The 144,179-nt window shown below is 40.6% G+C and overlaps 3 protein-coding genes and 1 long non-coding RNA gene across 9 annotated transcripts; 2 read left to right on the top strand and 2 right to left on the bottom strand.

Moving 5' to 3' along the window:
- Nucleotides 1-35,083: 35,083 nt before the first annotated feature.
- LOC131739988 (uncharacterized) lies at nt 35,084-38,026 on the bottom strand. Its single transcript, XR_009330619.1, has 3 exons — nt 37,943-38,026; nt 35,368-35,513; nt 35,084-35,155 (listed from the first exon to the last, which is right to left on the bottom strand). It is a non-coding gene; the product is annotated as an uncharacterized LOC131739988 (long non-coding RNA).
- Nucleotides 38,027-46,241: 8,215 nt separating this feature from the next.
- Nucleotides 46,242-49,672, bottom strand: LOC117417466 (mannose-binding protein A-like). The gene is made up of 5 exons (XM_034029632.3): nt 49,504-49,672; nt 48,598-48,808; nt 48,163-48,279; nt 47,858-47,941; nt 46,242-46,829 (listed from the first exon to the last, which is right to left on the bottom strand). Exons 2-5 carry the CDS (start codon nt 48,794-48,796, stop codon nt 46,447-46,449), a joined length of 783 nt encoding a protein of 260 aa, XP_033885523.3. The 5' UTR covers nt 48,797-48,808; nt 49,504-49,672; the 3' UTR covers nt 46,242-46,446.
- A 21,035-nt stretch (nt 49,673-70,707) lies between these two features.
- On the top strand, nt 70,708-84,079 carry LOC117416558 (C-type lectin domain family 4 member F-like). 2 transcript variants are annotated; one of them, XM_034027711.3, is made up of 7 exons: nt 70,708-70,875; nt 73,565-73,609; nt 74,460-74,570; nt 75,886-75,948; nt 81,140-81,282; nt 81,479-81,582; nt 83,446-84,079. In XM_034027711.3, the coding sequence occupies exons 1-7, from the start codon at nt 70,785-70,787 to the stop codon at nt 83,594-83,596; spliced, it is 708 nt and encodes a 235-aa protein (XP_033883602.1). In that variant the 5' UTR covers nt 70,708-70,784; the 3' UTR covers nt 83,597-84,079. The 2 variants fall into 2 exon arrangements, with proteins under 2 accessions (XP_033883602.1, XP_058890642.1); XM_059034659.1 differs by lacking the exon at nt 74,460-74,570.
- A 2,860-nt stretch (nt 84,080-86,939) lies between these two features.
- LOC117416570 (pre-mRNA 3' end processing protein WDR33-like) lies at nt 86,940-142,842 on the top strand. 5 transcript variants are annotated; one of them, XM_059034644.1, is made up of 23 exons: nt 86,940-87,197; nt 96,890-97,115; nt 97,309-97,377; nt 97,486-97,590; nt 98,067-98,162; nt 98,662-98,813; nt 106,398-106,495; nt 124,932-125,058; nt 125,582-125,736; nt 126,031-126,109; nt 126,991-127,101; nt 127,202-127,296; nt 128,580-128,666; nt 128,791-128,930; nt 129,664-129,816; nt 130,298-131,167; nt 131,425-131,497; nt 134,898-135,270; nt 136,778-136,900; nt 137,753-137,934; nt 139,163-139,258; nt 139,357-139,563; nt 140,509-142,842. In XM_059034644.1, the coding sequence occupies exons 2-23, from the start codon at nt 96,912-96,914 to the stop codon at nt 140,715-140,717; spliced, it is 3,804 nt and encodes a 1,267-aa protein (XP_058890627.1). In that variant the 5' UTR covers nt 86,940-87,197; nt 96,890-96,911; the 3' UTR covers nt 140,718-142,842. The 5 variants fall into 5 exon arrangements, with proteins under 5 accessions (XP_058890627.1, XP_058890626.1, XP_058890629.1 ...); XM_059034643.1 differs by having other exon boundaries at nt 128,580-128,675; XM_059034646.1 differs by having other exon boundaries at nt 86,941-87,197; nt 128,580-128,675; nt 129,664-129,735.
- Nucleotides 142,843-144,179: the final 1,337 nt, after the last annotated feature.

The raw sequence follows: 144,179 nt of genomic DNA, 5'->3' as shown, positions 1-144,179 counted from the left end.
CCCCTCAATAACAGATGCAGTACTAGGGATGCTGGGGCTTCTCCTTCTGGTGCTGGAGATAGCAGGGCTTCTCCCTCTGGTGTTGGAGACAGCAAGGCTTCTCCCTCTGGCTCTGGAGACGACAATAGCTCCTCCCCCTCAGGTTCTGGATATGGTAGTGCTGGCTCCACCCCCTCAGGCAACGGAGATAACAGTGGCTCCTCCCCTTTTTTCTCCTGGGTCGGCCGCTCATCCTTCTCGAACATGTGGGGTGACAGGGACTCCTTCTCGGGAACGTGGGGTGGCAATGACTCCATCTCGGGCACGTGGGGTGGCAACGACTCCATCTTGGGCATGTGAGGTGGCAACGCCTGATGCACAGACTCTTTGGGCGGCAGCTCCTTCCCCATCGTTCGTGCTCGGGAGCAGCGACTCATCCTGTTTCTCCTCCGCTATTGTGGTGCCTCACCCAGTCTTGTTTGGACAACACCTCTCCTCCTCACAACATGGGAGGGAGAAGTTAGGTGATACATGCCCAACCTCGCCACAGGCGAAGCACCACTCTTCCCCCTTTCAGGCACGTAAGGCAGCCTCTGGTTGCTGTTGTGCCCGGGGGTTAATCATCCTCTTTCTCTGGAAGCGGGCAGCTGGCAACACCATGCCCGTAGTCTTTACAAAGGAGGCACCATCTTCCTTGGTTCTCCCAGGCCTCGACAAAGGCGTCCAGATCCTGGTCCCACAAGGCTTGGGACGGAAACAGGATCCAGACAGACAACATGATTCTCCTTGGCTGGGGCTCTCTTCCTTTGCTGCTTTTGTTTTCCCATTTTTTTAATTCTGTAATTCTGCTCTGAATCTCCAGGGGGTGCTATCCCACTTGTCAGAAGCAGAGATGGCAGGTTTAAGTGTAATGCGCGTATTTATTATAATCAAAGAACACAAAATAAAACAAAACACAAAACAAAACCTAGCTATTTCATGAAGCTTCTTACTGGTACCACAAAACACAAATTTATATTATACACACATACAGGCCTTAGCCTGAGCACTGGGATTTAGTTTGCCTGATTAGCATCAGGTGAACTAAATCCCAGCTAATTGCTGGCCAGCCAGGCTGAGTGCAGCCCACTGGAAAATGTAGCTTTTGTCTTGGGCAGCAATCTTAGCTCCCAGGACTACACTTATTTAAAGGCAGAGCTCCTGCTCTGTCACAGCCATTCAAACACATTGTCAGCCTCGGTTCATTTCAGTGTTCGTATTCATTGAGTGTATCTGGAGTGGAAACAATGGTGGTTTGTGGAAACCTTAATAGTCATAATACAGTATGGGGAAGTAGTTTTACAGATGGTAACGGGAGTATGATAGAAGATGTAACTGAAGACAAGAACCTCAGTATTAAATAATAAAAAAGGGAGATGTATTAATGTAAGAACAGGAAATGAGTATGTTGGATTTAACTTCTGTATCGGCAGTGTTAACTTATAAATGTGAATGGAATATATTGGATGATAATGATATGGGTAGTGAAAGATTTCATTTTAGGAAAGCTAATTGGGTGAAATTTCAGGAAGTTTCTTTAAAAAAAGTATACATATTGAAATAATATCAGATGATATTGATGAATTTAATGAGAACATAATAAAGCGATTAAACATGACAGCCAAAGAATCTATTCCAATAAAGAAATATAATAAAATAGCAGTTCCATAGTGGAATAAGAAATGTGATCAAGCGATAAAATAAAGAAAAAAGCATTAAAGAAAGTAAAAAAAAAAGCAATGAATAAGGAAACACTGCTACAATATAAAAAACTAAAGCAATGGCACAAAGGGAAATAAGATGTAGAAAAAGGCAGTGCTGGCAAGAATATTGTTAAAAAATAACGGCAGATAAGAAAATATAGGAGATATAGGACCATGTGGCAAAGTGGTAAGTGGTATGTGCTGGTGCAGGGGTGATGCAGTGCAGTAATGAAACACAGAGAGTTATAATCCAGTTGGAAACAGTTTTTAATTGTATCCGGGTCTGGTGACCAAACAATAAACCTCCAGCAATACACACTGTAGTAGTTGTCAATCACAACTACTACAATCACAAAGGGTTAACTTGAGAGAGTGAGTTTCCGGGTTACAATATGGCGATCAACATGTAAGCAACACCGCATATATTTATAATAAAAAAGTTTCCTTTTGCACTTGAAAATAAGTCTGCTCCAAGTTATTACATTGGCGACGAGGATAAAGAAGATTCAAGTTTCTACATCGCTTTGGTTGCTGTGAGTAACAAAAAGTTAAAAAAAAAAAAAAAAAAAACTTACCGAACATGCTGCTGTTTGGAAGGATTGATCCATACGATGCAGACGCAGAGGATTGGGGTCAGTACATAGAGAGACTCGGGTTCTGTTTCATTGCAAATGAAATAACTGATGAAGATAAACGTAAAGCTATCCTGTTGAGTGTGTGTGGCTGTAAAACGTACAGTCTGTTCAGGAACCTGACCACCCCGAATCCACCTAGCAGTAAATCGTACGCAGAGTTAGTGGAGTTAGTGAAGACACATTTTCAGCCAAAGCCGAGTGTAATTATGCAGTGTTTCAAATTTAACACTAGAGTCCACGCACAAGGCAAATCTATTGCAACCTTTGTGACAAATTTAAAACAGATGACGGAATACTGTGAGTTTGGGGAAGCCCTGAATGATATGCTGCGGGACAGACTTGTATGTGGAGTTAATGACAACGCAATACAGCGCCGTTTGCTAGCAGAAAGCAATATGGATTTCAAACGCGCTTTGTAAATTTCTCTTGCAATGGAGAGTGCTGCAAAAGATTCTAAGGATTTGCAGAATGTGAACTGCGCTGTGCATCACGTTAGACAAAAGCCTGCAGTTGAACACGGAGCAAAAAGTAGCTCAGCTGATTTTCAACACGACTGTCACTCAGTATACTAAACGGCAAGTTAGGAAGCCTCAATACCAGGCGTCAGTTGACAAAGTGCGTGCTTGCTATAGATGTGGAGGAAACCACAGAGCAGACACATGTCGATTTAAAGAGTGTAATTACTGCCACAAGAAAGGGCACCTGGCTAGACAGTGTAAAACAAAAAATAGGCAAACAAGGAAGCACAGCCAGCAACAAACTAATCTAATTGAGTCCACTCAGCATACAGAAATGGATGCTGCAGATGCATATTCACTGTATCATGTGAGTGCTATTAAAGCTGATCCTATTGCAGTGAAACTGCAGGTGAATGGCAAGCAAATAAAGATGGAGGTGGACACAGGTGCTTGAGCCACAGTAGTTGGTGAGCAAACTTTCCAATACCTCAATGAAGGAAGTAGGCCAGTGAAGTTGGAGCGCACTGGCACGACATTGAGAACATATACTGGAGAGCCCATTCACGTGAAAGGTGTTGCTGCTGTTCCAGTATGCTACAAGAAACAGAGAGCCCAGCTTCCTGTGATGGTAGTAGAAGGGGAGGGGCCAAGTCTATTGGGAAGAGATTGGCTGCAAAAAATTAAATTGGATTGGTCAGCAATATTCCAGTTAAAGTCTGATGGAATTCAAGAGCTCTTAAAGAAATATGAAACTGAGGGGCATCCAAGCTAAAATTCACATAGATCCCCAGGCAATACTACAGTGCCTTACTCACTGAAAGAGAAAGTGGAAGCAGAATTATTATGTAGGCTAGAAAACCTGGGAATAATTCAGCCTGTCCAGTGTTCAGAATGGGCCGCACCCATCCTCCCAGTTGTCAAACAAGACCAAACCATACGACTGTGTGGTGATTACAAACTGACAGTTAACAGAGCAGCAAAATTACACACATACCCTATACCCAAGATCGACGACCTGTATGTGTAACCCCCCTTCCTTCGTACTCTGCGCTGAATCTTTTTTCCTCTCTTTTCGTGTGCGCTGATTTCCACTCAGTGTAGCCCCACGTAAAGCAGACAAGACGACATTTCATAAATCAACGGCTTTTATTGCTCTGCACATGCAGCGTCGGGTCTGTAAGAAGCAAGCCCGGAGTCACTTCAGATAAAATAAGAGTAATACCAAAAAAACAATCACATTTACATTGCTAGTGTACACAATATTAACACGTGCTAACCACGTTTCGCCGCACTCAGCATACAAAAATTATTTTAACATTTTTTTTCATAACACATAATGCTCTATATGTGTATCTTATAACATAAACATATATATATACCGATCAGATAGTTTAACAAAATACATGTAAAAATCAAAATGATAATATTATAAATCAGAGCACCTCAAACACGCAGCCTCACCTCTAAGAAGCAAGCCCGGAGTGACTTGCTCCTGAACAGATGGGCTCTTACCCTTGATCTCCAAACGAGGCACTATTGAACAAGCTATACAAATTTAAAGGAACAGTGCAAATTCAAATTGCACCTGTTACATATGCCACGTTGGCAGGAGGCAAGTCGTATACCAAGCTTGATATGTGTCATGCTTATCAGCAGCTTGAATTAGACGATACTTCGAGAGTTGATGACCATCAATACTCACAAAGGCCTTTACCAGTACACCCGGTTGCCTTTTGGCGTTTCATCAGCGTGTGCAATTTTCCAACGAACCATGGAGAGTCTGCTGCAGGGAATTCCACGTGTTGTCATGTACTTGGATGATGTACTCTTCACTGGACAGACAGAAGCTGACCACCAACCTGGAGGAAGTATTGAAAAGATTTGTGGAAGCTGGTGTGCGTCTGAAGCGAGACAAATGTATGTTCCAGGCACCTGAAGTCACATACCTGGGCCACAGAGTGGATGCTTTGGGGCTTCATCCAGTTGAAGACAAAGTCCAGGCTATTAAACAGGCAGCGTCACCCCGTAACGTGACTGAACTTTGGGTATGATCAATTATTACAGCCGTTTCTTATCAAATCTGTCTACTGTGCTGGCACCGCTACACCTGCTGCTGAGGAAGAATCATCACTGGTCCTGGGATTCAAAGCAAGAAGCAGTATTTGCTACAGCCAAGGAACTGCTCCATTCTTCATGCTTGGTTGTGCATCATGGCCCACAGAAGAAACTAATGTTGACGTGCGATACATCTCCCTATGGCATAGGAGCTGTACTTTCACACCAAATGGAAGATCGGTCAGACAGGCCAATTGGTTATGTGTCCAGAACACTCTCTGATGCTGAGAAGGGCTACTCTCAGTTGGAGAAAGAAGGTCTCGCAATCGTATTTGGTGTAAAAAAGTTCCACCAATACCTGCTCGAATGACATGTGAGACCATAAGCCGTTGACAGGTTTGTTCAGCGAAGACAAAGCTATTCCGCCTATAGCTTCAGCAAGAATCCAACGTTGGGCCTTGACATTATCAGCTTACGAATACACGTTCATGTACTGTCCTGGCTCAGATATAACAAATGAGGATGCACTCAACCATCTTCCACTGCCTGATTCTCCAACACACCGATTCCACAAGAGTTAGTGCTGTTATTGAATTTCTTGGATTCCTTGCCTGTATGTGCTGCACAAATCAAGAATTGGACAAACAGAGACCCACTCCTGTCTAAAGTCAAAAGCTACGTTTTGCAAGGCTGGCCTAAAATTCTTGTGTCTGACAAGCATTTTATTCCAGAAGCACAGAATTGAGCTGTCAAGACAGAATCTTATTGTGGGGTTCCAGAGTTGCGATTCCCCCACAGGGCAGACAGCCAATACTCGCCGAACTGCACAGTACGCACCCTGGAGTATCGAGAATGAAGGCATTGGCCCGCAGTTATGTCTGGTGGCCAGGTATAGACAGCGACATTGAGCATCGAGTTAAGCAATGTTCCCCATGCCAACAACTCCAAAAACAGCCTGCCACAGCTCATCTGCACCCATGGGAATGGCCAGGCCATGAATGGGTAAGACTGCATATTGATTATGTAGGTCCTTTCTTAGGCACAATGTTCCTGTTGCTCATTGACGCACATTCAAAGTGGATGGAAGTCTTTGAAGTAAAAACGCCAACTTCAGCTGCAACCATTAAAAAGTTACGTCATTCATTCAGTATCCATGGCCTGCCAGAGATTATTGTCTCAGACAATGGAACAGTGTTCACCAGTGTGGAGTTCCAGAGATTCATGACGTTGAACAGCATCCATCATATAAAGACAGCACCATATCATCCTTCTTCGAATGGTCTCGCTGAGAGAGCCGTCCAGACCTTTAAAGCAGGAATGAAGAAGTTGTCTGGTGGTACATTGGAGTCTCGCCTTTCAAGATTCCTTCTGAGTTACCGCACAGTACCTCAAACTACTACTGGCTCTACACCGTCGGAGCTGCTAATGAAGCGTCGCTTGAGAACCTGCTTGGACTTGGTGTTTCCCAATCTGGAGGGGAAGGTGAGACGCAAGCACAGTGCTCAGAAAGAGAACCACGACCAACACAGCAGTGCTCGCACATTTAGAACAGGGGACCCTGTGTATGTGCGTAACTTTGGAAGTGGACCGCGTTGGATACCAGGAACAGTCATCAGTGAAACAGGTCCATTGTCATTTCAAGTTCAGGTTGAGAACAGAGAAGTGCACAAGCATGTGGACCATGTTCAAGCAAGAGAAGCATCTCTGCAAACACAAGACCTACTTATGACCAACGCTTCGCTGTCAACCTCAGGGACAGATGATGACTCTGCAGCCACTGCTTCTGACATGTCCTGTGAACTGATGAACAACCCACCAGCCAATTCCAGTTCTGTTCCTGTCGAAGCAAGTCAAAGTCAAGTCACTCCTTTACCAGAACCACCTCTGGAACAACTCCGCCGCTCTGAACATTCCCACAGAGTGCCCCAGAGACTTGATTTATAGAGCCTTAGTTTAGAAGTGATTGCCACGGAGACATAAGGGGCAAAATAATCCCCTAGCGATCACTTGGAGTTTGGGCAGTCTACCCCAGATCTCCTAGGCGTTGGTTTGTTAAAAGAAATGTTATGTTGTTTTCAAGGAAGAAAAACAAAGAAGGACATTAGAAGCATCTTTTGATTGTTATAGTGCAAGTTATTTAAAAATAATATGTAAAGATTTAAAGGGGGAGGAAATGTAGTAGTTGAGATAATTGTCCCTCCCACCTGTCAATCACAAAGGGTTAACTTGAGAGAGTGAGTTTCCGGGTTACAATATGGCGATCAACATGTAAGCAACACCGCATATATTTACAATAAAAAGTTTCCTTTTGCACTCGAAAATAAGTCTGCTCCAAGTTATTACACACACCAATGTGTAAAGCACGGAAGAAACAATAATAAATGGATTACAGTCCAAATAATAAAGACACGTTATCCGCCCCACAATAATACAGTACACGGTCACCAATCCGGGTGCGTGCAGTAGTGCTCGTGGTGGGTGATAACAATTAAACAGTGACTGTGGTGTAGTGTTGTTCCGGGTCGTGCTGGCCCAAGGCGACAGCTCCGGAGACGTGTTAGCCGTCTAGTGATTTACAAAAACAAAAGACAATTACTAACAGCGACAAAACAAACAAAACACTCACAAACTCTTTTTTTTTAGTTTATAGGGGTTTTCTCCCAGTCCTTCCAGTTCCTTGTCTCTCGAACCAAGTAAAGAAAAATATTGCGATTCTCCGTCCCCTTTATGCTATCATGCATGAGCCCTTGGTAAACGAGTGCAGCTGTCTCTATTATCCTCAGCTGCTACATCGTTTCCCTTCTGGGTCAATACGTTGCTACAACAGAGTCTCGCCTTCTTCCAGACTGACCGACTTCCCGTCCCGGGGAAAGAACTGTCAGACCAGCCCATCCAAACACTTCTCCTTTCGCTGCTTTGCGCCCTCACAGGTCAGGAGGGAGATTTACAACTAAAACTCATTGTATTTCTGTCACAGACCAATTTAAGAATATTGCAGGTAAACGGAGGAAAGGGAGAGTCACATCATGTCTTAAAATGAAGAGGAACTATTATATGAAGATAAAGAAAAAGCTGATTTATTTGGAATCAAATTTGAAAAAAATGAATAGTAATGGAAATTATGATTTAGAATTGTTGGCACAAATAGAGGAGTTTTATAAAATACATTATAGAGAAATAGAAAATTAAGAAAAATAAAATGTTAACTATAAGACAATATTTTCATATAAAGAATTAACAGAGGCTATTAAACAAGGGGAAAAGCACAATATTTGGTATAAAGTATATGCCACAGGAATGTTTAGAGATTATGTTAAAATTGTATAATATAATATGGAAAAAAGGGTGTGTACCAAAAAAGTGGAAAGAAGCAGTATTAGTACCGGTGATAAAACAGGGAAAAGATCCTACAGATGTTGGAGCATATAGACCAATAGCATTAACATATACAATATGCAAAATAATGGAAAAAATTATTTGCACAAGATTAAAATTTTTCTTGGAAAATAATAAGTTATTTACAAAATATCAAAGTGGATTTAGAAGAAATAGGACCACAATAGATCATGTAATAGGACTGCTACAGATGCAGAGGGAGCATTAAGCAATAGAGAAATTGTAAGGGCAATATTTATAGACATTGAGAAAGTGTATGGTATGGAAAAATGGCTTATTGTATAAATTATATAAAATGGGATTGAAAGGGAACATGTTTTGGTGGATAAGAGATTTTCTAAATACAAAATGTACAAAATGCAACTTCTAGAACATTTCAGATTCACAATGGCGCACCACAAGGTAGTGTAATAAGCCCAATTTTATTTAATGTAATGATAAATGACATAGTAGAGGAAATAACTGGAAGTGAAAGTAAGATGGGTCTTTTTGCTGATGATGGGGTAATATGGGTGACAAGTGAAAAAAATGGAGGCCAGAGAAAACTGAAAGCATGCTTTTTTTCTAAACGATTGGGAGTTATGAGAATGGGTTATGTATCAGGCTGTAAAAAAATCACCGGCCGTGAATTTGTTGCGGAAACCGCAACTTTTAACACAAACCACAACTTTTTATAGTTGCCGCAACATTTAATGTGACTGCAATGTTTCTATTACTTATATGTAATTTCGTTGCAAAATAATGCTGAAAAATAAACTGAAACAGAAAAGGAAACGTCACTCTCACATTGTCTTTTACTAGTGGTGGATTGGTATGCCTTGTCATCCTCTCTAGCCAATCAGTGATCTTCTTTCCCATTGCTATGGTTAAGAAGGATGCAAACTCAATTTCATTACAGGTAAGTAGATACTGGTAGCTTGCACAGTTAACAACGTTTCCAACCACACAGGTGAGAATAAGAAAGTCAACACACTGTCTAATTCATGTATTTGCCCTGTTCACGTTCTGTCAGGGCAATGCCAGCTGGTACATTACGATATCAAATATTGTTTATGTTGATAAAAAAAGCAAGTGAAAGGGAAATCAAAACCATTTTGCATTGCATCCCTGGATTTTATAGTGATTGTAGCTAAGAAAAAAAATCTTATCTAATTCAAAACGTAACATCTGTTACATATTTAGGTAATTTCACCTCAGATGTGTCTCCTGGGTTAGAGCAAGTTACTGTCAGAAAGCATGCCAGTCAATTGAGCTGGTTAGTTAATGACAGTAAAGAAGCCATTGAAGGGGTGGGGACAGTGTCACCCTCCAGGTTAACTGACCAAGCAAGTGCAACACTAACTGAAAGCATGGCTTGCAACCAGATATTTCTTCAACCACCATATATCATTCCTTAAAAAAAAAGTTACCTGTAACATGTATTTCTTTCAAAACTGCACATTTGAGACCTTCATAATGAATGGAGTTGCAGTAGTCTAGGCAGGAGAGTACCAAGGCCTGGACCAGGAGCTGGGTGGCGTAGTTGGTGAGGAAGAGTCGGATTCTTCGTATGTTGCTCAGGAAGAATCGGCAAGTGCGTGCCATAGTGGAGATGTGCTGGGAATAAGAGAGGCAGGGATCCAGGGTGACTCTGAGGTTCTTAGCTGAGGAGGAGGGAGAGAGTGTGGTAGATTCCAGAGGAACAGAGATAGCAAGACCAGAGGAGGGGGAGGAGGAGGAGGGAAAGAAAAGGAGGTCAGATTTAGAGAGGTTGAGTTTGAGGTGATGCGAGTGCATCCTGGAGGAGATAGCAGACAGACAGGTAGAGATATGGGAGGGGATGGTGGAGTCAGAGGTGGGGAAGGAGTGGAAAATCTGGGCATCATCAGCATAGAAATGGTATGAGAAACCATAGGATGCGATGAGGGGGCCCAGGGAGCGGGTGTAGAGAGAGAACAGGAGAGGACCCAAGACTGACCCTTGGGGGACTCCTGTTGAGAGAGGGCGAGGTGTGGAGGTTGCTCCACGCCAGGTTACCTGGTAAGTGCGGTTGGAGAGGTAGGAGGAGAACCAGGCCAGAGCAGTGCCAGAGATTCCCAGGTCAGCAAGAGAGGATAGTAGAATGGAGTGATCGACAGTGTCAAAGGCAGCAGAGAGGCTGAGGAGAATTAGGACAGATTAGAGTGAGAATTTAGTGAGTTGGTGACAGACAGGAGGGCGGTTTCAGTGGAGTGTGCAGAGCGGAAGCCAGATTGGGGAGAGTCGAGCAGAGTGGTTGGACAGGAAAGCAGAGAGCTGGCGGTGTACACCCTTAATGCTCCCTCATTTTCATCTGTTAAAGATCTTTTTATTATTTGCTTGTATTTTAATTTCAATTTTTGCAGATTACTGAAAGACACCTCTGTAGATGAAAGGTTGCTGCTGCTGTTTCCTGGTACCTAATCACCTCACCTGTTGTAGTTCAAACTCACTCCAATGGTCTTACTGCAATCAGAATATGTGACCTACAACAAAGGTTCCAGTGCTCAGCCGTTTACCTGTGGTGTTGTAATTGCAATATTTGCACATCCTAGAAATACAAAGTGACGAATCAAGTTTCTCAGCACAATGAAAGAGGGACCAGTAATAATATGAATAATGCTAATAAGAAAAGGAAATTGATTTAATATTCCATTAACATCACATAGGCAGGGATGGAAATATGATTCACAATTCATTACAATTTGATCCATTCTGTGATTTTTTTCCTACAAGCTTAACTACCATGTTTGTGAAACAAGCTCAGGTGTTGAATTCAGCCCATAGTAAAACCAGGAATAGATCAAACTGCGTTGCAAAATAAGTCTTTTCTGCATCCTTGTATATGGGAGAGGGTCCAAGATGTAATGTTGCATCACACTCGCTCCATAAACTCAGCTGTTTGACAGTAGAATAATCATGTGTCAATTAGAATTTCCCTTTTAAAAGTTTGCTGCGTAAATTAGCGCAGTCATTTTGCAGTTTTCCCATGATGTTCCCATGGTTATACTGTCCATGTATCATAGGTTACCATGGTTTGCAATATGTTTTTAACATGCTTCATCATGCCTCTCTTGATTTTACAATGCTTACCTATGCTTTATGATGCTTTCACTATGCTTTATTACACCATGCTGTGCTTTTTCTATGGTACACTTTTATAAGATTATAACAAGGGGAACATAAGAACATAAGAACATAAGAAAGTTTACAAACGAGAGGAGGCCATTCAGCCCATCTTGCTCGTTTGGTTGTTAGTAGCTTATTGATCCCAGAATCTCATCAAGCAGCTTCTTGAAGGATCCCAGGGTGTCAGCTTCAACAACATTACTGGGGAGTTGGTTCCAGACCCTCACAATTCTCTGTGTGAAAAAGTGCCTCCTATTTTCTGTTCTGAATGCCCCTTTATCTAATCTCCATTTGTGATCCCTGGTCCTTGTTTCTTTTTTCAGGTCAAAAAAGTCCCCTGGGTCGACATTGTCTATACCTTTTAGGATTTTGAATGCTTGAATCAGATCGCCGCATTGCCTTCTTTGTTCAAGACTGAATAGATTCAATTCTTTTAGCCTGTCTGCATATGACATGCCTTTAAACCAGGAATAATTCTAGTCGCTCTTCTTTACACTCTTTCTAGAGCAGCAATATCCTTTTTGTAGCGAGGTGACCAGAATTGAACACAATATTCTAGATGAGGTCTTACTAATGCATTGTAAAGTTTTAGCATTACTAGCCTTGATTTAAATGCAACACCCCTCACAATATATCCGAGCATCTTGTTGGCCTTTTTTTATAGCTTCCCCACATTGTCTAGATGAAGAAATAAACTGAGTCAACATAAACTCCTAGGTCTTTTTCATAGTTCTTCAATTTCGGTATCTCCCATATGATATTTATAATGCACATTTTTATTGCCTGCATGCAATACTTTACACTTTTCTCTATTAAATGTCATTTGCCATGTGTCTGCCCAGTTCTGAATGCTGCCTAGTTTTTTTTTTTATCACCTTTGCTGCTGCAACAGTGTTTGCCACTCCTCCTATTTTTGTGTCGTCTGCACATTTAACAAGTTTGCTTACTATACCAGAATCTAAGTCATTAATGTAGATTAGGAAAAGCAGAGGACCTAATACTGATCCCTGTGGTACTCCACTGGTTACCTCGTTCCATTTTGAGGTTTCTCCTCTGATCATTACTTTCTGTTTTCTACATGTTAACCACTCCCTAATCAATGTGCATGCATTTCCTTGGATCCCATCTGCATTCAGTTTGAGAATTAATCTTTTATGCAGGACTTTGTCAAAAGCTTTCTGGAAATCTAAATAAACCATGTCATATGCTTTGCAATTATCCATTGTCGATGTTGCATCCTCAAAAAAATCAAGCAGGTTAGTGAAACACAATCTCCCTTTCCTAAAACCATGCTGACTGTCTCCCAGGATACTGTTACCATATACAGTAGGTAATTTTCCATGTTGGATTTTATTATAGTTTCCATAAGTTTACATATAATAGAAGTCAAGCTTATTGGTCTGTAGTTACCTGGTTCGGTTTTGTCTCCCTTTTTGTGGATCGGTATTACGTTTGCAATTCTCTAGTCCAGGGACACGCAACCTACGGCCCATTTATCGTCTGACTGCAGTCCAGTGTATTTATTCCATTTCACTTATGAATATATCGTAAATATTTTTTGTTGACTTGCTTGACTTGCTTTTTCTCATTTTTCACATAAAAAGCAGCACACCATTTTAATTTGTACAGTAATTACTTCTCATCAACTTAAGTCTAAAACTAATTTCATGAGTCTTACTCTCCTTTCTCAAATGCACAAATCCGTTGCATTGAAAGAACCCATTCCCAACATAGGAGCCAGGCTTGTTTCTAGGGAGGTGACATCACTGCCCTGTGGCTTTTGCAACATTGCTGCCTGGCTGCTACAACTGAACAACTCCGCTTCAGCAAGCAGATATTTAATTTGCTTTGTATTATTACACAATGTGTGTGTATATGGTACCGTAACAGTACGATATTGTTTTGTATATTTTTGTTTGTGGCGTTTTTGTTTGTAATTCTAAGGGAAATTGCATATATATATATATATATATATATATATATATTGTAAAATAGCGGGTTATGAGAAACAGCAGGGAGGGGGTTAAAACCTCCCTGCGAGAGAATGTACCTTTGTTTGGTTGTTTGCTTTATTGTTTCATTTAATTTGCTAATTGTGTTGTTGTTTAATTTAATTGTTTGTTTAATTGTTTTATTATTAATTATCATCCGCACCTGGGCGTTATTGGAAATTAGGCCCAGGTGCGGAGTTTAAAAGGAGAGCAAGCAGTCTGCTCGGGGCTGCTGAATGGAAGGAGGCAGAAAGGAGTGCTCTGCTTCCCGGCAGTCCCGAGAGAAAGGTACGGTGCAAACCTGTATGTTTAAGGTGTGGAACAGGGTAACGGTTTAGCCGTCCTGTGATAGTTAGGTTCCTGCGTGTGTAGTTAGTGCTCAGAAAGAGCTAGGTGTTTATTTTGTGTACTTTGTTTTATTTACTTTTGTGATTATTAAAAAAATAGCGCGTGAGCGCTGGAAAAAATCAATTTCTCGTGTCTGGGTCGCGTTCTTAAAGGGGCAACGAACCCGAGTGGGTCAATCGTTTTACATATGGTGGCAGAGAGTGTGGGCGCCCCTACGACCCAGAGAAATATGGATTTATGGGACCTGGTTGAGCAGATCAATAGAAATACCGCTGCTCAGAAGGAGCAGCTGGAGAGATGGAAGAGAGAGATGGGGTTGGCTCCAGTGAAAAGGAGGGAGCCAACAGAATTGGAGCGGTTACTCCTGGAATGGGAGCAGGCTAGCGGAGCTCCGCAGCCTCCCGAGCCAGAGGGGGAGGAGCCGCCGCTGCCAGAACCCAGAGAGGAGGAGCTGCCGCTGCCAGAGCCCAGAGGGGAGGAGCCGCCGCTTCCGGAGCCCAGAGGGGAGGAGCCGCCGCTTCCGGAACCCAGAGGGGAGGAGCCGCCGCTGCCAGAGCCCAGAGGGGAGGAGCCGCCGCTTCCGGAGCCCAGAGGGGAGGAGCCGCCACTTCCGGAGCCCAGAGGGGAGGAGCCGCCGCTTCCGGAGCCCAGAGGGGAGGAGCCGCCGCTTCCGGAGCCCAGAGGGGAGGAGCCGCCGCTGCCAGAGCCCAGAGGGGAGGAGCCGTCGCTTCCGGAGCCCAGAGGGGAGGAGCCGCCGCTTCCGGAGCCCAGAGGGGAGGAGCCGCCGCTTCCGGAGCCCAGGGGGGAGGTGAAAAGTATACCTCCACCACAGCCCCGACCACCGCCCCTACGGTCCAGTCCGGCACCGCTGCGTCCAGTCCCTCGCCCCTTGCTCCAGGACACCCGGCCAGTCTTACCGGACCTTCCTGCGCTGGACCTTGAGCCCAGGAGTCTGCAGCACTGGCCACAGCTTTTCCCCTGGGTCCCTGCTCCGCTCTTCCCGAGCACCCAGACGTCGCTGGGCTGCTGCCAGACGTCGCTGTCGCTCCCCCTGTTCGCTGCTTCGCTTCCCCTGGGTGATCGGACATCACTGCGCCGGTTCCCAGGGGAAGATCTCTGCCCACTGCTGCATCCTCCAGTGCCACGGTCTACGCTCCGGTCGCCCCTGTCGAACCGTTGGGTCCCCTTGTCGCCGGTGCGCGGTCCTTACCTGGCTGAGCCGGGACGTGGACCGATCCACCCTCAAGCCTGCCCGTGGAAGAGGGCAAGAAGGGACATTTATGGACTTGAGGGTGGGTGGTTATGTTTTAGGGGAGGAGGTGGCCGTCTCGTGGCCTGTGTCTTGTAAAGACAAGGGGGGGGATGTGTAAAATAGCGGGTTATGAGAAACAGCAGGGAGGGGGTTAAAACCTCCCTGCGAGAGAATGTACCTTTGTTTGGTTGTTTGCTTTATTGTTTCATTTAATTTGCTAATTGTGTTATTGTTTCATTTAATTGTTTGTTTAATTGTTTTATTATTAATTATCATCCGCACCTGGGCGTTATTGGAAATTAGGCCCAGGTGCGGAGTTTAAAAGGAGAGCAAGCAGTCTGCTCGGGGCTGCTGAATGGAAGGAGGCAGAAAGGAGTGCTCTGCTTCCCGGCAGTCCCGAGAGAAAGGTATGGTGCAAACCTGTATGTTTAAGGTGTGGAACAGGGAAACGGTTTAGCCGTCCTGTGATAGTTAGGTTCCTGCGTGTGTAGTTAGTGCTCAGAAAGAGCTAGGTGTTTATTTTGTGTACTTTGTTTTATTTACTTTTGTGATTATTAAAAAAATAGCGCGTGAGCGCTGGAAAAAATCCATTTCTCGTGTCTGGGTCGCGTTCTTAAAGGGGCAACGAACCCGAGTGGGTGAGTCTTTTACAATATATATATATATATATATATATATAAATGAAAGGCAGTTTCATCCCATCAGATTCGATAGTGAGGCTCCCACCTTCACCCCCAAAAAGCTTTTCATAATCATACAGTAGCCCCTCACTAAACCAGACATGTTTGTCTGACATAAGGAGGTGTCGGATTTAAAAATAAAAACAATAAAATCGAACACACATACATTTATAGTGCTCAATGTGTTTTAAAAGTAAGTAAATCATTGTGCTGAAATAACACTAATGTACTCTGGGTCGGCTACACATTACATTATGTAAAAATATAAATTTGTACAGTAAAACTATACAGTATACTGTACAGTAGTAAAATCAAATGAATACCTAGCACACTTTCTTTTTACTTTCACCTATCGGTAACACAAAATAAATCATGCTGCTGCATTGTACACATTGATTGTAGTGTTTTTATGTTATTTTATTTTTAACTTGCCCTACTTACAGCCTAGACAATTAACACAAAATAGATCATGGTCCTATAAAATGCTCCGAATGAGCTGGAGGGGTTAGTGGCACATGTGTTCCCAACATTTCAGGGAAACCAGAAAAGTCATAGAAATTTGTTTTCAAGGCTTGAAGGTACACCCTGACTTTACTGAAAATTAGGTACTTCGGTGTTCGCTTTAAAAATGCATTGAGCGCAATCTCTTTCCCCCTTTTTGTGAATTTATGCAGGAACGCCCATAATTACATATCCATCTAAGGTTAAACCACAAAGAAAAACTGTTGCCGCAAATATTTCTTAAAAAGTTGCTCACAGCTTTGCACGTGTTTAGTACATTTCACCCGAGACTTCTGACTTGTTTGCAACTGGTTTGCGACTTTTGCAACAGGCACAACTCTTTTGTAAATCTACCCCTGAGTATTATGTCTTAAACAGTTAGTTCTGGTTAATTACATTTTCTTATGAATATTTAAAGTTATATGTATGATTTTTATTTTATTTTTTCCCCAGGTATGAGGAGGACTGGAATTTTCCACACTGTCTGGGTGCATTAGATGGCAAGTATGTGGCCATTCAGACGCCTCCAAATTCTGGCTCACAGTATTTTAATTACAAAGGTATATTTTACTGTACAAAAAATAATAATATACAGTATTTGAATTTACATATTTCTTTAAAACGTAGACTATTTTTTTACATGACGTTGGAAAGATCTTTATAATAATGTTTGTCATATTTATTATGTTACTAATATGTTATATTATTTCTAATATTAATTTTCAGGTATTGACAGTTTTTTTGTATTATTTGCAGGGACATTTTCAATAGTCTTGATGGGGCTTGTGAGTACAGACTACTCTTTCATTGCCATTGATATTGTCAGTTATGGGTCTAATAGCGATGGGGGAATTTTCAACAATTCAGCAATGGGGAAGGCCCTAATTTCCAATACCCTCCATGTTCCCCCTGCCACAGAGCTGCCATCTGCACCCAGGTTAGGCCCGATGCCATATGTTGTGGTTAGAGACGAGGCCTTTCCAATAAAACCTTACGTTCTCCAACCATATCCTGGCAGAAGCCTACCAGAAGACAAATACAAATTTAATTACAGGCTGTCGCATGCCAGGTGCTGCTCAGAAAATGCATTTGGTATTGCTGGGCTTCTGATATGAGGAAGTGTGGTAAAGTGGTTGATTGTGAACAGGTGCAGAGGTGATGCAGTGCAGGAATAACACAGACAGAGACTGTAATCCAGTATGGAAAAGGGGTATTTAGTGACAGCTCCGGAACATGTTAGCCATCTATAAAACACAAGTAACAATTATAGACAAGACAAACAAACACTCACAATTTTTACAAATGCTGCACTGGTCCTTCCGAGTTATGTTTCATAACCAAAGCGAAGGAACCGATTACGATTCTCCGTCCCTCTTATATGCTGTCACGCATGACCCCTTGGTAAACGAATGCAGCTGCCTTTACAATCAGCGGCTGCTACATTGTTTACCTTCCGCGTCAATACGTTCTTGCAACAGAGTCTCGCCGCCTTCCAGACTGGCCAACTCCCTGACCCGTGGAAAGAACTGTCAAGCCAGCCTGTCCAAAGAACTCGGTCCTTGCTGCTTAGCGCCCTCACAGGTCGGGAGGGAGATTTACAACCAAGATTCATTATATTTCTGTCACAGGAAGGCTTTTTTTAATTCAGAAGAGGGGCAGGTACCCTGGCAAATGTCAATTGTTCGGAGGGGCACCCAAGATGCTTCAACCTGTTCATACATGTCAACCCCTAAGTGTTCATACCAGTGAGAACCCTGCTGAAAAACCTTGGGATTGATAAAAAAAACCTTAACCTAGACCAGTGGTTTTCAAACTGGGGTACACATACCCCTGGGGGTACGCGAGCTCTCGTCAAGGTGTATGCGAGAAAAATCCTGTAATGGCGGACAACGCATTTTTTATACCATGTTGTAGTACTTTATGACTTAGAAATTAAATCAACAATGTTTAATCTCCTTAAAAATAAAACCACAGCCATACTTTTGTACGTTTCCTTTCTGTTGGGCGAGGTTAACTATGAATACAGCTGGCTGCTAACAGTGAGTGAGCATTGAGGCACACATGGCTAACTTACATATTTAAATAGCAAGACTACTGCACTAAGCATTTTACTAAAAGTCACTTTTGACTGCCTGATACAAATATCCCCTTTCTACTTTCAACAGATTAGCTCTTGGAAATATTCACTTCAAAACAATGTGCTTATTCTGGCTGGATTCGATACCACACAAGACACACATGGCTTGCTCTTAATTGTATTATTACTTGTACTGTGATTCTTGAAATGTATTTGCTTACGATTGTAAGTCGCCCTGGATAAGGGCGTCTGCTAAAAAATAAATAATAATAATAATAATAATAATAATAATAATAGCATTTTACATTGTCCCTGCTCAAAATTCAATTTAAAAAAAACATAAAATCAGTTTTCTCTCTACACGTTTGCATTTGTTTGAAGAAATTTATGACTTTTGTTGACAATTGCTTTTTTTTTTTTTTGTTTGGAACCTTAGTTTTGTTTTTTAAAAGCATAACCTGTTTTTGGACATAACATTTTTAGTTGGTGCATTTGCACTGTTGTTAACTAATAACATTTTATTTCGTTTTTACCAGCAGTTTTCCATTTACAGTACTTAATCTAGAAATTAGAAAATACCATTATTTTTTTCCTGTGTTCATAGGTATATTATGACTACGGGTCTACTTAAATTGTTGATAATTTACATATTTTTCCCAGGTAGGTTATGGAATACAATTAGGATTTCGATGACCTGTTTAAACATTAAATAGACCTAAGTAGATAATATTTCAGAGCATATAAGAGGCTATGTGGTCCAGTGGTTAAAGGCAAGGACTTGTAACCAGGAGGTCCCCGGTTCAAATCCCACCTCAGCCACTGACTCATTGTGTGACCCTGAGCAAGTCACTTAACCTCCTTGTGCTCCGTCTTTCGGGTGAGACATAATTGTAAGTGACTCTGCAGCTGATGCATAGTTCACACACCCTAGTCTCTGTAAGTCGCCTTGGATAAAGGCGTCTGCTAAATAAACTAATAATAATATAAAAGCCTAAAAATAGTGATATTTGCTTCCTTACTAAAACAGAGTGCTGTCATTTGTTGAAGGCAAGCATGCTGTTGCTGCTGACATTCTGTCTGTGGTGTGAAGACTTGCCCATACATTGTACAGAGTCGAAAGAAAACGTGCCAAAAGTTCTAATTTTGTTAAAAAAGTAAGCAGCAGGCTGTTTGAAGCAAGGTGATTGTGCTCTCAGAGAGGTCCATGTGGGTACATGTGAAGCCATCTTGAGGCAGGGAATACAATTTAAAAGTTTAAATAAAAAAAAAATTAAAACAATACACACACCTTACGTGAACAGTTGTAGCAACACATGGGAGCACGTAACACAATAAAATAAAAAGGTCCTTAAATACCCTTCAACTCTCTCTCAGTTCTCCTGCCACCAGATCCCGCTTCTATCTTTCAAACTGTCATTTCCACACACACACCCAAGTCCCTCCTCCTTCTTCACTCATTGGTCCAACACTCCCTATCTCTGAGTGGTCGTGTCAGACCTGCTCCCACCCCCCTCAGTGACGCACTCACAAACAAGCACCAAAACACACAGAGAACGCTAACAGATCTTAACAAGAATAACACAGTTTACAAACACACATTATGTACATAAGTACTCCCATCCCCTTCCCCAGTCCATAATCAGGTCCATTCCCACATTGTCCCCAGTTTTTTGAAGCAACGCTGCATTGTTTGCTGACTGACAGAGTTCCAAGCATGCTTTAGCAAGTGCACAGCATCTTAGAAAAACATTTTATTTACACAGAATTTTTGTGCTGATGCATGCTTGCTTTTTTGTGCTGTTTTTTCAAACTGTAAATAAACCTGACACTGCGTACAGGGATTAAATAGCTAAGGTACAGTACAGGGGGAAATCTGTCAAACTTTTTGACTACAGTAAAGTGCTGCCTTTTTATTGAAATATATGTGAATGGCAAGGTAATGAGATGAAAACAGCTGAATTGTGGGTTAGTAAAATAGATTACTACAGTATAAGCGTTTGTTTTTGAAAACTATGTGAATGACAAGGTAAGAGGTGAAAAAGGTTATTTACCGTAACCCTGGTTCCCTGAAAGAGAAGACGACCACCAACATTACTTTTGGGATATGCTTACCACAGGTCAGGTACTCACTGAGCATTATATGTCAGAGCTGCCAATAGGCACCTCCATGGGGTGACATTCTCGGTCCCGCCTACCAAGGGATTAAACAGTCAACCCACGGAGACCATTTCCTTTTTTGCATCTAACCTGTGAGGGCGACTGTGGAAGGGTGGTGGGCAATTCATTGACACACACGAGAGACAGGTTTTATTTGAAACACCACTCAGGTGCCCAGTTTTATTTAGGTAATTTTCTTTTTATTATTTGTGCTGCTTGTGCTGCAACTCCCCCTATCCAACGATGGTAAACAAGGGTTGCACTTGTATCCGTCAGCACGCACAGGTGCTCTGGAATAGTATTGAAAACCAAAGGCGAAATAAAAAGAGAAAATAAAACACAGTAATACGCTTGGCTATTCTCTATACAATGGGGTGGCCAGAGTTCCCCGTATATCTACACATGTCCTGGTGGTTGACATACGCAACCACTGATGCGTTGTCCGTCTCGATCAACACATGTGCCCCTTGAAGCACTGGGAAAAAGTGCTGAAGGGCAAGGTAAACCGCCTGCAACTGCAGCATGTTTATGTGCAGGGATTTCCAACGACCAGGTGCCGCGGACTACTTTGCCTTCCCGGACTGCCCCCCAACCCAAGTTACAGGTGTCTGTCATCACTACCTGACGGCTCACCACTGCTCCCATCCACACGCCTTTGCGCAGGTGAGAGGCCCAACTACACCAGCACAGGGCTGTCGAACTGTCAGCCAACGGTGTCTGTCGTGCTTTGGATGCAAGTGGAATGCTTTGAGCAACGCTTGCAGCGGGCGCATGCAAAGTATGTCCAGCTCGATGGCTGATATGGCTGCGGCCATCAGACCCAACAATTTCTTGCGACTGGGAACAAATCAACCAGTCATCCCGGTTGTTCAATACTTTGATCCCCTGCAACCGCAAGGGGGCCAGGATAGCATCCACGCACTTTGAGAACGTAAGAGGAGCTAAGGAGAGGCTGAACAGCAGCACAGAAAACTTGTAATTGCTCCACTGAAAGGCGAAGCGGAGGTGGGAAAGGGAACGTGGAAGTATTGCTCACTCCACTGAAACCGCCCTCCTGTCTGTCACCAACTCACTTAAGTCTGCCCGAGCTGCCTCTCTCTCCTCTGTCCTAATTCTCCTCGACCTCTCTGCTGCCTTTGACACTGTTGTTCACTGTATTCTACTATCATCTCTCGCTGACCTGGGGAACTCTGGCACTGCTCTGGCCTGGTTCTCCTCCTACCACTCCAACTGCACTTACCAGGTAACCTGGCGTGGAGCAACCTCCACACTTCACCCTCTCTTAACAGGAGTCCCCAAGGGTCTTGGGTCATCTCCTGTTCTCTCTCTACACCCACTCCCTGGGCCCCCTCATCGCATCCTATGGTTTCTCATACCATTTCTATGCTGATGATGCTCACATTTTCCTCTCCTTCCCCACCTCTGACTCCACCATCTCCTCCTGTATCTCTACCTGTCTGTCTGCTATTTCCTCCTGGATGCACTTGCATCACCTCAAACTCAACCTCTCTAAATCTGACCTCCTTTTCTTTCCCTCCTCCTCCCCCTCCTCTGATCTCTCTATCTCTGTTCCTCTGGAATCTACCACACTCTCTCCCTCTTCCTCCGCTAAGAACCTTGGAGTCACCCTGGACCCCTGCCTCTCTTATTCCCAGCACATCTCCACTCTGGCACGCACTTGCCGATTCTTCCTGAGCAACATCCGAAGAATCCGACCCTTCCTCACCAATTACGCCACCCAGCTCCTGGTCCAGGCCTTGGTACTCTCCCGCCTAAACTAATGCAACTCCCTCCTGGCTGGCCTCCCTGCGTCCGCCACCCATCTGCTCCAGCTCATCCAGAACGCTGCCCGCCTGGTGATCTCTCTGCCTCGCTTCTCCCACGCAACTCCACTACTCCGCTCACTCCACTGGCTCCCGATCACCGCTCGCATCCAGTTCAAGACTCTTGTACTAGCCTACAGATGCCTTGACCAGACCAGAGCTACCTCCAGACCCTCATCTCTCCCTACACCCTCACTCGACCTCTCCGCTCCGCCTGCACTAGAAGACTGGCTCTACCTCCTTGTCACAAGGACGGCCGGAGTGGGTGGCGTCAGACCAGAAGCAGGAAATAAACAGACAGAGAGGTGTGGTTTGGTGAAGCTGAGCGAATGCTTTCGCTCAGCATTTAATAAACAAAACAGAAAATAAAAGGTTTGTAACAAAAACACAGGACACGGCGCTATACGCCAAAATAAAAAGACAAACAAAACGAACTAAACAGTGCACGGACAGACGAACAAAACACGGTGAGCAGATTTAACTATTATTACTTTCCACAAATACCTCCGTCTCCAATCCCGTTCTCCACTCACCGAACACCCAACCCCGACTCAAAGAAACGTGCATCTATATATACTGTTGTGCTGGGATTCAATTACTAATTAATTATTCACTTGAATCCAGCACGTGAATTAATTCTGTGCAACCCTGTGCTCACATATTACATTTAACCAGCACGTGAAGTGATTTGTGCCCTCCTCGTGCCTAAATACAAATCTACATTTTTAAATCACACGTGAAACACAGACCTGTTTATATCCTGTGTACCAATGACTATACACCAACATTAACACACGCACGCAACATACAACACATAATATGCACACAGGGGCGGGGCACATTGCCACACTCCTATACGTTCCCCTGCCTCTAGAGCCCGCTCCTTCTCCACCCTCGCTCCGCAGTGGTGGAATGGCCTTCCTACAGATGTCAGGACCGCCCAGTCCTTGACCACATTCCGGCACCTCCTTAAGACTCACCTCTTCAGACAGCACTTGTAGAACTCCTCTGTTTTTCCCCTGGGACATTATCACCCTTCCTTAACCCTTTGCGGTCCATTGTAGGACTAGGTCCGACATTGCAATTATTCCTCACAGGTCCTTTGTCGGACTGGGTCCGACATCATTATAGCAACGCAATAAACGGGTGTCTAGTCGTTTTTTCGCTGGAAAAAGCCAAGAAAACCATTCAATTGCCGAGTGGGAGCGACAGGAGCCGAGACAAGTCGAAAAAAAAAAAAAATTGCGTATCTCATGAATAGTCATACATGTTATCAGGTTTCAGATAACGGGGGCGGTCTGAAGTAAACAAGTTGGCTGACTGAATCAGCGCACAGAAAACACGGACATTTGCAGAGCTTTTTTGAGACTATTACGACTATTATTATTATTATTATTTATTTCTTACATAGGTGAACATTATAGCAAACGAAAGGGTGGGGCGGGGCTGGAGATGCCTAGTGAGTGCTTTGTTGATATGCAGGGCCATTTAAACCCATTTGACTGTGAAAAAAAATACTTTTAAACAGCGCATCTAAAATTAACTGCGCGTGTGAAAATTAATTAGACCTGGCGTGCCTGACGCGCAATTAATAAATGGACCGCAAAGGGTTAAATGCGCTTTATTTGCTCTTATCTGCCCCCTATTTTACTGCATTTAATCCTGTACTTCAGAGTACTGTAATCTGCCAAGTGTTTAATCTGTGGTATTTTGTAATTAATCATATCCTGATGTAACTATCACTGTCACTGTTATCTGCTGTATTATTGAATTGTATTTTGTCACACTTGTACTTGCTTGAACCAAAGTCATTGTATTTATCTTGCTCTTATTGTATTACTACTTGTACTGTGATACTTGAAATGTATTTGCTGGCCCAAAGGTATGCCCCGGGGATATCAGTGTGTCTAACATCGTGGACCCTCACCTGTGATAGCCATAGCTGTCTGCAAGCCACCACCAGGCTTGCCAGACTCGCCTAGGGCTTGCCCTTGAAGACCGGAGATCTGGAGCAGCATGCCAGAAAGGAGGAGTAACTCAGAAGCTACAGGTTCAGGGAGCAGAGCTTCCCGTAGTATGCCATCCATATAGGTGATCAGGATACCCGCCGTGTTTGCTAGGTGGTTCACCTGTGCCTCCGCTGCATACCCACTTCAGGTGCGTCTCTGTGACCCTGCACTGTGGGTTTGGGCACGCAGGGTCCTTGGGTAAGCCCCCCACCAGCGGAGCTTTCACCCAGGCTGCAATGGTGGAATCCACTGGGGGAAAACCTGCCAGGCCCAGCTTTTCCGCACTGAGGCCGGATGATCCCAGGAGGGATCGGGAACGCTGGGAAGGGCTAATGGCAGGGATCCACAGCCTGCATCTGGAATGCTGACTCTCGTGGCTCAGCCGCTGTTGTCCACGGGACCTGCAAAAAGATTGCAGCGGGTTCCATCAGTGCCGACATGGAGCTCGAAAGCAGGGGCACACTAGCCTCTGCGGCAACCTCTGAGCTAGGATCTGCCTCAACAGAGCTGCTCCCCATCTCGGTCAGAGCAGCAGGATCCTGCTGCCACGCCAATAACTCCAGGACGTGGGCTTAAGGTCCATTATGCCCTTCGCCTGCCTTGGGTGCTTAACCTGCTTCGCTGTCTGCGAAGATGGGGAGCGGCTACGAGGGGGTGGCAACTGAGCCTGTGCACAGGGAATACCTTGCTAGGGGCTCTGGGACAATTAGAAGAGAGGGGGGGACCGGGGCCCCCAGGGCCGCTGACAGCTCAGCCACATGGGATAGAGACTCCCGCCCCCGTGGCCTTGGCAAGCCTATTGCAAAATCGGAAAAGCCGCACAGATGTCACAGAAAGTCTCATCCCCGAGGGATGTAGCGGTGTGCTGGGCACCCAAGCACCACTCACATAATGAATGCCCATCATCCTGGGGCATATTCGCACTGCAGGACGTGCAAGCATGGAACCACGACATGCCTGCCGTCACTTCGCAGTATCGCTGGGGTATTTAAACCCTAGGTGCTGCACACCACCCTGCACAGAGTGCAAGGCATGGGAGCGCTTAAGCACCGCGTGCACCGAGGTACAGAAGCACCGCATGCACCGAGTACCGAGGGCGCTCCGAGCTCACCAAGTGCACTGAGTACCAAGGGTGCTATGCGCATTGAAGTACTAGACACCGTGTGTATCAAGCACCGTGTGCACCGAGTGCACCAAGCACCATGTGCACCAAGTGCACTGAGGCACAGAGGCTATTTGTCCGATATGAACCCTGTACGGTGTAAGTGGTGGCAACTGTATTTAGGCTCCATAGTGTACAGTTATTTAAATACAGTGAAACTTCATTATTAAGGCCAGTCAAGGGACCAACAGAAAGTGGCCTTAATAGTGGGGTGAGCTTACTGCTGTAGTAGTATTTGTACTACAGTATTAAAACAAATAAAAGAAGCTATAAAACTACAACATACTATTGAAAGTTAAGTCCAATTTTCTAAGTATATATATTAAAAATACAAAACATTACTAAAAGATAGTAGATAATATACTTTTTCCTTTGAAATTAAGAAAATGCTGTGTATATAGCTGTAACGGGGGAGATCTGTGCTAACTATCTGGCGCATGCGTAGTTCTGCAGGAAGGGGGCAGCAGCCTCGTAGATCCGCCTGTCAGTCATGGCAGTGACATGGAGAGGTGGGGAAGAGGGTGTGTTGGGTTTCCCTCTCTCTGAGTGGCTGAGAGGTGGTCCTTGCGTGGTTGCTCGGCCCATAAGAACTGTGCTTGGTTGTGCATTTGTGTGGCCGGAGAGAGGATACCCAGTGACGCTGGTGGAAGACGTCAGTGTAAACAAAGAGCAGGCAAGCATGGCTGAGTGAGACAGCCTGCCTTAAAAGAAACTAAAAAGTAAAATAAATAGAAAATAGCTGAGCATAGGTCAGAGGCCCGTACTGACCGGCTTAGCAGCTGTGGGGGCACTGCGTAAGCAGCACATTTGTTTTGTAGTTTTATTACTGTGTTTTATTTTCTCTTTTTATTTCGCCTTTGGTTTTCATTATTATTTTAGAGCACCTGTGTGTGCTGTCAGATAAGTGCAACCCCTGCTTACCATCGTTGGTATAGGGGAAGTTGCAGCACCAGCGTCATCAGGCGACAAATAATTAAAAAAAAGAAAATTCCCAAAGAAAACTGGGCAACCGTGCGGTGTTTTCTCCCGTGTATGTCTGTGAATTGCCCACCACCCTTCCACAATAGCCTATATAGTTATTGTCAATATGTATACTATTGTGCATTGCAGATTCCCATGCTTTATAAATAGTATACTTTATAAATGAAATAAAAAAATAAATCCATTCTGTCTCTTTCAGTCCAAGTACCAGGCAGAGTTCAGGTGCCTGTTGATTTTTCATTGACAAATTCTGGTGCTATCTTGATGTGAAAAGGTATATGTAATTGTCCTGGTCATGATTGTATGTTCAGTGTGTTACTGACTGGCCTTGTTTTGATGTGCAGGATTGCCCATGTCTTTCCTGAGCTCCACGTTGTCGGGTTCAGTCCTGCCCTCCTGCAGACGACTGGCGCACCAGCAGTGGTCCCCGCTGGCACGGCTGCGCAGCAAGGTAGCAGGATCAAACCACAGCTAGCACTGTTTCTTCTTCATAGTATGATATCTACTTGGATTGTGATTCAGCACATTTGTAACCATTAATCTGTCCCCCTGCATCACTCTGCTCAACATTTGTTCGATGTGGTATTTCATACTGATGTATTGTTGTACTTCAGGTGATGTTTAAGAGCTTGATAAAGTGAATCTAAACAGATAAAGTGAATCTAAACAAGAAGACTGCAGTAGTTAAGATTAATGTAATATTTCTTGGATCTATCAAGTTGCCCTTTAATCACAATTATTTTGTGTTCAAACGGTATTCATTTTTAAGCTGCTCTGAGGATAAATGATTAAAACCACTAGTAAGTGTGTTTCAGAGCTCTCAGCACCGTGCCAGGATCTCCAGTCAGGTGTCAAAGAACTCACATGAAACCCTGGGAACCCCCAGCTGCGTTCCCATGACAGCAGGTAAGAATCTGCTGTACAATGCGCTGTACAATATTGGGTCCCTAGACCTTTCAAGGACATTTTCGCATTTCATCTGGGGACAAGTGTGTCACCTTTATTGAAAATATTCATAAAAGGTATCTGATAAAGTCACTGTAGCTGACCAAATGATTCCATAATTCATTTTTCACATCAATTAGTTACAAAGCTCTCAAATGTGCAGTTATTTAATTTTGTAATATGAGATCTGGTACTAGTTTAAGTAAAAGGAAGCTCTGAGTTTCCCTGCCTTACTCTTGGGTTATCTGTTTGTGCTTGCACTTCCTGGGTCATTTCACCTTAGTAGTGTCTTCTGGGTCATGTTACTGTATGAAAGTCAGTCAGTAGGGGAAGCCTCTAATTAGTTATTGTCAGGAAAGAAGCCAATTAAGGGATGGAGACTAATTCACCCTCCAGGTGAAATGATCCAGGAAGTGCAAGACAGTTTAAAAGCATGGCTTGCAAACAGATTTCTTTAACCAAGTATAGTACCACACCTCATGTTTTCAAACAAACATACATGTTTGCTGAAACGTGTTTCTTTCAAAACTGCACATTTGATACCTATGCAATGAATGGATGTGCATGGCAGAGAAATTCTCCAAGAGCTGGAGAGACGGCTGCAGTGAGCTGGAGGATCTCCTCGGGGGCCTGGAGGACCAAGGCTGGTGCCTTGCTTGCGGGGTATACGGGCACACCGTGGTTGTCTGCCCTTTCCAAGAGGAGGAGGAGAAACCAGCCCAAGAGAAGAAGTTGGGGAGAAGAACCAGGAACAGAACAGGGAAAGGAAAGCTGCAGCAGCAACAACAGCAACCGCAGCAACAGCAGGAGGAGGTCAGGGATGATGACTGGGAGGTTTTTTTAAAGAACCTCGCAACGGAGTTATGCCCTGGCTCTGGGGCATATGGGCACACTTTGGGAAGGAGAGACGCACCAGTCCCCTGCAAGTGAGGGAGAGACTACCCACTGCTCTCGCCTCCAAAGCCAGGCAACTACATGCTGCTCTCACCTCCATCGCCAGGGGGAGACTGCCTGCTGCTCCCACCTTTGCCACCAGGAAACTACCTGCTACTTTCGTCTCCACTGACAGGGGGAGACTACCTGTTGCTCCCACCTTCGTTGCCAGGAGACTACACACTGCTCCCACCTCCACCGCTTCTACCAGCAGAGGGTGAATGTCTGCTGGGTCCCCGTCCAGCAGCAGATAGTGAATGCCTGCTGGGTCCCCATCCACCAGCAGAGGGTGAATGCCTGCTGGGTCCCTTTCTACCAGCAGAGGGTGAATGCCTGCTGGGTCCACTTCCACCAGCAGAGGGTGAATGCCTGCTGGATCCACTTCCACCAGCAGAGGGTGAATTCCTGCTGGTATCACTTCCCCCACCGTCACCATCACGAGGACAGGAGCTGGAGCTGCCTCTGCCTACATCACCACCAGGGGGAGAGGAGAAAGACCTGCCTCTGCCTCCATCACCACCAGGGGGAGAGGAGCAGGAGCTGCCTCTCCCTTCACCAGAAGAAGGACCAGGATGTGATGCTGGCATTTGCTCTGCAGCCACTGAGGGGAGCACAGGGGAAAACAGCCCGGCCGCAGCGGCCAACTACAGCACCACGACTGGTCCTGACTCCAGCACCGCCCAAGGATGCCTGTCTTGCACCACCCAAGGATGCCTGCCTCGCACCGCCCAAGGATGCCTGCCTCGCACCGCCCAAGGATGCCTGCCTTGCACCGCCCAAGGATGCCTGCCTCGCACCGCCCAAGGATGCCTGTTCGCCATCACCCAAGGATGCCTGTTCTCCATCGCCTGGGGTTGCCTGCTGCTCCGCATCGCCTGGGGTTGCCTGCTGCTCCGCTTTGCCTGGAGTCGCTGCCAGTCCTGCTGCTGGCCACAAAGAAGGGGGGGGAGGTCCAGAGACCACCAACCCCAGCAGCAGTTTCGCTGCCGGAGATCGTGGGGGAGGTCAGGAGACCTGCTCCCACTGCAGCACTTTCGCTGCAGGAAGTACTGTGGCCAGAGCCCCACAAAAGGGAGCTGCCGGCTACGAAGAAGGGGGGGAGGAGTCTGGAGACCACCAACCCCAGCAGCCTTTCTGCTGCCAGGGGTTCAGCGGGATGAGAAACTCGCCCCGGTGTCAGCACATCTGCTGACAGCATTGCCAGTAGCAGCAGGGCTATTGGTAACATTGCCGCCCATGAACCCGTTAAAGTTCCCGTTCTTGGCCCTGGACTTTGAGCAAGATTTTGGTGATTTTAAGGGGGGAGGTGGCCATTGAGGCAATGTGTGCTGCGCACAAGTGGGGGGGGGGGAGGGATATGTGGCAATGTGCTCCGCCCCTGTGTGCATTTGTGTGTTATATGTTGCGTGTGGTGTTTTAATGTTGGTGTATAGATATTGTATAGATATCACTTCACATGTATTTAAAGTATTTAATAGTATGTGAGCACGGGGGTTGCACAAATTAGTTCACGTGCTGGGATTAATAATAGTGAATAATTGAATCCCGGCACAACAATATATATAGATGCACGTTTCACTCACTCATGGGTGTGTTCGGTGAGTGTAGAACGGGTATGGTGAAGGAGAAAATAAAAAGTAAAGTAAATATAAGTTGCTTTGGCTCACTGTGTTTGTTTGTCTGTTCATCCACTGTCTGTTTACTGTTTATTGTTTTGTCGTTTTCTTTGTCTATTTATTTATTTTTATTTTTGTTTGTTTAATAAACATACTGAGCGCAGCCATTGCGTCTCCATTTCAACCCCAGTACTGCCTGCTTGTGTGATTCTTTCTGGCCTGACGTCACCCCTACAGCCAGCCTGTTCACACAGACACACGTAGATCAAACTCGATTCAGGTGTCAATGTTTTTGCACAATGTTTTGAATACATGATAGGATGGGCTGAAGTTATTATTTTACTTTTAGCATCAGACATTTTATATACAATATAGATCCCAAACTGAAATAAATATGGTCATTTAAACACATTTTCCAGTATGGCATGAGTTCTCATCCCTTAATTTGTTATTTAGTATTCTGTGGTTTTGCAGTGTGCCCCAGTCCCTGTGTGTATTTTATGTTTATCTGTTGTATGTAGTGTGTCATTGTTGGTGAATGTATAAGTGCACGGATTATAATGTGGGGTTATGTAGCACAGTGTTTGAGTGTTTCAAAATGTATATTTGTATTTAGGCACGGGAAATGCACAATCACTCCACGTGCAGATTAAAATGGGTATTAGGATGGAAGCACGGGGAGCACAATTAGTTCACGTGCAGATGTACCGAGATTCCAATTGAATGAAAGATTAGCAATCGAGTCTCAGTACAGCTGCATAAAAAGAGTTTCACTCACTATGGGTTGTGTGTCCAAGGGTGAAAGAATGGGAGAGAGAGAGAATAATAATAAATAATAATAACAATTGCTACGCGTGTTGGGAGTGGAACCAGCACGATACTTGTTTGTTGTTTCGTCCAGTGTTTGCTTGTTATTGTCTGTTCATTTTGTTTGTCTGTTTTTGCCTACTGTACCATTTTATTTTACAAAGTGTTTTGTCTTGTTAAACCTTTTATTTTGCAATAAACCGGCGCAATTCACAATTCACTCACCACTCTGTGTGTTTCTGTTCCGGGTCTGACATCACCACCAGCCATCCTTGTGACAATGGCCTTGTAATAAACTTAAGTTTTTGACAAAGCATTTGAAGCAACAGCTATATGGTGTAGGGCCATGTAACTGGGGGATGTGTTACGTATGTGGGTCATCACTGAATATTAATGAGACAGACATAGGGCATTGGGTGTTGAAACGCCACACAGGGGCACCGTAGCCCTAGTGTTAGATTTAATAAAGAAAACAAACAAAACAAAGTTAAAAAACTAAAAGTTTGCCCACAAATGATGAGCGCTAGTCCCACTAAAAGGAACACCCCACTCCAGGAACCTACTACACTACTAACCTTCACTGTACTTAGTTTGGGATTAAATACCCTAAACTGACTTACTTCTGGGCTCCCGGAGTCCCAGCATCCTCAGGCCGACTCCTGCTTCTTTAAACATCCTCGGCTGGGTAAAGCCTTCATGAGCACCGTCTTGAAGCGGAAGGGTTTTGTGTAGTAGTTCTCTTTATGAGCGGACACTCTCCTACTTGATGTCAGCAAGCGCAAGCTTTCGTTCCACCCCCTTCTCCACGCAGCCTCCCCGGGCACACCCCCAGCGAATCAGGACCTCCCAATCAGCTCAGCAGCAGGCGTACCTAGCTATTCAATTGGTTGCCCAGCAACGCGTCTCCTGTTCCACATTCCAGCTGCACACATTTAAGCAGGAACCAGCAACAGGGATCCCCCTGTCACAGACCACCTTGGACAGTAAGAGTGCACTGATTTGATGTAACAAGTTGTTTGGGAAAGTGCTGTGAAAGGATGTGTAACCGCTCATCATCAATGAGTACTTTATTTAAATCCTCCAGACAAGTTGGGGTGGAAAGTCTTTTCACCAGAATGGTTCCTTACTGTTGAGACTACCCTAATTTAATCTGACTACTTTGTGAACTCCTTGATACAGAAGCTTCTCTCAGCTACAGCGGTATCGACGAAGGCCCTTATCCAAATTTGTCAGCTCTGCTATCTTGCTGTTCATGCCTGAAACAGGGAGAAACATGTTTAATAACTGCAGGGATCATTCTGTTTACATATCAAATGCAATCAGGCCATTCAACAAAAAGCTTGAGCTACATAGCGCAGGTGTTTCTATTCTTTTACAATTAATTCACATTTATTCTTACCATTTATTCTACCAATGCCCTACATTTCAGTTTTTTTTTTTTTTTTTTTATAGATCTCAGTATGTGGTTTAACCAGGAGCCCTCTCTCTGCACATGTTTAATGAATGGATGTGTTAGCTACAATTACTTTAATTCTCCTGCATAGAAGAAAAAAAATCCTCTGTGTTGGACTGTACAGTACCATTATTCCTAAAATAATTGTTTTGGTTTTCAGTGGGAGATTGAGTGGGAGACTGAGTACCCAGAAGAGTTGGTGTTGGCTTTTGAAGATACTCTCCATGCACAGGACTGACAGCAGGCATGCAATACTGAGTCCTGATTGCACTAACCAGCAGCACAGGACAGCAGTGTACTGTTTAATAAATGGGACACTCTGGATAAATCACATCAATATTACAAAGGTGTCACCAAGTTATTTACTCATTAGTAGTCAGATGTGGTATAACAAGTCAAGGTTGTAGCTTACAAAATACTTTCTTTAATCTTAGCTATTGTTCCCCTCCATTCACTATACATGTCTCAAATGTGCAGTATGATACACACCCTGACAGTTCCTTCAGGGTCAAGCATCTTTACTGGCTGCAAAGCATGTCATTAGGAGCAGCAGCAGCTGGTTGGTTACTAACAGGGTTCTGAAGGAGTGGAGTGAAATAATCATGTGCAAGGCTATCAGAAGCCTGTAAACAGAGATTTATTTACCTGGTATTGTATCAGATATCATGTTCTCAAATGAAAATATTTGTTGTAGCAACACCCAAGGAGTTCCTCAGTTTGTTCTTTTGTATATATTCAAATATACATATTTACATAGTCAGCTCTTAATGTTTCTTTTTTTTGTTATTTGACATCTATTACACAACTTTTTCTAACTTTACTTTTTGTGGGTTTTTTTCATGTATTTTTTTTTATTGTTCATACAGTTCAATGGATTTATTTGATAATACAATGGTACTATAGTTAACCTTCACATACATTATTAGTTAAATAAAATATTTTTAAAAATGCATAAATAAAAAATGTCAGACGATAAGTAACAGAAATAATGAAACATGTTGACCACAAACAGACTCGATCCATCAATCTTCTGAGATTGTAAATCTTGGTATTAAAGTACTGGTGTACAGAGCTGACAAAATAATTCCAGTAAAGCCTATCCAATATGAATTACCATTACCAATTCAGAACATCTGTTTGGTTTTTTTTAGACAATGACTCTTCCTGAGCACAGTGTAGTACAGTATATTCCTCCAGATAGATTTGCAAGGAATGTTCGATAAATATTCTTCACTAACAGCTTCAAATAAATTACTATTCAACATCAAATTCACCTTTTCCAGGATGTATGAAATATAGCAGGTAAGATTATATTATCTAAGATTTACTGGAATTCTTTGTTAGCACCACATACTTGGGAAACTTGATTGTATTTCTAGGAGGATAATCCGCCCACTAATCAACACCTCATCTCCAAGTGCAAAAAAGGCTCCTTGGAGCTTTCATTCATGTCATTTCTTTTGTTTGGCCTCTCAGCAATGCGCGGCGAGGCCAAACAGGGAGATGGCTGTCTTTAGAGCCTGTAGGAAGGGCTACCCGTTCCCTAAGGTTTCCTCCTACCAGACAGTAGGGGGTTTTCCTTACCTAACTGCCAAGCGGTTCGTATTTAGTTTCTGCGGGTGCATGGCAGGCTGGAGAGGCCGGGTTCTCCCTCGGTGCATTTCATGTGTCTCGTGTCTCAACCGATTACTTTTCATTCATCCTTTCATATTTTGGGTTCTTGGCTTGGCGGCTTTGTCTTTTGGGGGGAGGTGGCTATAGCCACTATCTGCGGCACTAGCCTACATGGTAAGTGTTGAGCACCCAGGGACAAGGTCTTCGGCCAAATTCGTCATCGCCATTAAATCATCTGTTCAATTGCAATTCAGTTTGTCCACATTGCGGATTCTCCACCTGAATTAAGTATTTAATTCTTTGTTAAAGTAAAGAAATGGCTGAAATTCAAAATGTTTTGTGATTTTTTTTTAGATTATGATTCTTCTTGAGAGGAAGAGGCAAAGAAAATGTGTGTTACTTCTGGTTACCTGAAATGTAAATTGGATTTCATCAGCCCGAATCCAACCCTTATATCGATGGAGATCAATCCCAGATCTTTGTCAATTCAGGTTCTAAAGGATCCCAATGGCGTGGGTGCTGTGATGCCCTTAAAATATTCACTAGAGTTACTTTGTTAACTACGTTTAGGAATTTAAAGACTTTAATCAAGTCTTCCCTAAATAGGGTTGTCCTCGTAAATCATTCTTTTCAGTATGACCAGTACATTTATACAGCCTAATCATAACCTCCTTTGATTTGTACTCTACACTATATAATCACGCATTCAGGTTGTCTTTAATTGTTTCACCACACTGTCTTGGTGCTGACTGCGACAAGTCTGCTACTTACTGGTTACATATTGCAGGAAACCCATTTGACAGGCGCCCGACTCATTTATTACCTAAAGTCAATATTTTATTCTGGTCTTTGTATTTAATTAGTAGAGACACTTTTCCTGAATCCCGGCCACAATGATAGCCTGTGATATGAAGAATTGTATCAGAGCTAATGGGATCATAAATTCATTGTATGTTCTGTAACACATACTTTCATAAACGCATGGAGTAGTTAGGCTCAGCTGATTGGGAGGTCCTGATTCACTGGGGCGGGGCGTGCCCGGGGAGGCTGTGCGGAGATGGGCACTGAGTGAAAGCACTTTATATAATATTGTGGCAAAGTGGTTAGTAGTGTGCAGGTGTAGCGGTGATGCAGTGCTCAAACAATGACAATAACACAGTGTTCATGGTCCAGACAGTTCTGTTTAATTGTTGTCACCGTCAAATAATAATGCTGGCAACTACACAGCAATGTGTAATTGCACAGCTAAGCAAAACAGGGTTTCAGTCCCGAAATAATACAAAGCACCGTTCCACATCCTTTCTCGCAGTGCTCCAGTGCTGGTGGTGAATAAACAATTATTGGGGACTAGTGCAGTATTTGGAATCCAGGTTTAATGCTGGCTGGAACAGCGACAGTTCCTGTTTGTTAGCCATCTACTAAATACAAATAAAACAGTGGTTAACAAAACAAATACAAACAAACACTCACTGTTTTGTTTTACACGGTTTCTTTTACAGGTCCTTGCAGTAACCAAAACAAAAGAACAGATTTTATTGTCTCATCCCCTAAAATACCCTTAGTCACGTCTCCTCCAATAGCTAGTTCAATCACGTATCCTTCAATCCATGACTGACACAGCGCTTACCGTACTAGGGTGATGACTTCTGGTACTGTGACTCCGCCCCCTTCTTGAATGGCCGGCTTCTGACTGACCCTGGAATTAACTGCCGATCCATCCAGTACAAGGCACTCTGTTCCTGTTTTACAGTGCCCTCACAGGGTTCATTCGCTCTGTCACAAATACACATTTGGGAAAAAAAACCCACACACACTTTTAAGCTATAATGAGGGCATTTATTTTACAATCTGACGAGGAGAAAGTCTTTTAATAAAAAAAAAAAAAAAGAGGCCTCCGTTTTGCTTTTGTACACATTGGATTACAGTATGTATAAATTGTTGGATTTCTTATATGCTAAACCAACAATACATGTATTATTAGAATGCAATTAACTGAATTAACTGTGCCACCCAAGTTATTACTTGTATTTTACCTGGGTTGGTATTTAATTGAATTAAATGTAGTGAAGTTACTTTTTTTTGCCACTCCACCCCTGCCTTAGAGGGAATACTTTCAACACAGGTTATAAGGTAACAATCTACTTAATATGTAAAAGCTATTTCTTTTAAACCGTATGGGATACTAAACCTATATTTTCTAAGAGGGCCAATCTTGAGCGTAGGTTTAATGACAGCCTAGTGGTGCCCTGTGTGTCAATAACCTCTTTCCCCATTCACTAGCCTATCATTAACAAATGGAATAAAGAGAGCAAGTAAAATACAAAAGGCACACAAGCTAATATTGCAAAAATATACATACTTTTGAGTTTCAAAGCAATAACTTGCTTGTTTTATGAATGGTCCGTTTGTTGAAAATTAAAGAAGCTTGATAGATTCGGATTGCCTTGCCAATTAACACATTTTAACTTGGACCCTTAAAAGGTTTGTATTTTACCAAACCTTGAATGGTGGTGCTACTGGATTTTCAGATTTAGGGTTTGCACTTAATAAAAAATAAGTTATCAAACACTGTAACAGGGGTGTTGTGTTACTGTGTAGGTATCCACTGAGAGGCGAGAGCCACAGAGGGTTGTATTTGAAAACACTGCTCAGGCATCCAAGTTTAATTAATATACAGGCAGTCAGGTGCAGTTGTACGTGGCCACCACTAGAGTACCAACAATGGAATCCCTAGTGCAGGAGAACACACACGGGTACATACATACAAAACTGTTCAAAAAGTGAAAGGTTCTCTTCAATTAAAATCAAATAGTCTGGACAAAGATTGTCAATTAATAAAGTATTTTATTGTGGAAACAGCAAACAAGATAGCTTGAATACAAAAAATGAAGGTCTGTCTCCTCTGGTTTCAGTTGATTTTAATCTTGAGCTGCAGAAAGCGTTTCCTTACTGGCATAAAAAAAAAAAATAAATAAATAAATTTTTAAAAATCACATTAACAAAACTGTACTGGTCTGCGGTGTACCTGCGTGTACTATTTGCCAAGCACAGTGCTGTCAGTGATTATGTCATGTGACTCTATGCAATCTAGATGGGAAATTAAAATACTACACACGGTAAACAAGAAAATAGATGTCTCTAAAAAAAGCTAAAAATGCGTCTGCAGCAGATCACGTAAAGCAGTATCCAGCAGGGGGTTTACACAGCGATGGAAGAAAGCTCTTCTGTACGTCCTGCAACGTTACTGTAGATCACTACCAAGAATAAACTTGACAGTAGATTCAAGTATTCACCGAAAGAGAAAGGCGGAAATCCAGAGTAGTACTGCGGCAGCTTTACTTGCAAAGAAACAAAAAACGGTCACTTCCATGTTCCAAAAGTCAACTGAAAACCATGAAGCATGAAACACGTTGAATTTTGACCCAACATTGGTGTTGGTTTGTGCAAATATCCCTCTTAAAATTTGATAACCAAAAGTTACGTAAATTCTTCAAAATGAGTGTTTGCCGAGTATCATAATTGGTAAACACTCTGGTTGCTTGTCAGTGGTCACTGACGAGTCGACTGATGCCCAACATCAGCATGGGTTACACATTGTATTTTTTTTGCAGGACCTAAATGGTAAACATGAATCTGATGTACTAGAACTGAAAGCTCATTCATACTCATTCATTATGTCAGTGCATTTATCGCTATATTTGCAGTTTAAAAAAAAATCTGTATACAATTTATAAAATAGTTCAGTGCACATTCCACAAAATACAACTTTACCAGTGACACTGCCATGAATTTTAAAGAATTTCCAATTTTCACATATACTTATACATGGTGCAAGACAAAGCAAGCATATGTCAAGCACACTGACAGTTAACACCTGCTTTCCCTCAAGGTCTGCAGAATACAGATAACAAAAAGTTACACTAAGTACAGGATAAATCACATTAGGTTCCAGACACCAAGAAAAACTCCTGCACATCCATCATTACATGAAGCTATATAATCTTGTTCTGTAACTTTCCACTGAGGCCCAGCACAGATAAGGGTGTGCTGCTAATTATATCTGTCTAAACCCGCAAGCATCAGGCACAGACAAAGAGTTTCAATGATGTCCCACTTTAAGGCTACATATAACCTTTTAAAACCTTACACAAGGAACCTTCTTCCTAACAAACTAAATTAAAAGCCCCAAAATGAATCCCTACCATACACCAGGATTCCAGTTAACACATGGTGGTCCTTAGTCATGCATTTGATTCCTACTCCCTGGCTATCCGCACAGTCATGAATCCTGACGCTGGTACACAGAGAACAAGAACAAACAAAAGAACAAAGGATTGGCTGTCCAGCCCATTTTAAAAGGCATGTGGTCAGTTAAGTGATCAGCAATTAGTCAATAAACACTTGGCCACCTGCTGCACATTAGAATTCAATTAGGCAGGGAAGGAAGTCTAACCTCTCAGCCCTGCCATATCTAGCACACACTTTCTTATTTATAAATCAAACAAATCCCACCAAACCATATTTATAATAAACCCAAAACATATTATTTACAGGGGCAGGCCTCATCCCTAGCAGAAAATATGGTAAGTGTTATATGTCCTCAGGTATATGTCCTCAGGTATATGAAGTCGCAGACCGTATTGGGCAGTTTAAAAAAATGAGAAATACCACAAAGAAAGTGAATTCTATCATTTCTAATTGTTCTATTGAAAGCTATAAATTAAAGTGGAGATCCAGCTTTATAATAAAACTACTAATTAATACATAACATGCATAAATGAAAAATGACATGCAAAAACTAATTTCATACTTTGATAAAAGTATTTGGGCAATCAACATATTTTGTATGAAACCTATTCATTGACTAATTATTGACTAATTATCATGGTTGAAAACCAACACCTGATGATAATTATAGAATACATAAATTGGAAATGTGTAATTTAAAAAAGCAACAAAAAATGGTTAAAACTAAAGAGTACAGCAGCAATCTCAAAATGGCAGTGATACAACTGAATGAAAAAGGAGAAGCTACCAGAAAAATAGCAGAAAGACTTGGTTTACCGAAAAGCACTGTGACAAACACAGGAGGACAGGAACTAGCTCCAGGTGTGGAAGACCAAAAAAGATGTCCGTAAAATCTGGAAGAAGAATCGTTCGAGCAGCCTGGCAAAATCCTCAGATTACTGCAAAAGATTTGACACAAGAATTGAGAGAAGATGGTCAAGATATTCACGAACAATTCAACAATACCTTAACAAGATGAATGTCCATGGGCGAAAACCAAGAAGCAAACCTTTGATATAAATAATACACAAAAGAAAGCGATTGGAGCTTTCCATTGAATACTTGGAGAAGTTTGATTTCTTCAACCAAATTTTTTGGTCAGACGAATCCAAACTATAACTTTTTTCATCAAGAAAGCAACAATATGTTTGGAGGAAGAGAGGAGAAGAATTTAAAGAAAAGATAATCATGCCCAGTGATAAACATAGTGGAAGTTGTGTGATGGTATGGGCTTGTTTTTCTTCCTCAGGCATTGGCGACCTTTGTATTATAAAAGGATCTAGAAATTTGCACTCATTTGTTACTCAGTGCTAGAAGGCTTATTGGATGGAAGTTTGTATTCCAGCAGGATAATGACTAAGAATTATGAGAAGTCTACAAAGGAATTTCTGAAAAAAAGGAAGATTACATTTATAGATTGGCCATCTCAGTCCCCAGACTTGAATCCCATCAAGATGCTGTGGATTGACTTAAGGCTGCTGTTGTTAAAAGGAAACCAAAGTCGATTGCAGAGCTCAAATGGGCAAAAATATCTCCGGAAAGATGTCAGGAACTGGTTTCAAAATACAAAAAAAGACTGCAAGCTGTAAAGGAAGCAAAGGGTGGGCACACAAAATACTAATGTAACGGTGTCCAAATACTTTTGTCGAAGTATGAAATTAGTTTTTGCATGTTATTTTTCATTTTATGCATGTTATGTTTGTTGTTGTATTATAAAGCATAATCTCTACTTTAGTTTATATCTTTCAATAGAACAATTAGAAATTATAGAATTTTTTGTTCTCATTTTTTTTAACTGCCCAAATACTTTTGTCTGCGACTGTAGGTTGGTTTAGTATGAGAGTTATGGGCTAGTGGACCAGGAAGCTTAAAAAGCGCTAGCAAATAAGGAATTTTCAATCCCAGGAACAGCAGAAATGGTAAATATTATCTTGGAACAAATGGGCAAGAAGTGGCGAATGGGGTGAAATAATGAAAGTAAAGAAGGCATCTATAAAATACAAGCAGATTTAAATAATATTATCAAGATCAATACCTACAGCAGAAGAGATTATACTTTCATCTTAAGGATCAGAAAAGAGCATTGTGGGAACCATTGCCTGTTTGTTCAGAGTGGAGAGACAAATAAAAAAGGCCTTACAACAATTTCTAAAGAATTTCAATAAATATAACAAACAGAGGCAATGATTAATATACTATGGAATATTAGGGATGGGGTATAGAGTGCAATTATAAAGGTCATCCGAGACTCAGATATACATAGTTGATTGGGACAAAGTAATTCCATAGTAAGTGCAATAATAAAATAAGCCAGTGGGTGGCATAAATGAGCCTTTGTGTTACATCAAAATTAAGTAAAGGAAACCCAGCAACTCACATATTAATAAATACTTTATTGGCTAAAAAAAAAAAAAAAAAAAACATTAAAAAAATGGCATGTTTTAGCATTGCCTTCATCAGGGTCCCAGCTTTTATCTCTTGTTTTAAATGCCACTCTTCTTAACATCCATATATATATATATATACACACTACAGTCAAAAGTTTTAGAACACTTCCATTTTTCCAGTTTTTATTGAAATTTACGCAGTTTAATGTCTCAATGTACTCTGAAATTAAAGCATAGAACAAATAAACAATTGGAGATAAAAAAGAAATCATGGAATCGTTTTGTTTAACAAAATTTAATTTAATTTTTGACTCATTAAAGTAGCCACCTTTTGCAGATATAACAGTCGAACACACTCGTGGCATTCTTTCTAGAATGGAAATCAAATATTGTTCGGAAAGTTCTTCCCAACACTGTTGCAGAAGTTCCCACAAATGTGTTGCACTTGTAGTTTGCTTTGCTTTCACCCTTCTGTCCAGTTCATCCCAAACCAGCTCAATGGGGTTTAAGTCTGGAGACTGTGCTGGCCATTCCATGATTTGAAGCCTACCGTCTTGTTCTTTTCTTCTAAGGTAGTTCTGACATAGCCTGGAGGTATGTTTTGGGTCATTATCTTGCTGTAGGATGAACCCCTGACCAACTAGGCATATACCAGAGGGTATTGCATGGCTCTGCAAAATGCTGTGGTAGCCGTTTTGGTTCAGGGTGCCACTCACTCTGTGCAAGTCGCCGACTCTGGATCCAGCAAAAGAGCCCCAGACCATCACGCTTCCTCCTCCATGTTTGACAGTTGGTGTCACACACCGAGGAACCATCCTTTCGCCTACTCGACGGCGTACAAAAACCCTGCGTGATGAACCGAAGATTTCAAATTTTGATTCATCAGTCCATAAGACCTTCTTCCAGTATTCAGTAATCCACTGGCGGTGCTTCATGGCCCAGGCAAGCCTCTTTTTCTTATTTTGCCATCTTAGCAATGGCTTTCTTACTGCCACTCGACCTGTCAAACCTGCAGCTCGAAGTCTTCTCTTCACAGTTGAAACTGAGACTTGCTTACTTCGACCAGTGTTAAGCTGTGCTTGAAGCTGTTGTCCCGTGAGCCGCCTATTACGCAAGCTGTTGACTCTCAGAAACTTGTCTTCTGATTCTGTTGTGGCTTTGGGTCTGCCAGACCTCTTCCTGTCAGAGTTTCCTCCAGTTTCCAAGTGCCTTTTGATGGTGTAGGAAACTGTACTCACTGACACCTTGGCTTTCTTTGCAATTTCTCTAAAGGAAAGACCTACACTTTTAAGGGTTATAATGGTCTGTCTGTCTTCCTTTGTTATTTGCCTTTTTCTCGCCATTATGAGAGCAATATACTACTTCCTGCAGTACAATACTGTCCAAATAATGCTTAAGAGGGTGTAGTAACACAGTCTGTTCCAACACTGCTTTTATACAGACAGAGGGTTTGTAAGTAATCAACAAAAGTTGGGACACCTGTAGGAATTGTTAGCATCAACTTTCAAGGCTTAATTTACTTCCATTGCTGCAGAACAGCTGTAAGTTGTTAACCCATTACTTGTTCCCTGAAAAAGGCCTTTTTGTATAACTCTGAAATGTACATTATTTTTCAGTTTTTGGTAACCTAAACTTTTTTTTTTAACCTCTGGCAGTTTACCGCTTACTTTTGTACCATTTCAGGTTATTCACTGGACTTGAACTGCTTAAATTTCAATAAAAACTGGAAAAATGGGGGTGTTATAAAACTTTTGACCGGTAGTGTATATATATATATATATATATATATATATATATATATATATATATATATATATATATATATATAATTATTTCCATTACACGAGAGTAGATGTTAAAACTTCATGCTGATTTGAACTCGGCTCTCGCCAAGATAAGCACCAACTAAGACGTAACCTTTCAGTAAACTAATGTGATCCATAGGTGTCTCCATCCATTTGCGCTTCCTTCCATATGATGATGTAGATATCCTTCTGTCAGGTGTTGATGGCTGAAGTGTAATGCTGGCTCCAGGGATCAGCTTATTTTGCCTCCCTAGTGCATCAGCACACATAACGGCTGCGATGCTGGCTCCGGGGATCAACCACAGTGCGGTCTCCCCAGTGCATCAGCTTGACAACTGTCTGGATTGAGCTAAGTAGGGTACATCTCTGGGGTCTTCAAGTGGGCACCTTCCATCCTCAGTGTTTTGTCGACTAGCCCACGACACCTCAAGAGGGCTCGACGGTGATTCTGGCGTCCCAGAATCACCCCCCTCCGTCCCCCACTCAACTCAGCCCAGCTTACTTACCTGTACATCAGCGTTTCTTTCTTTCTATTGTGCTTGAGATCCCCAGTCAGAATCTTTCCGTCTCAACCACAGCCAGTTGCTGCTCCTCTCTGCTGCTTCAGATAAGTTCTTCACTGTGCGACGCAACTCTTGGCCACTGAATCCGACGTCTCTGAGAAACCAGGTTGTAGAGTGTGCCACAAATCCTCGACAACCCACCTCCACTGGGTAAACCTGGACTCTCCATCCTCGCTGTTCCGCTTCAGTGTCTAGTTGAGCATACCGCAGTTATTCCGCTCATACGCCTCATCTACAGCATCCTCCCATGGCACTGTTAACTCTACCAGGTGAACAAGGCGTGCTGATCCAGACCACAAGACAATATCTGGTCGAAGGTTAGTGGTGGCAATCTCAGGTGGAAAAATAAGCCGTTGACCAACATCTGCCAGCATTTTCTAGTCTCTAGCAGCTTCCAGTTGTCCTGGGCGAGGACTGGTTTTAACACCTTTTCTTGGTGGTTGCTCTCCTGGGCGGAGGAATGTTGTCTTTTGTGTGTGTAATGTTTTGATGGACCTGGTGGCAACTTATTGGTCATGTTACGCTTGTCTTCCAATGCTAAGGCCAAACATCGCAGCACCTGGTCATGGCACCAAGTAAACCATCCGTGCCTTAATGTCGCATGTGACACAAAGGACATGAGGGATCCTCTCCTACCCAGAGGTTTAGGTTCTGTGTTGATGGGAGAACATCATATGTTGACCTGATGAGGAAACTGATACTTGCACTGTTCCATTGACCATAGGTCTTGCCAGCCAATCTTGCATTGTTCCACACTCTCCAATCTCATTCATTCTCCCTGCTTGGCCTGGGAAATGGCCTTTATACACCTCATCCTCTCCTCCTGCTTTTGCACCTCGTTGACTACCAGCTTCCTCCTTTGAGCTGGGGCTGCCTTGTGCCATGTAGGAGGAGCTGAACTGAGACCATGCTGAACTTGCCTCATGATATCACCAATTCAAAAGGCAGCCTCTGCATCTTCCACAGCTTTCTTTGCCGCCCACTTTCTTCCAGTTTTCAACATAAGTGCTGTCTCCCTTACGCATTTGTCGCGTGACTCTACTAATGTCATTTCCAGTCTGACCTTGGCGCACTTAAACTCCTCGGTTAGAGCGGAGACTGGTAGCTGCAGCATTCCTTTACCATAAAGTCCCACTCTACTGAGGCAGCATGGAACTCCCAACCATTTCCTGATGTATGAACTGATTAAAGCTTCCAGCTTTTCTACTATGGTCAAAGAAACCTCGTACACAGTCAGTAGCCACAGCAACCTCGGCAGTAGACCAAACTGAAAGCACCAGAATTTTAGTTTGCCTTGTAGAGCGCTGCTGTCTATGCTCTTCAACCCTTCCACTGCTTGTTGTCTAACTTCTCCCATACAAACTGTGTCCTTTAGATCCCCGTTGTACCATCTCCCGAGACTTTTCACTGGCTTCTCAGACAGTGTTGGTATTGCCTCACCATTATTATTATTATTATTATTTATTTCTTAGCAGACACCCTTATCCAGGGCAACTTACAATCATAAGCAAATACATTTCAAGTGTTACAGTACAAGTAATAATACAATAAGAGCAAGTACAAGTGTGACAAGCAAGTACAAGTGTGACAAAATACAATTCAGTAATACAGCAGATAAGAGTGACAGTGATAGTTACATCAGGATATGATTAAATACAAAATACTACAGATTAAACACTTGGCAAATTACAGTACTTTGAAGTACAGGATTAAATGCAGTAAAATAGGGGGCAGATAAGAGCAAATAAAGCGCATTTAAGGAAGGGTGATAAGTGTCCCAGGGGAAAAACAGAGGAGTTCTACAGGTGCTGTCTGAAGAGGTGAGTCTTAATGAAGAACATTTTATCTACTACTTTACCTTTAATTATAGAGATGCTCCTTGATTTAGTGGGCTTGAATTGCATTTGTGCCCATTCAATGTTATTGGTTAATTTGCCCAATAACCGATTAGTGCAGGCTACTGTTGTAGTCATGGTTGTCATGTCATCCATGTATGCTCGAATTGGTGGTAGTCGCATTCCAGAAGTAATGATTACTTCCATTGCCATGGTAAAAGCCGGTCGAGAAATGGTGCATCCTGCCATTATTCCAACCTCTAGGCATTGCCATGTAGTGCTGAATTCTGAAGTTGAAAAACTAAATTGCAAATCTCCAAAGTAGGCTTTCACTAAATTTGTTATTGTATATATATAAACATGGCTTGGAAAAATAACAATCACTTATCACCACCACAGACGTGGTATTTTTCATGAGAAACGCATGGCCCATCATGGTTTATACCTTACATATATATAAAATCTTTATTTGTTGAAAATAAAAGTGCACTCCACGCTGCATTTTCTTTTTTCTGGGGCTGCACAAATGGTGTGAGATACCCAGAAAACACAAAGATATCATAAAAAACGTTATGAAAACATTTTGCCAAACATCACAAAAATGGTAAAATGTAGGGGCTCAGAAACATTTAAAATTGTTATCACACAACATTATATAACAATGTTATAAGAATGTTTTTAAAATGTTTTACTAAAACATTTCTAAAACATTAAACTACATACATACATCAATGAATGAACATGTAAGAGGGGTGTGGGTGGCTCACTGAAGCAGACAGACACAGTATATATTCTTTGATACACCATGCAGGTGCACAGGATTTATTAATTTTAGACACAGACAGAGGGGGGTCCCAGGATCAGGATTGAGAACCACTGTTGAATTTTCGAACTCCTCGTCAGAATATTCCCTTTTTATTGAGTGCTGTTGGGTGCTGATTCCTTGCTTCCTTGCATTTTTTGCTGAAATGCAATATCACAATATATCTGTACATTGTAGGCTATCCAAATGCAGGCACAGCTTTTTAGTGTGGAAATCAATTGCAGAGACGATCACATCTTGGTCGAACCGTGATCTTTTATTTTAGGTATAATCCAGTATGAAGGAAAATAAATAAATAGATAAATAAATAAATTGAACATAAGCAGTCTTCAAAGGTTTTTAAAAAAACAAGCAAAAGTGATCTCCTGTTGTACATGACCTTTTTGCAGGTTTACCTTTAGCCCTTCTAACTGACTAGTAAACATGGGGAGCTAAGTCCAATCGTGTCTTGTTTACCTATATTATCTGTATTTGATATCTTTAGTGGGATGAACTCTCTTGTACTTAGTAGAAATAACATCACTTTATTTTAATTTGAATTGGCTCTTTCTTCCCAAGAACGTAGGAATAATGCAAGGTATTTAGATATACTAAAAGAAACTCAAAGGCAAGCGATTTAATTAGAAGTCTTTTTGAAGACATTGAAAAAAAAACTTCTAGTCAAACATTTGTCATTGAATGCATAGAGTTTCTTGTAGTGTTTCTAAATGCAGCACATTATTGAGAGTTTAATAGAATAACAATGCAAAGTACCAACTACCAAGTGGATTACTATAGCTATCAATCACAGGATAAATCAAGTAGTTTATAGAAGTTTATTGATTAACATACAGTACAGTAGGTTGCATATTAATAATCCAGCAGGTATTAGACATGGCAATACAATAAAGCTGATGTACTTGGAGATTCTGAGCGCTCTACTGAGGCCACGTGGGTGCTTTTAAATGATATTATTACAATGGAATATGAAGATCCAAATGGAATCTTACAAAGTGAATGTTATAATTCAAATTTCAAACTGACACACTACAAGTCGTTCTTCTCCACAGTTTTTATCATTCCAGGACCCACTGGACACCATTTCAACACAATCTTCCTTTCCCTTATAGTCATTGGGTTCACCTTGGCTCCATTTGGTGTACGTTATGCTTCCTTTTGTAATATACTCAAATGAGCCCTCCTTCTTTACATCAGATATTCCGAGAAAGGCTGGGTTTTGATAAAAACTCACAAAGTCATGTATTACTTTGTTTTCTTCTTCAGTTTTGGGCATAGCGAGCAATCCTCCAATCGTTTGGCATTTCTTGCGGGCAGATTCAAAGTTCATGACTCTCCCATCAGTCGCGTAGTGTTTTTGTCCCACCTTCTTTACCTGTAGTAACTGGAGAACTTTTGGAAGAAATAAAAGCAACATGTGATTCATCCTCCTTGAACAGGATAACAGGATCTTTGCAACTTCACTAAACAGCTGTTTAGTGAAATTGACTTTTGAATTAGTCAGTGCCTGCAGGTACAAGCACCCATGGTAAAAATGGTGCTCTGCACAAATGGCATGGCATCTACAGGAAGCTGGCAAAATCTCTGACGTTGCAGCTGTAATTCTTTCAAAGGGGGGTGTGGCAAAGTGGTAATTAGTAGCAGGTGTATAGCAGGTGCAATGCGGATGCAGTAATTCCAAATAACAAACGGACAACAAAGTACGGGTGAAATGAGGGGTTTAATGATTTTGAAATCCAATTGTCTGATGACCAGCCAGAAAACATTAATGAGCTGGCAATACACAGCAATGCGTATTGCACAGTAATGAAAAAGGGTTGCCGTCCCGCAAACAATAAACACGGTACAAAACACACACAATTAGACACACACGATTACAGGTCTAAAGAGAGTGCTCTCAGTGCTTGTGGTGAAGAACAATATATTACGTGCTATTGGTGAAAACAAGTGCCTTCCAGTCTCATCGTATCTATCTGTGAAATCCAAGCGAAGGAAAAAATTTACAATTCTCCGGCCCCTTTTATGCGTTTATGCATGACCCCTTGGTAAACAATTACAGCTGACTCTATTGCTTGCAGCTGCTACCTCGTTTACCCTACAGGTCAATACGTTCCCACATCGGAGTCTCGTCTTTTTCCAGGCTGACTGACCACCCGACCCAGGGAATGAACTGTCAGGACAACCTGTCCAAAGCCTTTCCCTTTCGCTACTTAGTACCCTCACAGGTCGAGAGGGAGATTTACAACCAGAACTCATTATATTTCCGTCACAGGGGGCCAATCAAACAGGGAGTTCCTGAAGCTGGTATAAAGCTTAACAAATGAAATGTCTATATACAGTACACATGATAGCTATGTTGTGTTATGAAAAGTCTGTTAACAGGGAATAGTTTCTTCATGAACAGAATAGTAAGTTCTTACCTTTCTCAAGCTTGTTGAAGTTGTTTTGTAAGGTGCTAAGCCCTGCTTCTAAAGCTGCAACGCGACCCATATCACAGGGTGCCGCTGCAAACAGAGAACAAACTTAGAAATTTGTTTTTAACTACGATTTGTGATAGACTGTAATGACAGTTGTAATTATATATATATATATATATATATATATATATATATATATATATATATCACCTGAAGAAGAGAGCAGGGTTTTGAATGAAAGTACAGACATCGTATTAATCATTGGTTGATTCCCAGGAGTTGTATTCAGAAAAAGCAATGTAATTTACCTGCACGTCCATCTTCTCCTTTCTGACCTTTGGTTCCTAAAAGCCCAGGTTTGCCTTGTGGTCCCACGGGTCCCATCTTTCCTGGGGGACCCTGCACCCCCCGTTGTCCAGGAGAGCCTGGTTAGGGAAATATAGAGAAAGACATTATTCAAAAGGGTGCAGCAATCACAACTATCCTGGCAACCAGGTTTTGAAATTGAATAGCTTCACAACATCTCCAAGCTTTCAGTTAGGACAACTCCTGTAATTTAAATAAATCAATGTAACAGGTTATTAGACATTTAACATTTTCAACCTTTTGAGGTATAATTAAATGTTTCAGGGATCATTTTATTATACACTTTACGATGATTCGCATGGCCGCAGATAACACCTGGATGCAAGTACAACATCTCATCACACACAGCACTTGTATAAAAGCAGCTTTTTTCTTACCTATATCCCCCTTTTCACCCTTTGGACCTTCTCGCCCATCTCGCCCATCCCTGCCATGTAATCCATTGTTTCCAGGGACCCCTGGAGGCCCCTGAATCGAGGAGCACACGTTTGTGCTGGTCAGATCAGGGTTGCCATGGCATAATGGTATCAGCAATGCATTCACAACCAGCATGTGAACAGTGAAATAGGGACGCATTGTACAATGATTCTAGAAAGATTTTTAGAAATATATCATTATTATCTTGTACTAAAGCTCACACTTACATTTATCAGTATGTGTAATGTTTTTTTATAAATTTGTGTTTATTATTTATACATAGAAACCAAAGGCAATTTTTTAAAGAGACCCATGTTGGGAGGGGAGTCATTTATAAACATGTCATGGCGTTAATAGAATAAGTTAGCGTTTATTCCAAAATTAAGCATTTGGACGTATTGATAAGCCCCCACTTATTAAATCACTTTTGTAATTCAGGCAATAACTTACTATTCAGTGTTGGGGAGTAACACATTAAATGTAGCATGTTACTGTAATCTGATTACATTTCTCAGCAACTTGTAACCCTAATGCTTCCTGACCAGATCAAATAAAAATATCTATCACTGTGAAATGTGCACTGTGCCTGCGATGTAACTATTTGTAACTGTAACTGGTTACATTTATTTCTAAGTATATGTTACTGTAAGTAGTTACAAATTTGGTCAAGCAACTTGTAACTGTTACAGATTACTTTTGAAAGGTTCTCCAACACTGTCAGTACTATATCTCAAATAGCAGACAGTAATCATGTTGTAGATAACATTGCTCTTCTGGCTCAAAAAACATTCTTTTTGTGTAATATTTAATTTCTTTATAATAGAGATTCTGTACTAATTACAAATGAATAATAATTCTAGACTTACCTGAAAGCTCGATATGAAACTGACAAGAGGGTACTGAAGCTGATAAAGCTAAGCTGAGGTCAGGGAGCACATAGTGAATAAATATTAACCCATACAGTACTGCTTTAGTGTTTACCTTTAGAAACAACTGCCTGTGTAAGAGCTTTGACTAGGAGCTAAAGAATTAGCATCACTATTAGTTATTCATGTACTGGTGTGACAGAGAGCGAATGAATCCGAGTCAACAATCTCCCTGTGAGGGCACGGTATAACAGGAACAGTGTGCCTCGGACTGGATGGTTTGACAGTTCATTCCAGGGTCAGTTGGAAGTCAGCCATCCAAAAAGGGGGCGAAGCCACAATACTAGAAGTCAGCACCTTACTGTGGTAGGCAAAGTGTCAGTCATGGATTGGAGGAGACGTGATTGCACTCGCTACCAAAAGGGGCGTGACTGAAGGTATATCAGGGGATGTGGCCAAGGGATCTGTTCCTTTGTTATGGTTACGAAAAGACCAATGAAGGAGTAGTGTGTTATAAAGAAACTGTGAGTTTTTTTGTGTTGTTTTGTTTCTCTATTAAACTGTTATGTTGTCGTTTATAGAAGGCTGATATCAGGGAGCTCTACCTAAACAGCCAGCAACTAAACCCGGACTGCACTTCACCATTGTGCGCATATGTGACAGGGTGCCCACACATTGTGTATATTATATATGATTTATTTGTATTATTATTATTTGTGTTTGTGTGCGGACAGACGAAAGTTGTCTGATATTATTATTTATTATTTGAGACCGGCGAAAAGCCGGTCAAATAATATGTAGTCGCATGAATGGTGTTAAAGTCCCCATTCATGTAAATCTTGTGGGAATGTGGCTGGAGCATATTGTTTAATGGGTAATTAAGGCTCCAGCCACAGTATAAAAAGACCCACTCCAGGCTCATTAGTTGAAGTGAGTTAAGGAAAGAATGAGCAAATGCTACCGACCAGTGAACAAGTCACCGCCCAGGGATGCCTGCCCGACACCGCCCGGCGATGCCTCCACGTCACCACCCGGGGATGCTTCCAAGTCACCGCCTGGGGATCGCTGCACGTCACCACCCGGGGATGCCTTCAAGTCACCGCCTGGGGATGCCTCCAAGTCACCGCCCAGGGATGCCTGCACGTCACCGCCCGAGGATGCCTACAAGACTCTGCCTGGGGATGCCTGCACGACACCGCCCGGGGATGCCTGCACGACACCGCCCGGGGATGCCTTCAAGTCACCTTCCGGGGATGCCTGCACGTCACCGCCCGAGGATGCCTGCACGTCACCACCTGAGGACGCCTGCACAACATCGCCTGGGGATGCCTTCAAGTCACCTTCCGGGGATGCCTGCATGTCACCGCCCGGGGATGCCTGCACATCACCGCCCGGGAATGCCTGCATGTCACCGCCCACGGAAGCCTGCACGTCACCACCCAGGGATGCCTCCACATCACCGCCCGGTGTTGCCTCCATGACACCACCTGGGGATATCGCCACAACGCCGCCCGAGGTGGTGTTAACTCTAACAGCAGCCTTTACGCCGCTGGAAAGTCAGAGGCCGGAGCCCCGGAAAGGGAAGCCGTCGGCTACAGAGCATGAAGGAGGAGAGGAGCAGGAACTGCCACTGCCTCCACTAGATGAGGGAACAGGACGTGATGCTGGCATTTCTCAGCAGCCACTGCATAGGCTGCTGAGAGGAGCACAGCAGAAACCAGCCCAGCCACTGCTGCTACGAAGAGGGCCAGCCCCGCCGCCAACTCCAACCCCTGCACCACGTATGTTCCTGATTCCTTCATCAGGGGGAGAAGTGGAGCTCCAGCTGCTGCCTTCATGGCCAGGGGCTACCCTCACAAGTTCACCTCCCAAGGGTCTGGAGCTATTGCTGTTGAAGGGTCCGGAGCTGCTGCTGTCTCTCCTTTTTTCATTGCAGGAGAGCATGTCGCTGCCTCCCAGGGACATGCTTCTACCCAGCTCTGCTTTGCCCTGGGTTGCCAGCTCTGCTTCGCCTGGGGTTGCCACTGCAACCACTCTGCCACAACTTATAAACCTGTAAATCACCACTTTCACTAAGAGCACTCACTCTGGACTTGTGACCGTGTTGTGTTTGTGTGTGTCTTATTTAGTGTCTATTATTATTTCAGTACTGAACTCCGTGGTTTACCTGTGTGATACCCATTGTTGTGTAGAGCCAGGTATTATTATTCCTGGTTGCAAAACAAGCAACCCAGACAAATAAAGAGCTGTTTAACTCTGAACTGTGTTGTTTCAAATCATTCCTAAGCACTGCATCACCTCTATACCTGCACACTTAAAACCACTTTGCCACATCCAGTTAACTAAAAGCATTGGAAAATTCAGATTTATACATGTATGTAATATTTTTTTTTGTAGTGTAATATGAAGCTGTCTGTTTGCATTCTAAACTCTTTAACACCTCTCCCTCCCCCGCACCCCCTCCTGCTCCAACCCCTACACTCACTACATCCCCTACTAACTCGCCCTCCTTCTCCACCTTCTTGCCCCTCTCAGACTCTGACCTCTCCTCCCTGCTCCAGGGTCACAAACTCACCACGTGTGCCTTGGACCCCCTCCCCACTCACCTCTTTCAAGCTGCTGCTCCTGCTCTACTCCCCTTCATCTCCTCCCTCCTCAACACCTCTCTACTTTCTGGTATCTTTCCCTCTGCCTTCAAAAAAGCCTCTATCACTCCCCTCCTCAAAAAACCTACCCTCGACCCCACCTCCCTCCAGAGCTACCGTCCTGTCTCCCTCCTACCCTTCCTCTCCAAAACCCTCGAGCGGACTGTACACCGCCAGCTCTCTGCTTGACCCTCTCCAATCTGGCTTCCGCTCTGCTCACTCCACTGAAACCGCCCTCCTGTCTGTCACCAACTCACTTAAGTGTGCCCGAGCTGCCTCTCTCTCCTCTGTCCTAATTCTCCTTGACCTCTCTGCTGCCTTTGACACTGTTGATCACTCTATTCTACTATCATCTCTAGCTGACCTGGGGATCTCTGGCACTGCTCTGGCCTGGTTCTCCTCCTACCTCTCCAACCGCACTTACCAGGTAACCTGGCGTGGAGCAACCTCCACACCTCACCCTCTCTTAACTGTAGTCCCCCAAGGGTCAGTCTTGGGTCTTCTCCTGTTCTCTCTCTACACCCGCTCCCTGGGCCCCCTCATCGCATCCTATGGTTTCTCATACCATTTCTATGCTGATGATGCTCAGATTTTCCTCTCCTTCCCCACCTCTGACTCCACCATCTCCTCCCGTATCTCTACCTGTCTGTCTGCTATTTCCTCCTGGATGCACTTGCATCACCTCAAACTCAACCTCTCTAAATCTGACCTCCTTTTCTTTCCCTCCTCCTCCCCCTCCTCTGATCTCTCTATCTCTGTTCCTCTGGAATCTACCACACTCTCTCCCTCTTCCTCCGCTAAGAACCTTGGAGTCACCCTGGACCCCTGCCTCTCTTATTCCCAGCACATCTCCACTCTGGCACGCACTTGCCGATTCTTCCTGAGCAACATCCGAAGAATCCGACCCTTCCTCACCAACTACGCTACCCAGCTCCTGGTCCAGGCCCTGGTACTCTCACGCCTAGACTACTGCAACTCCCTCCTGGCTGGCTTCCCTGCATCCGCCACCCGTCCGCTCCAGCTCATCCAGAACTCTGCTGCCCGCCTGGTGTTCTCTCTGCCTCGCTTCGCCCACGCTACTCCACTACTCCGCTCGCTCCACTGGCTCCCGATCACCGCTCGCATCCAGTTCAAGACTCTTGTACTAGCCTACAGATGCCTTGACCAGACTGCACCCAGCTACCTCCAGACCCTCATCTCTCCCTACACCCCCACTCGACCTCTCCGCACCGCCTGCACTAGAAAACTGGCTCTACCTCCTCTACGCTCCCCTGCCTCCAGAGCCCGCTCCTTCTCCACCCTTGCGCCGCAGTGGTGGAATGACCTTCCTACAGATGTCAGGACTGCCCAGTCCCTGACCACATTCCGGCGCCTCCTTAAGACTCACCTCTTCAAACAGCACCTGTAGAACTCCTCTGTTTGTATCCTGGGACACTATCACCCTTCATTTAAATGTGCTTTATTTTGCTCTTATCTGCCCCCTGTTTTACTGCATTTAATCCTGTACTTCAGAATACTGTAATCTGCCAAGTGTTTAACCTGTAGTATTTTGTATTTAATCATATCCTGATGTAACTATCACTATTTAATCATATCCTGATGTAACTATCACTATTATCTGCTGTATTATTGAATTGTGGTTTGTCACACTTGAACAAAAGTTATTGTATTTCTTGCTCTTATTGTATTACTTGTATTGTAACACTTGAAATGTATTTGCTTACGATTGTAAGTCACCCTGGATAAGGGCGTCTGCTAAGAAATAAATAATAATAATAATAATAATAATAATAATAATAATAATAATAATAAACTGCTAAAGGTTAACTTCAGCAGCTTTACACAGTTTGCATTCACAAAGAACAGAAGCAAATGTGCTGCTTTTCTGACCACCCCTGAGATGTACCTGAAAATCTTGGAAATTAATGATTTTGTTTGTTTCTTTATTTTTGTTTGTTTGTTTTTAATAAACACTGATAAACTCCCAATCATTTTTATAAAAAATAAAAACCAAAAATAAAGGGCCTTGACAGTACAGTACTGGTGATAAATCTGAGCCAACCACTAAAAAGTCCTCAAAAGAAAATCCATATGATGTAGGAATCACTAAATCATGAACAATACATTGTGCTGTAACTCAGAAGAGTACACCAGAATAGTACACCACTTGATTTTGCAATTTGAAGCCTAAATAAAAGTAATTGTCAATAACTTATTTTAGAATGATAAAAATGCACTTTTTCACAATCCAGGCAGTTTAAGGACTTTTTAGTGGTGGGCTCAGACTCATGACCAGTGCAGAACATATGTACCCTAATGCTTCATCGCTTACCACTTGCATGAACCACCTGAGCCCTGTGTTATTTTTAGTCATAGTGGTAAAGTCTGTTTCCTGAAGTCTGTGGAAACAGCTGCAGTATGCAGTACTGATCCTACACCTCAAATACAGCTAAATCTGACTATATAGTATAATAATATTATTTACATCTGTGACAGAATCCACTGTCAAGGGTGCAGTATACTGAAACTGCAATCCACCTTACCCAATACTACCCACCTTACCCACCTTACCCAATTCTTGATAGTACTGAATGGGAAAGGTTGTTTTGGTCGGTTGGTTTGTAGACTGAAAAGTATGTTATTGTCCATAAACAGTAGGGGTAATTGTTGCACAGGTATGAGGTTTTATTTCAATCCAGTATGATGCCAGAGCAGGGCCAGTGCCAAAGGGGGCATTGCCCGGCCAGCTTCAACCTTGAACCCCCGCCCCCCAGTTTGTTCTTCTCCCATCCTTAATAAATCATGAATTTACTTTTTAGTGAATTTTGGTCAACTTTGTATTTCTGCTGTGACGGGTGTGTCTGCTTCAATATTTATCCATGAATTTCCATTTGCAATGTCCAGAATGTCTGCTCCTGAATAAACCCTGTGACAGAGAGTGAATGAATCCTAGTCAACAATCTCCCTCCCGATCTGTGAGGGCACTGTTTAACAGGAACAGAGTGCCCCATACTGTTTTGGATGTGATGATGTAATCTGTTCCTTTAATGTGGTTACGAGATTGACCAAAAAGGAAACAGACTGTGTAAATCCAATTGTGAGTGTTAAGTGTTTTGTTTGTTTTGTGGAAACTAACTGTCTGTGTCTGTTTCTGATAGACGGCTAACACGATCCAGGAGCTGTCGCTACAGGCCAGCATTGAACCCGGACTACACTGCACCAACTTGTCGAATTTAAAAGTGTTGAATTTAAATCAAAGTGTTGAATTTAAATCAAGGGAAGTAATGTTAAAACTTTACAATGTATGAGTAAGACCTCACGTAGAATATTGTGTTCAGTTCTGGTCACCTCATTACAAAAAGGATATTGTTGCTCTAGAAAGAGTGCAAAGAAGAGCGACCAGAATTATCCTGGGTTCAAAAGGCATGTAGTATGCAGACAGGCTAAAAGAATTGAATCTATTCAGTCTTGAACAAAGAAGACTATGCGGTGATCTGATTCAAGCATTCAAAATTCAAAAAGGTATTGACAATGTCGACCCAGGGAACTTTTTTGACCTGAAAAAAGAAACAAGAACCAGGGGTCACAAATGGAGATTAGATAAAGGGGCATTCAGAACAGAAAATAGGAGGCACTTTTTTAAACAGAGAATTGTGAGGGTCTGGAACCAACTCCCCAGTAATGTTGTTGAAGCTGACACCCTGGATCCTTCAAGAAGCTGCTTGATGAGATTCTGGGATCAATAAGCTACTAAAAACCAAACGAGCAAGATGGACCGAATGGCCCCCTCTGTTTTGTAAACTTTCTTTATGTTCTTATGTCACTGTAATTACCTTGCACCACACCTGCACTCAGAGCACACAGTGTCAGGAGAAGTGGCCGTGTCTGTGTTGTGTGTTGCTTTGTGTATTATTATTTCAGGACTGAACCCCGTGGTTTAAACGCTAACAATACCAATTGTTGGGTAGAGTCAGCATTATTATTTCACTGTCTCAAACAGAGGAAAAAGGAAAAATAAAGAACTGTTTTGAACCATAACTTTGTGTCTGACGTTGTTGGATCACCTGTATCACCTATTCAGCTGAGCACAGCAAACCATGTTCACATCCCCCTTCTATGGTCCCTTTCCAGGCAGATAACCGTCGTACATTCAGTGAATAGCGACGGGGCTTCTGCAGTGTGAATTGAGCAGTTGAAAGAAGTAGAGGTATTTGAAATATATAAATATATATGTGTCACAAAGACGGCCGGAGTGGGTGGCGTCAGACCAGATGCAGGAAATAAACAGACAGAGATTTGGGGTTTGGTGAAGCTGGGCGCGTGATCGCGCTCAGCATTTAATAAACAGAACAGAAAATAAAAGGTTTTAAACACAAAACACGGGACACGGCACTTGCGCCAAAATAAATAGACAAACAAAACGTACTAAACACTTAACAAACGGTGCACGGAGAGACAAACAAACACGGTGAGTACAAAACAACTACTTCTTCTTATTCTTCTTTTCTTTAACATTTACCTCCGCTCCAATCCCGTTCTCCACTCACGAACACCCAACCCTGAGTGAGTGCTACGTGTCTCTATATATACTGTTGTGCTGGGATTCAATTACTAATTAATTATGCACTTGAATCCCAGCACGTGAATTAATTCTGTGCAACCCCGTGCTCACATATTACATTTAACCAGCACGTGAAGTGATTTGTGCTCTCCTCGTGCCTAAATACAAAGCTACACTTTTTAAATACACGTGAAACACAGACCCGTTTATATCCCGTGTACCAGTGACTATACACCAACATTTACACACGCACGCAACATACAACACATAATAAGCACACAGGGGCGGGGCACATTGCCACAATATGGTAAAAGCTATAATGATGGATATTAGAAACTGGATAAATAAAAGTGTGTCTGATACTAGTCGGAATTTCATATCTGAGACTAGTGGCAAGAAAATGAATAGCGGGATTCCTGATGAACAGCACCAGTGCAAACAGCTTTCAGGACGCTGCAGCAACAACTCCCCTGGATGATTTTTTGCATTTAATTAATGTGCCTTGCCTTTATGTTGTGTTGATTAATTGATAGGTTTTTTTTTTCTTCTTTTTTATGCCTATACACTGGGTCAGCATTCATCTTAATTAAAACAAATCAAAAACCTAAAAAACAATTACATAATGTTTCTCACTATCAAATAGTTGTTATGGTTGTTGAGGCAGAAACACTTGGATTCTTTAAGACCCAACTTGACAAAGTTGAGATAATCAGCTACTAGGAACCGGAGAAACTTAGATGGGCCGAATGGCCTCCTCTCACTCGGAAACTTTCTTATATTCTTAAATAATAGTGTGCAGATAAATTAACAGATTATTCGATTGGTTGATTCTTTGATTATAGGTTAACTATATCATTCGGTTCATTTTATTTGCATGCATAATTTTCAAGAGCAAAGTTCTAAAATTCTGTGGTTACAAGCTGGAACATCAGAGGACATGAAGCATTGTGCAAGTCAGTTCATCCCAAGCACACAAATAGGTCAGAACATGTACTTAGGTTCAACAATAATCATTTTGATCTCCAATGTGCTTCTAGTCTGTGGGTTGTATAAGTCGCCCCTAACTCTAGCTCGGTTTCCCATATGAATGCTTTCCTCATTCAGCCCAGTTCAACCCTCCACCTCCAGGGGGGTGGCACGCAACAGTAATTTTCATATCTCACTTATTTTGTTGCCCTGATTCAGTTGTACAGTGTTGAGAACCTGTGTGGATAGAAAGGTACTATACAAATGCAAGTTCCATTCTATTCCATATCAGTGCCATTGATGGGTGCTTGTTTTCTATGTTGGCAGTTTTGGTACCAAGAGATTTATTGTTCATACTTTAGTAATTCCTACATCAGTTCTTTGTTTGTCCTAGTGGATGTTAAGCCATTCTTTTCAATGTTCAATGATAATCAGTAGGCAAATGGTTATAGTCCCCATGTCTACTAGATTTCCAATAAATTACTGATACAAAGGGAAAAAAATCCATATGATGTAGGAATCACTAAATTATGAACAAAAAAATTCACACTGTAACTCAGAAGAGCTTAATAAATAGTACATCACTTGATTTGGCCCTAAATTGATTACTATATTTTGTTATGTTTTGTTTTACAATCAGAAATCATTTATTCACAATCCAGGCCGCATTTGATGGACTTTTGGTGGTGGCACTGTAAATGGCATCAAAACAAGTGCCACTCATATTGCTGAATCTCAGGTTAATTCATAGGTGCTTGTAACAGGGCCAGGAGCCCTGTACATGAAATATGGGGTTTGTTTATTTGTTTATTTTAGAATGGGGTACCCCTCCACCCCTGTGCAATTTATTATTTCATATTTGTTTTGTTGTTGTTGTTGTAGTATTATTATTATTGTTGTTATTGCTATGGTTTATTTATTTATAAATATGACGACAAAGCCGTGTATTTTGTATTGATTTGCAGCGTGGATGGGAAGCCCCATCCACATTAAAAAACCTGGTGCAGAAGGTGACCATCTCCAGAGTTAATTAATTGTTGCTAATCGGGAGATGGTCATCTGCATATAAGCCTGCAGCTCTCTGCAATCGGGGTGGGGTGTTCGGAGGAGCAAACAAGAGCGAGAGAGGTGTGTAAAATAAAAAAGGAAGAAGTACGATCAGTGCACTCAATGAAGGCTATTGCCCAGCCTGATCACAGTATTTTATGTTTGTTATTTTTGTTTTATTTAAAACCTTTATTTTGCTCTATGAGCAAGTGTTTTTGTTTGACTATTTTATTTATTTATCTATTTTATTTATTATACTGCCTTTTGCACCGCAGTATTTTGTGTTTGTTTTCTTCCTGTATTCTGGCCTCACCTCACCACATCAGCTACCCTGTCACAGTGCTCCATGCTGGTTTTCAAAGGTGCCAGTTTTGGAGACAATATTCTTGATCTCCAACTTGACTGCATACTGTAGATCAGCCCTAGATAAGAATCCCTTCCACCGACTGAATCTAAATGGTTTCAAGAATTTCTTCCATTAATTCAAGCTCTTTCATACAAAGCTGACAAATATCTCACTGTCCAATGTGCTTCAGAACCTCTTTTACTTCCTGCCGCAGGTCTGACAAATTGCAAATTATGATGAACAAACTGCTTCATCTTGTGATGCTTTCAGCTGCCTGGTCACAGTTCTTCAGCTTCTGTTTGATCTCACTGAGAGGTCTATCCAGCTTTAGAAAAGGGTGCCCATAGTCTCCCTGTTCCTTGAATTAGCCACCTCTTGGTCAAAGATGTGACCATATTAGCAGTTCTTGGATTTCTTCTACATGGATCAAGAAGTCATTTATCAAGAGGAGATTGTAAAGGCTTTGCATCTCAGCTTATTAAATAGAAAGGCATAGGCTGGGCTTGAACCACAAATCTCCCATTTCAAAGACGAGGTTCAGTTATTGGGTTAATGTATGATCACATTAGGGGGAGCATTGAATGGTTGTAACATGGCACCATGACCGATCAGGTGGTCCGGTCCAATACCGCTATAAAATGTAGTCTGACTACACCAGTCCTGTGCTAATAACAACAGGACAATATTTATAATTTAGTTTAACCCACTTTCTTTGGTCACACAGGTTTGAGGCATCCACAGAGGAGAACAGCAGCAGCAGAACACACCAGACAAGACAACCAGGAAAGTAATTAATTATGTTTATTCTGGGTACAGACAATGTTAAAGGGAATATTAATAATTAATAAGCAGTCAAGCTACAATTTAACTAACCAATTCCCCTAGCCAGGTCATCGGTACCGGATGTGGTTCCAATCTCTACTCCACAATTTGGCAATTAATTTAATCAAATTCACCTCACCTACAAAAAGGGGCACCACGCCGCCACCGAGCCCAAACCACAGACTAAGGCGGTCTATGAGGACAGTTTTCCGTTAGTGCTGCTGGTGCCCCCGCTGGTCAGTCTCCAACAAGGTAGCGTTTTCCGTTGCACACAGCACACCATCAATGGTCCAGCACCACCTCCAATATAGGGGTGATAGTCATCCCTCTCTGGCCCTCCAGCACTCCAACTCAGGATAGAAAAGAACAAATAGTGCAATTAAAATCATATTAACCACTTCCAATCACTCTCAATCCCTGTTCCAGTTCAGGAGGACTGTGTATTTAATAGATACTAGACTAATTACACATCTGGAACTATAAACACATCAAATACATAAACAAGAGAAATAGCCCTACAATTGTACTAAAATACTAAAATCATCAGTTGACTATGTGGCGGTAGCCACACATAGTGTTGCAGGAAACGCATCACCTGCTTATTCAAAATTCTGAATAGCAGAGCCTGGCCAGGCAATGTCTTTTCTTTTTTGATTTATTAGCTCCTTTTTGTTTGCCTTTACAGTGTTTTACGGTAATTAGTTGCTCCTTTTTCCCTCCACTAGTCACCTGATGGAGGCAGGCCTTCGGTTCCTGTTTCTTGTTTTAGGTTGGGTAGGGGAAGGAAGGAGATTGGGGAGTGGTTGTTTCTCACCTTTCTTTGTTAGGAGCTTTTGTTGTAGTACTTTACTTTTTTGTTTTTCCTTTATTTGTTTGCAAAGTATAGTTTTTGTTTCTTTCTTTTAACTATCCTAACAGCTCAGGCTGCATTTTTCTGATCACCAGTTTTTTCCCTGCATACCTTTTTTGATTGGGTTTCTGTTAGTTTTTGCCAGTTTTTTTGTTCTAAGGATTTACAACGATGCATTGCAGATTCACAGAACCAGCACCGGATCAGGAGCAGCCAGGGTGAGATCTTCTTCAATTGTTATTTCTATATTGGATTACAGTTTTTTCTGAATGGCCATTCATGTTTGTTTGTTTTTTTTGGATGGTTGGCATGGGATTTTTCCGGGACATTGTTTGTTTTTTTTGGTGATTTATATATTGCCTTTATTATAGTTTTTTTGATCGGGACTGTTATTGTTGTTTCTTTATTTCTACTACCAGTGTTATTTATTGCCTTCCTGAAAGTTTGCTATCGGATGTTATTCAGACAACTTTTGTTCATTTCTTCAGTAGCAATAGATTTATTTTTGGTAGCCTCTGTTTGGCCCCTTTTTCATAATTATTTTTTGACTGCCATTATTAGTCAATTTCGTTGAGCTGAGCTGTTAGGATAGTTGAAAGATAGAAACAAAAACTATACTTTGCAAACAAATAATGGAAAAACAAAAAAGTAAAGTACTACAACAAAAGCTCCTAACAAACAAAGGTGAGCAACAACCACACCCCAATCTCCTTCCTTCCCCTACCCACCCTAAAACAAGAAACAGGAACCGAAGGCCTGCCTCCATCAGGTGACTAGTGGAGGGAAAAAGGAGCAACTAATTACCGTAAAACACCCAGTATAAGGGTAGTGCAAAACACACAGGTACAACAAACCAATTGAAAGAATACATATAGATGCCCTGAAAAGCTCTGAAAATAAGACACAGGAATAACTATATAAGGCAAACAAAAAGGAGCTAATAAATCAAAAAAGAAAAGACATTGCCTGGCCAGGCTCTGCTATTCAGAATTTTGAATAAGCAGGTGATGCGTTTCCTGCAACACTATGTGTGGCTACCGCCACATAGTCCCGTCCCCCGTCCCCCAACCGGAGGTTTAGCTCCAAAATATGGCTTCAGATTGACCACATGCACTGTGTCAACCCTCTGTTTCTGGTCTGTCCATCATACCTGGTAATTGACAGGATCCAGCTTTTTAATAATTTTGGCTGGCCCTGACCATTTTGGTGCTAGCTTGGCAGAGAAATTGGCAAGGGCATCAGACAATGGGTGTGTTCGGACCCAAACCAATGTCCCATCTTCCAACTGAACATCACTCCTACGGAGATTATAGCTTTTGGCCTGGCGTTTTTGGGCTAGGCTAACCCTATGTTGAACTTCCCTGAGTAGGTTGTGCTGCCGTTCTAAAAGGGAATACTGCTGAGAACCAGGAGAGGTAGCCAATGCAATTAATCAATCCAGAGGGCTCTTAAGGGTACGCCCTACGGCCATTTCAGCTGGGGACAAACCAATGGTTTCCTGCCTGGCCGAGTTTATGGCAAAGCGGAACTCGGGTAGCCATTCATCCCACTGCTTATGATTCTCTCCCACAAAGGAGGCAATCATAGTTTTGATAGTACGATTCGTTCTCTCGGTGAGATTTGCCTGTGGGTGGTAAGCAGTGATTAATTTACGGATGACCCCCCAGGACTTGCAGATCTCCTCAATCAGCTGGCTGGTAAACTGGGGACCCCTGTCAGACACAAGGTTTGGGGGGTACCCCATCGAGTGAAAATCTCCTGGGTAGGTATCCTAGCGATACTTGGCGTCTTGCTGTTTCTTAATGGGAACATTTCCACCCATTTGGAAAAGTAGTCTATTACCACTAAAAGGTAGACATATCCTTTCTTGCTTCAGGGAAAAGGGCCCATTAAGTCAACCCCCAGCTTCTATCCTGGCTCCTGGACAGTAGTGGGTTGGAACAATCCAGCGGGTTTTCTGTTTGTGGGCTTATATCTCTGACATATGCCGCACTCCTTTACGTGCCTCCATGTGTCTTTGCATATGGATGGCCACCAAGCAGCTTCCAATATCCTCAGTAGAGTTTTGTACTGACCTAGGTGTCCCCCAGAGGATTGTTGTGGTAGTAATAGAGATAAGAAGAGGTAAAGTTGGCATGACCAACTGAAATCTAAAACCTTTGTCTGGCATTGGGACCCTACGATAAACTAAACCCTGCTGAAACACGAAAGTAATTCTGGTAGTTGCCACCGGAGTCGACGTCTTCAGATCTTCAAGCACACGGGATATCTTAGGATCTCTGGATTGGGCTCCAGCCACTTCATTATTATTATTATTATTATTATTTATTTCTTAACAGACACCCTTATCCAGGGCGACTTACAGTCATAAACAAAAATACATTTCAAGAATCACAGTACAAGTATTAATACAATTAAGAGCAAGAGAAGCCGGAAGGTCTGAGCTATAATTCCTCCCTTGGCTCACACATACCGCTGCCTCCACATCTGTCGAGATTGGAGCCCGGGACAGTGCATCAGGGACCACATTAAGGCTACCCTTTCTGTACAAAACAGTGAAGGTGAATTGCTGAAGCCTCAATGACCAGCGAGTTAAACGAAAGGATGTCTTAGGGGGATTGAAAGCCCATGCCAATGCTGCATGGTCAGTGACCACGTCAAATGGGACCTGTGGCGGAGTGTCCCGCCCCTTTGTTTATTATTTATTTATATTATGATTTATGTTTATATTACGGCGAAGTGCCGCTTATTTTGTAATTGTTTTTGCATTTTAAAAACCCCGTGAGTATGCGTGACTGATCAGTTACTGATTATTTAACTAGCTGACAGTCACGCATCCTTACTAAACTCGTGCAGACTGTGGCCAAGGGGTAATAAGATAATTAACAGCTAGGTAACCCCTCGGCCAGAATATAAAAGCCTCCAGCTGTCTGCGCAAGGGGAAGTGTACAGAGGAGAGTACAGGAGAGCGGAGAGAGCGAAGAGAAAGAAACAATTGCTATATAGAAAGTATACTTGTTTCGTTATTGTTTATTTGAGGCATATGCTATTACGTGTTCCCCCTCCTCACCCATCTGATCAAGAGCAGCTACAAGATCCATTGCTTCACTGGCATCCGTGTAAACGGTGAAGGTTCTGGAAAGGTCAAGGTGTGCCAGCACAAGCAGGGCTTGTAGAGCCTTCTTAAGCTGTTCCAGGCTGTTTTGGCACTCAGTTGTCCACTCCCATTTTACAACTTTTTTCTTCAGGTGGTTGAGGGGTGCTGCAATATCCTCAAGCCGAGGAATAAATTTATGATACCACCCAACCAACCCAAGGAAGCGCTGAATCTCCTTAAGGTTGGTGGGAGTTGGGTATTCCTGGATAGCTCTTGACTTCTCTGAGTCAACAGCGACTCCATCCTTGGCCACCACATGCCCCAGAAACATCAAGACAGTTTTAAAAAACTAGCACTTGGACAAATTCAAGGTGAGACGGGCTTGATGTAATTTCTGAAAGACCAGGAGGTAGACGTTGCCTTTTTTGCTCTTAGGAAACGGCCCCATGAGGTCAAGTCCCAACATGTCGCCCGGTTCTGTAACAGAAGTAGATTGTAGGAGACCCGACGGTTTAGTATTAGAGGGCTTATATTGTTGACAGATGGTACATTCCTTGGTGTGTTGCCAGGTGTCTTTTCTGACTGATGGCCACCAAGCTACTTCCAGGATTCTTAGGAGGGTCTTAACAGGGTCATTACACAACTGACTAAATTACACTCATCAATAATAAAAACCAGCTAAAATTACTTAAAACCAATACTAATACAATTAGAGGGTTTTATAAGCCGGGTACAGACGACAAACCAATGGTGAAATATATTTGTGCAATCAGCACAGAATAACCGAAGGGCAGGCTGCTTAATCCCTTCATTAGAAAAGTGCTTCAACCAATACAAAGTCATGCTTATTGGTGTAATTAGTGATTCTATCAGCAGGATGCATAAGACAGACAGAAAAGTAAATACACTGGTGTCGGAAAACACAATTTGCTTAATTTCTCCTTCAGTAAAGTGCTTCAGCAGGGTGCATAGGATAGACTAGAAAATAAATATGTTTGCGTGGTGACACACAAGTGTAATTAAATTGCAATGTACTTAACTCTTCTTTAGCAATATATCTTGGCCACTGCAAAGTCAACTGCTCCACTTCCACTTTTCAGCTGTGATTATTATTCTCCCAGTCTCGTCTCTCTGGCACACCCCGCCTCTTGCTTCGGCTTGCTGGTTCTAGCTACAGCTACCGAGACGCTGATTCTCCACCTCTTGTCTCTGTCCGCTCGCCTCTCAGCTGCTTCCCACTCACTCCACTTTTATGCTGTTTACTCTCTCTCCTCTCAGTTGTCTCTCTCTTGGTTGTCTTTCTCCTGTGTTCGTTTTCCTCCCTTGTTCTGGTTTCTCTGCCTCCGCTCTCCAAGCTCTCCCCACGCTCCCCGCTCTCATCTGCTTCTCCGTGTTCCGCTCTCGTCTGCTTCTTCTTTTTCCGCTCTCGTCTGCTTCTTTGTGTTCCGCTCTCGTCTGCTTCTTTGTGTTCCGTTGTCGTCTGCTTCTTTGTGTTCCGCTCTCGTCTGCTTCTTTGTGTTCCGTTGTCGTCTGCTTCTTTGTGTTCCGCTCTCGTCTGCTTCTTTGTGTTCCGTTGTCGTCTGCTTCTTTGTGTTCCGCTCTCGTCTGCTTCTTTGTGTTCCGCTCTCGTCTGCTTCTTTGTGTTCCGCTCTCGTCTGCTTCTTTGTGTTCCGTTGTCGTCTGCTTCTTTGTGTTCCGCTCTCGTCTGCTTCTTTGTGTTCCGTTGTCGTCTGCTTTTTTGTGTTCCGCTCTCGTCTGCTTCTCCGTTTTCTGCCCTTACCTGCTTCGTTTTCCGCTCTTCTTCCTCTCTCTAGGCATTTATATGTGGTCGTTCAACTGGCCGCACCTGTAGGCAATCTGAATCAGATCATTAGTGTCGCCATCACTAACAACACTCCTGTATGTGTGTGCTCCAGGTGGAAACAAAACAACATCTCAAAAAGCTAACGTGCTCACACAAATCAAAACAAAGTGTTCTTAATCAAGCCAAACAGTGCAATAATAATAATAATAATAATAATAATAATAATAATAATAATAATAATAATAATAATAATAATAATAATAATAATAATAATAAATAGTTAGTCACCCGTGGCATGAGGTTGTGTGGTCCAGTGGTTAAAGAAATGGGCTTGTAACCAGAAGGTCCCCGGTTCAAATCCCACCTCAGCCACTGACTCATTGTGTGACCCTGAGCAAGTCACTTAACCTCCTTGTGCTCCGTCTTTCGGGTGAGATGTATTTGTAAGTGACTCTGCAGCTGATGCATAGTTCAGACACCCTAGTCTCTGTAAGTCGCCTTGGATAAAGGTGTCTGCTAAATAAACAAATAATGGGCATTCGAGAGGACCCATCAGAAAGGGAAGTCTAATAGCAGCAGGGTTCCAATTCAAGGAAGGGGGTGTAAAGGACCAGTGACTATGCAAAGAGTATCCAGTAATAAATACTAATATGAAATACCTCATTGTGAAAGATTACACTGTCAGATTCTCAATGTCATTGAAGAGAACCCCCAGTACACTTGAATATTAGTAAACCTCAAAGCTTCATAATATTTCCTGTTTCCCAAGTATTATAAGTTCTCATTTACCATGAAACCATATTGATGTTGCTCATAACTCCACTTCCTCTGAATGCACAAGAACCAAAGCTAGGTATAAAAGGTTTTGGTCAAATGTACAACCCAGCAACAAAACTAGCACTCAGTTTGGAGCAGCATGGCGGGTAAAAACATCTGTGGAAACTTTTACACTAATGCGACAACTGATCAAAGAGAACCAGGTACTTTCGATCTAGACCAGGGGTAGTCAATTATTTTTTGTCAAGGTCCACATTTCTTGGTCAAGGTATAGTCAAGGTCCAGACTCATCTGAAAGTCAAGGTCCGAAACATTTTTTTGCTGCAAGTGCCCCTGTCCAACAAACACATACAATGCTGTGAATTAGTAATATACCCCATTGCTTATATTTTTAGTCCATTAAAAAAAATGTAATAAATTAAATCTGAGACTTTGAGAAAGTACATATATAAAATGTCAAACAGATGTAAATATTAGCATTAAAACACTTTCAGATAACTGTTTTAAGTTTTGAATTAGAGTTTACAAAGAGTATTAACTTTGGTTTTGTTAAATAAAATTATAGTAGGCATAGATTAATATAGATAATCTACAAAGCCTTGTTGCTTGTTTAATATTAAAGTTTGAAAGAAAATAATACTTAGTACAGATGAACTCTCTATCTTAGCTTTTATGATTCAAGTCTTTCCAATAACAAATACACACCCACACACACATGTTTTAAGCAAAATAATCATGAATAATTACTGTGAAATACCTGTTAACTATAGTACGGTATCACTACTGAAAATGTAATTTTATACAGCAATACAATTTGAAATAAAATATATGTGAATAATGTAGAATTATAATACTCACCATCAGTGGGAAAAATGACAGGTCCTCTGGTGGACAAGGGCCTTGAAGTTTGGAGTGAGTTCAGTCAAGGCAAGACGGAGGCAGTTGCACAGATGATTATCAGTCAAAATGGAGCGATTACGCGATTTAATGTTGTTCATTGTTGAGAACGCAGACTCACACACGTATGTCGAGCCAAACATAGTCAAGATGTTAAATGCCACCTTCCTCAAGTGTGGATACTTGGAGTCCAGCACAAGGGTTGTCCAGAAAGTTTCACATGTAGTTTCAGTGTGCCGCATCTTAAGCACTTCATCAGATTGTAAATCAATAAGCTCCAGCTGTAGTTTTGCTTTTTCAACATCCGGAAAGGATGCTTTTGCTTGATCACACCAAGTGCTGTTTGCTTGCACCACGAATGGGTTCTTTACAAACAGGAAGACATCTTTAACACTTTCAAATTCTTGGAACCTGTGCTGGAAGTTTTGAAGAAGCCTGTCCAGAGATGACGTCATCTGATGCACGTCTGCAGTGTCCCGGCAGCTTATCAGCGTTGGGAAATGCAGCATCCCCCCAGTTTCCAAATCACTTTTGAATAGACTCAGTTTGTTTTTAAATGAAGCGACACTGCTATGGAGATCTACTACATTGTGATTTCGCCCCTGTAGCTTTAAGTTGAAATCATTTAAGTGGCCAGTCAAATCAACAAGGAATGCCAGGATGCTCATGCTTGCGGCATCTCTCAAAAATGTGTATAGTTCTTCTGCCCTTTTCCCTGGAATTGTATGCAGATATTCTTCCACATGAACTCGAATTTCCCACAGCCTCCTTAGTACTTGCCCTCTGCTCAGCCAGCGGATGTCATTGTGGACCAAGAGGTCATCGTAATCGGCAGACACTTCTGAAAGAAAGCTTTTGAATTGCCTGTGTTGCAGTGCTGACTTTGACCGAAGGAAGTTGACAAGTTTTATCACCATTGACATTACATTAGAATACTCATCACTGAGCTTTGCACAAAGTGCGGTTTGGTGGATTGCACAGTGATAGGAAATCAAATTGGGGTTCAGGTCTTGCAGACGTTTCACAAGCCCTCGGTGAGTACCGATCATGGCAGGAGCGCCATCTGTTGTAATTGACACAATCTGATTCACATCAAAACCTTCATTAGACAAAAAAGTTTGAACAGAATTAAACAAATCCTCACCTGTCGTGCGATTGTTATGCGGTATAAGCGACAACAAATCCTCCACAAATTTCTCTCCATCAAAAAACCGGACATACATTGCTAGCTGAGCTGTGTCCCTGATATCACAGGATTCGTCCACTGCCATGGAAAATTTTCCAGTTTTCAGTTTCTCACTTAACTGCTTAAAAACGTCTTGTGCCATGATCTCAGCGCGCCTAATAGCTGTTGTATCTGAAAGTGGTAGTTGTCTGAAGGCTTCAACAACGTCTTTCTTCTCCGCGAAAAGGGTTTCAGCTGTAGTAACCATACATTGCTTAACCATGTCCGCATCTGTAAAAGGTTTCCTGTGTTTTGCCATAACCCACTGTGGCGGAGTGTCCCGCCCCTATTTATTATTATTTGTATTTTTGTTTGCGGCGCGGGTAAAAGCGCCGCGTCTTTTATTATTATTTAAAAACCCCGTGAGGATGCATGGCTGATCAGCTACTGATTATTTAAATAGCTGACAGTCATGCATCCTTACCAAACGCGTGCAGACTCTGGCCGGGGGATAATAAGATAATTACCAACTAGTTAAATCCCTCGGCCAGAGTATATAAACCAGCAGCTCTCTGCACTTGGGGTGTTGGGGTGTTGGAGTAGAGAGTACGGGGAGCGGAGAGAAGGAATAACATTTAAAAAACAATTGCTAATACGTGCTGGATTATCCAGCACGGCACTTACTTGTTTGTTTATTTATTCGTTTGGCCCTCGTGCCCTTTTGTTTGTATTTTATTTAAATCTTTTGTTTGTTTATTATTAAATACGCTGAGTGCTTTTGCACTCGGTTTCACCCGCCCATCCACTGTTTTGGAGTCAGTTACTTCCTGGTCCGTGACGTCATCCACCACACCACTGCGAGCCAGACTGCCACACCCACACACACCTCAGTGAAGCTTCAGTTGCCTTTTCCTGAGCACAAGTAGCCTTTGAAATAATATTTGTGCTATGAGAATATCCATCTTTTAATGAAGTGATCTTGTCTGATCTTAAACGGGAGCCCAGTGGATATTTGTGGTCAAAATCCATGTGCTTCGTTTCATAGTGCCGTTTGATGTTCCCACTTTTAATAACAGCAACAGCCTCTGTACATATTAAACATACCGGTCGAGCATTTGGTCGCTGTGGCAAAACAAAACAAAAAGCATCGGTCCACTCTTCTTTAAATGAACGATTTTCGGTATCAACTTTCCTTTTTTTGCTGCCATGTTTAAACACACTGCTGTTAACTTGACATCGAAAGCACTGGAGGCGGGACTACAGCGTTCAACAGTGCGCACGAGCGTACAGTGGAAGGTGTATAAAAAAGGAACTCTCGTTCGTTTTTTTTATTCGTGGAAACTGACGATAGTTCAAATTAACAGTACACTAGATCAGAGATGGCATTGTGAGGGAATGAGAGGGTAAAAATAATAATTAAAAAAAATACAATAATGATAATATTAAGTAAATAAAACGATTCCGCGGTCCGTTCAAAAGCGTCTGGCGGTCCGGATTTGGCCCGCGGGCCGCCTATAGCATTTGTCTTTATGATACTTTAAACAGTAACTGACAGCCAAGTCAATTCAATCCGCTGATGTGATTCCGCAAATGTTGGCCACTTTGTGAAGCAAGTTTGCAATGCTGGATTCACATACATTTACCAGCAGAATCTGTGGCCCACCAAAATGAGGGTTCATTTAATCAAAGGCAAAAATAGAATATGTAAAAAGTAAGTGCATAAATACAAAAATAACCCTGAGCCTCTTTGAACCTTAATCAACAGTACGTTAGTGAACCCGTTAACAATGACACATTTTGAATGCATTAAAAAAGAGCAACAATACAAGACATCTTTAACAAAGTGGAACATGTTTCTTGTTATTTCAGAGGGAAAAGAATACGACAGTGACTACGATGACATTGAGACTATCGTCTCTGAAACCCAAGAAAAATCGAATGCTTTCACGACAGACAGTAAGACACCCGCACAGCTTCAAATATATCCTTTGTTCTGTCAGATTACTCTCCTTTTATTCGAATGTGGCACTTCATACAGAAATAAAAATTAAGCAACAATGACATAATAGAGTAATTCATTTTAACGGCATAATACCAAATAAGTTGCAGGTAGAAGCAGTTCAAGTACTATTCAGACCGTGTATCTCCCTGGGCCTGTATGAATCCTGATAACTACAATGATATTCATTTTGTTTCTCCTTGGTTGTTCCCTAGATGAGCTGCAGCATGTGTGGATATAACCAAAGCCAAGCGACTTCATGCCCTGGCACCTAAAATCTATACCCTATTGTTTCAGTAGAACCCATGGATGACAGTGATTATGAAGATGTAGACGATATACTTAAAATACATGAACAGATAAAAACAGAAGACAAAAATGACAGCAAGATCCATGGTAAGAATATACAAATGATGCACTATATACTAACTACACTATCACCCCATCAATGAAGCTTTTACCTGTTGAGCAATAAAAGCACCTGACAAAATCATTCAGCTTGCTGTCAACCAACCCATAGCATCATCCTCCCAATAGTTTACTGTTACTAGCAGACCAGTGTCTTTGTTCATGGGCATTTATGCATTGGGTCAAATCAATTACAGTAGAACAACTGCAAGTGGAAAACTCAGACCCTTGAATTATTAGCCACTAGTTATGAAAGGGGATATAGTGACAGCGGTCGTACTTCTCACTTCACATTTTTCATATATCTGGAGAACGGCTTATCCAGTTGTCATGAAACATGATAGTAAGATTATTTAGCATAAAGTATTTAGAATAGTGTATTTGCAGGGTAAATGGAGGTCTGTATGTCCATCTCTATGTCACACTTCCAGGTTTGCATATATCTGGAGAATGCATATATTGCTTATTAAATTGTGATTAAACATGTCAATGCTAATTCTTACTCCATACTGTTCTGTACATACTGCTGTTATACATCATGGTCATCAACCCTTTCTTCATATTGAGAGCTCTATTTTTGAATTTACAGCCATGGTGGGGGGTGTATGTTACCGACATACTTGTTACTAATTATATTATAAAATGTATGTAGAAGTATTTGAATCAGAAATGTACACAACAAGTGCAGGGGTACCCTTAGTATTATTGCTTTACAGTCTCTTTCTTTAACCCTAATGTATTTAATACTTAATTTTAAAGTGGTGCTGCAATATATATTTCTGGTAAAGTTAGCTTTTAACTTTAAAATGTGCCTAAGCCTTTGTGGCTTGAACAAAGCCCCCTGCATAGAGAACTAAACTGTTTACTTGCTCGTCTCTCAAAAATCACAAAGCTGAAGCGCTTCAAAAACTACGCTCAGATGCTTCACAATAGAACCCCTTTTATAGCAGTTACACTCAGTTCTCTATGTGGTAGGATGAATACTTTTCAAGGGTGGGGACCCAATTACCTACCTGAGCTAGATCACCCTTATTTGTCTAGTTGTAATGTACAGTCTAGAGGTGCTGGTCCTTGGTTAGGAAAATAAATCCTTGCACACCGGTGTGGCAATGCGCCCCGTCCCTGTGTGCATTTGTGTGTTATGTGTTGTATGTATGGTGCATGTGTTAATGTTGGTGTATAGATTGGTACACGGGATATAAACGGGTCTGTGTTTCACGTGTATTCAAAAAGTGTAGATTTGTATTTAGGCACGAGGAGGGCACAAATCACTTCACGTGCTGGTTAAATGTAATATGTGAGCACGGGGTTGCACAGAATTAATTCACGTGCTGGGATTCAAGTGAATAATTAATTAGTAATTGAATCCCAGCACAACAGTATAAATAGGCACATTTTTAGTCACTCGTGGTTAGGTGTTCGGTGAGTGGAGAACGGGAGAGAGAGAGAGAGAGAGGAGTTAAAATAAATAAGAACTTAAATATTAGTGTTATCTGCTCACCGTGTTTTGTTCGTCTGTCTGTGCACTGTCTAGTCCGTTTTGTTCGTCTGTTTATTTTGGCTACAAGTGCCGTGTCCTGTGTTTTTGTTGTTTCAAACCTTTTTATTTGTTAATAAACGCTGAGTGCCACCATTGCACTCGGCTCATCACAACAACCGTCTGTGTTTGAATTCCTTTCTGGTCTGACGCAACCCACTCTGGCCGTCTTTGTGACAACCGGGCATTGCCATCATTTGTCATCCGTACATGAAATGCATAAGTTAATGATTGTACATTCAGCCCAAAGGTGACCACAAGCACGTTAAACAAGCAGTACTGTAGTTCATGATAGTTATGGACTTGGTATGCAGGGTGCAATACAATATGTAAATGAATGTTAAATTAATATTTGTTGTAGTATTGTGATCATGCAGGCTAAGGCAAGAGTGGTGGCGGGTGTAAAGGGTGCAGAAAACAGCAGGCAAATCAGCAGCAGGAATTCCAAACAATTGCAATCTTTTACTTCTCTGATCACCAGGAACACAGGAAGCCAACACTTAACACTTGTGAAACTATTTACAGAAGGAAAAAAAAAAAAAAAAAAAAAAAAAAACATAACAATAAAAAAAACTTCAGTTTACAAAGAGGGTTTTGCTGTTTTAAATAACACTGGCTCACTACAGCCACAGCCCAGGACGCCCTCCTCTCTCGGCTCTCAGCAGTAAACTCCCCACTAAGACACAAAGCTGCCTTTTTATACCTGTCCCAGATTCCTCTCCTTTATGTTATACCATTATCCCAGGTAAGTTAACTATATATTTCAATAAGTCAAATACAGGTAACACACCTTAATTTATTATAATCCTGCTGTTTCTTTTTCAATGCAGTACACGTATGCATTTTCGCCATAAATCAATCATTAGGCTCGCCCCCGGCCTAAAAAAATAGCATGCATGAGCGTGTGCACGGGGCCCCACTGATATAGATGTCTACAGTACATACCCAAGCGAGCCATTTTCAAAGCTCCAAAACACAAACTAAAATCACACACATCAACTCTCACCAGACAGGTAAGTGCTAAAATAAACTAGCATTGCATTATAACTGAACGGATCATTTAATATAATTTAATAGCCATGATTTGCCTTTTTAAACCCTGTTACGTTTACTTATTTCTCTTTTGTTATTTATTTGCAGGTACGCGCTCCCTCCCGGATCAGGCCCAGGCAAGCATCCCCGCTGGTAAGTACATTCACATTTTTATTTTTTACATTTCCTTCACGGCATTGATTATCAACAGCAAGTTCCTTAATTAAATTGTTTGTGTTGCTCTGGGTTTTTGAGACTGGTGAGGAAATATGAAGTAACTTTCTCACATTTGTACAATACATTGATACATTGAGTTCATAAAGAAACAGATCAGGTGTGCTAAAGTCTTTAGTTTTTATACCTGCTCCTGTTGGGAATCTTTATACCAACACTAACAAAATCTTATCTAGTGTGCACTTCCATTCACTGTAAAGAACCCAAATGTGCTCTTTCAAAACAATATAAGATACTGAAAACAGTTTTTAAAAGACAAGTATTAGTTTGCTTGCTTTGACTTCCAGGAAATCTGTTACACTTGGTCATTTCACTTCAGCAGTTTCTTTGAGGTCAAGCATCTTTATTGGCTGCAAAGCATGTCAGTTATTTGGGGCAGCAGTTGCTTGGTTAATAACTGGAAAGAAGGTCTCGAAGCGTTGGGGGAAATTTAACTATCTAGGTTAAATGACCAAGAAAGTGGAAGAAGAGATTTCTTTAACCAAGTGTAGTACCAGAAAATACATGTCTGCTGAAACATAGATTATTTTCAAAACTACACACTGGAGACATATATAGAGAATGTAGGAGCATACCGTGAAAAATGTATGGAATTATTTTGTTAGCTATAATCACCTTAATATAGAGCCTTTTCAAGGTTCAAGCCCTCGTTTAAAGCTAGGTCCTATAACTGTCCAGTAGGCTTATTGCATCTCTTCTAAAATGAGAAATATCCCAATTGCAATCTTCAGTCTTGTACTGACTGTGACTCACTGTCATTCCTTTGTAGGCCCTCCTGTGAAGTCTGCTTGTGGGACCAGAGCGATAGGGCTGTTCTACGTTCTGCTCATAATCAGCTTTGTCTTGTGGGGAGTCCTGCTCTCTTTGGCCATTGTAAAATGTAACTAATATATGTTTTGAGATTTTAAAGGCAATGCGGCTGGTTTCTTTTTAGCAATGCCTGGCATTAGAAAAGAAATGGCCCCTGCTGTCTAAGCAAAAGAAGGACTTTAAACACATTTGTGCATTTCAATGTGTGATTTGTATAAGATGCTGCTGCAGGTGAGATTGTAGCCAGAAACAAACACAATGAATATTGGATGATCTGTAAAGATGCTGCTGCCCTTTGCTGCATCTCAGTGCAACATTAATGTTGAATGTACTTGATATCCAGATTTGTGCAGAACCCAGTGCACATTACAGTATGTTTTTGTTTCTGGTCTCTAAGTATACAATGTGATTATATACTTGCGTGATGCCCTTGCATACAATCTCAGAACAGTACACATAATAAAAAAATATGCCACAGGTAAATGAAAAGATATAAGAACATAAGAAAATGTACAAATTGAGAGGAGGCCATTTGGCCCATCTAAGCTAGTCCTCGTCAAGTTGGGTCTTAAAGGATCCAAGTGACTCAGCCTCAACAACATGACGATGTGACTCATTCCATACCCTCACCACTCAATGAGAAGAAGTGTCTCTTTCCCACTGTCCTGTCTATCGCCACTTAATTTACAACTGCGTCCTCTGGTCCTGGTTTCTGTTCTGTGCTTAAAGTATTGGTTAGCTCTGTCAACTCCTTTTAAGATTTTAAACTTCAATAAAGTCCCTCCTAATTCCATCAGCCTATCTTCATAGCTCATCAGCCTTTTGCATTCTTCACTGTTTCACACTGATTATACAGAGATGAGTATCAGAATAGCCAACTTTATACCTCAATTGCATTACGTATCTTAGGACAGTATTTTCTAAATTGGCTGAGTTACTCAGAGTAAGGACAAGTAACCCACATTGATATATGGTCTTTATCTTGCAATTTTCCAAAGTAGTGTAACTTGGGTAATGGAGCTTACATGTATGTATGAGAGGGCTTTCTACTTTGATGTAAATCTGAGATCATACCATAATCAAAATGAATTGATGGGTATCTTTCTGTATTAAAAAGTAAATATACTTCTCCAATGGAGAGGGCAGAGAAGAACATGTGTTTGAATAAACAAAGTCAACTGTTCTAAATGTTTCCCATTGTAAAAGCACAGCACAGTATAATACTTGTATCAGTTTAAAATAGACTGCACGTTATTGTCATTATTTTAAAGATAGGACAACAACACTGATTTTGCATTTTTCAGTTTTGACTGAAATAATTCCTCAGTTTACTTTACAATGGATAGTCTCTTTAAAAGAAACTGAAAATCTTTTTTTTTTTTCAGACACAGAAATCTCTATGGAAGTCCAGAACCTGACCGTAGAACTTTCAATGATGATAGAAAATGGTATGTTAAAATATATGGACTTTTCTGTGGTATACAATGTTTTGGGAAGTGCTGCCATTCTGAAGGTGTTAAATAGAGTTTCTACTGAAAACATGTACAGTACTGTGCAAAAGTTTTAGGCAGGTGTGAAAAAATGCTGTAAAGTAAGAATGCTTTCAAAAATAGACATGTTAATAGTTTATATTTATCAATTAACAAAATGCAAAGTGAGTGAACAGAAGAAAAATCTACATCAAATCAATATTTGGTGTGACCACCCTTTGCCTTCAAAACAGCCTCAATTCTTCTAGGTATACTTGCACACAGTTTTTGAAGGAACTCGGCAGGTAGGTTGGCCCAAACATCTTGGAGAACTAACCACAGTTCTTCTGTGGATTTAGGCAGCCTCAGTTGCTTCTCTCTCTTCATGTAATCCCAGACAGACTCGATGATGTTGAGATCAGGGCTCTGTGGGGGCCATACCATCACTTCCAGGACTCCTTGTTCTTCTTTACGCTGAAGATAGTTCTTAATGACTTTCGCTGTATGTTTGGGGTCGTTGTCATGCTGCAGAATAAATTTGGGGCCAATCAGATGCCTCCCTGATGGTATTGCATGATGGATAAGTATCTGCCTGTACTTCTCAGCATTGAGGAGACCATTAATTCTGACCAAATCCCCAACTCCATTTGCAGAAATGCAGCCCCAAACTTGCAAGGAACCTCCACCATGCTTCACTGTTGCCTGCTGACACTCATTCGTGTACCGCTCTCCAGCCCTTCGGCGAACAAACTGCCTTCTGCTACAGCCAAATATTTCAAATTTTGACTCATCAGTCTAGAGCACCTGCTGCCATTTTTCTGCACCCAGTTCCTGTGTTTTCGTGCATAGTTGAGTTGCTTGGCCTTGTTTCCACGTCGGAGGTATGGCTTTTTGGCCGCAAGTCTTCCATGAAGGCCACTTCTGACCAGACTTCTCCAGACAGTAGATGGGTGTACCAGGGTCCCACTGTTTTCTGCCAATTCTGAGCTGATGGCACTGCTGGACATCTTCCGATTGCGAAGGGAAGTAAGCATGATGTGTCTTTCATCTGCTGCAGTAAGTTTCCTTGGCCGACCACTGCGTCTACGGTCCTCAATGTTGCCCGTTTCTTTGTGCTTCTTCAAAAGAGCTTGGACAGCACATCTGGAAACCCCTGTCTGCCTTGAAATTTCTGCCTGGGAGAGACCTTGCTGATGCAGTATAACTACCTTGTGTCTTGTTGCTGTGCTCAGTCTTGCCATGGTGTATGACTTTTGACAGTAAACTGTCTTCAGCAACCTCACCTTGTTAGCTGAGTTTGGCTGTTCCTCACCCAGTTTTATTCCTCCTACACAGCTGTTTCTGTTTCAGTTAATGATTGTGTTTCAACCTACATATTGAATTGATGATCATTAGCACCTGTTTGGTATAATTGTTTAATCATACACCTGACTATATGCCTACAAAATCCCTGACTTTGTGCAAGTGTACCTAGAAGAATTGATGCTGCTTTGAAGGCAAAGGGTGGTCACACCAAATATGGATTTGATTTAGATTTTTCTTCTGTTCACTCACTTTGCATTTAGTTAATTGATAAATATAATCTATTAACATGTCTATTTTTGAAAGCATTCTTACTTTACAGCATTTTTTCACACCTGCCTAAAACTTTTGCACAGTACTGTATGTTCAGAAAATCACACTCATACGCCGGTCTATTGAACTTTAAGGAAAGTCTATGAAGCTTAGTATCAGTTGGCATAATGGGCAACCAAGTACCAATAAGTGACTAAATAAAACAATATGTTGCAGTATTTATAATGCTTTTGCAATTTAATTGTTAATGAATACATTAAAAAAGCAACATTGTTTGGTTAAACACATTTCATTTGTCAGTATTTTGTTTGAAAATCATGTATATTTTATTTTTCTGTATTTTGGGGCAAGACTGGATGGATACTGCTTTGCTGTCTTACCCAAATAGCCATTTTGTTTTATCATGAGCACCTCCAACCTGAGCTTCGATACTTAAACACAGCTAACATCTCATCTTTTCATACCACTCAATGGAACAGAGTATTCAAGTTACTATTACTACTGTACACGTGTGGCTCCCAGTCATTGTAAAGTCTGAAGACTGCTCTATACACTATTCATCACTTATGAAAAACGGGATTTTGAATGAAGTGTATGGAACAACATGGTTTTAAACACCTGTGGATAGGCACTAGATTCCTGGTCAGTCATGCACATGAACCACTCTTAGTATTTATTGTACATATGTTACAGCCAAAGTCTAAAAGTTGTTAATTTGCCTAATAACTATAATTTCAGACAAATTAAAAGCAAATTATCCCACAACCCTTAGTTGTATTGCAATGTATAGCTACAGCATTTTTCATCCTTATCTGCTTGTCCTTATAAAAGTTTACCATGGTAAATTTGCACTGTAATTTTGCAATTGGCAAATGGTAATTGTATACTGTGCAGTTACCAAAGTTTAACATGGTTTGCCATGTTTTTAACATGCTTTACCAAGCCTCTCTGGCTTTAAAATGCTTACCTATACTCCACCTTGCTTTTACACATTTCGGCCACCTCCCCCCTTAGTCCCCAAAGTCCTGGCTAGCAGTCCCGGCCCAGGAACAGGGGCAGCAACAGCCAAAGGTGGCGGCCACGGTGGGATGTCCTCCTCCCACCCAAACAGCCGTAGCGTCCCAGTGGACTGCGCACAGGCCGGCTCCTCCGGCCAAGGAAATTTTGGGGGTGGTCTCCAGACCTCCTCCCCCCTTCTTCATGGCCGGCAGCTCCCCTCTCTGGGGCTCCGGCCACCCGTTCTCCTGCAGCGAAATTGCTGCGGGGGGAGCTGGTCTCCTGACCTCCCCCCCCTTCTTCATGGCCGGCAGCTCCCCTCCGTGGGGCTCTGACCATAATTTCTCCTGCCACGAAAGTGCGGCTGGGGGAGCTGGTCTCCAGACCTCCCCCCTTCTTCGTGGCCGGCAGCTCCCCTTCATGGGGCTCTAGCCACAGTATTTCCTGCCGCATGGCAGGACTGGTAGCGACCCCAGGCGAAGCAGGACCCTCGGGAGGCGACGGCAGCAGCAGCGGACCCTCGGGAGGCGACGGCAGCAGCAGCGGACCCTCGGGAGGCGACGGCAGCGGCAGCGGACCCTCGGGAGGTGAACTCGGGAGGGGAGCCCCTGGCCATGGAGGCGGCAGCGGGAGCTCCACTTCTCCCTCATACCCTGTAACTGGTGGCTCTCCAGGCGATGTGGAGCCACAGGCAGCCCCAGGCGATGCAGAGCCACAGGCAGCCCCAGGCGATGCAGAGCCACAGGCAGCCCCAGGCGATGTGGAGCCACAGGCAGCCCCAGGCGATGCGGAGCCACAGGCAGCCCCGGCGATGCTGAGCCACAGAGCCCCAGGCGATGCGGAGCCACAGGCAGCCCCAAGCGATGCATGGCAGGCATCCTTGGGCGGTGCGAGGCAGGCATCCTTGGGCGGTGCGAGGCAGGCATCCTTGGGCGGTGCGAGGCAGGCATCCTTGGGCGGTGTGAGGCAGGGCAAGAGCAGTCCTTCCCGCTGCTCTGCTCCTGGTGGTGGGAGTGGCGGAGACAGAGGCAGCTCCCGCTACTCTGCTCCTGGTGGTGGAAGTGGCAGAGACAGAGGCAGCTCCCGCTGCTCTGCTCCTGGTGGTGGGAGTGGCGGAGGCAGAGGCAGCTCCTGCTGCTCTGCTCCTGGAGGCCTAGGTTCTGGACCTATGGGCTCCCCCCTTCTGGGCGCTGGATGCACAGGCTCCCCCCTTCTGGGCGCTGGATGCACGGGCTCCCCCCTTCTGGGTACAGGATGCACGGGCTCCCCCCTTCTGGGTGCTGGATGCTAACGTTCCCCCCTTCTGGGCACTGGATGCTTGCGCTCCCCCCTTCTGGGCGCTGGATGCTTGCGTTCCCCCCTACTGGGCGCTGGATGCTCGCGCTCCCCCTCCTCGTATTGCGTGGGGCATATGGCCAACGTGTGCCCATATGCCCCTCAGCCAGGGCATAACTCCGCCACGAGGTTTATAACATAAACCTCCCAGCCATCATCCCCGACCTCCTCCTGCTGTTGCTGTTACTGCTGCAGCATGTAACAGGGCGAGCAGCCCTGTACATTGTTTTGTTTATTTTAGTTTAGAACGGGATTTCCCCCTCCGCCCCTGTGTTATTTTGTATTATTATTATTATGATTTATTATTATATTTACGTCGGCGAGCGCCGTATGTTTTACTGTTTTGTATTTTGACGACGTAGCCGGTTTGTTTTGTTTAGCCCCATCCACAACATAATTAAAACTTGTGCAGAAGGTGGCCATCTCTCGAATTAATTAGGTGATTTAATTTGTTGCTAATCGGGAGATGGTCACCTGTTATAAAAAGCCTGCAGCTCTCCAGCTCAAGGTGGAGTGTTTAAGAGGATACGCGAGAGCGAGAGGAGATACATTTATTTAAAACGCACGGATCAGTGAAGGCAGTTGCTCATCCTGACCTTAGTGTGCTTTTGTTTTCGAGATTTGTTTTGTTTGAATGTTTTATTTTCACTCTTTGAGCACAGTATTTTTTTCTGTTTAAACCTTTAATTTATTTTTGTTGAATTAAAACGGCGCAAGCCTTTTTTAAAACTGCAGTATCTGGTGTCAGTATTTTTTCCTGCTTCTGCCGTGACGTCACCACTCGTCATTCCTGTCACAGTCTGACAAAGCAAAGAGTGTTTTGCATTGTATAAAAATCAGCTGCCACAGTGAAGGAAGTTCAGTCAAGTGAAATACAGCTTAAACCATTTCCAGTATGGTAAAGTAACACTCAGTGCATGTAAACACAGAAAGGTGCAGTATTTGTAATATTTATCAGTTTTCTGCATACTGTACTGCGATTTCATCAGGCTGTTTCATATTAAACTACCTGTTTAAATTAAGCAGTTTAAACAAGTAGGTAAACATAACAATATTCAATCAAACTTATGGCAGCACCATTGTCATTATAAAGAATAGCATGGCAGTGCCATACATTTTGATTTAATCTAGGCCTTAGTAGTTATGGAGATCGTAATGAACCAACAAAAAATCTTCCCCTTAATAAGAACTAACTGTGTATTTTAAACATGTTTGTTGTGCTGGAAGCCCTCATTTTTTGCTCATGCTTTTGGATTATTTTTAGTTGCTGTATCAAAATCCTACATCTGGGAGCAGTTTTTGAAGAAGTACACATTCTCAACAGAGAAAAATAAATGGGGTGAAGCCAGAGACATCTGTGTGTCTCAAGGAGCCGGTCTTGCAGTGGCCAGCAGTATTGCAGAACTGGTATGGGAACAGGCTCCAGGATCTCACTGGACTTCTATATTTTAATTAGGGCTTGAATTTTCCTGTGTTTATTTTTTAGAAGTGCCCAAAATACTGAAATATATATTTCCCTTTTTATTTTGAGCCAACTCTGGATCTTAATTGAAACATCGTGAAACCTGTTTACGATCCTAACTTATGTTTGCATCCATTCCAGGCCTATTTGAAGGAAATAACTGAAGAGCCACACTGGATTGGACTTAGTGATTTAGAATTAGAAGGAGAATGGAAGTGGTTAGGTGGAAGAGAGGTTGATAAAAGGTAAGCTGGATGTCTGAAAACGTACTAAGCAGCTTTATGTGCGGTAAACAAAACAAATCAATAAACTTGATTAGCAAAATTTAATAAGACAAGGTTGACTAAGAAAGCACCTTCAGTGGCATTTATTGGAGAATAAAAATAAAATGAAGATGACCATGTTGCTACATAATGCACTCAATCTCACAAAACTATTGTTTGAATTCTATTTAACATTGACTGACAGGACAATAGTTGGTTACTATACTTAACATTTCTGAGCCAATTGCTTGATACTGTTGTAGCAACCCCTTTTCATCAATGACGCCTACCATTCACATTCCCCTTTTCCCATCTGAGATGCATTTACTTTTTATTCTTTCATATTCCGGTACCTTCATTCTTTTGCATGCCGGGGCAAGAAATCTTGACATTTGACGCTCTAATGTGTCAATGACAACAGGTCTCAACATTAATATATTGTTCAAAATAAAGGTTATAATTTGTTGTATTCATATTTGTAAACGATTTCTGAAATTGATCATATACCTAAGACAGGTTATGAGAAGCTTAGGAAGAAGTCTAGTTTTAAAGCGGGACAGTGCCCCTTTTTATAAGTCAGTGCTGTGTGTTTTTAAGCTCTTGGAAATCTAATCAGCCAGACAACTTCAATGAAGTAGACTGCAGTGAAATATTGCAAATTGACAAACTGAACAATTCACCTTTTACTATGAGACGCTGGATTTGGGGAAAGTGGTGTAACGATTCGTATGTGCTTTATTAATAATGCACACAAAGAAAGGCTCCTCACAAATAGGTGCAGATGAATTTTGATTTTGCAAACTATTCAGTTTGTTTATTTGAATATAAGATAATAAAATACCACACTTACGAAGAAGCCAACAAACCATATTTCATTATTTTGACACATGCAGTATATTTGCCACATGCATTTCTCTGAGACCTACTGAACGCGACTCATAACAAGACTGCAATTAAAAGATGAAGATGGGAGAGATAACGATACTACAGCGTAGGCAATAGGGCCATGTACTGGCTAGATTGAACAGTACCGAATATGAGCTGTGCACGGTATGGAATATATTTGTTAATGGAATGGTGTTGCATTACAGTTTCAAAGCTGATTTGAGTCATTCAAATGTTGTTCATGAGTGTAACATGAACATTGTCTTCCCTGTGCTACCTGGAACCCTGCTAACGTTCCAGTAGATAAGAAGAGACTTGCAAGCCAACCAGGCTCAACTCTATATTGTTTCATCTACCTTTAGTTATACCTTCAGTTATGTGCTTGAAGGATCATTCATAAATAAATTGTGCAAACTTTGCAGGTGAGCTTTGAGTGAAGAGTCAGAAATAAATTGGTCAGACTTTGAGTTTTAGCTGGAAAATAAATAGCAAAAAAGGCTGAGGTAATCCAGAGTTTAAAAACCGCAGGGACATATTTTTTTGCAGGAAGTATGAGACAACAACCGCGGACAGGATGCACTTTGTTCAGTAAAAACAGGAATGAGCCCTGGTACAGAAGCTAAACATAGCAGGAGCAAACCACAGCCTGGACTGTGCAGTAACAAGCAGAAGAATATATAAGACATGGGGTTAGGACTGAAGTTAGGGGAGAGTGAAAGACCAGACCAGGTGCATCCAAATGCTGGGCTGAGATGTTTCTTCCCAGGATCGGTATGCTATATACTGTGTCTCGTACTGGACTGACTGCTACACTATATCAGACTAGATGTATTTGGGGTCCAGTCATAACCAAGCATTACATAATAGTAAATGTAAAACATATTAACATGTATGCTGTAAAATATTTGCAAGATAAGGTCTGTTTCCCCTTTTTATAATTCTGTGTTGTCTGTTTTTCAGCTATTGGAAATCTGGTCAGCCAGATAACTTCAATGAGGAAGACTGTGGTGAAATATTGCAAACTGGCGAACTGAACGATTCACATTGTCATACAATGAGACTCTGGATATGTGAAAAGTGGTGTAACAATACATGTCTGCTATTTTATTAATGCACATTGCTTCTTGTATGCCTTTGCTTTTGTATTAATGCACATTGCTTTTACCTTTGCTTTTTTAAGGAGTTTTGACCAAGTAGGGCCTTGTGAATTTCACAGAAGTTTCAAAAAGGTTTTCTTATCTGTAATTTTAGGCTCATAGCCCAAAGATGTTAGTTTAGACTCTGTAACTGGCAATAATCAAACAATCAGCCTATTCCCATAGCTGTTTGCAAACATGACATGATTGATTCAGATGCGTTCAAGGGAGTTTTATTATTTTGTTACTATTAGAAGTTTTTTGCAGTTTGTAATAAATTTCATTAAGACAAAATAGTGACTCTGATATCCTTGAATGCCCACCAAACAGTAGTTTAGAATTGAGGTGAACCAGGGAATGCAATTTGAACTCTGAAACACTTGTATTAATCATTTTATCTCCCCCTCCCCCCTTTTTTATTGACATTTGTAATAACCTGATGTGGCCACTACGGTCTGTACAATGACACAATCCAAATTTGTGATTCAAGCTTGGATACATGAAATAAAACACAAATTTGAGAAGACAGCGTGGCCTAGCACAGTGGTTTTCAACCTGTGGTATGCTTACCATTACTGGTATGTAACAGGCTTGCAACTGGTACACCTGAAGGACTTTGCTGGGGACACTGGTCCTTATGCTGAAAAGGTGGAAATCCACTGGCCTAACGGTCTAAAGCATTGTGAGCAGATGTCGCATACGCAGGTTTAAATCCCGGTGTTTTTTTATTTTTAATTTTATTAGAACTGTTGATGATACTTATAACAAAAATAAGGGCCACATTCACTAAACAGCAGTAAATGACCAGAATTACCGTGTGGCAGGGTAAAGCCACACTGCCTGCAAAAATGAACCAGCGGTAGCTTTATTCACTAAGCTAATTACATGCACAAATAAAGCAAGCAAAATGATTCATTTGCAAGATGTCACATCGCGCCAAATTCAGCAGGCAGAATTCAACACGCTGAATTATGCTTGAGGTTTACATACACTGTATTATAGTATATATAAGGGTGCTCGAAAGAAAAGGTAAATAGGCTATGGTTCTGAGTTTGTCACAATGACAGCGACCAAGGAGGACAGAGTGAGGAATCTAACGTTTACAGAATAGGAACTAAATGTATCCTTCCCTAGTGCAGTGTTTTTTCATCCTCTCAAAGCTCTTAATTTCTTCTATCCCAAACTTCATATTCATAGTATTTTCCACTTCCTCTGAATTCTCCAGAATATCCTTGTTTTCCCTTATAAATTCTATCTGCTTTTCCTTAAATTCCTCACTCTTTTTCTCTACTACTAACTTTAGCGAAAGCCTCAATCAACACCTGTGCCTTCTCCTCATCTTCTACTGTATATACTCTTTATCCCCTTTTAGTATCGGAATCTTATTAAAACCAATTTGTAGCCCATTCACACACCGTATTCTCCTCCACATATCTCCCATAGATGGTGTGTCACTGATTTCACCAACTGCTTATTTTCCCTTTTAATAATCCATCAAGTCTTCAAAATTCCTACTATTTTTAACTTTAACCAATGCTCTGTTTCTCACTTTAACTGCATCCTCACACTCCTCACTCCACAATGGCACCGGATTCCATCCCACACTCCTAGGTTTCTTAATTGGGATTGACTCATTTGTCACATTAATAATTGCTGCAGTCACCTTTTCACAAAAAAACCTCCACATCACTAGAAATTAAGGAGTCATTAATGACCTCTCATTTAAAAGCATACAACTCCCAATTTGCTCTCTTAAAATTCTACCTATCACACCTTTTTTCTATTATCAATAAAACGCCCTATTATATTGATACAAATTGGAAGATTATCACTTCCATACAAATATTCATTTACTTTCCATTCACATTTACCTGCTATACTTGGTGAACTAATGTAACTGCTAATCTTCCCTGTAAACATATCCATCCTTGTAGCTTCCCTATTATTAAGTACCACTAAATTGCAAGTATCAATACATTCAATACTCCCATTTCTATCCCTTTTTCCACAACCCCACAGCTCATTATGTCCATTCAAATCCCCAGACCAAAACTGGCATATTAACATCTGTTGTAACCATCAATTTAAGTTCTTCTACATCAATGACTTTACATGGCTTGTAAATATTCACTATCCTCATTTTTCCATTGTTTACTACAATAAGCACTATAATACTTTCCAACTTTTTACATTGAACTACCCCCTGAGAGTACTGTATTCCTTCCTTGATAAGCATACACACTCCACCCCCATTTTCTTCTTCCCTATCCTTCCTAATCTTAACCTATCCAGGAATTCTAAAGTCTAAATGTTTTTTTCAACCATGTTTCTTGCACACAAATTACATCTGGTCTCTCCAGAAAAGAATGAATATGTTTTTTAAACTCTTGACCATGTGCAATTCAGCTATGTGCATTCGATTGTAAAACTAGTAACACCATTATTAAAGGACTCATAATTTTTATTTATTTCATTTAACACTTCATGTATATGCTCTGGACTAATTTCACAATATTTCAAGTGTCTTTCAGCTGCTATCATTATTATTTGAATTCTCTCTGTCCTCTTGTTTGAGATGCACAATTGACCACTTCCACCATAAACGCTAGAAAATCTGTCTATCCAAAAGTAACACATTTTCCAATTTTAGTTCCTCTTTCACCTGTCTAGTTATCACCTTTTAACTTCTTCCATAACCTTCATTTTCTCTTTCCTGAGTTTCCCATTCATTTTCTGTCAGATTCATTCAGTCGTTCATAATAACTTAAAACTGAGAATTATACCTGTAAGAGGGTGGAGGGCTAGTTATAAAGGCTATAATGTACATAGAGGTGTGTGTATGTGTATATGTATGTTTGTATGTCTATGTGTGGGTGGCTGTATTTGTTCAGGGGTAGGAGACCGCAAGTGTATGCTTGACTAGCACCGAGTGATGGGTTAAATCGGCCCAGGTGACCATTACAAAATTACAGGGCTTGTTATATTTGTAAATATACACAAAGGTAACAAAGATGTTTGTCAGATTTATAATACTAGATTATTGAATTATATACTAGATTACTTTGTGTGGCATCGGTATTGATTTAGCTCATGGTGCATAGATTTCTTGTTTAGCACATATTTTTAGGCTATAGGCCAAATTTATATCAACAAATCAATTTTGTGGGGGAATTTTCTCTGGCCAGACGATATGTAATTCCTGTCACCTGCTTTACCGCTGTATATTATATGTGAACTAAACCAAACAAAATGTTTCTCTTTGTATTAAACAATATGCGTATATTCTCAATTAAAGGAACCCCCTAAAACAGCATTTTCAGGTATGCGTTGTACAGTCACGTCTTCTGCTGTTACGTGCACATTGACGTCGTCTTCTCCCGCCGCGTGCGCGATGACGCATGTTCTTGCGCAGAGATATGGAGGCCTTTGGGTGACTGCAAGAGAGACGTAAAAAGAAAGAGACCGGAGAAATTTCCAAAACAACATCGGAGCGTAGACTAGTTCACACTAAGGACTGTGCACACCAGGGACCGGCCCAGGAGAACCTTCCCGGTGACAGAGTCGCAGATAGAGTGGGTGAGTGCAGGAGGGCCTATGGTGGAAAAGACAGACCAGACAGAGCCTGTCGCCATTAGAGAATTGCCGCTGTGTCAATTAAAACTAGCGCTTATCTGGGAAAATGTTCGAGAAACGCCATGAGTATTATGGAGGACCAGTAAATTTTGTTAAGATAATCATGGGTTTCAATGCGTCTCTTTGTATTGAGTATATATGTCAGATACCAGCATTATTTTTACTCCCTGATAACGTGATTACAAACTGGACTAGTGGTGGTTTTACTATGCCAGTCACCGAGATTTAAAAACACTGGTTTGTTTATATTGATTAATATATATATATATATATATATATATATATATATATATATATATATATATATAAAATTATAATAATGTTGCTTTTCTTGTGGTTTATTTTACTGTTTACATAATGTAATAATTTAAATACATGTACTACGAATACACAAGCCACGATGAAATAACGTGCATGTAGACTGATTGTGCTAGTGGTGTACGGTGTGTGCATATCTTGAAATCAAGGTTTTGTTGCACTGGTAAATTCTAAGTCATTTTTGGGAGTGATACAGAACACTCCCTCGGCCGTTCCTTTCACGAAAGAGCGGTCTGTTCTGTACAGACCGCATGTGATTCAGAATTAAATTAAAAACAGAACCTGTGCTGTATGTAGCAGGACTGGAGGTACTGCGGTATAGTGTAACAACTGTATTGTAGGCACTTAAGTTAGAGCAGTTTGATGCATTTCTGGTTTTACTATGAGTTTAAGACACGCCAGAGCTTGTTACCTAGTATAGTGTGGCAGTCAAGCTCATAGTAAAACCTATGCAGCATGAGTCTTTTTTCCATCCCTGCCAAAGCAATGAACTGTGATGGGAAGAAGTCTGAATTCAACTTCTAAGAATGTAGGTGTCCATTCCTTGTCTGCTTGATCCTCATCTTTGTGAGCTTGCCTGGTGTACATCTTAAAATGTGTGAGAAATACAGACAGAACAATAAATAACATTTAGTGTGCTCCAGTTTTTATTTTTTACAACCTCAAAGCATTCTCTTTAAATCCATTGATGTAATGGAAGGATGCTTAAAATGGCCTATTAAAACATTAGAATACTTTAAACTATTTTTATATAACTTCAGGTTGTACTCAAGTGCCCCATGCTTTATTTTCATTGCAATGGATAACAACTAATTCTAATATTTGATGCATCCTATCAAACACAACCCTTTCATGCATATGTCCTCCTGTAAAGAAAGTGACATTTAAGCAGCTGTGTGCGTGAAAGGGTTAAAATATTGTCGCCTTCACTGTTTTATCCAAATTGATGAAATTAAAATCAGTAAATAAAATTGAACTGCTTAATCCAGTTTTGTTTTTTTAAATCTAGTAACTTCACTTTTTGGATTTATCGCAAAAAATAAAAAATGTCACAAAATGCAAAATGTCAATAGTAATAAAAAAGTAGATCATTAAAGCATCCTGCTAAAAGGGTCAAGGAGAATGTAATACTAATGTTAGACTATAGATGCCAGGCTTTGTTGCACTGTTTCCCAATGTTCCATCTTGTTTACAACCCCCTTTTACATAATGCAATCACATTTCTTAATTAAAATTGAAAAAAAATTAAGAGAAAACATGATGTACACAGTTCAGGATGGGAGGGGGGTTTCTACATCACTGTAAAATGATGCCATTCCTTTTTATGTAAATTAATAATATCTATGTTGTATCTTTTTAAACTGTTAGTAATTGGAATTAAGGTATTTCTTATGTACTCTTAGACAGTGGGCTAGAAAAAGTGAGTTTTTCAGTCTGTTATCTTACCCCATCGTCAGTATCAGTAGGTACTCCCAATTAGTGTGTGTTTATACCTGCCTGGCTGACTTATGTTTTGCCTTTCAGGGATGGAAAAGAGACTCCCATTGCGTAGCAGTTTAATTAATTTGGGGTTTTAGAAATTGTTTAATAAGACACAATGTCCATCTGTTGTTGGTTTAAGACTGTTGCACTCTGAAATCTTAATCTCCTTTGGTTATGAAATCTTAGTAAAATATGGATTCAAAGTTTCAGTAAAACACTTTGCTTTGTAATTCCCCTTTTAGCCCCAGCTTGTCCAAATGTCACAACCTTCTTTGGCACAAATAATGGAATGTATCATAATCTCAGGGTCTATGTAGGCTGTTTGTTTGTCTTTCCGGCGGTCTTTAGCACATATTCTTATGTGCATCATAATCTTAAGCCCCTTTCACACTGGCACTCCTACCCGGGCCCGGGTCCTGGCTACCCGGGTCACAATCCTGCGTAGTTTGAAACCATGTACCTGGGTCGTACCTGGGGTTAACCCGGGTCCCAGCGACCCACCTCAGGATGTGAGTCTACACGCTTTGACCTGGGTTGAGCGAGACAAAATGCTTGACTGCCGTTCGTGAGCCGACGCAATAACAAACAGCCACGCCTGCGTGAAGGTTTCACTTCCACAAGGAACATCTCTGTTTATTCTGTTTTGCCATATTTTTGTTGATTGAGACACACCAGGCGCCAGATTGCAGCAGGGATGAAACATTTGCTCTAATCAACATTTGGCCAACAGTTCATTTTCAGGGTTGGCGAGTTTTTTTTTTTTTTTTTGTAGTACTGTAGTTGTAGCTCTGCAGTCCTCCAAACTGTAAATTTAAGGATGTTGGAAATGGTGGTTTGTGATTAGTTACATAACAAACTAAATTACTCAATCTTAAATTAATACATACATATTAGTTATCATTGTGGCATCCTCTAAATGTGAACTACAAGAATTTAGCGATGGAGTACACCAGAGAAAAATACCCCTCAGTCACCCCAGTCATTTTTTTCTTTTCTTTTACTTTTTCTTTCTTTGATTTCCTCTGTCTGTGTCAGTCCAGACTTGCTCAGGGTCACACAATGAGTCAGTGGCTGAGGTGGGATTTGAACCGAGGACCTCCTGGTTACAAGCCCTTTTCTTTAACCACTGGAGAATCACTTTTTATCCCGTGCATAGGGGATGCAGTGAAGGCAGTCAGTCAGCAAATGTCACCTTCACATTTTACCATATACCTGGAGAACTGTATATCCACTTGTCATTAAACTTGGTATTAATGTTCCTTCCAAAAAAGTACTACAGTATATAATTCTGCTGTACTATTCTGTACATACTGTTGATATTTTAAATATACTGGTCAGGGCTTGAATTTCAGGGTGGGATTGCAGGAATCGCGCCTTTTCCAAGTTGCTCCTCCATATCTGCAACTTTCAGTGCGGGGAAAATCCTGCAGAGATATGTTAAGACACCACGCTGCTGTATTTTTCACCTAATTTAGAATGCTTGAAACGCTACAACAATCTGTAAGGAAGTGGGTGTCAGCAAAGAAAGCACTATAAGCCGCATTCTGGGTATTTCTTGTTAAAATATTTCTGGTGAAAACCAGCAATATTTCGTACGCCTGCATTAACTCTCCATAGAACTTTTTTGCCTAACTCTATGTACCACAATGCTTTGCGCGCAGTGAGACGGAAGTCTCCATTGAAAATCAGCGGAGTCAAGTATCTTGTTAAATAGAATATCTTTTGAAACACCCTTCTAAATATTATTGGCTGAAGCAGTTTTGAGTGAGGCCGGATTTTCGTTGATTAAAATATTAGTGTGTTCTCCTATTGGCTAGAAAGGTTGCAATGTTTTTGGCACAGTTTGAGATTGACAGTTGGAAGTTTGACTAATTGATTGGAAATTTGCAGGTCTGTAGAGCCTTTCATATTAATGAATTTACAAATTAATGAATGAATTATTCGATTAATTAACAAATATGTTTATGAATTACTGTATGAATTGACAAATTTATGGATGAATTGCTGGACAAATTGACCAATTCACGAATTGACAAACAAATTGACAAACTAACGGCCGGATAGTTTTGGCACAGATGGCGCTCCATACTATAGCTCCATCGTTGTAGGAGCTAGACTGAAAGGGGCGGTATCATTGGAAAGCTTAGAAGCTCAGCCCCCCCGCCCCTTGTTAACCTCATATTGAGGTTCAATGGTGCATTGTTTTTTTTATGATTTACAATATATAGAGCAGTGACCAAAAGTGTTTTTTTTTTTTTTTTTTTTTTTTTTTTTTAACATATATTCGCATTTCTACCACATATAGTATGTCTGATCCTGTTGAAACTTACATAATATAAAATTACATTGTGTGGCCTTTCATTTGATATGTTACATGCATGCAGCACAAACTATCCAGTAGTTAAACATACATAAATGAAAACGGTGAAAAACAGGCGAAAATAGGGCTGAGTGTAAAGAGTTTAAAAAAGAAGTGGAGTGCTGGTTAAAAAGAAAAGCACCTTTTTCTTCTGCTGCATGCAAAAACTTCACGTCGGGCAATGGCAAAAGCAATGGAGAGTGCTCAGTCTCACAGTGATGAATGGGGGGGAATGGAAAGAAAAAAAAAGTCACTTAACTTAACACAAAAATGAAATTCAAGCCCTGGTCTTCATAAGCCAGGCTTGTGGATTTGAAATTTGGTATGCCAAAACTTTTAAAATAGTTTGTGTATAAAAAATAAAACCAAAACAGAATCTTACACCAAACAATATGAATGACACGTGGATAAGAGAACTCTTAGCGATTTAAACAATTTTACCTTTTAATAATGGAGACGGTTTTTTGTAATACCTGCCTGCTTTTGATTAACTTTGAGTATTAAATGTACCTTTTATCATTGTGCAGTTGAAACTAACAGAGTGGAAAATGGAACCTTGGGTACTATAAAATCTATTGTCATGGCTGTATTTTTTATAGTAGTCTGTTAACTTTGTTTTTAATACCATTACTACTGTTATATTTGAATGCACTGGCAGTGATTTGAGGCTAATGTATTTGTCTTGTTTTTAATACCATGGTCTTAGCAAACAGAAGATAATTTAACGTTTTTATTCCTAAATGCATTTAAACGTTATTACTGCATTAATATATTTGGAGAACTGCTTATCCAATTGTCCTAAAAAGTGGTATTAAAATTTGGTATTAACATTTAGCTGACGTTGTTAATTTATAATTAAAGCTGAGATTGTGTAACGGTTTGCGCAATTTAAGAGAGAGCATTGAACTTTACCAACTGTAATCCTCCTTAACATTTTTTTTCCATTTTGAATGAGCTTGGCTGCCTTACCTTGACACCTGAACTCAATGCTTTGCCACATTGCAAGCATAATTTAAATGAGCAAAGCAGCAAAAATAAGAGCAAAAGCACAATACCCCAAAAATGCATTTCCTGAAAGTGGAGGTTTATTGTTTTGTTCTATGTACAATTGTTTGTTTGTTTGTTTGTTTGTTTGTTTCAGGCTTGCTTTATGACTAAACAAACAAAAAATGTAAAATAACTGCAAACTACCACAGCAAAAGCACATGAGACAGTCTTTGAACTCTAAACATTATTTTCAAAGGTATGTTAAACCTACATTTGTGTTTGCTGTCTTGCAATGCTGGAACAAACACAATGAAATGTTATAAAACTCATTTTTGTTTGTATGCTGTGAAGCTTACTGATTTTTTAAGACTTCAATTAAGTGATCAGTTTGTCACTTCGGTTCACATTGACCATAATAAATAAAAAAAAAATCAGATATTTCTTTTTCAAAACTTTTATAGACAGACTAATATTTATGTATGTATATTGTACAAATTTCTGTGACAATCCCAGCCTTATTTATAATAAAGCAACTACAATACAATACAATGACTCACTCCTGAGATACAATATTTTCACATATCTGATGGACCTCTGAAACCAATTAAATTGGATATGACAAGTTCTAATGAAGTTAACAAGTTGAATTTATAGTGTGTTCTGGTTTATTTCTGAAACAAGTGTTTGCTGCACATACTCTGTCTGATTCATCGAACCATTGAACACTTTAAATGTATGTAATTTAATAAAATGTTTAAAAATAAAATGCTTTTCAAGTGCAATATGAATACTACAATACAATTGTTGCACGACATCTGTGCCAAATGCTTTGACGTAGTGTCTATTCTCTCAGTAGTTCCATTTACAGGTGGTGTCCAGCAGGGAATATTAACTTTCAGTGCCACGTTGATTATCCCGTTGATACAGGCCACTTGCTTTCAGGCAGTTTCCATTCCTAGTAGAAATCAACCTGCCACTTTTAGCAGGTGTTGGTGTGTCTGTGTCTTTTGTTGCTCTTCTGTGTGTATCTTTGCTACATATTACTGATGATCTAGTGAAACCGCTTGAATTCGTTGGATTGTCTTTGAATGTGCTCCGCATCTATAATGGATTACACTGTATCTGGCCTTTCTATCTCTTCAGTTGGTATGTTCAAGGCTGCAGTACTGGTTTGATAAAATTTTATGTTATGGTGGCCTGATAGGCTTGGGTTTTGGTTTGAGATGCCTAAATGCTCCCATGCAGAAGGGTTCTGTTGCTTTCAATTATGGTCCGTCTATTTCGGTTTCTGTATTTTGAATCTGTGCTCCCATGTAAAGGCAGGGTTCAGTATCTGTTTGGCAGAGTTAGCTATGAAAGATCAAGGGTTGGAATGGACACCTTTATCGATTTATTCGTGAAGATGAATATTGGCATGTGGCCATAGATATTAAAATCAATAGGTGCATAATAGAAGTCGACCAATCCTAACTTTTTGCTGACACTAATAAAATAAAATCTTATAGTACCCAATAGAATGTTACCGATTTTATTAATAACACTCAATTTCACTGAATTAAGATCTAATTTGCAGTATTTGAAAGAATATTGTATACAGTACTTAATCAAAATATAGTATCACATTTGCCTGAGCCACAACTGTCTTTATTTAATGTGTTGCAACAATTTGATGTCTGAATTCCAAGCAGGGCGCATGTGGCATGTTCCTGATGCTGAATGTTAAACCCATCAGTTATGATTTCAGTCTTTTAAAAACAAAAAAGTGACTCGTGGTAACAATGTACCCAGGTATGCCAAAAATGTTTTTTCAGATATTTTCATTGTTAATAAATCGCCTTTTCCTATTGTGTGTTCCTTATTTGAAATCATGCATTAGTCAGCTTTGGTACCTTAAGCATTGTGAACGTGTACTTAATAAATATATTTAATTTAGCTTACAAATTTCTCGGTTTAATAAAATAAAATGAAGAAAGTCTTTGCTTCCACTCATACCTTGTCATCTCAAAGTGTGCTTGTTTTGTTAACATGCAAATCTTGTAAACTGCTAATCAGTTGCAGAAAATAAAGTACACATGACATGTTTTAAAATTGGTAAAACATAACATTATTAAAATAAGTATATTTATTTAATTTTCTTTAAATGTGGTATACTGCTGTAAACAAAGTACACAGCCCCAGTTTTGGCCATTCTTGCTTTGTACTTTGAACTATGGCAAGTGGTTGTCTGCGTTTTTTTACGCCCAACGTTTCGCTGCGATTTTTGTATTCTGACTTTCTTCCAAGTAATAACCATGCGGCAGCTTGAATCCGATCCATATTGCCTTCAGATTACATTCAAATTTAGCAGGACAGGGTGGTGATCGCTGCGTTATTGTGAAAGAAATATGAGTTTGGGTTGTAAATCTCCCTCCTGACCTGTGAAGGCGCTAAGCAGCGAAAAGGGAGGGCTTTGGATGGGCTGGCCTGACAGTTCTTTCCCCGGGCCGGGAAGTCGGTCAGTCTGGAAGAAGGCGAGACTCTGTTGCAGGAACATATTGACCCGGAAGGGAAACGACGTAGCAGCTGCAGACAGTAGAGACAGCTGCACTTGTTTACCCAAGGGGTCATGCGTGATAGCATAAAGGGGACGGAGGATCGTAAATCTTTTCCTTTGCTTGGTTCAGCATGGAACTGGAAGGAACGGGAGAGTTCCCACTTGAATTGTATTTGTGAAGTGTGGGGTTTTTTTTTTTTTTTTTTTGTCACTGTTAGTAATTGTCTTTTGTTTGTGAATTCACTAGACGGCTAACACGTCTCCGGGGCTGTCCCCTTGGGCTAGCACTACCCAGAACAACAGCACCACAGTCACTGTTAAATTGTTATCACCCACCACCAACACTACTGCACGCACCCGGACTGGTGACCGTGTATTGTATTGTGGGGCGGATAACGTGTACTATTATTTGGTCTCCAAACCATTATCGTTTCCTTCCGAGCTTTACACATTGGCGTGTATTGTCGGAGGATTATTGTTTGGTCGCCAGTCCGGGACTTTTATAAATAAAAAGAAACCCCTTTTCCAAACTGGATTACAGTTTTTGTGTGATTATTTCTGCACTGCATCACCTCTGCACCTGTTTCTAATCAGCAGCCACTTTGCCACAGTTATTCATCAAAAAATTGAACATTTTTCAGTAGTCCTTTACTGCGATGAAAGGGACTGCTGCACTTTACATTTTGGCTTTGCTCCCTGTTTTAGGAACAGTACATTTTATGCAGCCAGAAATGTTTTCCTTTTTACATGGTGTGTGCTGTCTGTTTTAACAGGAAGAATTGCCAATTGGAATACGTGTGTTTTGACACATACCACTTGAATACTTTAACTGCACATTTCACTATATTCAGACTTCTAAATACATATACAATGATCATATTAAGTGGTTTTAAGATTAAAGTTTTTTTTTTTTTTAAATAGGAACATTTTACAATTCTAGCATTTGGAGTAATATATATTATGATTTAGGGCTTCTGATTTTTGGTTTTAACCGATTAAAACCTGATAAAACACCCCCGATACAAAAAAAAATGAAATCAGTGGATAGCCAAAAAACACCAGAAAAACTGTGGAAATGGTTCATCAATTCACATTGACTTTACACTTTTAAAAATAAAACCTACTACAAAAATAATAAATTTCCCAGTGCTGCTGGGCAATGGCCCACCTTCCTGACTTGCATCAATCATTGATTCGTTCTGAATAAACCAGCCCCCAACTACTGAATGACATCACATTCCTATATTTCTATTGGAGACTCCGCTTGCGACATTTAAAACGAGATTACACGCAGGATTTAAAGCTGTATTACAGTTAAGATACAGAGGATTTAAAACAGAATTGTGGTGAAATGTACAAAAATGCCTACATGCAGAAACCCCAGAAGAATGTGCCTGTGACCATAGGGATTTCTTTGTGGAAGACAGCAAAGGAAAGAAGGTACAATTTAAGTGTGCAAGTACGGTCAAGTTATTACTATACCTATTTTGACAGGGAAAAAAAAACTCAAGCATTTTGGAAAGTAATCAAAAACACAAATTTCATACAGTATATCAAAAACGAAAGCCCGGAAAAAAAACATTTACATAAAAAATAATCACCGAAAAATACAATTAATAAAACCCGAAAAACAGCCCTAATTATGATGTAAATACCAAAAACATAGTTCTTTTCGTTACCTACCTACCCTATTTTGAGAACAGTCTGAAGTTTAGAAACCAGTTACCAAACTTCCCCCCCCTTATCATTTGGACAAGTAACTTCTCATCCACAAGGTCAATGGCCTTTGCAAGTTCAATTAAAACCTACACCAGTTATGTAACACTTCTGTAGTTAGCATAAGTATTGATAGTGGCACTATGTGGCTTTTTATTATGTTACTACAGATTATAGCATTATATTTCACTTCTCGAAACAAGAATTGATTGTCCCACTAACTCTCTCTCCCTCTCCCAGGTGTGCTGACCCGGGCGTCACCATGGCGACGGATATCACCTCCCCGCCCCGGTTCTTCCACATGCCGCGGTTCCAGCACCAGGCTCCACGGCAGCTCTTCTACAAGCGGCCCGACTTTGCCCAGCAGCAGGCCATGCAGCAGCTCACCTTTGACGGGAAGCGCATGAGAAAGGCAGTGAACCGCAAAACCATTGACTACAATCCTTCCGTCATTCGCCACATCGAGGTATGCACCTGGCAGCTAAGGAGAACAGACCCCAAATTCAAAATCAGATATTTCACTAATTGCACATGTTACAATAAAGGATGGCTGAGTGCAAGAGGTTGATAGCAGTGTTAAACTGTTGCAAATACAGGTTGAGTTGCTTTTGAATGTTCTTGGAGTAATGTGTGTTTTTGCTTTATCCCTCCCTCCCCAGAATCGTCTGTGGCAGAGAGACTATCGAGATCTCAGAGTCATCCAGCCTGATGCTGGCTATTACAACGATGTAAGTAAGCCTTCAGAGGCGAGTTGCACTGTGTGTTGTTCCTCTTCATTAAAGTTGTGTTTTAGTGTGTTTTTTCTCTGTTGCTCTTAAGTTTATCTTTTCCCACAGCTTGTTCCTCCAGTGGGAATGCTGAAAAACCCCATGAATGCAGTCACCACCAAGTTTGTCAGAACTTCTACCAACAAAGTCAAGTGCCCTGTTTTTGTCGTCCGGGTGAGTAATTGTAAGGCTTGTGTGTGTCTGCTGCAGTCTCTGTGACTACTCAGGGGGATTGAAAAGCTAGGGTAGAGTTCACTAGGCGAGTACAGCAAGATTTATTTTACAGCATGGTGTGGCACCATAAGATGCAAACAGCATTTACCACAAGTGGCTGTAGAGGGCTCCGCTAATGCCTCACACAACCTTGATGGAGTTTTTGGAAAATCATGAAAAGCCACAGCTGGAAAAGGTTTAGATGGTAAAGATCTTTTTCATAAAACCATAATTCTGGTTAAGTTTGGTGAGTGTAACAGAAAATAAATATCAAAATGAGGTGTGGTTTCCGAGCCCCTCCGTCAACTACTAAATCTATAAACTGCTGCCAATTTCATTATTGCGCAGTGATACCAGCAGAAACAGTTACAAAGCTCCTTACAGGAGAACAATGTAAAAAGAAAAGACTGAAAGCTGCTTCCTTCTTTCCATGGCAGTGGACCCCTGAAGGCAGGCGCCTGGTTACTGGAGCCTCCAGTGGAGAGTTTACACTATGGAACGGACTGACCTTCAACTTTGAAACCATTCTACAGGTAACATTGCTTTTCTTGTGTATTTCTGTTTAATGTCAATTTTATTTGAAGTCAGTCATTGCTGTAATTTGGTAGATGGACAATTAGCTGAAAGTTTTATCGCAAGGAATAAATTGATTGTCGGAAGTGGTGAAATTTTCACACAAAATTTCACACATAAACTGCCTCTGTTTTACTAGTAATGGATTATGTAGGTTTGACAAATATATGTAATTTACAATTAGTGTTTTAAGAATAAACCATAATGTTTCATTGTTAATGTTAAGTGGTGTAGTAAATTATTCTTTTACACTCCAAGCAACAACAAATATTTGTAATAAATAAGTTAATTTGCAAGCTGTCACCAGTAAGTCAGTTGTTTTTTTGGTTTTTTTTTATATGGGCCACATGCTTTTTGAGTGCCTTAGTTGCTTTCTGAATAATTGAGTTGTGCACTGTTTGAGTCTTCAGGACTGATCTTTAATTGCCATGTCTGTGCCCCTCCCCACTGCCCCTGCAGGCCCACGACAGCCCTGTGCGAGCCATGACCTGGTCCCATAATGACATGTGGATGCTGACAGCGGACCATGGAGGCTATGTGAAGTACTGGCAGTCCAACATGAACAACGTCAAGATGTTCCAGGCGCACAAGGAGGCGATTAGAGAGGCCAGGTTTATACACAATCTACCATTTTCTGTAGTTTATCACAGCCTGGTTTTATTGTTATCGTATTGTATAGCGTGCAGAAGCCTACAGAGGCTGAATGCCGCTAATGTGGGAGTGTCTTTACACCTGCTTTACATCTTCTATCTGGTTGTTTCCACCTTCTCACAATGTTGCTGTGTTTTGTCCCATATGATTTTTTTTTTAGCTAGAGATGTATGTATATGCAGTTTGTGACACTGCATTGATATTTCTCGATTTTGATGACCATGTATATTTGCTTATTTTTTTATATACATATATTTTTATATATCTATATAAACGCTGTGTATGGCAAGGTTTCAAAATTTCCAAATAAAGTATTATTTTTATTATAAATATTTATATCTCTTAACCAGAAGCTTTGAATAAATACAGAAGCAGAAATAACAGCATTTACTGAGAGAACTCCCTTTAAATAAAGCAGTTCCCAGATCACATTGAGGGACTGTGCTGTATATCAACAAGGGAAATGTCTATCCATGTAGAGGTGTCTTTCTCCTGTATTTTACTGCAGGTGCAACCTGACACGCTGTCGGTGAACTCCTCTTAGGGTCTTGAAAACCTGTTGGTGCCCTATAAAGCTGCCTACAGGCTAAGCAGCATTTTACTCTTCAGAGGATTAAGTAGCCACATTTAATAAGAAGTATTTGTACCAATTCTTCTTTGGCCAGAAGATGGGATTTTAATTTCTGTGGCAGCTGTGCAAAATCTCTGACATTTTTATTGACATTTTCCTCAAAGTTGCCAAGGGACAGTACTGTTTTTTTTATATTTATATTGACTAAGCATTCAGGTTATAACTCCTGGAAATTCGTCAGTTATTTCAGAGGGGCCCAAAAAACTGCATCCCTTTTAAAGGTATAATACCCAAGGTTTTAAAAAATAAATGCTGTGACTGTAATTAGCGTAACATTCCCATGTTTCAGTGTTTGCTGCTGTTTTACATTTTTCTGCCACAACACAATTCATTTCCTGTGTTACAGATAAAAGGACAGCATTCTATGCTGCCCATAGGAAAGAGGGACACTAAAACCTGTAACGCAAAGTGAATAAGTGGAAACTAAATACATCCCACCAACAGGGTTGAGATAACAGATCAACACAATACGAAATGACTTTTGAGTGTTATCTTAATTAGCATTGCAAAACAAAATTAATGCCTTGGCTATTTCATCTTTTGATTCACGTGTAATTAGTCATCAGTTTGTTTTAAGCTGGACCTCTTCAAAATGCCTGTTGTATTATCTTGTCTGAACTGCAGGGTTGCCCCAAAACCCTGTTCCCACCTCACTAGTCAATCACAGTTTTGATGCCCCTGCTTGTAAAGGATAAAGGTCTTGCCTTTAAGACACAGGATAAGATCCGTCATTCCCTCCCTGCTTGTGAGAGTACCAGTCTATCCGGTCTCCTATTAAGCCTGCTCTGGATTGTTCAGTGGGTACATACACAACTCTGTGGCTTGTTTTATTACAATATAAGCCCTGCCATGGATCCATTTGTTGTCTGAAGGTGTCATTTTTAAAACATACTGGATCTTTCAGTCCTGTCTTAAGCAACCCTCTACAACCCTTCTTTTGAAGCTAGGGTCTTGCATGTAGGGACAATCTAAACTCTCAAATGGATTTTGAAGCGATAACTGTCTTACACACCACTCTTCCTGTGAAGGTACAGATCCCATCTGTATCTGTCTTTGTTTTTAAATCAAATCTCTAGCCTGTCGCACTGGTCTTGACACTCAATTGTAAAGAACGTTCTTGCTGTTTCTGGATCTTTTAACCCCATCAAACTGAACTGCAGCAACTTTGGTAAAAGGCTGTTTAGACACTCCAAGCCCCCTTCACTAGGCGGAATGATGCACACTTCTGCAATTGAATTATCTATACATTTGCTTGTATTCGACAAAGATAAATGGTTGAAAAGACTGACCAATAAAAAGTAACCCTAACCTGAGAAATAAGATGGATGTTTGACCCTCCTTGACTTGGTTTAATAATGCAAGTGTAATAATGCTCTTGACTTCCTGGACATATTTATAGGAATAGGGACACCCAAATTCCAGCTATTGAGTTATCAAGAAAAAGATGTTGAACAAACATACTTGGCATGACATTTATAACTTTTTTAGGCTGCCTGAATACCACACATTTCATTTTTTTGCATATCTAATAAAGATTCACAAGTAAGGACAATCACTGTTTTTAAAGGACATTTTCAGTGCCTACCACTAGATAAAACACCTTTTTGAATTCCTTCTTGCTATAAAATTAACCAGTATGCAGGGCTTGAAATTAACTTTTCCATGCACTAGCTACCAGGGCTAGTGGATGGAAAAATTCACCAGTCTCACAGACATTTTTACCAGCCCAGTATAATGTTTGTTGATAATTCACAAAAAATGCAGTTTTAACATGTGTTGCAATGTGCGTTTTAATATATTAAATAAGGTAACAAAATAAACTGCAAAAATAATTCACATATACTAGCTCCTCATCCATGACAGAACTATCTGTAACCATCTGACACCACTGACAGGAATTGCACCTTTTATTTTCTCTTGCAGCTGCCTTTTTTCTACCTCAGCAATATATTACATACATACTCTTGCTTGTTTGTCAGTCCTGTTAAGTACAGTACTTCCTAGATTTAGCCCTTTCTGTTCATCAACCCTACAGAGAGAATCAAATTCATTCCAAAATAATGAAAATCATTGCAAAAAGATCTGGTATTTTATATTCACATTTTCTGACTGAGGATCTGCTAACCATTAACCTTTTTTTTTTTTTTTTTTTTTTTAAAACATTAAAACAAGTGTCGGTTCAAGATAAATTTGATTCCAGTCATAGTAAATTCCAACGTTCACCAAAATTCACCATGAAGACCAAATAAAATTACTTTAACGTGTTTGCATTATGGTTTACTATCAATAATTTGAATCCCCTTTTCAGAATTTGTAGCACATACAACAGTAATGACAAAAACAATGCGTTGGACTGGGGAACTTTGATACAATGTGTTTTAAAATGAACTTCACAGATTAGAATAAAATGACAATAGAATGTAAATACAGAATCCCCCTTCCATATACAATTCTGTTTTTGTAGAAGGGATGCTATTTTATTTTAAATTTTAGTGGGATGAACTCAATGTTGGTAGGCATAGTATAATTCCTTTTAATGTTATGAATTAAACTATTTACACAACCACATTGTACACAACACAGATATTATAAAAATCCAATACTTAAACATCCAGACAATCTGAGAAAGGCCTCCCATTCTTTCGAATTGCATAGGCGGTGCTAAACATTATTAGCAGCGTTTTAAAATTAGACGCTTTGATTTTGAGTAAAGATAAAGCCTTCGCTGCTTGTGTACTAGTAGAGGCTAGGGTGCTGCTGCCTTCACTGCTGAAATCCCCATGCAATGTTGATGCACTTTGACAGTTCATTCTCTTTGACACTTTCCAATTTCATTACTTATTCCTACCACAAATTTTTTATTTTTTTTATTTTTTTCTCTTGTGAATACAACCGACATTCTGAGCAGTATATGTTCTGGTTGGTATTGTCAAAAACGAGCCATTCACGAGTTTGTCCTTATCATGAATTATTCACTTTTCGTTGAACATGCGAACCCTTGAATTTTTTTGTTTTTTTCCGGTTTTAGATACAGGTGCACTCCACTTAAAGCGGATCCTGTTTCACAGACAGATATTTTGCGCAAATAAGGTACAACCGGGGCAGTAAATCACAGCGGCATTTGTGCGTCAGGCATGAAAAACAGTTGTTTACTTTTATTCTTGTATGTTTTTGTTGGCACAGCTGTCGTACAATTTAAACATATGTATTCAATTTTAATTACATTTAGCCAAAATATAAATTTGTAAAATGGTACTACTTATTACATTGTACGACCCACAGGCGTGTTTTGTAAAAAAATAAAAATAAACTCCCGTTCTTTGGCAGTTAAGCTTTCTTGTGTTTATATTTAAGGTACTTCTGTTCACAGTTACATACATTATTTCAAATTGTGTTTCCTATGTACTTCGTTTATAATATAAAAAAACAGATCCGCCACTGTGGTGTGTAAGTATGTGAAATGTACCCGCCACAGACCAAATTAACCCACATTCAGGTGCTAATTTCGAACACTGCCAGTACGTTATTGTACTTTTTTTTTTTTTTTTGCTATGACATGTAATATAAAATATTATTAGGGCTTCTGATTTTAGGTTTTAACCAGTAAAACACTCCCGATTTAAAAAAAAAAAAAAAAAAAATGTTAATCGGAGTATAGCCAATAAACACTGGGAAAACAGTGGAAATGGTTACTCAATTCATGTTGACCTCCCCTATCCCATTTAAAAATAAATAAATAAAACACACTGCCTTTCACAGTGCAGCTGGGCAGTGTCCCTCCTTCCTGACTTGTATCTATCATTGATTCATTTCTACTGGAGACTCTGCTTGTGAGATTTAAAATGAGATTACAATTAGGAATGGAGGCTTGTTCGCAGGATTTAAAACTGTATTACAGTTGACCCTTTGAGGACTGGGATCACGTTAACACAATCACACTGAAGTGGGCTTCTAGGACCGCGATCGTGTAAACACAATAAAAAAAAAAAACACACTTTGTTTTGATGACTTACAGGGTCACCATAATTTGCATGACAGGTTTGAAACACATATCAATGGATAGGGGTGGGACTGACGTTCACCTCCTGCTAGTGTGTGGTTGTTTTTTTTGTTTTTTTTTCCATGTTAAGTCACTGAGAGGGGCATTTTAGTGTCTAAAGGGCGGAGGCAGTTTACAGCAGCCCAGCAGAGACAAAAGCAGAACAAAACATCACAGGAACTTGTTTAGACCGAATAAAAAAAAGGGGAAACACTGTAAATCTGATGTATTTGACTTATAATTATATTAGAACAATTATTCTGTCTCGTGTTTTAATATATGTTTTTAAAACATAAATATCAAGAAACGAGTGGATATGAGCATATACTGTACTTTTTCATGAACTAAATGTATCGGGTACGTTTTTTTTTTCCTTATTACTGATAATAATGAATAATTATAAATATTTACTTTGAGAAAATAAATCAAGAGTAGTGTCCATTATTGTTTATAAGTCCCTGAGAATAAATGTGTATTGTGCTATTGCAATCACTCAGGTGAAACAGTGTCTTGTTATCTTCCCAAACATCAATATTTTTCAACAATACTTTCATGAAGTATTGTAAGGTCCCTCGGGTCATAGAATAACATGTTTTTATACATGTATCTATAAGCAGAATACATAATTACTGAAAAATGCTTGGTCCTGAAAGGGTTAAGGTACAGGGGATTTAAAATAGAATTGCAAATTGTGGCAAATTGTTAAAATGCCTATACAGACATAGTTGGAAATTATTTGAGCTCTTGAAAAAAACCTGTTCTTTGGTAGCCGGGGATTACTGTATCTGAAACAATTTCCTACAGTATATAAAAAGGGAAAGCCCCCCCCCCCAAAAAAAAAAAAAAAAAGATTTTCATAAAACTCGAAAATAGCTAACAATAAGCACTGGATTTTAATTAATAAAAAACAAAAAACAGAAGCCCTAAATATTATATATGAACATGGACATTTTGTTTGTGCATTATGGTTCTTGCTGTCAGTCAGTCCTTCATTGCACTCCCTGAAAACTTGTTCTAGTTGGGATCAAAATGCTCTCAAATAGGACATCTTACTGTAGGCAGCTAGAAAATATGGATGTTTCTCAGTCTGTTAATACATTTGGTTTATTAACCTTTGGCTTTGGAAACCTGTCTATAGATGCAGGTTTTGATGGCCTCCAATGTTACTTTTACCTCCTGAATCTCCTTTGACATTTATAGTACCTTAAGTAATGAAAGTCTACTGAATTGTCGGCACTAATGGCCTTGGCTCCTTTTAACCGGTTTATAGGACACCTCATTTAAGGCTATTTATGTTTTATTTTAAATTATTGAACACAAACCATAAATTGTAATGAATATTTGCAGACTATATTTACACCTTCAAAATTACAAAATATGTGAATGGCACTATTTTCGTTTGGATTTCTAGTTAAAAACGAATAGAAAAAATGGCCTCAATAAAGTTCCCAGGTGTCCACATGGGAGCTGAATGGCCATCTTATCCCCTTATGTCATTTCTCTCTCGTCTATAAAGATCAAAGTTTACAGTTTCGTAATGCTGCAGAACAACAATCATGTAAGGTGTAGAGCTTTTGCCAGACATTACAGCCATTTAGTAGTAGACACAGCAGTCTGGACACATTTTCACAGAAGGGTTTCAGTGTTGCTTTAACACATGCTTTGGAAAGCTGTCTTTTTCCAAATTAGATATTTGGCATCACGTTCCAAAGGGGCCTCTTACCACAGCCAAATTAAGCGGTCCCATGTTTCAATCCACCTTTGCAGATTCAAAAGTACGAGTTTTGTAGTTTTCTGGAACTTTCCTCATACCATGCTCTCAACAATGGGCCATTCCAGTATCTGACCTGTTAATAATGAGTCCAAATTCCCTTTAGAATATAACTTTAAAAACTATTCACACTAGCTCCCTTCCTCATTAGGTGTCCCAATGCTACAGTTCAGTGACAAACTGTTTTAAGGTCATCACTTTACTATGCCAATAAAACTCTTAACACTAGACCGTACTTCCTCCCAGATGCACCATTTCCTAGTGATAGGACCAAATTGTCTCCTTGCCTCGGCTCTAACCACTATTGCTTCCCTTTAATCACTGGGACAACATACACCCATGTCCCTCTGCCCTAACTTAAAGGCCTTCCTGGTTTCTAGTCCCTAAGCTCTAACCTTTAGAACACGCTTACCAGTCGTCCATACTGCCCTTCAATCCACAGTTCCCAAATCTGTATAAACCTGCTTCCAGTTGCGTGTATGCAAGCAATATTTTTGAGTTCCACAGGTAGCCTCTTTTTGTTGGTGAAGTACTATTTTAGTTTAGCAACATACAACCCCAAGGCTGTATTTTTTTTGTTTCATTTAAAATAACATGTAATTATGCATAAGCTGTCTAGTTCCGACTAACTGGCTACACAATATTTACATAGAATGATCCAATACCTCCATTTCCTAGGCCTGTTTAAAAAACACATCTGAAGTGTGACTGAAGGCAAAGCCTAAATTGTGATTGTGGTTATATCAAGGATGCTAAATAAATAAGAAAGTCCTCCAGTTAAATATAAAGATCCTCTATATTTGTCCCGAACCAGACCAGAGTCCAGTTCTTGGTTTGTAAACAGAACCAGTGCATTGTTTTCCCACAAGACTGGGCAGAAAGGGGTTGGGGTCCAGTTGTTGCAAAAATGACTCCTCTTAAATGCAGACACTACAGGATCTGGGTTGCATTTCTAACATTAGAAGGTCTGCTCCCAAAACGGACAGAACCCAGTTCGGTGTTTGTTGCGTTAAAAGATCCAGTGGCTCTGTCCTAAAGAGGGACTGAAGCCTGTCTGTCCTCCTGAAATGCTGACTTCTCTCCTCCCTGCTATGTGTCTTCAGTTTCTCACCCACGGATAATAAATTTGCCACTTGCTCTGATGATGGAACTGTTCGCATCTGGGACTTTCAGCGGTGCCATGAGGAGAGAATCCTGCGAGGTATGTGTATCCCACAGCACCACAGACACTGCGCCGTTGACTGTTTTGTACTGATTTTACTTACGATGCACATACACTACATCCAAATCCACATGCATTCATGTTATACTGTATGTTTCCCCACTTTATTGCCTGTGTGAAAGTCTCTGTTTTAGTAGCTTAAGTTTGAACAGTAAAGTACTGAGCTTCTTTGTAGAGCTGTTGCAAGTTGCAGTAGCAAAGTACAAAAATGAGGACAGGTTAACTATAAGAGGTAGTGGGTTTGGGTATTCATTCATTGTTCACAGCCATTAAATAAACATGGTCCTCAGTTTATGATTAGAATGTATTTTATGCAAGTTTTGGGCAAATAGGAAGTGGTTAATGATGCAGCAGAATTCAAGCATTTTCCTGGTCTATTAAGATAATTGTTACTCCATATTGAGTATGAAGGAGTGTTTCACTCCCAAAAAAGATAAGGAACAACATGTGTCTCTTTTTAAGTTAGTCGGTTGCAATATCTTTATATTATATAAAAAATATTTTATAAAAATAAAAATATCGACATGAAACTTAAGTTTTACGCAATATTTGTTATTCATTTTGTTTTTGGAAATGTTTCCTTATAAATACATTTGTGCAACATGAGACTAAAAACAGTGGGACTGAACTCATGAAGAAATAAAAACAATTGTGTTAAGTTCAAAAGGCAAACTGGTTGTTGGTCCAATAAAACGGTATCCGAAACTAGACAATGTGTCTATCCTTCAATAAGAAAAAAAAAAAAAAGCCTTATTAAACTGCGCTATTTTAAGCTACATTGACAAAAATACAAGCAAATGGCCATTCAACCAGCCACACTTTTTGCACTGGTTAAAACATTTGTATTTATTTTTTCTGAAGAAAAAAACTTGAGCAGCATTCTAGCCTTTTGTGATAATTTATCTGAATAACATAATTGATAGTGGCAAGAGATTACATTAAACCAATAAAATGTTGACATTAAAACCTGGAACAACTTTCCTATTATTAAACTAACTTTATTAAGTAGTAATTATGAAATGCAAGAAAATTATAGGTGCAATTAATACAAAAAAAATAATAATAATGTATCGGTATGTTTTACATCGGTCGTCCATCATGCTATACTGTACAATAAAAATGGGAAATCATATTTAATATTCATAAATTAAATATTGAAATGATGATCCACAAAGTATAAGGTGCAAGTATAAGGTCATGTGTAATTGAAAAGCAGGGTAATTGTATTTTATTCCACTTCAATCATCTTTTCTTTTGGATTTAAATTCAATTGCCATTTCACAGTATGCTGCCGTTATCCACCATTGTGCATATTTCAATTCAGACAGGCAGAAAGTTGCAGAATATTGCACACTGGAACCACACATTTGTAGTTTAGATCATATATCTGTTTTAGGGATTTATATTTGAGAATAGAAATAAAAGTGACATTTTCTCAGTAAATGAACTTCTCAGTGTGTTTATTACTGTACATGTATCCACTCAAGTGTACCAAGTGATTCTGCTCAGTGAAAATTGCATCTGTTTTTTACACCCTACTATACAAAAGATCAGTTTTCCATGTTATAGTATAAGCATATGTGGTGCTATAAAATATGTACTGTATTACTCCACCTTTCAAAAAATGTATAATAAAACTGCTGGTCGGTGAACCATATTTGAAATTATGCAGATTGCTGATTTTTGCACCATCTTTATACTTGGTAGTACGGGGCCCAAAATCCTTAAATTAAAGTGTTAGAACAATTTTGTATGTCAATCAACCTTATTTTGTCTTGTTTGTATAACAGAAGGGGTATGAAAACATAAAGTTGCACTTTTGGTTGTCTTTAAGCTATAGATTTTGTTGCGTCTTTAGACTTCTTTAAAAAATGTTACGTAATAAAAGCAATATCTAAAGTATGTTTCATAAGTGTAAAAGTGTAAAAGGTTATATACCTGTATTTGCCATCCATGTGTTATGAAAATCAATTCCACAAACTCCTACGTTTAAGGCCTTCTAACTGAATGACTTCTGAAACGTAACCAACAAGATCAAAACGTCACTTGGCATGACAATGCCACCTGGTGCACCTCTTTGTTCATTACCTTCTGGTATAATCTTTTTTTTTTTTTTAGCAACAATTCAGTTCCACGTCATTGACACAGGGTGGCATGTGAAGAGGTGGAAATAAGAATAATTGCACAGCAGCCAGGTTTTACAATAAGCATCCTTGTTTTGTAACAAGCTCATGTTTGACCCACAGTAAAACCTTAAGTGGCTCCAACTGTTTTTATTACAATCCCAGCTAGAATATTTAGTCATGGCCACATTTAAATTAAGCCACAAGGCCCATTTAAGCCAGATAAACTGTCTTGCAGTGAGTTTACCGTCTATCTGTCCATAGATCTGTTACACTTGCATTTTCCTGTTGTGGTGATCTATTTGTTTGTGCTACTGATAGCTCTGTGTTTTATTTTTCTTCAGAATATAATCCATGCCATGTGGACTGCAGTGTTTATAGATCCCATGCCAAATTTTAGCTTTCAGTCATAACACAGTTGCACTTGCTTCCAGTTGGATCCAAAACATTTTCACCCTTTCAGTCCTGAATTGTTTTTGTTGAGCTGAAGAATAAACTCCTTTATTGAGTATACATGAACAGAACAATTATATTTATACTCTGCCATACACTGGGAGCTAGGAGTCCTGTGTTTCCAACACCATATTTTAACATATGGCGCTAAGATAAAGCGGGATCTTGAGGTCTGGCCAGGACTGAAGGGGTTAAACAGCATAGTGAGTTTTTAATCTTATTTATTAATTTAATCATTTTTTCAAATGCTACAAAGCAATTAATGTAATATTGGACTCCACAGCATAGATGATTACTACCACGCAGGCAATAGAATATCCACTAGTTCATATAACCGCTTCACTTTAATACTAATATATATATATATATATATATATATATATATATATATATATATATATACACACAGTACCTATAGAAAGTCTACACCCCCTTGAACTTCTTTCACATTTTGTTGTGTGAGTGCCTCCGAGTTTCATGCATTTTAAATGAGGATTTTTTTCCACTTATCTACACACCATACACTGTTAAGGGGAAAAAGTTTTTTATTGAGAAAAAAATTATATTAAAAATACAAAACCGAAAATAATCCATAATTGGAGAAGTCTCCACCCCCCTTAGTTAATACTTGGTGGAAGCACCTTTGGCAGCAATTACAGCTGTGAGTCTGTTGGGATAGGTCCCTACCAACTTTGCACACCTAGATTTGGCAATATTTTACCATTCTTCTTTACGAAACTGTTCAAGCTCTGTCAAGTTCCTTGGGGAGTGTTGATGACAGCAATCTTCAAGTCATGCCACAAATTTTTGATTGAATTTAGGCCAGGGCCACTCAAGGACATTTACCTTTTTGTTCCTTAACCAGTGTAACTTTGGCTGTGTGCTTTGGGTCATTTTCATGCTGAAAGGTGAACTTCCGTCCCAGTTTCAGCTTTCTTGCAGAGGGCAGCAGGTTTTCCTCAAGGACTTCTCTGTACTTTGCTCATTCATTTTCCCTTCTATCCTGACAAGTGCCCCAGTCCCTGCCGATTAGAAACATCCCCATAACATGATGCTGCCACCACCATGCTTCACAGTAGGGATGGTGTTCTTTGGGTGATGCGCTGTGTTGGGTTTTGCGTAAAACATAACGCTTTGCATTTAGGCCAAAAAGTTCCATTTTAGTTTTGTCAGATCACAAAACTTTTTGCCACATGGCTACAGAATCTCCTGAGTGTTTTTTTTGCATACTTCAAACAGGATTCAAGGTGGACTTTCTTGAGTAATAGCTTCCTTCTTGCCACCCTACCATACAGGCCAGATTTGTGGAGTGCTTGGGATATTGTTGTCACATGCACTCTTTTTGCCATTGGCCTCTTGATAGCCTCTCTGATCAGTCTCCTTCTTGCTCAGTCATCTAGTTTGGAGGGATGGCCTGATCTAGGCAGGGTCTTGGTGGTGCCATACACCTTCCACTTCTTAATAATCATCTTGACCATGCTTCAAGGGATATTCAAGGCCTTTGATATTTTTTTATACCCATCCCCTGGATCTGTGCCTTTCAACAACTTTGTCCCGGAGTTCTTTTGAAAGCACCTTGGTGCTCATGGTTGAGTCTTTGCTTTGAAATGCACTACCCAGCAGAGGGAACCTACAGGAACTGCTGAATTTGTCCTGAAATCATGTGAATCACTACAATTTAACACAGGTGGAGGCCACTTAACTTGCTGTGTGATTTTGAAGGCGATCGGTTACACCTGAGCTAATTTAGGATTGCTATTACAAGGGGGGTGGATACTTATCCAACAAAGCTATTTCAGTTTTTATTTTTAATTAATGTTCTACAAATTTCTAGAATATTTTTTTCACTTGGAAGTTGTGGGGTAGGATGTGTAGATAAATGAAAAAAAAAACTATTTTAATGCATTTTAATTCCAGGCTATAAGGCAACAAAATGTGAAAATTTTGGAAGGGGGTGTAGACTTTCTATAGGCACTGTGTGTGTGTGTGTGTGTGTGTGTGTGTGTATGTATGTATGTTAGTAATGTAATTTATAAATTAAACATTATAAATCAGCCATTGACCATTAAGGATTTTTTTTTTAATCCTGTGTGTGTCACGTGTCTTTTACCATAAATAATTTTGTACAGTTGGAGCAGCTTCACTTCACGGTCTTTTCACCCAAACTGCACATGATGACATCTCTTCTAATAATAACAATAATAGTTCTCTTTCATTATCACTAGTTCCCTTTTCTGGCATTATTTCAGAGAAAGATCATTGGACAGAAACTGAGTTAAAGCACAAGAAGTGATTTTGTACCCGAATGTAGCATCAGCTTGTACTGTAGCACTGTCTTTGAATGCAGTACAATCCCTCTATAACCACTTCATTCAGAGCTGGTCCTCACAGAGGGAGATCTTCAGAGTGTCACAAGGTCTGCTGCATATGATCAAATACAAGCAAACAACCAGAAAATATTCAACAGCAGAAATATATAATGGAATGTGTTCATGCGCAGAAACATGAAACAAAATATATTTTCCAGTAATATACAAGTTCATATATCATGATGCTTCCCTATTGGAAGATCATTTCTAAACTGACCATCCATATTTATCAATCCGCAACAAGCACAGTACAGAATTCAAAATAAAGACATGGACATTCAACAAAACAATGACAAGAAAAATGAGGGTCAGACCAGAAAGAGAAGAATGTAAGAGAAAAAAGAAAACCGACAAAACACTGGTGATAACACCTTACTAATTTGTATTTGAATTAGGTGGGAGAAACGCGAACTACATACACAAAAAGCAATTGGAGAGTCACAATCTGTGCTATTGGTAACATCGATTTCATGTCCAATGTATTTCATAATGATTGGTTTTCATTCCTGCATTTGTTGTTTTTTTTTTGTTTGTTTGTTTTTTTGCTGCAACAGTGACAATGTTAAACAAATATGCCTTTATATTAATTACTGCCCCAAACCAGTTTTAGACACACATTATTGTGTGATAATAGATTCTAATCCATACATTAAGCATTCCCGCAAGGGGAGCTTGTATGAACTACCAATACATTATCATATTTTTTTGGTCTCAGGTCGGTTCAATTAAATTGCCCCTGTGAATGATTTGTGTCTTTCCCACTACTCTTCAGACTATCTGCTCAAAGTGCTTGTACTAACATTGGTACCACTGATGAACCTAATTGTGGCTCATTGTGATCATCAGTTAAACCTACGTGACGTTTAGTGCTGATTTACAGCGTACTGAACCAGACCTTTGTCAAAAAAGGTTCGACATTAAGAGTTAGTCCAATGACATTAGAGACTATGTTAGTCTGCTTGCTCTAATTAGTACCCCTTTTCTCAATATTTGCTTTTTTTATTTATTTTTTTAATTATAGTTTTACTAGGCTAGGTCTATGGGTTGGTTCCCATGATCGGTCTTGACTTGTTCCAATCAGTTAAACTAAGTAACTGGATCTCCTGATTACTTTGCTGCAAATGGGACTCATTGTGCTCGGTTCTTTTAAAATGTTCTAGTCCAGAATTTATTCTGCTTGAAGTGAACTAAACTACAGGTACACTACAATCAACCCCATAAGTCGTTGTGTGAGTGTACAAGTTAATTCACATTACAGCACAATATCTAGTTTTCTAAGATCCTGGCACAGTGAGAAATTAGTACCTTTTCAGTGTTTATGTTTTTTTGTGTTCAGCAGTAGCTGTGTTTTAAGGGATAAAGAAAACACACAATTGAGGACAAGCTATGTTGTAGTATTATTATTATTATTATTATTATTATTATTATTATTATTATTATTATTATTATTATTATTTTAATTGTCTGCTTTTTCTTTTGTTTTTGCTGCCATTGCCGGTAGTTTTGGGCTGCCTCACCCAAGGTATCGTTAGGTAGTACAAGAGAAGTGCTAACCAGCAGTGGTCTCCACTGTGGCACTTTTAATTTTAAACCCTAAAAAAATACTGGCTTGTTTCAGAAACGACATTGTCATTTAACAAATAGGTAACAAATTATATTGTAAAAAACATGGAGCTGTTTTATAAGCAAGAAACACAAGGGATCTTCCTCATATTTTCATACAGCAGGAGACTGGAATTGAATTGTAAGAGTGTTATTTGCCTCAGATCTAATTAAAATAAATTAATTCTGCGTGACCCAACACATTTTTATCCTTAACGGCACCCATGATCTGAGGCAAGAGATGCGAGCAGTTAGGAATGTGGATGGCTGCTTCGTTACAGATCTTTCCTCTCTGGTAAAACCTTCCTTTGTTGCTGAAAGGTTACACAGTGTAACAGAGCACCCTAAATAGCTCAGGCACTTGTATTGTTTGTGTTCAAAAGATCATTTAAATAGGTAAACAAGTGTTATCCACCCTCCACAAAATTGTGAGGCAACCCGACTGACATGATAGACCAAAAAACAACAACAAAGTTTTTTTTCTTGAATTGGTAAAGCAGCTATTGCATAATGTTTGTCAGTTTAGTGACAGGCTTCAGCCCTTTCTTGTGCATTCATTCAAATCCAACGACAGAATGACTGAGCAAATCATACTGTTCCAAATTTTGATGCAGCATGATCCAAGTAATTCTCTGAATTCAGCAGTTTGATATTAAGAATAAACACACTTTCTATTTCTTATGTACTTGTTATATACAGAATATTGAGCGTTCATTAAGTTATGCGTTTATTTCACTCATAGGATGGCCATTGGGTATTTGACCATCCTCATTGGTGGAACAACTACAGTACCCCGTGAGCATGGAGTATCCTCTATATCCCAGTGATGGGAGCTTCTATGTATTTGGCATTCTGCCACTGTCGCATCTCCAACTGCTAATCTCATAAATCATCTGAGATTGCACCTTCATGTTTTCAATGTAATGGAAAATCTAACGGCACCCTTCTTGACCTGTGATCTAAGATGACTGACATTGTGGCTTTTTGGTTTCTTGATAAAGACCAATGACCTATCACTTTGAGATACTGGCTTTATTTAATAAACTACTGTATTCTGTGATTCTCTGAGTCAAATTCAGTTGTGGATATCGTACAAGAATAATAAACATTTCATCACACTTGTACCACAGATGTCGTGAGACAGTGGGGTAAAATAGGAAACAAATGCCTTTTCTTAAACACCAAACAACAAGGATAAAGTGTTCCATACATTGTTGTAGTAAGGTATACTGTAATCCAACCAAATTAGCAAATAAAGTCTGCTGTGCTAGGATCCTGTTTTTACTTGAAAGGTACTTTACATGCATTTAGGTTGTTTTAGAGTAAAAGGTATTTAACATTTAACTACAGTTTGCTGTACCCCTACCTTAAATAGACCACCTACAGTAAGAACAGTGATAAAGATAAGTTAGTGCTACATTTGACTCTTGTCCCCTACATGGTACAATATTCTGGCGGCTTTGTTTTAAAATCCTTTTTTATGCTATAATTGCATCATAAAAATGTTGTTGTTCATTCAGTGTAGGATATTTAAAATTAGAAAATCGGCTGTTTTTTTCAGTAGTACTATTAAATGCCCCTGCTATTAAAAAATCAAATACATTTTCTTTATTAAGCATTCTCTTGAGGGGAGCTTGTATGTTTTTGAAAACATGCTGCCACTACAACTGCTGAAATGCCATAAACCATTTTGGATGCATATTTTCATACTTGGCACACAACTGAATTCTGTGATTTACTAGATGCGAGTTCCAGTCTGAGTATTGTGCTTGAAAAAATCAACCCCTTTGTTTCAATGATTTACAAAGCTACCGCCACAGAGCATTATATCTCAGAAACCAATTGAGGTAGTGACTTGGTATGTTTGCAGGGTTACATACACCCTGCTTGCTATATTGAGGTTGAATAACTTTTGAAGTTTCTACTGTATAGAGACAGTACAACTATAGTTATTACGTTAATGTTAGTACACAGCTGCATTCTATTATTTTTACCTGTTAATTATTATTGTTACCTGTTGATTTCCACGTTTGGCCATTGTAATTGTTACAGACCATTTCCTGTAGAGTTGGCACACTGTGTATTTTTTATATGATTCTCTCAAAGTCCCATTACAGGTGTTGTCAAGTAGAAATTCATCATTTCACTGATGGATCATTTTAACCTCTCAACATATAAAATATCAATTTTACTTAATACTTAAAAACCACAAAATCTGGTATAGAACCTTAGATTGTGCTCAAACATGTGTAATAATTGTACTCTTTACCATATTTCATACCTGAAATACGGATTGTGCATAACCTAACAAAATGCTTTTGCTCATGTGACATTTTGATGTATTAAAATCACCAATACAATTACAATAGTCTCTTTTTATACACAAGAACGCTTTGTGATTTTTGCTCAAGTATCCTGCACTTGTTTCTCTGTAGCAGTTCTTGTGTTTTTCATTATTGTGATTCTACACAGCTATCAAGGACAGTTTCTTTCATGTTTTGTTTCTAAATTTCTTTACTAATTTGACCTAATGGGGGGGGGGGGAAATGTAGTTTGGAGTAAAATCCAGCATTACCTTGAAGAGTATTTTCAATAAATACTGTACATACTGTATATCCCATAAGTTATGGGATATACATTAACTACAGCTTTACATTTTACTTTGAACTACCGTACACAAACTTGGTCTTACAATAAAAACTTCCCTTTCCTGATTTTCCACTTCAAAAAAATCCAACAGTGTATTTTTCGCAGCCATTTAGTTCTGCCTTAATATCATAGTCCGGAAGCTGCTACTCTCAATGTAGTTAGCTACTGTGTTCACCGAGTCGAAAAGCCAGACTTCTTGGTTAACGTGTTTCTGGCCATTCCTAGAAAGGCTACAATTAGCTGTCCTGGCATTTCTATGATCCATTCTCTAGCTAATGTGTGGAGCTTATTCACAATTGACACTGAAGCTTGATAACATGCAAGCTGTGCAGCAAATTTGCTCTGCATATTCTTTATGCATTCAATTTAAATATCATACGTAATTCATATTTTTTCAATGCGTGAAACACCCAGTACGCAGCTTAAGAAACCTCACAAAACTAATATTTTCAAATGGGATTGTGAGGAAATAGCCTTTGTAAAGCCCCTGTTACTTCTGCTAATGATTTTTTTTTATTGTTAATCCACTATAATAATATTTTATCAGTACGCATGTCTCCTTCCTTTAATGCACATTACTCATTCACCTCTTCCCCAGTCTACACTCCATGCTGCTAGCAGTTTGACCCATCATGCCAGTCCCTATTTGCTCTGTACAGCTCAGTAATCACTCCACCAGGCACTGCCCTCTGCACACTCCCGTACTGGAGATCTGAGCTTAGATATTCGGATCCAAGATTAGTGCTGATCATTCTCCGTGAAACCAACAGTAAATAATATAGACATAACATTGAAATTGTTTTCAGTTGAGACACATATAACATCTTTAGATTTATTACAATAATTGCATATTTCAGTCTTCATTTAAGGTGTCCTAAAGTAATTTATTTTCACACTAGTTGCTTCAGTGAGTCGTACACTTATTGCCCACATCAAGTACTTTTTTTTTTTTTACTTTTAAAACTTAAAAGAAGCAAGGGCAAAGTCATTTTTTTTTTTTAAACTTAATTAATGTTTATCTAGTAATACTAAAAGAAATGTTTAAAAAATCTGTTTTTGATAATGTCTTTAATGATGTTTTTTAGTAGTACTGCATTTTACCTTTTGTATAGTAATGGGTGAATATATGAATGGGAACAAGCTATATGTTTTAACACTGATTCCCACATTTTTTAAATGCAAACCGATCAGGACTGGAGATCACAGGCTTCCATACTGCTGTCAAGCCAGCCTCCTTTTTTTTCACCTGTTGAACAAAAAAGAAACAAATGTAATGAAGTTACTAAACCCTGGACTCGTGGTGTGACTGACCAGTATGGTTGCTAAAACATGATGATGATGATGATAGATCTCCCAAGCCGACTTTCATACCTTACTGGTGGAGTGTAAAGACTAATGCTTTTCCTGCGGGCCCCTTTAAAAAAAAACAGAAAATCAACATGAACAGTGTTTGAACCATGCCCACATAGAAACAGGCAAAATATTTCACAAAACAATTTAGCAGGTTGTTAGAATCAGTAAGGATTGTTTCTTAATACATTAACTAAAATGTAAAATTACTAGCTTTAAGACCTCAAAGCTCTCTTCTTCAGGTGTAAGTGGAAATTTAAAGTGATCAGAGTGGGTCTTGGTTAATCCAATGCAAGATCTAATGCCGTCAGAGTGAGTGTAATCTTTAGGGAGAAGTGCTTCTATTTGTGTTTTTTTTTTTTTTATTATATTTGAAACAGCCACAAAACCCAGAATATTATATGTATTATCTACCTTTCTCTTTACTTAGCTAGTTAGTTATTTGTTTTGTTTAAGAACAAAATAAACAATGTCCCAAATTAAAGATTAGGATTGTACAGATTACAAAAACGAAATTATAAAATAAAACATCCTACACAGAGACTTACTAAGGACATTAAGGAGTCGTGAGAGTATCAGAATGGGGATAATGAAGGCACCTGTCCATTTGTATGTACAGTGTGTATGTCACACTTTTACATCTATCTAGAGAATCGCTTCTCCAATTGTGATGGAACCTGGTAATTCTTTAGCACTTGAGATAATGATTGTCCGGATATACTAAAGCTCCTGTCTGGACATGGATGTGATCTACCTCTTATAAATCAGATCTAATTTTGTATTTACCACCATGGCAGGGGATTTAATACTGACATAAATGGAAGCTGAAAATGGGTGAGTTTTGTTCCTATCATCCATGCAGATTCTTTGCTCTGCTGTGATTATATAAATTAGTCTTTCATAGCACCAGGTTTACAGATACTTAAATACTCACCATGCATTAACTTGCTACTGCTGACACTTGAGCACAAGGTAACAATAAATTGCAAACTAATGTTCTTGGGGGCATTTTAGCAGAGGATATCTTTTATTTAAAAAACCAAAACAGGCAAACATCTTGATAAAGTGGGCCGACTGTATTTCTTTTTTGATCTTTTTACCTTGCCAGTTAAGGATCGCTGTGAGGGGAGCGTCTATGTTTTTGCAAACCTGCTGCTATTTCCACTGCTAATATGAAGCATTATTTAAAATCCTTGTGCAACACCTAATGGTACCTTTCACTTTGAGGTAATATGCCTCTGGTTTCTTGATGGTGAAGACCTTTGATCTAACCTTTGATCTAACTCTTTGGCATATAGTTTTATACTCTGTGCACAACTGTATTCTGTCAGTCAAGTTCAATCATGGGTCTCTCTCTCTCAATTTATAGAGACAATGCACAGTGGGGTTAGAACGACTACTAATTGTTGAGGTACAAATAGTTGAATGGGTTGAATCCACTTTAATAATATATATATATATATATATATATATATATATATATATATATATATATATATATATATATATATATATATATATAATCCAATTGTGGGTGTTGTCGAGTGACTGAAAACGAGACAAAATTGTGTTTGAAAGTAGTCTTGGGGTGCACAGGAGTCAAATATGGGTCAAAGGTTAAGTATAATCTTCTAGACATTTGCCATTTTGACATCACTACTGTGGTATTATGCCTTTTTTTTCGAATGACTCGGAATGCAAATATAGCATTTATCCATGTATTTTATATATATATATATATATATATATATATATATATATATATATATATATATATATATATATATATATATAAGACATCATGAATTTGATAATGTCTGGGGCTCTATTTGTGAACATACTGTTTCGTAACACTTTGTTTTTTGTGCACTGTATTTGCTTCGATATTTTACAACTATTTATTAATGTTCTAAAATATTATTTATATGGTAATGGATTTCAATCCGCAAGTGCAGGCTTCTCAATCACGTGGTGTGTTATTAGTCAACGACCAGTTTGAGATCGGCTGTCACTATTGGTGCTACCCCTACTAGCTGTGTTGTGTGATTAATCTCAACAAAGTTCCATTACACTATGTAACACAATTTTTGTTCCTGGGTAGTAAGTGTTATTTCCTAATTGCTTATGCCTCAAAAGTATAGAAAATGGCTATTATTCCCCACAAACTTTGCTTTTGTGACCAGGACAGTGATATTTAGAAATTTACCTATTTCCAATGAGAAAACGGGCGAATTTGTGTCTTTTCGTTCACATAAAGTCAGAAAAAAACAACATATGAATCCAAATTAACATGTATTTATACTAAAGTAATACAAAAATGACTACAAAAGATTTAGAAGTGAGTAGTTGTTCGAGATTTACGATTATACTGTAAATCACTTTCACGAATCAGCCCCCAAATGTAGTCTCCCATCATGTTCTCGTTATACTGTCCTTGGTAGCGGCGTTCAAAGTCCAGTATATCCTGGTGGAAGCGCTCGCCTTGCTCCTCCAAGTACACTCCCATGTTCTCCTTGAATTTATCAAGATGAGCATCAAGGATATGGACTTTGAGGGACATCCTACAGCCCACTGTGCCGTAGTTCTTCACCAGAGTCTCAACCAGCTCCACATAGTTTTCGGCCTTGTGATTGCCCAGGAAGCCCCGAACCACTGCGACAAAGCTGTTTCAAGCCGCTTTCTCCTTACTAGTGAGCTTCTTGGGGAATTCATTGCACTCCAGGATCTTCTTTATCTGTGGTCCGATGAAGACACCGGCTTTGACCTTTGCCTCAGACAGCTTAGGGAAGAAGTCTTGAAGGTACTTGAAGGCTGCCGACTCCTTATCTAGAGCTCTGACAAATTGTTTCATAAGGCCCAATTTGATGTGCAGTGGTGGCATCAGCACCTTCCGGGGGTCCCAGCCGTACTCATCATACTTCAAGGCGTCCAGCAAGGTCTTGATGCTGTTGTAATCCTCTTTGAGGTGCACCGAGTGAGCCAGGGGAAGAGATGGGTACTTGTTACCATTATGGAGCAGCACGGCTTTGAGGCTCCTGGATGAGCTGTCAATGAAGGACAGTATAACGAGAACATGATGGGAGACTACATTTGGGGGCTGATTTGTGAAAGTGATTTACAGTATAATCGTAAATCTCGAAAAACTACTCACTTCTAAATCTTTTGTAGTCATTTTTGTATTACTTTAGTATAAATACATGTTAATTTGGATTCATATGTTGTTTTTTTCTGACTTTATGTGAACGAAAAGACACAAATTCGCCCGTTTTCTCATTGGAAATAGGTACATTTCTAAATATCACTGTCCTGGTCACAAAAGCAAAGTTTGTGGGGAATAATAGCCATTTTCTATACTTTTGAGGCATAAGAAATTAGGAAATAACACTTACTACCCAGGAACAAAAAAAAAATAATAATTTGTTACATAGTGTTATCAGTGGACTGGTCATTTCGGGGCCAATAATACAGATTTTTTCAGAAATCCGTTTTACTCCCATACTTACAAACCATTCCATCATATATGCCATTCCTCTTATATAATGCCCCCAGGGATGCTTTGTTTTTGTTCCATTTTTAGTTTTATTGTAAACTGTTCTTGGTGGATAAGTATGTTTCAGTTCTGCACCAGGAGCCAGAACAGATGCTGATTTTGCAGAGGATTTCCCAGCTAGATAGTTTTCTAGACATCGTCACCCATCATCTTTATTTTTCATCTAGTAGTATTTATCTTTTGAGCAGATACAAAAAGCAGACATGAGTGAGCATTTCCAACTAATTGTTTTTTACACAAGCATAGGAATTCATCTGCTCTCTCCTCCTTAAGAATACCAGTTAACTTAAATAATTAAGACACCTTGGATTTGATACATGCATACCCTATTCACACTAGCTACATAATGCATGATAATCATGTACACAACTTTCATCTAAACCATGCTATACAAACCTGATATGACTTGAATCATAAAAGATATAATACATATGTGAAATGAATGCAGGAATTATGTTAAACTGGACAGGACGTATGTACTTTTATACATGAAGACTTGCAGTAAGGGCTTCCAAAATATTTTAACACATAGTCCAGGGAACTCGCAAACATTTTAACAGATGTTAAAATTAATATTCTATTGGTTTGATTTATTAAGATAATTTAGAAACAAAAAGCTATTTAAATAGTGCTGCCTGGAGAATAATTGACAGTCACTGTTCTAATTTCCTATTGTGTTGTTCTGCTGAATATCCCTGTTGGAGACAAGAGCAGAAAAGCAGAAACAAAAAGCTCTTGGCTCTGTCCTTTTGCAACACAAAAACAAAATTATTTCTGTCATGTCTAATTAAATGCAACTTTTCAGCACAACTAGATAAGTGGTTAGGTAGATATTTTAAAAAATGCAAGCATGACATAGACAGCCGATGGACAAACAAACTCTATATGCCCCCAGATAATGATACTCTTGATAAGGTCCTTAAGGTCCCAATTGCAGATCTGTTTTGTACATGTATGTAGGTGGGACAGACAGACAGACAAACAGAGAGCCTCCATATACCCTGAGACCCTGACACACTCAATAATACGTGCTAAAGAATGCCCTTGGTAAGTTTCATCACAATTGGACAAGCGGTAAAACAGTTGGATTGACTGGCAATCAGCCTTCATATACCTTGAGATTGTAATATATTTTATAATGCATAGATAAAGAAGGTCCTTAGCAAGTTTCAGGAAAAATTGGACAAGCGATTCTCTAAGTTATATGCAAAACTGTAAAATGACAAACAACAGACTGACTGACAAGCATCCATGCTTGAGCCCTTCATCTCCCTCTTTAGAATGTGTACTGCTCTCAAGGCTCAGACTAATATCGTACCATTAAACTAAAGAGCTAGCACTGCAGTCAAGTAGTTATGCACAGCCAGAGGAAACCATTACATTTCCCCCCAGCTTAAGCAAAACTGCACATGCTCCATCACCTCAGAAAGACAGAAGGATGTGTGTTACAGCATCCAACAATTATTAAATCTACCCACAACAATTAGTAGAAGTTGTTGTCCCTTGTATTACACTTTAACGGATGGGCAGCTCAGTCCATTGAGTTGAATAAAGAAGCTAGGGTTGTTCACATACCATGAAGCTCATGGACCTTCGAGAGAAACACATGGTTAGAAACTCACTCGAGCTATTGTATTGTTTTAAATGGTCAGGACCCTAAGTATGAGAGCAATCAGGCCTTGTAAATAAATACATTGTTCTATCCCTATAACTACATTACCAACTCCACCTAGTAAGAACCTACAAACTAGGGCAAGACTTTTTCATGCTGTGATACAGTAAGTGCAATCAGTTAATTAATTTTGAGTTGGTTTAGCAGGGACCTGATTAAACACATTCCTGGCACCTGGTAATTTCAATAATATACAGCACCTAAACAAGCGTGGATCTGAAATCTAGGACTTGGTGCAGGGCTAGTGTGAGTTTCTAAGCCTGGTTCTGTCATTCAAATTAACATATACATAGCTGTGCTTTCAGTGGCTAAATATGCATCTTATGCTCATCTCAGTACATCAGCAGATAGGGTGAAACGCTTGTAATGGTTTTATTGTGTAGAAATGTCAGTCCAGGATATGGTATCTGTTTTTGTCCTGGTGGATCAACCAGTACATGTTCTAGAAATAAAAACTCTCCGTGCAGAGAACCAATACACTCTGTTCAACAGCATATAGTGTTAGTTGTGTGTCATATATCCTGATCTTGATTTAATGATCTTGTTTCAAAAGCACATACCTGTTTATGAAGTTGTCAGTTGAGTGTGGTTAAAGGATACAAAATAGACAACATTGGGCCTGAAGACCTCGAGCCATACTTCACCCCTAAACACCAGAAAGCACTTGATGACTAAAGGAAAACACCTACTGAAAGGCAAGTTGGTAGTTTCTGTCCCATTGCCCGCTCAAACTCTTGCCCACTGAATGTCAAACAGCAGCAAAGAGAGAACCACCAGAATTATAATTGTTTTACTAAAGGGTTGTACACACTGAAAACTTTTTACTCCGGTATCTTCTCTAGGACACCGCCACATAGCAAAGAAAACCACTTGGTTTGCCTACTTTCCATTTATGAATAAGAAAAAGTTGTACCGGTTCCAAAAAAACAGTGCTGCTGTTTTATTATATGGATCCTTATTCACTGGTAAAATGATTTTATCCAAATTACAAAGTATGTGCTGCTCTCGGGTAAACATTTTGCAAAGCTGTCACTTTTTTTTTCTCTCATGTTAACACTAAATGGTTCAATAAATGGTCAGGTTTCTATTTTTCAGCAGCTCCACTTCCGATATACACTGTGAAAACTGAACAGGAAAACTGCCAACCAGTTATGCTAACTACTTCCATGTCCTGCCCATTCCCTCGCTTGCCAGACACTGCATTAGAAGTGGCAGTGATTCCAAAAAGCTGGTTAAAATCAGCTGGGGCAAGCAAGGAATTTTAGTTCCTATGCCTCCCAACAATGTCAACTGATACCAGGAAAGCCAGCAGAGCTGAATCTTTTAGCTCTGGATATATTTGTTTGAGTGTGCTTTTTCATAGCTGCTCGTTGGTGCTTTGTAATACAAAACATCTTGTCATTTGGGCTGTCACTGTCTGACTCTAGAAACTAGTTTTGAAATTTAAGCTTTTGGGGAAATAAGCTTATTTGTGCAGGTTTTTGTTTTTCTGCAGTTTCACAAAACATTGAGTGCTGTGTCTAAGCAAGGTCTAAGTACTGAGACATAAATCTCGTTTTGCTTCTTCCCATTTGACTTTTCAGAAGCCCTTACTATATTTTCTTTCTCCGGGTATAGGGAACCTTGTATAGGAAACTGGAAAAGAGTAACACAATCCTAAACACACAAGGAAACCTGCCATTTAGAGTTGTTTTAAACACATTAGGAAGCCTGCTATTAAGGGATGTTTTAAACACATAAGGAAACCAGCTATTTAGGGCTGTTTTTTTAGGCCCATCATGATGTTTGTCAAATTAGTTTCTTCTTGTTTTACACACCTACCGTTTGTTCTGGTGCACCAGTGCTGGGGTAGTGTGGGGCCCACAATGAGCTCACAGGCTTGTCAACAGGAAAAGGTGTGAAGTGGGAATACAAGCAGTTATATTGCGTAGCCCGGGTTTCAGCCATATACTACAATGCATGTGTGCCATCTTTTATCAGTTGATGGGGCAAACTGGAACCTAATTAAAAAGGTGCCCTTAGTACGATAAATAAAGCCGTAAGATTCACTGCAGGTGAAAAGAACACAATTTTTTGGACGGTTATAGTTGTCTCTGTGCCCAAGGCTAGTGTGACTCCAGACTGCCTAGACACACAACCACTGCAACCTAGTACTATTAACTACTTTTCACATCACTCAAGTAATGTAGCTTCATCATTTTAGCTTAACAGTCTAACCATGGAGCTACTCAAGCTCACAGTCATGTATGCATTATAATCACAAAATACTCAAACCCACTAATACTCTAACCCTCCTCCAGACTAGATTGATAACTGAGATCAAACTAGAAGAAAACTAAAAAGAAAAAAATGTTTAGCCTAATGCCTGCATCCTGTACACCTGAGTTTGTATTATAGTGTTTTGGATGAACTCTCTCTGTAGTTACTTCACTACTTTCCACACTAAACTAATCAAATCCACTACTGTGCTGCAACCACTGAACCCCTCAAACTCACTACTTTACACAACTTAGTCCAGCACTCTCTTCTAGCCATGATTGCTGAGACTATGAAAGCCACTACATTCCACACTGCATCACATTGCTTTGATTGCCCCATGTCCTCTCCAGCCCGGTGTATCCACCTGCCCCTCTCTCACTTTCTGTAGGGCATGGAGCGGATGTGAAGTGTGTGGATTGGCATCCTACAAAAGGGTTGGTGGTTTCAGGGAGCAAAGATAGCCAGCAGCCAATCAAGTTCTGGGATCCAAAGACAGGACAGAGCCTCGCGACGCTGTAAGTTATAAAAGTGACTCTTTCCCTCCTCCCCTTTCATCTTGCAGTTTGTTTTACTGGTAATGGTTTTCCAAGCAACATTGTCTGGCATATGGAACATCTGGTGTAAAGTCTAACACAAAGGGACCAAGTTTGCAAAAATGTAAATAATATTGTTGTATAAAACCACCAAGACAGCTTAGTTGCATTAAATTAGTATATATATATATATATATATATATATTTTGCTAGAATTATACCATCAGCAAATATAATGCACTCTCACACTGTGCATCCAAAACATTTAAGAAAAAAGTTACTGTAGAAATCCATGAAAGCTTTTATTAAATGGCAAAACAATAACGTGAAAAGTACTAGCTCAGTCATGCTGAGTTATGCCATGTTTCTTTTTGTTAGCTACAGTCACCGTAAGCACTCATCTTTGCATTTTTAATATGCAACTATTCTGAAGGTTTTCAAGTTCTTCTGGATGGGTATAAAAGTGCATGTTGTCAGAATGTCTCCATCTTGTCCCATTTCACAGACATGCCCACAAGAACACCGTCATGGAGGTGAAGTGGAATCTGAATGGTAATTGGCTGCTCACTGCATCACGTGACCACCTGTGTAAGCTGTTTGATGTGCGCAACCTAAAGGAGGAGCTACAGGTCTTCCGGGGGCACAAGAAGGAGGCTACAGGTCAGGGGGTGAGGGCAATGGGGTAGGCTCAAAACGATTTAATACCTGGAAAAATTTAAATAGTAAAGAATTAATAAGTTTGCACTAATTGATTCATTAAGTTTCCTTCTAATTGCTTAAAATTTTTTTTGGTAGTATTTATTTACCAGTAGTCAAAACCAATAATATAATCATTTGTAACCAGTAATCTCATTATTTGACAGCATCTGTGATGTGTGTCTTATACTGTGCCATGACTGTAATGAATATCTTATTCCCTCCCTGTTGCTGCTCTGCTGCATGGTGCATCCCCAGCCGTGGCCTGGCACCCGGTACATGAGGGCCTCTTTGCCAGCGGAGGCTCTGATGGGTCCCTGCTCTTCTGGCACACTGGGTAAGAGAAGCCCTTCAGTACCTCTCCCACCCTACATTCACTAGTCTTAAAGCTACAACACGTGTCACACTTGCATTTGTACATATATCTAGAGAACTGCTGAAACGTGGTAAGGATTTTTAGCACAAGTTACTGAGAGTTTCAGAATCTGGGGGTTTACATTTTTGACGCACTTCTATTTTTATATGTACAGTGTGTGTATGTAGGTCATGGTGGTCACAGACAATCAAAACTGCACATTTCAGAACATTCCAGTACATCTTATTTTTGCTTAAGTGTCGTCTCATGCTTGGTAGACTACCAGCTGAAAATAAAATCAGTCCCCTTGCTCACCCAATGCGCTCATATAAAGACACTCTTATACCATGAGACAGGCTCAACTGTACATAATAACTTATATTACCAATGTTTGTAATTTGCATTTTATAGTCAAGTGCAGGGATTTTGAGTTTTACAGTAATGGTTGTGAAATGAGTGTATAGTACAACGTCAAAGTGTGCGTCTATGCAATCTAAAACAGACCTGGTTCTTGTGTTATATTTCTATTACGTACACAATTTTAGATACAGGATTCTTCAAAAAAAAGCCATGAACTTCTCCCTGCTAGTGATTTTAGTCTGTGGGGGTGTTTAGTCTGAGTGCTTTTCTCTGTGTGTCAATGAATGTCAGCTTGTTTGCCTGTGCAGTCTTAATACATACATTGATTGAATGTGGGAATATTTTCTAAATCTCTTGTTGAATTAGGAAACCAAATGTAGCAGTTTTATTTCCAGTGGGTTATACGAGAATGGAGTAGTGAAGTAGGTGTTCTTGTGTCTGTATTGAAACTGTGTGGTCTGTACCATGTGAGATTGACTGGTCCTCATGTGTTTGTGTTGTAGTGTTGAAAAGGAGGTGGGGGGCATGGAGATGGCCCATGAAGGGATGATTTGGAGCTTAGCCTGGCACCCACTGGGTCACATTCTTTGTTCTGGATCCAACGACCACACTAGGTAGGTATACATCACTGAGAACATGGGGTCAACACCTGTCCGTGAGCTAATAGCGGTGCTGCATCTGTTGTGTTTACACCATGTCTCTCTTGTTTGCCAGTAAATTCTGGACTAGAAATCGGCCCGGGGATAAGATGAGGGACCGATACAACTTGAACCTCTTATCAGGAATGTCAGAAGACGGGGTGGAGTATGGTAAGTCCAGAAGTGCTCTTCTCTGTAATAACGAAACTAGTCCGTGGGTGTTGCATACTGATAGCCTGGAACTACTCAGTGTAGTACTGTGGTTCATAAACCTAATGGTAATAAAGCTAAAACCCAGCTCCTCATCATGGTGCATCATGGTGTCCTGCCTGAGGCTCTGGCAGGTTGACACTCAAATCCTCACCTTCAATGCCTGGTACATTGCGATTGATAGCGATATTGTCCAAAACAATGCAGGCTAGAATTAAGTTGCATGCTTGTAGTGGTTCCACATGTAATTCAGACAAGTGAATCGTCTCTTAAGCACCCCGTTGATGGGTTCTATTGTGCATCTTGTTTTAGCATGGGTATTGTTGAAATACTCCTGCGCCGCTGTAGTGGGATTGGCATAAAGTGTCATTAGCCAGGATCAAAGTGAATTTTATTATTTTTTTATATATATATAAAACATAATAAGTGTATTAATAATTATCACTGTTGTTATTTCTTTAAATTAGGCTGTATCATAAATAATGGCCTATTTAGGCTATAAACTATTAAGAACTACTTCAAAAACCGGATTTCGTAATTGTGATTTATTTGTAATCTGAATAAATGTAATCCAGCAGTGACATTTTCAGTAAAACCAGATCAAAATGATCCAGATAAAAATAGAATTTTGATGCAGATGACATGTAACTTTTAAATTTGGATTACTTTCCATTGCCCATAAAAAAATATAAGGTACTCGCTGCCTCTGAGACTTTGTGGTAGTTTTTAAGCATGCCACTCCCACTGCAGTATTTAAACTGGTAATGTCAAATAAACCATTTGAGAGCTTCATGTTTTAACTGTTATGTTTAGTGGCTCTTTGTTAATAATGTGGAGTGGTTAAGAGATATTTTCCTTTAGCTCTCTGACTTTCTGTGACAAGCAGGCTGTAGTGGTGACATCAGACCCGGAAGAAAAACATAGTACTACGAAGTGAAATATAAATTGCACTGTTGCGCGGTTTAATAATGAAAAAAAGAAAAGGTTTTAAACAAAAACCGCACTCGGCACTTGAGGCCAAAATAAATAAACAGTGGACAAACAGACAAACAAACACGGTGAGTCAAAATAAACAAACAAGTATCATGCATATATGCACAGGGGCGGGCACTTGGCCACACTTTCATATTAATTTGTGGAGAATCATTTACTTATATTAATTACAGTTACAATGTATTACACACAGAAGTGAAAAGTGTTGTTTATGCTCCAGTCTTTCATCCCCTTCTCTCTGTTACCTGTAGATGACATTGAGCCCAGCAGTATGGCTGCCATCCCAGGAATGGGGATCCCAGAGCAGTTGAAGATGGCCATGGAACAAGAGCAGACTGGTATAAAAAGTAAAAAAAAAATCAGAATGGGTGTTGTATTGGGTATTGGAGTGGGATAACTGTGAGTTGCTTTTCGGCTGGCTCTCCAGCTACCGGAGGTCTTTGATAAGCTGTGTGTCTGCAGGTAAGGAGGAGCTGGATGAAGTGGAGATGACGATCCCCGGTCTGGACTGGGGGGTGGAGGAGATGACGTTGAAGGATCTGAAGAAAGTTCCTCAGAAGAAAGTGCCCTACGCCAAGCCCATCCCAGCACAGTTCCAACAGGTAACGCCCAACGTGCTGTCTGCACTCCCAGCTTGACCCCTGCATAAACACACATCCACCACTGCATACCTTTGGTTATCTTCCCTTAATTTTATTTAATTTTCTTTGTTCACCCATGCCTTTTTTGATGTTTTGAAATTATATTATGTGAGTGGGTCTGGGTTCTTTTGATAGAATATTGAGTTATCATTTTTCTTTATATCTGTCTGTGAGCTTTTCTGGAAAATTGCCTAGGACTGAAAACACTTCCATTCAGATCATGTGAGAAAATGGCCTTTCAACTTGGAATCCTACTCATCCTCTCTATGTGGAGTCGGTTGGGCCAGCAGAGTTGAAAGATCACATGGTTTGAATGGAATGAGAAAGTCTGTTCAGGGCTAGACAGTTAGAATTCTCCAATCAAGCTCAAAGGTAGTTCAAAGCCAGGTAAAGCTGGATATCAAGAACAATGATAACTGTGTACTTGAGCATCAGAACCCAGAGCTCATAATGATAGCAAACATCTTAAGGTGACACTTGAAACTTTTTGCTCTTAATAAATTAACTTGTTACATAGTTAGTGTTTAAATGCAAAAGAGCTCAGGATTGGTTAGGATTTTAATGGACTGAGATATTATAGATGTCCAACATAAGTACCGCATCCAGATTGGAGGTTTAATATTGGGTGCATATCTGTGTTATTTGTCTGCCTGCCTGTTTATATCTCTAAGCTCCTCTTACCCATCTCCTGCAGGCCTGGGCAGAGAACAAGGTGCCAGCGCTGCCCCCCGGGGAGGTCCCGAAAGAGAGGAAGGACGAGAAGAAGGTAGACTTGAAAAAGAAAACACAAGCAGAAATTGAGCAAGAAATGGCAGCCCTACAGTACACCAACCCGCTACTCTTAGAGGTAGTGGCATTCACTGCTTAGCAATGCATGATGCTTGAGGGAGGTGGTGTTCATGGGACAGAGCCTGCTTTCCCAGTCTTGTAATGGGGGAAGCGTGACACAGAGACCGGACTACAACATGCTAGTAGCAACGCTAGTCTCAACAGTAGGCAAAAGTAATAGCACAGTGATAGATTCTCATCAAGGGAGTGAGCTGAATACTCAACAGCATGTTATCCTGTGCACCTCTTCTGTAGTCTGCACTTTGTACCTAAAATATGTGCTCTTTTAAAACGGGTATACAACGTTATCTTGACCAAATCTATTCTGAAGGCAACTACTGTTAAGTAGGCTCCTTCAAAAGATGTCAATAACACAGATTTTACTTTTCATATCTATAACACATTCAGTCTTTTGAGAGAAATGTATTTTTAGCACACCAAGAAATATACAAGAATGACCTGCTTATTTACTTGTTTCTCATTCTTATCTCTCTCTTCAGCAAATGAAGATTGAACGGATGGCACAAAAGCAATCGGAGCAGGGGCCTCCCCCCCCGCATGGTGCTATGCCCCCCTTCCCAGGTCAAGGGCCCATGCCCACTCCTCTACAAGGCTTCCAGCCATCCCTCCTGCCACAGCAGATGCCCCCCAACATGCCTGCTATGGGTCCCACTGGCCCACTGGGACCTTTCATTCCCCCGGGACAAATGGACCCACCCGGACCCCAGCATCACCAGGGCCCCCCAGGCCCACAGGGCTTCATTGGGCCCCAGGATATGCATGGGCCCCAGGGCATGCAGAGGCACCCAGGTCCTCAAGGGCACATGGGGCATCAGGGGCCACCAGGGATGTCTGGCAAGGGGATGCATGGGCCTCCTGGAATGCCCCCTGGACCGAGAGGGATGCCTGGACCGCCTCCGGGGGGAATGCAGGGACCTCCAGGAGGCATGATGGATCCCCCACCCCGTGGAATGGGGCCACAAAACAATCAAGGACCCCATCCCCAAGGAGGCATGATGGGCCCCCAGGACATGAGAATGCCTCAGACACAGGGAGGTATGATGGGCCACCCTCCACCACAGGACATGAGAGGCCACCCTGGACCACCCATGCAGGGGTCAATGATGGGGCCTCCTTCTATTGGGCCACAGGGACAACAGAACCCCCCCAGGGTAGCCCAAGGCCTGCACGGACACAGCAACATGCAGGGACCTGGGGGCATGCATGGGCCTGGGAATATGCAGGGTCCTGGGCACATGCCAGGGCCAGGAAACATGCAAGGACCTGGCACTTTGCAGGGGCCACCCCCGTTCATGCAGCAAGGCAAGCCGCCCCTGTTGGGTGAAGGGCCCAGACCACCGTTCAGCCAGGTAAATGGCGCTATCATCTGAGCGTTTGTGAACGTTCAGGGTTGTCCCTCAAGAAAGCGACATTCTGGTACAGTTTGATGGCAGTGACACTTTTTTTACAGAACTGCATTTAAATGTATTTCTTTGTTTGGGTGTCACATTAGGCAGTAAAATAAAATACAGATTGCAAAAAAGATTAACAAGTAACAAAGCTATGACTTTTTAAATGTTGTTTCTAAAACTGAAATGTTCAATTGAAGTCTGTGTGCGTTCTCCAGGGGGGACAGACTCAAGGGCCGCCTCCATTGATGTCTGGATTGGTGCAGCAGGGACCAGGCCCCAACAGCAAAGGTAACAGTCACTCCACTCCATTTAGCTTCATAAAGCTTTATGCAGAATGTTATGTCTCTAAAATATCAATTCCAATTCCTTCAGTGGAATTGAGAATTGATTTAAAAATGGAATTGGAATTGAAAAACAGGAATTGACCCTAACCCTGTTAGTTTCTGTCACTATCTGAGCCTTCTGTTTCTCCATTTTGTTTGTTTGAAATTGGTAAGTTCTTTGTTTCATTGTCACATCTTCTAGCCATAACCATTTAAACATTTCTTCACACACAGCCTACACTTGCCTTGTAGCACCCATGGGAATCCTACTTCAGGGTGTACATTTGTAAAGGGGACCCTGCATGCTATGGTGTCTTGTATGGAGGGAATAAGTGTAAAGGTATATATTGAACATTTCTGAAGGGTGGTGCACTTTTCATATGAAAAACATTTTTAAAGGTGTTTTCATTGGTTTTAACATAAGATATCTCTGGTGGTCTCTTTGCACAAGTGACTTTTAATACAGATTTAATACAAAAATACAAAAATAATGACTGGTCTGGGCTACAAACCGCCCCTAACATCTTTTTTGTTATATGTTTTTCTAATAAGTTCCACACTCCCAACCATATATTATTGGGTAAACGGTTACTGTTGGTTTCCAAAGTGTAAAGTATTTATTACACAACTGGGTTTCACAATCCAAACCAGGTGTATAATTGGGTGCGATTTGTCAAATTTCCAGTTTGGGGGGGGGGGGGCGGGGATAAAATGCAAAACAGTAAGCAAGCCTATAGTAAAGACGTTGATACATCACTCATGTGGCAACTGCAAATGCAGTTATTGTCATTTAAAACTGTATTATTATTATTATTATTATTATTATTATTATTATTATCATTATCATTATCATTATTATTATTATTATTGATAACTAAAGGCAATAACAATGTACGCTTGTCAACCAAACAAAACTTTAAAAAATTTAAAAGAACTCGGGACAAGTAATTGCACATAACCTCCTTGATAACTCTGTAGGAAGTGGATTTTCACCAAGAATAATGGTGCATGGAACATACATATTTTAAACTGCCCTGACTTGCAGTAAAAGGCTCTTCAACCCACTCAGTGATATTTATGTTCCATTACCAAATAACCACTGCTAAACTTACCAAATCCCATCAGAAACAACAGGTAGCTGTTCTTCTGAGGTGGCTTCTGATAACGATAATGAGTTCAAAAGCCTTTATTGGGAGAGCACACATTATTCGAAGGTGTACAGAGCAAGGTGGATAGTGTAGCTGTTTAGACTTGCTGGCAGTCTCACTTGCGTTTCTCTCTCATTCTCACTTCCTGGATTCCCTACATAAAGGTCAAGCCCCAATCAATATACGGGAACCCTAACTGTCAAAATGCAAATGTGCTTTAATTCATTTAAAGGTCATTTAAAGGTGTAGACATGAATTTGAAACATAGTGTAACTAATATAAATGACTTATGTTCTGTCTTACAATCTGCTATTGATTTCTGGTTCATTCTCTTCATTTTTCTAACTTTACTGTTTTTTAAAAGATTCAATGCTGATCTATTTTTTCAGCAGGAAGGGTTGTTTTTCTCTAAGCACTTTCAAGAATGCGGAAAAAAGAGCAGTTTGAGCACAGCAACGGCAATGATGTCAATGTATTGATGTTTTCAAAAGTTTGTGTTTTGTTGCCTTATTGGCACACAAAAACAGTGTTGTTACTCGTCCATGTATTCGCTAGTTCCCGGTGTCTGTATGGTCGAAAATGCTGAGAAACACAATCATATGCGGTAGCTACAGTCCATAGAGGCACTGAGAACCAGTGAGGCAGTGCGCTGCACAAGATGCAGCATAAATGTATTTGGGTATGAATGTCATCTGTATAAATTACATTTTCCAGCAGAAAGACATTGTAAGTGCAGAATCTATTTTCCCTGCCGGGGATGAAAATTAAAAGTGCAGAACCTATGGTACAAATCGCACCCTGGGTACCACAGTACAAACTAGATGTTTAGTGGGTTGCAGGACTACTACTGAGTTCCACGGTGTGAACCAGGTGTTTAAGGGGTTACTGGGTTCTGCAATGTAGACCAGGTGTTGAATTGGTAACTCACTACTTTTGGGTTTCACACTACAAACCAGGGTCCATATTCAAGCACCTGTTTGCTGTGATAATTAAGCAGTTCCTACATCCAAGTTGTGTAGAATTAGCAGTTTGTTTTTACTTTTATAAAACAAATCGGTGTTTATCAGTTAAAACCGAATATCAAAAGCCCTATGTATATTGTATATGCCTTACAACTGGTTTCCTTCACAATAATGGTCAGGGAAATTATTTGACTACTTTATCTATTCATGTCTGTTTCCATCTCAAGAAAAGTACACACTCATGAATGTGACCTTTTGCATAAAATAATGTGTGCTTTATTTAGGCACGGGGATTGCACAATCACGCCACATGCAGATAAAGTATGTAATAGTATGTTATCACGGGGATTGCACAAATTAATTCACGTGCTGGGATTCAAGTAAATAATTAATTAGTAATTGAATCCTGGCACAACTGTATATATAGATGCATGAGTCACTCACTTGGGGTTGTGTGTTCGAGAGTGGAGAACGGGAGAGAGAAAGTAGGGAGTAAACTTTAAACTAAAATAACAATTGTTATTTTGTGCTGGTGGTTCCACCTTTTTATTTTGTTTATTTAATAAAAGAGCTGAGCGCCATTGCGCCTCAGTTTCGCCCGCAGTTGCTGCGTGTCTTGCATTCATTTCCTGGCCTGACGTCACCCCTACAGCCAGCCTGTTCCCACCCCCACACATATAAATACAGTGACTGAAAATGTTTTTCAACCATCCCTGCAGGCTTGTGGTGCTTGGAGACAAGTTACCCTGTTTTATCCCACTTAGACTGCTTGCTTACTAAGTATTTTGGTATCCCTGGATAGATAATCATTCCCTCTTCAAAAAGCACTCTTTGAACACCTGGTTTCCTAACTTCTGATCAGTCAAGGGTTCAACCTACAGCAAATACAGCCATCTCAAACACATGCCTGCAAAATCAACAATGCCTAGCTGGAAAGGATGGAAAGATCACTTGTGGCAACATCCATAATGTGGACCGTACAGTACTGAAAATGTCTTCAGCTGTACAGGAATGCAAAACCAAAGTTTCCAAACAAGATATAAACTGTTGATCTACAAGTAACAGTTAGCTCGGAAATGTGAAACAAAACAGATATATTTTACCTAAATGAATGTGTTTGGGTTGCTTTCATGATGTGATGTTCCTCTGTAATGTAGGAAGCTTCATTGATTAATTTTAGTGTTTTCTATGTATTTAAAGACACTGTGACAGTGAAGGCATGGAATGCAGCTCTAATTCTTGCGTGTGTTTTCAGGAGACTCTCGCGGCCCCCCAAACCACCACATGGGAGGATCTCTGGATCGTCGGGGCCCTGAAGGGGGTATGGGTCCAGACCAGGGCTCAGAAAGGGGAGCCTCTTATTGGGGGGAGTCTCGTGACAGCAATCGAGGCCCAGCCCCTGAATTTGAGGGTCTGGATGAGCGGTTCCACCCGCAGGGAGGGGAGGGCTGGCGGCAGCAGCCCACGCAGCAGCCCCAGCGTGGACAGAACCAAGAGTTCCGTGACGGGGATGGGCGGGGCCACCACAGAGGGGGCCCCCAAGGTGGCTGGGAGGGCCGACGGCACTCTGAAGAGAAGTTTCCACGTGACGGCGAGGATCCACGATACAGGGGCCGTCGAGAAGAAAGGTATTATTATTATTATTTATTTCTTAGCAGACGCCCTTATCCAGGGCGACTTAGAATTGTTACAACATATCACATTATTTTTTTTACATACAATTACCCATTTATACAGTTGGGTTTTTACTGGAGCAATCTAGGTAAAAGTACCTTGCTCAAGGATACAGCAGCTGTGTCCCCCACCTGGGATTGAACCCATGACCCTCCGGTCAGAGCCCTAACCACTACTCCACACTGCTGCCCTGGTATAACAATAGAGCTGATTTACACACTGCTTCTAATGATCTCCTGCAGGGGATGAAATTCCCCACAACAGGGGTATAGTGGAGGCAGTTGTATGCACAAGCATATGTACACACATTTTTCCATATTTCTGGAAAACTCCTTCTCCTGTTGCAAAGAAACTTGGTATTAACATTATTTTGGGATATATGGAGATGACTCACTGTCTGTACATCCATCTGTCTATGTCACACATGTTTACATCTTGAACACAAGAAGTTATTCCACATACTGTAAGACAGCTAATTTGTTTATCTAATGCCATATTGGTTTTAAATAACACTTATCCAATTTTCATTAAATTGTTCCATATGAAATCAATCACCAAAAACCTCGACCTCCTTTGATTTGTTTTAAAAAATGCAATTCTGTGCATGTTTGCATTTGGGAGAAGTGGTTACAGTGTAAATTTTAGGCCTGAGTGACATCCCGTTCATGAGATACAGCTCATCAAAGTTGACCCATTTTGGACCCCCCAACCAACACTTCCATAGTCATAACTTCCTCCATAATTGACACAGAAAGGTAATTTTGGTGTTGTTTTAAAGCTCTCGAATAGCACTATCTTCTCATTCTATTGAAGGTTCTGTGAAGTGTAAGATAATAAAAATTGTGTGATTCTGTGACCTTTGGCCTCACCCAGGTCAAATCACGTAACGTTGGATTTTTGTCAGTGTTTGACAGATTGTAGCCTAGACCCTTATCTACATTTCCTGCAAATTTCATTTTGTGCCTGCCGTTGGTTGAGGCATAGCACCAAGTTCAATGCCGAGTGTCAGGTGAATCTTCTAAGTGAAGCAATTACACACCTAATACAATTTAAACCAAAATATTTAGTATTGCAGGTGGCTAAGTTCTGTGCTCGTGGAAAGTGGCTGACTTGTGGTTTTAGGCAATGCAGCCTTCTTATCTACCTTATCCGGGTTAGTGCTTATGAAAGTTAAGGGACTAGGTGCACTCTCCAGTGTTGTCAGTCCACAGGGTAGGACAGAGAGTGTGAAACTCTTTGAGCAGCTATTCTGTCCATTCAATGACCATGCACTGTACAGCATGGGGATCTCTGTAGTTCCAGACCAGGACAGTATTGGAGATCAAATCCCCTCTGCAAGTCCACAGAGCAGGTAGAGCAGTGATATGCATGATTGGCTGCTACAAGGTCATCCAGGTTGAGTTGAGATGAGGCTGCGAGTCTGGCCGAGCCCTGGTACTGTACTCTTTCCATTCTGTGCAGGTTTGATAATTATGAGGCACCCCGTGAGGAATTCGACCCACAGCAGCAGCAGCAGCGATCAAGAGAGCAGCAGAGGCCCGGAAGGCACAGCCAGGAGTTTGAGCACGAGCAAGCTGACGAATCGTGAGTGACTCTCTCCTACGTCCTTCATGCTTTTATCTGTCACATTTTTATAATCTTGACAGCAAGACATGGTCTGTTTTTGGACCTCAAAGGTATACTTCATATTGTCTACATTTAATAATATTTAATTTTTTTACCTGTTTTAATAGTATACTGTATGTGTTATCTAGCAGTCACTATTGGTGTTTCTGCTTGCATCGTTATTTACAATGAATACACACAGGGGTGAGAATTACAATTGCAACCCCTAGTGGTCATTTCTAAAACCAGGTCACTTCAGAAATTCAGCATTAAAGACTGGTTCATACTTCGATCACATGGCCATCACTGAGGGACTTCTATTCTCTCATCGTGCGACTGCTGATCTGAGGGAGACTCAAGTCCTGCTGGTCAGTCACACCACAGTTACTCAGCCTTACAGGGACATTGTATCTGGAATAGTTAGTAAGCCTGGTTCATAATGATCTAAGCAGAAACCGCAATAAACAATGACATAATAGGATACTAAACTGGTAGGAAATGTTCTGAAAATGTTGCTGGTATAAAGAATCTGTTTAAATTGATGTTAAGGAAAACTAAGATTAAACTGGGGGCCTTAGTATTTGACAACAAGCTTTTTATATTGATGCATTAGAAAACACGGTTTAACTAAAAAGAAAACTCTAAAATCCAGTTTGGTGGCATACTCATTTGAAAAATGATATAAATGTAGCATGATATATGGAACTGATTTGTAAATGTGTATGCAACTCTTTCCTATAAATCTATGTATTTAATTAATCTGTTATTCTACATTTACTGAATATTTGACTCGGAATTTGATTTAAAAACTAATTCTAATATGAAATCTAGGTCTGACGTGAGTAAAGCAGGCCTGTTTCCTGGCAGGTTCCACAGAGGCGGAGCCTCTCGACAGGAGGGTCGAGGTGGGCGGGGCTACTCAGAGCAGTTTGTCGGCAAGGATTTCGAGGAGGAGAAAGGAAGGGGTTGGGATACTGGAGGAAGAGGGCGTGGCCGCGGAACACAAAGAGGAGGTGAGAGAGGGAAGCATACTTTTGAAGACAGATTCAGTCATAAGAACATTAAGAAAATGTACGTATGCGAGGAGGCCAGTCGTCCCATCTAAGCTTGTCCGGTTGCTAGGAGCTGATTGACCTCAGAACTTTGTCAAGTTGGGTCTTAAAGGATCCAAGTAATTCTGCCTCAACAATATGATGAGGTATCCCATTCCATACCCTCACCACTCTCTGTGTGGTATCTCCTTCCCTCTATCCTACGTCTATCTCCACTTAATTTCCAACTGTAATCTTTTCTTGGTTTCTGTGCTGCGCTTAAAGTTGTAGTAAAATCAGAGAGGGTATTCATAACGGTAATTTCATATCCTAATTATTCCTGTAAAATTGTCAATCTGACCGTCAAGAAACCTCCAGAATCTGTTACAATGCCAACCGTGTACCTTTTTAAATATATAGTGTTGTGTGTACTCTGAATACCTGGAATGGGGCTGCTTGTTGTATTTTCTAAGCATCGCACACAACATGAGATTATTGTGGGTTGTTCAGATAACACATTGGTTACATAAAGATAAATGAGCAAGGAAAACATCCCATTTTATTTGTTTTAGATTAATAATAAACATTCTTTACTGTAACTTTCCTGTGCAGTATAAAAAAAAAAAAACATTGGTGTTACATTTGCATAGAAACAGTCAGACAAAACATAATATAGGGCTGTTAAGGGAAAGCACACCTGCTGGTATAGCGAGGGGATAGAAAGCTTTTTACACAATCTAATGTAAATAAACCAATAAACTCAAAGTGTTGATGTCGTAAAGGTGTGCTACAGGGCTGTCTCCAGCAGCCTAAAGAAATCTACCCAGGCTGTTACAACAAAACTGGAACATGCACTGTATAGACCAGAGGTTTTATTGTAAAACAAAAGTAAAAACCACTCCAAGAAGTAAAAGTATGTAAGCCATAGATGGCACAGCTAAGCTTTATTTCAAGGTGACTACAAATAAAACCATTAATTTGACATGGCCTTAGGTAGACTGATGAAACCCTGGTCTGCTAAATAATTGAATTAAATGTTTGTGAGGGTGGAAAGAGTTACCCACTGAGGAGTAAGGGTTTCTTTTTTCTGACTGTGCTGGCTGGCAGTACTGACAAAGTGACTGTTGATGGATAGTTAGTGATGTATTCAGTGATGGCGGGCCTGTATTGTAACTATATTAGCTGATAGTGAGCGACTCTTTGTTTGAAGGAGGGCGGAAGGGTCTGCTTCCTACTCCAGATGAGTTCCCGCCTCATTTCGAAGGTGGGCGCAAACCTGAATCCTGGGAAGGAACACGAGATCAGGGTAAGAGTGAGCAAGCTTTCATTCTTACATGTGAAATGTGTAACCCTGTCTCTGTCTTTCCCCGGATGTGATACTGAGTGTTCTGATCCTGTTTGTAGGCAATGAGCACTTCCGGGATGGCTTGCGCCCAGAGCACTCTGCCCGGGACAGTGCTTCCCCGGCCAGCAGGGAGCGCTCCTCCTCTCTGCAGGGCATGGACATGGCTTCCCTCCCTCCTCGCAAGAGACCCTGGCACGACGGGCCCGGGACAGCGGACCACAGGGAACGAGATTCCCCAGGAGGGGCTTCTGAGGAGAGGCCTGCAGGTAAGCCAGGGAACAATACAGGACTGTGCTAAAGGAGCCAGCAACTGCAGTTAATGTTACATTTTAGAACATTAATAAAAATAAAATTAATTCTAAGCAATTTTAAAATATAGTGCAAACAGCAAAGTATTACAAAACAGTTGTGTTCACAAATAGAGCCCCAGACATTATCAGATGCATGATTTTATAATATTTAAAGAGTAGCAACTAGTTGACCTATTCAGCTATTTTTACCTCCAGTATTCGGCTATGTCAAATTAGTAGTCGTTCTGGTGCAAGTACAGTGTCACTGTTGATGGGGAGGGAATCTGTCCTGATTTTGCACCAATCTTCACCTAACTTTTATTATACACACCTAGCCCCCTGTAGACATTTCAGATTGCATTTGACTATAATTGGATAAACTGCCGCTTTTATACAAAAAACATTTTTTAACCTTTCAGTTACTGTGCAATTAACCTTCCCAGTTCACCGTGTACTGTAAATTAAGAGTTCCTGGAACATATATTCTCACTTACACATTCAGTTTTCCAAAATTTCTATTAATACAAGATATACAGCAGTCCTTTCTATAAAATCAGGATTAATGTAAATTTCAGGAAATACATGTTTTGAAAAAAGAAATCAAAATTTAGTTAATTAATCAATTGGCATTAGGTAAAATGTAATTTGGTAGCCAATGTATTTATTTGATGTGTAAGACTGATTTTCAAATTTAAGCCTGATAATTAGAATTAGTCTGATTTAGCTTGTCAGCCACACTGGTTATAGGGTGGTAGAATAAAGCAAGTGGAGAGCTCAGTGTCAGTTTCAGTATTGTTTGTGTGTTTCAGTACTGTGTATGATTGTGTTTCAGTACTGTCTGTGTGTGTGTGTGTGTGTGTGTGTTTTTCAGTACTGTGCGTACACAGCTTCACCATCTAAAGCAGTTCTCCTGTGTTGCAGTTCGAGGAGGCGGCTCTTCCCAGCGCAACATGAAGCGGTCAAGCTCTCAGGACTGGGAGCACCACCGTGAGGAGGCCGGCTACACCCGTGGGGGAGGAGGCCGGGGCGGGCCTGGCTGGGGGAGAGGAGGAGGAGGGAACATGAACAGCTCCAGCCAACCACGGCGAGGTCCGTCACGTGGATCTTCGAGAGGGGCGCGAGGCCGGTAGGGCCACGAGAACTGGGACAATGTTTCACCTCAACACCGCTGAGAGGACGCACAAGTCTGAACTGGAAACCATACAACTGGGGACTGGGCTGGGTGGGGAACCAGCATCTTTCTGGAATATGGTACTGGCTGCTGGGACACCTGAGGGGGTCTGGTCTGGGGCAGCCTGTCCCCTATAGGCATGCACACACTCAGGGCAGCTCACACAGGTATGCAGGGGTGTACTCTGTGTGGGGGTCCATCACGACTGGAACCAAGCTGTCACTTCTTCATGTAGAATCTCTTTGAATCGGCATATATATATATATATATATATATATATATATATATATATATATATATATATATATATATACATATATATCCATCTCATATTTTTTTATATATGTGTTCTAATCTTGCACAGGTTATTATAAAAGTAGGTACACACACCGCTATCTTTATCCTGCTCATTGTCTTGTTTGGGTTGAAATCTCAGTTTCGCCTCCAGTCTTTCATTTTTTTTCCATGTTCCTGCAGCAGACCTCCTCCCCCAGTCCTGACTACAGTCTTCCTTCCAGAGTCTCTCACAGTGAAAATACGTTCAGGTTTCAGTCTCTGCATAGCATACCAAGCACACCGGAGTTCAATAACGTACTTGAAACAGACACATCATATTTGTATATTTAGATCTGTCGTAAAATTCTGTTGTACTGCAAAATAAGCCGTGCTGAATACACAAGGATCTGTGTGCTAGCTCCTCTCTGCCTCTTACAAGCTGAGCCAAAAGCCATTCTGAGCCCCAGTCCCTATTGACATTATTAATGAGCATCTTTCTCATTGTGCCAATCTGAAGAGACAGAAGCACTGGGTGACAAAATGACTGGAATCCTAATACACTTGTTTTATTCATCTTAAAGTATGAATAAAGTATTTTCTGCGATTTGTAGTTATAACAAACAGTATTAAGGCATCTATAAAGCAAATTTCACTTATAGTAGCTAAAACACTGTTTGGCATTACGAAAGTAAGTATGCCTTTTTTGACTTGACTTTATGTATGCTGCCCATATTGGTCCATTCCTTGTCTGTTTTCTTACCAGGTCATCGCCCTAACATCTTGCCAGAAGACGAGCAAAATATAAAATGTAAAAAAAAAATTGCAAGACAGAAAATGATGAAGCCTCAGATTTTTTGTAATTCTGACAGCGCTGCAGTATAAGCTGGTAATGTCTCTTCTGTTATAATGGTTTGTGAAGGACATTGCAAGCAGGGCAAGTTAGTACTACTCTGCTTCCCAAGGAATTGAGTTGGATTAATATTAATGCTGTATGTATGTTAGTTCATCTCCGGGAGAGTGCCCCCTGCCTGAAGGATGGTGGAGTTTCATTTCTCTTCCCCCCGCCCCCCACCCCCAGAACTCATTTTTCTTATGTTGATTTTTTAAAAGAAACTAATCATATTGGACTCTGAAACATTGCCACATACCCTCTGTGTGTGGATGGGCAGGTTCTGTTTGTGTTTGTACAGTTTGTCAAAAGATTGTCACATTGTTTTGTTCATCTTTTTGTATGAAACTGCAATAGAATTTGTGCAAAATTTACCAAACTTTGCCTCTTTTTTTCTGTATCACTGTGTTGGGGAGAGGGCCTGATTCTACATCAGAATTATATTTTACATTTCATGAAATCTTTTAATTAGCTTTTTAAGAATAATTTTATAAATGTCTTTTTTTTTCTTTTGCTGTTCTTTTAGGTGAAACAGTTCAATATAACTAGTTCTATAACTAGAACTTTAATTTTTCAGGGTTTAATTTTAAGGAATGTCCAAAATACCTTAATAACTCCTGTTTTAAAGGACAGTTTTTGTGGGTATTTGAGTTGGGTTCTTCCTTGAAACACCATGAAGCCTGTTAATTGTGCAACAAGTAGAGGCTTTGCCACTCAATGTGATAACTACATTTACCTTTGATCAGCTGCTAAACGATACCTGTGAGTGAATGCTAGGTGTGTGAAGGTGGGATGTCAATCACATGTTCCAACTTGCACACATAAAACATTGTTTACCTCTGCCCCTTAGTAACTGTTTAATGCCGCTTCTGAAACTTGTTACACAATTTTAACGATTAAATGATTTTTCAATTAAAAACCAGAAGGAAACATTTCCTGTAATTTGTGAGTGATAATTACTGTATTATAAGTACCGACAAGTCCAAGCCCTTAGTATAGCTAACACAGACGGGTAACATGACATGCTTCTATAAAAAAAGCTCATAGCTCAGCCAGCCCTGCCACTGATCTGCCACGGACACCCTGCCTCATTTTGAACCCCAGGAGTCCCTCTTTATCAGGTACAATTGTATTCCTTGGGGGGCAAAAAAAACTTAAAATTAGCCTCTTTTCTTCTTTTGGCTCTGGACTATATCTTTCTTCTCCATTCCTTAATATGTGGTAATGTAGAAGCTTTCCAGTGTTTTAATTATTTTCTTTATCACCAGGGGCACAATATACCTCGAGTCTGTTGCTTATGAGTTCAGTATCTTGATTGGCTTATCTTGCCTGTCTGAGCTATCTTTACGGCTAGTTGTCCTACTTTGCACATGTAAAGTGGGTATCTGTAGTAAAGAGCCCACAAAGACCAAAATGCCACCAGAGGTGAAGCAAGGAGTTATAACATTGTGTTTTGGGATTTCTGCAAACAATACATGCACTTGCAATCAACAGCATCTTGCTCTGGAATCAGTGGCTATGCTTACATACAGACTTACTATATGGCATTATCACACACTTGTTAGGAAACCACAAGAAATTTTAATAGGAGGCCATGCAGCCTGTCTATGGTCATCCAGTTACTAGCAACTGATTGATTTAAAAACTTTTGTCAAGTTGGGTCTTAAAGGATTCCAATGACTTGGCATCAACACGACTAAGTAATCCTGTCCTAAGTCTACCTTAAGGTATGACCATGGAAGAGCTTGACAAATACTGTAGGTACAGTACAAAAGTCTGAGACAAAGTTGTATTTCACCAATAACTGTACAAAACGGAAGTGCAAAGGCCATGAAACCAATCAAATATATTTCCAGGTAATTCCTCACAAGGGCTTTCTGGGTCATCAATGTGAGACTAAAGTTAAGAGTGATACTAATATGATTGTTATTCTTACCTGCCACAACTGCAGAGGCTTTCCTGCTTACAATTGTGTTGTGATGGGCTGCTTGAGTATATTGCTGATGCTAAAGAGATACAATGAGACTGATGTTTTTAACTATACAAGGTATTCAAAATGTCTCACATTGGTGGAGTGTCCATGCGTGTTTTTTTTTTAGCTTGAGACATTTGCTCAAGAAGAATGTCTCGTGTAAAATGCTTTTTTGGTTTTCCATTCGCTCAGTTTATTTTACTCAAATAAACCAGGCTTTTCACTCGACGTCATGCAAATGAAGGGGAAAGGTGAGGGTTGATATGTAAATTTACTATTCATAA

The sequence above is a fragment of the Acipenser ruthenus genome, chromosome 12 (assembly GCF_902713425.1).
Source record: "Acipenser ruthenus chromosome 12, fAciRut3.2 maternal haplotype, whole genome shotgun sequence".
Lineage (NCBI taxonomy): Eukaryota > Metazoa > Chordata > Actinopteri > Acipenseriformes > Acipenseridae > Acipenser > Acipenser ruthenus.
This window is presented reverse-complemented; position numbering and strand designations above follow the sequence as displayed.

What these genes read in the sequence shown, in the direction of transcription:
- LOC117417466 (XM_034029632.3), bottom strand. Translation starts at nt 48,796, where the DNA reads ATGCGTCCCTATTTCACTGTTCACATGCTGGTTGTGAATGCATTGCTG. An exon ending in GGGTGAAAAGGGGGATATAG is followed by an intron (nt 48,280 to 48,597) that starts GTAAGAAAAAAG and finishes TTCCCTAACCAG; the next exon opens with GCTCTCCTGGACAACGGGGG. An exon ending in CTTCAACAAGCTTGAGAAAG is followed by an intron (nt 46,830 to 47,857) that starts GTAAGAACTTAC and finishes TTCTTCCAAAAG; the next exon opens with TTCTCCAGTTACTACAGGTA.
- LOC117416558 (XM_034027711.3), top strand. Translation starts at nt 70,785, where the DNA reads ATGGATGACAGTGATTATGAAGATGTAGACGATATACTTAAAATACAT. An exon ending in CCAGGCAAGCATCCCCGCTG is followed by an intron (nt 73,610 to 74,459) that starts GTAAGTACATTC and finishes ATTCCTTTGTAG; the next exon opens with GCCCTCCTGTGAAGTCTGCT. An exon ending in TTCAATGATGATAGAAAATG is followed by an intron (nt 75,949 to 81,139) that starts GTATGTTAAAAT and finishes GATTATTTTTAG; the next exon opens with TTGCTGTATCAAAATCCTAC.
- LOC117416570 (XM_059034643.1), top strand. Translation starts at nt 96,912, where the DNA reads ATGGCGACGGATATCACCTCCCCGCCCCGGTTCTTCCACATGCCGCGG. An exon ending in AGAAGACGGGGTGGAGTATG is followed by an intron (nt 127,297 to 128,579) that starts GTAAGTCCAGAA and finishes TGTTACCTGTAG; the next exon opens with ATGACATTGAGCCCAGCAGT. An exon ending in GGAAGGAACACGAGATCAGG is followed by an intron (nt 139,259 to 139,356) that starts GTAAGAGTGAGC and finishes TCCTGTTTGTAG; the next exon opens with GCAATGAGCACTTCCGGGAT.